At 39.7% G+C, this 103816-nt stretch overlaps 2 protein-coding genes and 1 long non-coding RNA gene across 16 annotated transcripts; 1 reads left to right on the forward strand and 2 right to left on the reverse strand.

Moving 5' to 3' along the window:
• Window positions 1–12726: 12726 nt before the first annotated feature.
• LOC147331307 (R3H domain-containing protein 2-like) lies at window positions 12727–72637 on the reverse strand. 14 transcript variants are annotated; one of them, XM_086293548.1, is made up of 28 exons: window positions 72316–72637; window positions 71913–71964; window positions 42324–42483; window positions 41740–41895; window positions 41376–41598; window positions 40731–40769; window positions 39612–39698; window positions 39344–39464; window positions 39162–39240; window positions 38515–38574; window positions 38086–38226; window positions 36645–36753; window positions 34572–34667; window positions 33424–33473; window positions 32706–32759; window positions 27532–27800; window positions 25854–26029; window positions 24615–24713; window positions 22945–23238; window positions 21343–21478; window positions 20199–20356; window positions 19257–19396; window positions 19026–19126; window positions 17808–17977; window positions 17401–17545; window positions 15505–15599; window positions 14748–14832; window positions 12727–14324 (listed from the first exon to the last, which is right to left on the reverse strand). In XM_086293548.1, the coding sequence occupies exons 5-28, from the start codon at window positions 41532–41534 to the stop codon at window positions 13921–13923; spliced, it is 3267 nt and encodes a 1088-aa protein (XP_086149674.1). In that variant the 5' UTR covers window positions 41535–41598; window positions 41740–41895; window positions 42324–42483; window positions 71913–71964; window positions 72316–72637; the 3' UTR covers window positions 12727–13920. The 14 variants fall into 14 exon arrangements, with proteins under 14 accessions (XP_086149674.1, XP_086149675.1, XP_086149677.1 ...); XM_086293549.1 differs by having other exon boundaries at window positions 12728–14324; window positions 33424–33455; window positions 40731–40772; window positions 72316–72636; XM_086293551.1 differs by having other exon boundaries at window positions 12728–14324; window positions 25854–25987; window positions 40731–40772; window positions 72316–72636.
• A 915-nt stretch (window positions 72638–73552) lies between these two features.
• LOC147331308 (inhibin beta B chain-like) lies at window positions 73553–78873 on the forward strand. The gene is made up of 2 exons (XM_086293561.1): window positions 73553–74737; window positions 75580–78873. Exons 1-2 carry the CDS (start codon window positions 74395–74397, stop codon window positions 76359–76361), a joined length of 1125 nt encoding a protein of 374 aa, XP_086149687.1. The 5' UTR covers window positions 73553–74394; the 3' UTR covers window positions 76362–78873.
• On the reverse strand, window positions 78813–91452 carry LOC147331309 (uncharacterized). The gene is made up of 5 exons (XR_015129180.1): window positions 91330–91452; window positions 90794–90871; window positions 89458–89526; window positions 85969–86014; window positions 78813–79681 (listed from the first exon to the last, which is right to left on the reverse strand). It is a non-coding gene; the product is annotated as an uncharacterized LOC147331309 (long non-coding RNA).
• Between the last annotated feature and the right edge of the window lie 12364 nt (window positions 91453–103816).

Here is a 103816-nt window from a genome sequence, read left to right on the forward strand (position 1 = left end):
CAAACATCCTGGCAACCTTCCTCCATCCTGCCTGTCTGCTGTGGCAGGGTCACAGGGTCGAGGATGACAACATGGCAGCTATGGTAGCCCATCTTCCTCACAGTCACTTCAGTCCAGCACAGCATGAAGCAGAAGCAGTTTCCCAGGGGGAAGTGACCCGTGTCTGAAGGGGTTCTCTGTTGTCCAATCAGAAGACTGCTGAAGCCTGGCAGTGGTACCAGCTAGGGCCACGAATCTCCTTTCCTCTGACAGACGACAGAGCAGGAAGGAGGTGTGACCAGGCAACTCATCATCTGCATCTAAACATGTTGGATGAGCCCGTGAAGGGGAGGAACCCAGGTAAGCAGGGAGGCAGCGAATGTGAAAATCAGTCTTATTCAGACGAGCGATCACTGAAAAAGCACAAAAATTAAAGCAAGTATTCTTTATTAAACATTATCAGAAGACACTGCAGCAGGTAGAGGCGTGCGAACAAAGTGAACAGATGTTTGTCCATCTGTCTTTCTGTCTACGTGTCCTGTGATTCAGGCTGTATATGTTCACTAAAATATCTCTTCAGAGCTGCATATGCCATTCCCTTCCGTCGCCAACCATCCCCGCAGTGTTTCATTCAGCTAATTACACTGCACTCAGAGTATCTATAGATAAAAGCTCTGCATCCTTTTGAAGATCTGGAAATGTTTCTGCTTCATTATTGTCTCGCATTTGTTCCCCCGACATGAATGCATTCTTACCTTTGCTAAGAATGACACTGATAACGAAGTGATAACAAATCCTGCACCTTTTCCCGGATCCAACCCTTTGTGTGCTTCTTCTTCCTCCTCACACACTGAATTTGCATAATATGATGAAACACACTCAAATTATGTTCATTCAGTGATCGTTCAGTGTTATACGGATGACTGATGGAAAGAAGCACTCACACGCTCGCAGGTCTGATCCTGTTAATTATATTTTCCAACCTCGGCCACATATGTGAGGGGCTGTAATTCGTATGATTTATTCACATGGACAATAAGAATATGTGGATTATCTGAGCTTCTAAAAGTGCCTGTTTTTATGTTTGATATTGTCAGTAGAAATGGTTGTTACAGCAGCAGCATTGTTGTTACAAAAGTTAGCAAAAACATGAATCTGACTAACAAAGATCTCCTGCAGCAGGTTGCCTGCTGACCTCCTCGCGCTTCTTCACCACAATATAATGACACACGAGCACACCAAAAAAAAATTGTCTCAATAATAAATCAAAGAATCTCCGCGTGCTTGGCTTTTTCTCCTTCATCTTTCTTGCTAAATAATCATGCGATTTACTTTCACTGTGGTGCATTAATTGCTGTGGACCAAAGTTGAGGTCAAAGTTGTTCAGATGATTTTAAAAGGCATTTCACTGATGTTAAACTGAGTGTGTCACCATAGTTGTTAAGTGTCTGCTACTTTTCAGACAGTACAGTTGTGGTTAGAAGGTTGCATAGACTCATCGTGGGCAACCAAACGATGTTCAAAGAATCATGAAAACTCCAGGATGACCATGACATTCGTGCCCATGATGGGTGTATTCTGAACACAGCTTTACTTGATCAGTCTTCTGAAAAAGTCTGTCCTCTCATGAACTTTAATGAACATAAACCTTGCTAAATGAAGCCTGTAGAGTCTGAGATTTACACCTTTTTAAAATTTCTCTAAGCATTGCACTGTCTAACCTTTGTGTGAATTTGCTGGAAAGATTGTGGGAACAGTATTACACACTCCTTAATGCTCCATTGCCAAAACATCTGCTTTTATAGACAGAATCACACTTGGTGATGATCAGTTAATCCAGTGCTTTTGATTCACAGCACCTGGCTGCTGCTTACAGTCTTAATCCCTATGGAAGCGGTGAGGGTGTTTTTTACACTTTGTTTCACTTGATGTAACGGCTACGGGTGGAAAAACTTACTCTTTTAACCAGTAATTGTTTACATGGCATTCTTAAGTCCTGCATTGAAATGAAAGTCCATTTAGGTCGTGCCTGACAGCCCGAAACGTTTTCAACCTGCTGCTCGTGATAGCAGGCCCGGCGCTGAGAAATTTCAGAAATGTGTAGACCATGTTCTTCTTGAGCGTGTGTGTTGGTTTATGCATGAAATGTTATTTCAATAACAAATCCGCTGAGAGCACAGAACAATTGTGAGCAGAAATTAATCTGCGATTCAATATGTGTGAGTGCGCTTCGACAGATGAGATGCAAAACAATCCTCAATAGTAAGCCAGAGCAGGAATATGGATGTAAAACACATTTGGAGCTCGTGAGGCAACTTGTGTTACGTTTTATCAAATACCAGAGCAATGCAGTGTAGCACTTTTTTATTTTTATATTTCTTTAGCTCACTTTTGATGAGTTAAAATTAAACATCTGCTGAAGGAATGAGCACAATTCGTCCAGAAGATATTTCCTCTTTTGGTTGTGGGAAGCACTGCTGTTCAAAATCTCCCACTGGTGTTCAGTTGGCTTGTAATCTGGTGACTGCAGGGGACATTGCATTATTTATAACTGTTCCCTCATGCCAAATTCATGAGAGCATTGTTATCCTTTAAGACAGGGGTCCCCAATCCCAGTCCACGAGGGCCAGTGTCCCTGCAGGTTTTAGATGTGTCCTTGATCCATCACAGCTGATTTAAATGGATAAATTACCCCCTCAACATGTCTTGAAGTTCTCCAGAGGCCTGGTAATGAACTAATCATGTGATTCAGGTGTGTTGACCCAGGCTGAGATCTAAAACCTGCAGGGACACCGGCCCTCGTGGACTGGGATTGGGGACCCCTGCTTTAAGAGATCACTTCTATTAGGAAATGTTTTAATGTCAGAACAAGGCAATCACTGTGTTTTTATTTGCAGTGGCCCTTCTTTCTAAATGGACTTGAACTATGCCTGCAAAATATCATCAGAGTCATCAGATTCCCTTAATGTAAATCAAGGGTCTAGGATTTCCTTTAAATTGTCAAATATCTGTATTTCACTCTCTCATTTTTATTCTTGGCCTACAGTTTGGTGTAAACAGTGGCGAGGCGTAAATATAGTTTACAGTTACAGTTTGTAATGTGTCTACATAGGACCTGCGTATTTGATTGGGCATGTGAGCATTAACCTGGTCTTTCTTCAGAGTGATTCGGCCCATCTCTCTGTTGCCATCAAAGGAGCGGGTCACCTTGTGGACCTCCTCTCTTGTTCACACATGGATGATGTAGTGGGCGGGGATGAATCCCATTCTTGTCCCAGTCCCCTCCTGGTGGAGCAAACGCTTTGATCATGAGGTATACTGAGGCTCCAGGGTCTAATTTGAATTACTGAGATGCCTCAGTTTAAACATGGACATATCATGTCATAGCAAGGCTTTGAGATTAGTGAGAAATAGCACAATAGATGATGCACAGTGCTGTCAAACTCATCAGGTCTGTAGTTAATTACGTCACTTGTTTTTTCCTAAAACATATCCTGTTGAAGATTTTGGTCTCATGGCTTACATTTGCTCAACAACCACATAAATATTGAAAACAAACCTTTCGAAGGAGCCAGCAGCAATTAGACCTTTTTTTCCCCATCATAATTGTTCTGGCTCAAAAAAGATCATCATCTAGTGGCAGAAATCCCAGATCTCAATAATGACCAAAATCGAATTAATCAATCCCCGCGCCATCTGGCTCGATATCTCTAGGTGAAATTTCACAGTGTTTGGAGAGCAGACAGGGTTGAAAACATCACTTGACCATGATTACAGTGAAATATGTTGTGTGAGCTGAATTAAAAAAAATAAATCTGGGTCTCACCCTCCACCATTCCTCATTGGAGTCATCTATCACTGCCATGTGCTCACTGGCACTTAAGAACAAATAAGACACGAGTATTTTAGGAATATTCAGATGTCATATGATGACACAAACAAGTAGGGCAGCCTGGAAGCAAAAGAGCAAGAAAGCGATTAAGGAAGTCATCAAAGGAGACAGGAAGTGTTGTGGAGGAGCTTACCGAACCTCTAGATCATCTTTCCCTATGGCCTTGAAGCAATAGAGAGCCGGATAGTAGCGAGACTGGCTGAACATACTGATCTTCCCCTGCTGAAGCTTTTTAATCTGAAAAATTTAGATTGACCTGTCTTTCACAGCGGTAATTATCACTGCTATTATTATCTGCAAGATTATAATTTTCATTGACTCTGTCATTCTCAGACTTTGTCATCTGCAAGAACTTCTCCTCTTTTGTTTCCTTCTGGCTTTGCTAAGAACAAGGAGGAATACTAAATATTTTGATGATGTTTTAAAAAATACTCCTGGCACAAAAGATGTCCAAGCTTGACTAAAATGCATGACTGGTGCGTGTCTGCATTTACTGAAGCCACAGGATTATTTTCTACTTTTTCACCTTCTTCACCCTCTTGCTTCCTCCATCATCATCTGAGTGTGGGTACAGCAGTACTAGTACTTTTACAGCACTGACTGACTTCAGTATTGCAAACCTAATGCAAGATTAATAGCATAAATATATGCATATACAGATATTATATGTAAACCATAAAGTCTGATATTAAAGTCACAATGTGCTGCCTTTGCATTGTATTATTAAAAGGTCTGAGTACATCCATACATACGTTCTTCTAGGCGAACTGATTTGCAGTGTCTCTAACACAGGGTCAGTGTGGGTTGACTATGCTGTCAAAGATTAGCATTCATTAGACGTGCTGATAAAGGAAGAATATAAAGACCGACTCAACTGCAAAAAAGGACTCAAAACTGATTGTGTAAGTTGTTCTGGGGTCCCAATATCTGATATATTAGCGACAAAAAAAGGTGCTGCTTGTTATGTATCTATATATATTTCTGTTTTACAAGTGTTGAAGATGTTGCAAGTTATTTAAAAAGTTCATTTAAAAACTCCACCTGACAAACAAACAAACCAGCCCATGAAAAACAGAGCGGTTATTTACAGGTTACCGAAACTAAAAACACATTTGCTTTATGATTCATTTCTTAAAAACGACCGCTATGTTGAAGCAAACTTATGTTAAAAGGCTAAGTGTCCAGGTTTGGCATTTGGTTTTAATGAGGAATTTATCTCAATGTAGCAATATGTGCAAGTGGGATTTGCAAAAGGGCAGGAGCAGCGAGACTGTGGCATACTGCTGACTCCGGTAGAGAGAGCTGTAGGCTCTTCCAAAGCCTACAGGCTGCGAGAGCACATGACAAGAGAGGGGGCAAGGAGAGGTGCATACACATTAAATATATGGGAGGAAAAAATCTCTGCAGTACTCATTTACACTCATGCCACGACCACGCTGTGTCTTAAAATTTTACCAAAACACATCGGGAACTAAACGTGTGCCTGGCTGTGGTGCTGGGTGGTGTTTTGTGACACCCACAAACAATCATGTGAGCACAGACATCGCATAACTTTGGTTTCTTGCAGCAGTGATCTTTAAACTTGTGAGGTTTGTCACTGGCCGGTTTGACTGGCTCTGGAGGAAGTCGTTCCTCTTTCTCGTTCTCTTCTACATCCTCATCACAGGTGAAATATACCTGAAAGGAAAGAGGATAAAATCACTACAGATAAGGATAAAATAGTTGCCATGAGCACCAATGTTTTGACATGAAGGACTTTGTCTTTTTGTGAAAATTTTCAAAAAGCAAGATGTGAATAAAGATGTATTTAATTGGATAATTTAATCAGCTACACGTCTACCTGCAACATCTGAAAGGCCTGAGTGACACAGTTTTGAGATTCCCCTACTTTGTTCTCTTTATTCAACCCAAACAGTCTCAGACTCTCAGTGTCCTGAACTGCCCACCACAGGCTGACAGATTTATACAAGACCGGGTCTATTAATACTGCACTCTGAGTCATATGGAGCCCGTCGGGTCGTCGCACAAACCGCATCACGTCAGCCAGAGCCGAGAAAAAGAACTTCAGTGCTGAGACTGTTGTAGGTTTTTGCTTCTTCATTTTTATCCCTCCATCCATCCAATTGGGTAGGATGGAGTCTATCCCAGTTGTCATAGAGATAGGCTATCATGATGAAAATTCATGGATTCAGTGGGTAGCTTTGCATGCTATGGAGTTTTTGTCACAAACCACAGGTGGGACAAATAGATGTAGATTTTAAAATAGCGATCAGCAGACACCCACAACATTCCCAGTTGAACATCCAAGAACTTGACTTCACTGCGGCTCTATACAGTCAAAAACAAGGCCATCTTTTTCTCAGACACACACACACACACATATTTACAAGCTTTTGTATTCACACACCATCACAGGGAAGCCTGTCAGACTGAACTCTCAAAGTCTGGCAGGATTAGAGAAGCCCTGCGGCCATCAGGCTGTGGATTTACACAATAATAACTGCTAAAAACAGGGATAGTTCACACATTACAGTGCCATCTCACTGCAACTCTATTTAGCTGTCAGGATTCCTAAACAGACCTACCACAATGCTTCTGTCAGCTGAGAGTTGACTTATTCCAACTCACTTTTGCAGTTATTCTTTTTTTTTTTTTTGCCTGTCCCGTTTGGTTCCTTTGCCATCAGAATTGTTGTCTAAAGGCAAAGAAAGATGCCCAACGGATTTACTTGACCAAATGGACCATCCCAGCCTTGTCGTATTGGTCTATTTGATTCACCTTTGCTTTTATTGTTTATTTTTGCAGCATTTTGTTAACTTTTGCAGTTATTCACCAAATGACACGAGGCAGAGGAAGAGGTGATGCAATATCTGACATTCACACTTTATCAGGTAATAAAAGTGTGAGTGTTGACATGAAAGTAGGCTAGATAAATCAAATGAAGACCACCTGTATTTTCTACCAATTAATTGTATATAGGTAGTTATGTTGGTTCTTCTCTATCCCAGACACAGTAAAACAGAACAGACTTTGATTTGCAGTATGATTGATTTGCGGCATGTTCAGAAAACTTTCCTCCAGAAGTAGTAATTGCACAGGATAGATCAAAACTCTACAATCACCCAAAAAACATTCATTTTCGGTGAAAAATAAGCAAGTTCATAATGTGTTGCAGAGGTGTTAAATATATGGTCTGCATTCTAGAGTGAGTTCACTGTGAGGTCCAATCTGCCCCACAGGATGGCTTTGAAAAGCCTGCAAAGATCTTCTGCAAAAATTGCAGGAAAAAGCCAGAATTGTTGCTATAATTATTTTCACAGTACTTTGAGCAGCAGAAAGCAACCTATTACAAATGATTAACAATGGCTCACGTCACAAGAGCAGTTTTATAAACTAGTCAGAGGGTTAGGTTTAAGTTTTAATGAGTTTTAATATCTATCATTTTGAGTATTGTGATAATATCATGTCTTGGGGTCTCTGATGAGTCCTGCCTCTATTTTTTATAGGATGCTATACAGTCATTTTAATAGTTCAACCTATTTTAGGCTCTATGTGGACCCATAATGAGTCAGATGCCTCCAGTGTATTATTTCTTAAATTATTTTATTTAGTTTGATTCTCTTTTTGATTAGGAAAGATGCAGAGATAAAATTCTCAAAATCATCTAATTGCAATACTTAAAGAGCTAAATCAGAAAATATGTTCAAAACTTTAGATTATTGATGCAGTCTTGTAGTGGGACAACCGGTGTTTCATGTAAACTATCACAAACATGACACATGAAGCAGAATTCCCGGTATGAATGATTTGTTTTAGAATTACTTTGTGCGGTTCATAAACAGTCACACATTGTTTCGATGTCTCACCTCACTCTCAGGGAGAGATGGGTGATCATTAATGTCCACAGAGTCCTTGTCCTCCAGCCTGGTGGCAAATGTCCCACTAAGGGAATGAACATTTCACTGTGAGTGAATAATGGAACTTGTCAAGCTGGATTTCTGATCCAAATTGTAGGAAAAACTTATGAGTCACAGCGAGCCAGGATGTTGTTCAGTTGTTTCCTGACTGAGCTAGTAGATGGCAGTGTAGACAGAAAACACACCAGAAAGGCTGGTGGTGCGTTCATCTGAAAACACACACACACTAAAATCTGTGAATGATGTGATCTCACTGCTCACTGTTGTCCCTCTGTTGACTCTTAAACTTTTTCTCAGATCTTTTTCTAGGAGCTCGGTCTTACTCAATAACACTTCAACAGGAGGGAGATTGAGATAAATAATGCCAGAGGCCTGTGAGCTTGAGGGTCTTGCGCGGTATCTTCTCCTCAGTATCCGTTCCTAAGACTGCTCTTGTGGACAGAGAGCTCAGATGTTGGTCCTGGGATTTGCTGGATCCACTCAGCCAGTTTAGGGTCAATGCCCCAAGTGCTCCAATTACCACAGGGGACCACTGTTCCCTTTACTCTCAGTGTCTTCTCGAGCTCCTCTCTCAGCGTTCAGTATTTCTCAAGCTTCTCATGTTCCTTTTTCCCCATGTTGCTATCAGTTGGTATAGGTACATCTATCGCTACGGCCATCTTCCTCTGCTTGTCTACCACAACTATGTCTAGTTGGTTAGCCATCACCAGCTTGTCCATCTGTGTCTACCACCCTAGGGGGCGTTTCCCGTTTCCAACTTTGAGGTTCCAGGCCATACTCGGCACAGATGTTCGCCACCTTCTTTCTGCTTAGCATAAAGTCTCAGGGTGCTGTATTTAGGGTGAAACCCTCCATGCATGGTGAGGAGTTTTCTTGTCTTGATGTAAGTGGCTTCTATCTCCTCCTTTGGTCAGCTTGTTATCCCAGAAGGGCATCTGATGACCAGGAGTAGGGATGTGCGATACCACTGATTTCCTTTCCGATCCGATACCAAGTAAAATTCAGGGTGGTATCAACGATACTGATCCGATACTGATGCTTTGTACAAAAACTTAATGTTTATCATTGTATTTCATAATACAATATATAATTGTATTATGTAATTGTAATAATAATATAAAGCTATAGCTTCATAATGATTACAGGACATCAGACTACTTGTTCTTATTGCTTAATAATGCAGAATTATCATATAGAAATAAAAAAAACTTGAAGTTGTGCGCTATTTGAACACCTTGCCTGCCTGCAGCACTAAAGGACTCCGCAGGAGACGTCTATCTCGCCCTAGCAGCACCTGTCCTTCTCCTCCTCTTAGGTTCGCCTCAACATAAGCTCATAATATTCTGTGATATGATTTACTCTGAGGTGTTTGACGAGGTTAGTGGTGTTGCCACAACACCTCACTGTCTTGCCGCATGTATCGCAAACCGCGTCTTGGCTGTTTGTGGAGGTAAAATACCTCCACACATGACTCAGATTACGCTCAGCCATTGTTGTGAGTGCGCACGCCAGGGGCTGCAACATATTTATACTTTGCATATGACTATGAAAGGCATAAGAGGAAGTAGTTCCTTCCTATTTAGACGATGCGAATGATATAGTTTAGTCCACTGTGTTCCTGTTAATGATAAACTACAAATTTACCCCAAAGTACTAAAATATCGATATTTTAATATGAGAAACGATTCTATAACATAAATTACTGGTATCGGAAGAATCGATATTTCAGTATCAATCCGCACACCACTACTGGTTAGCCTCGTCAGAGAAGTCTGGATTTCAATATGGCAATGCCCTCGAAAACGGTTGTTTTGTTAGCCCTCTACAAAAACAAATTACTACTAAACACAATTGCAGCCATAGCTGAACTCAGTGGGCCGATGGTGATTTTTTGTTTTTATGGGCGGATGTTTTTTTTTCTTCTTTTTTTTCCCCCGTAACAGTGCAGGGACACCGGCCCTCGTGGACTGAGATTGGGGATCCCTGGTTTGGGATGACCTATTCCAGGGGTGGCAAACTCCAGGCCTCGAGGGCCGGTGTCCTGCATGTTTTAGATTTGTCCTTGATCCATCACAGCTGTTTTGGATTGCTAAATTACCTCCCCAACATTTCATGAAGTTCTCCAGAAGCCCGGTAATGAACTAATCATGTGATTCAGGTGTGTTGACCCAGGGTGTTATCTAAAACCTGCAGGACATTGGCTCTCGAGGCCTGGAGTTTGCCACCCCTGACCTCTTCATTCACAAATATTTGCAGAGACAGTCTGCACGTCTAGGTGCTTTCTTTTATAAATCTGGATTACGAGGTATAGCCCAACAGTTCTCACTTGACATTATAACAGTATAAACTTGGTTTAAGGGGTAAAGGGCTCAGAAACATTTCTTGGAATTGCATGTGTACTACAGTCAGGTCCATAAATATTGGGACATCGACACAATTCTAACATTTTTGGCTCTATACACCACCACAATGGATTCCAAATGAAACGACAGTCTGCTTTAACTGCAGACTGTCAGCTTTTATTTGAGGGCATTTACATCCAAATCAGGTGAACGGTGTAGAAATTACAACAGTTTGCATATGCGCCTCCAACTTGTTAAGGGACCAAAAGTAATGGGACAGAATAAGAACCATAAATCAAACTTTCACTTTTTAATACTTGGTTGTAAATCCTTTGCAGTCATTTACAGCCTGAAGTTTGGAACACATGGACATCACCAGATGCTGGGTTTCATCCCCGGTGATGCTCTGCCAGGCCTCTACTGCAACCGTCTTCAGTTCCTGCTTGTTCTTGGGGCATTTTCCCTTCAGTTTTGTCTTCAGCAAGTGAATTGCTTGCTCAATCAGATTCAGGTCAGGTGATTGACTTGGCCATTGCAAAACAGTCCACTTCTTTCCCTCCAAAAACTCTTTGGTTGCTTTTGCAGTATACTTTGGGTCACTGTCCATCTGCACTGTGAAGCGCTGTCCAATGAGTTTTGAAGCATTTGGCTGAATATGAGCAGATAATATTGCCCGAAACACTTCAGAATTCATCGTGCTGCTTTTGTCAGCAGTCACATCGTCAATAAATACAAGAGAACCAGTTCCACTGGCAGCCATACATGCCCACGCCATGACACTTTCACCACAATGCTTCACTTCAGAGACTGCAGCGTGTTGTGCGCTCTGCTGAGAAGGTGATTGGCTGCAGACTCCCATCTCTGCAGGACCTGTACACCTCCAGGACACTGGGGCGTGCAGCTCGGATCTCAGCTGACCCTTCTCACCCTGGACACAGTCTGTTTGACCTGCTCCCCTCAGGCAGGAGGCTCCGGTCCATTCGCACCAGAACCTCTCACCATAAGAACAGTTTCTTCCCCTCTGCTGTTGGACTCATGAACAATAACTGTATGACTGTTCCCACCACTAACACATGACCCTACGCTACGTTCACTGCATCATTCCATGTTTGGCACTGATCACCACCTGCACTCATGTATATATCTATCTACTTAGCACTTTTAATTCTTATTCTTATTTTCATGTCTATTTAAGCGTAATTTATGACAGTATGTTTGCACTGAAGCACCGCAGAAATTTCCTAATGTTGTAAACCTGCTCAACATTTGGCAATAAAACCCTTTCTGATTCTGATTCTGATGAGGTGGTATGCTTAGGATCATGAGCAGTTCCTTCCTTCTCCATACCCTTCTCTTCCCATCACTCTGGTACAAGTTGATCTTAGTCTCATCGGTCCATAGGATGTTGTTCCAGAACTGTGAAGGCTTTTTTTAGATGTTGTTTGGCAAACTAATCTGGCCTTCCTGTTTTGAATAGAATAGAATAGAATGCCTTTATTGTCACTATACAGTTGTACAATGAGATGCAGAGCATCTCCTACTCAGTGTAAACATGCTGGGGGGGTACAGTTCTGCAGCGCTAAGTACATATGGACAGTATTAACATAGGGAAAAACATATATATAAAATGTACAATATACAAGCCTTAAGTAATATGTAATAAATAGTGTTATGTATATACAGTTGAGTTGGAAGGCCAGATTATGGTTTACATCTTGTGGTGAACCTTCTGTATTCACACTGGTGAAGTCTTCTCTTGATTGTTGACTTTAACACACATACACCTACCTCCTGGAGAGTGTTCTTGATCTGGCCAACTGTTGTGAAGGGTGTTCTCTTCACCGGGAAAAGGATTCTTCGGTCATCCACCGCAGTTGTTTTCCGTGGTCTTCTGGGTCCTTTGGTGTTGCTGAGCTCACTGGTGCGTTCCTTCTTTTTAAGATGTTCCAAACAGTTGTTTTGGCCACGCTTGTTTTTGCTATCTCTTGATGTTTTTTTGTTTTTTTTTTTAGCCAAATGATGGCTTGCTTCACTGATAGTGACAGCTCTTTGGATCTCATCTTGGCGGTTGACAGCAACATGGAACAGCTGAGAAGCCAATTGTCCCATTACTTTTGGTCCCTTAACAAGTTGGAGGCAGATATGCAAACTGTTGTAATTCCTATACTGTTCACCTGATTTGGATGTAAATACCCTCAAATAAAGCTGACAGTCTACAGTTAAAGCACATCTTGTTCGTTTCATTTGGAATCCATTGTGGTGGTGTATAGAGCCAAAAATGTTAGAATTGTGTCGATGTCCCAATATTTATGGACCTGACTGTATATTAGTTTGTATGTTCATTATCCTGGTGTCTTTGAAAGCTTGGCCAATAAGGGAAATTTTGATTGGCCAACAGAGTTTTTAGCCATGACAGTAGATGATTCCTAAAATATGGTTGTTACTGCAGAGAGGCAAAAATCCTTAAAAAATGCAAGGTGGATAGACCTACCAGGCAGGACAGAAGACTGCAAAGCGCTTTTGCAGGGTACCACCTCTAGGTTCAGATGTCACAGTCAGCTTTAGTAAATCAGTACAACAAACCACGACACAAAGCATGTTTTCATAGATTTTTTTTCTCAACTTTTATATTTTTAAAAACGAACCAAAAAATAACAGATTAAATAAAATTTACAGTAGACATATGCAATCATTGTGCACTTTTACTACTTCTTCTGATACGTTCTGCACAGCTGTCAACGAAAAAAAAAACGCAAACACAATGGGGCGTCGGGTGGGTGGAGCTGGGGCATGTGGGCCGGCTGTGGGAGAGAGGAGAGGGGCAGAAGAAGTGAGGTAGAGGGCAGTAAGGAAAAAAAAGATGGGAAGAGGAGCGGGGATGAAGAGGGAAGGAGTAAAGGGATAAATAGGACGGCCTAACCTTTGTCACTCAGGGGGGGAGGGAAGAAAAAAAAATTTCACCGAATATATAGATTTCTTTTATTCCTTACATCACTTATATAAATATATTGAACCCCAAAAAACAAACAAAGAAAAACTTCTGAGAAAAAAAGAAAAAAGAAAACAGCGCAATACAGAAACCCACAACAGCAGTAAGGCAAACAAAGCAAGAGAGGAGAGAGCAGTGACAGAATACATGAGAGGGACAGAGGAGCAGAGAAAGATAGGAGGCAGTTTGAGACATGGCAAGAGGGGGGAGCAGCAGGAGAAAGCGGAGCGTACGCAACTGTGCCGTATGAAAATTTATAAATATGTGAGATAAAGAGACGACTGTGTGACAGAAAGTCGAGGAAGGTGAGAAAGCGCTGGCAGAAAAAAAGGAGGAAGGGTCAAGGGGGGGGAGGGAGGAAGAGGAGGAAAAGGTTTGACTGAGGTCGACTGTCCAGTGTGTTTTTGTTATGTGCTACGTGACCCTGTTGCCTGCACTTGTGTTTCTGTTATGTGTGTTTTTGTATCATGGCAGCACACATTCCACGGCAACAGTGAAACACATGCTCGCGTGTCTTGTGTGCTCTTCTGCGATATAAATACAAAACAAAAACAATGAATAAAAACAAACAACAAAATCATATTTGCAACCAAACACCAGCCACCTCATGATTCACACCCTCTTCCCTTTTATACATTTGACACATGATTTAAATCAAGTTTTTTTTTTTGTTTTTTTGTTTTTTTTTTAATTTGTACACTAAGAGCAGTCCCCCTCAGTCCTCCCCCTTTTCCACCACTCCAACAAGTGTCTCTCTTTCTGTCTGTCTTTCACCTTCGTTCCTCCCCCTCTCTTTTCCTCTCACTGAGAACTGGCTCTCTCCAGCACGCGCAGGTCATAGTTCTTTTTGGCGGCCCTCAGTTTGAAGAGGCTGGCCCCACTGTTGTTAAGTTTGAAGGAAGCACTCTGGGCAGCCATGGTGTTGGGGAACACTGCCACTACTGTGTAGAGGTGAGCTGGGTCGTTTCCGTCGCCCTTCGCTCCCCCAGCTCCCATGCTAGCTCCGGGGCCTGCTGTTGTTCCTGGCCCTGAAGGCCCAGCACCAGGACAGGGGCCGCAGCCCCCTGCTCCTCCTCGGCCTCCTTGGGGCTCCTTCAGCCACTGGATCTTGGCACCGCACAGCGACAGCTGGTTGAAGAGCTTTTCAGCCTCTGGACGTGTGATCCCCTCCGGCAGGTCTGTCACCTCGAGTACTCGACTCACCACTGAACGAGGAGGGACAATGATAATACTAATGAACTCCATATAATGTGAGCAAACCAAAAAGAGAAAAGCACAGGAATATAGACTACCAAAAATAATAAAGTCACACATACACAGTCTTTGCTTTCACCTAAGTAACAAGCTTTTATAATCCGTATGTCCTCAGACAAGAAAAGAAGATACGCAACTTTCTCATGCGTGTCTTATACGTGCCACAAATTCTTGGGTTTTATAAAGATAAAGAAGACTAAAGTAAACTGCAGATTCCAGTCGAGTTAGGAAGCTGTGTTGTTACAAAAACAACATACCGAATGTTGAAACTCAGGGTTCTTTTAAGTTGTGTAACTCTTTAAAAACATACCAGCACAAAATTAAAGGACACTTGCCGATTTATGCTGGTCTGTGATGGTGGATTTCTAACTTACCTACATCAGTGGTACCAAGATCTGTTGATGCAGCTTTGAGTGTTTGTTTTTTCCCTCGTGCTCCGTGTTTCATTACTCCTTGGCCCTAAACACATCAGATAACACTCATAAAGATGCAGTAACAAAGGAGGACACTAGGTGGGGGTATGTGATATCAGTTGTACCCTTAAAAACATTTCACCAGACTGCACAGTTCGTGGGCACTGGAAGGTCAGCAGCAGAGAAACAAAATGACAGCTCACGGATTTCAAATTTTTGAAACACTGCGCTTTAGCTACACAACGTGCCCTAAAAAGAGCTTTAATCCTTCAAAGGCCACATTTTATGACTGTAACGCACAAAAGTTGTGTGATTCTCAATTCTGGAGCACTTTAATCACAGAGCCCAGACAGATAATCAATGGGTCTCAATCAGCAATGAATTCAAATTAAATGTTACATTGCTTTATAACAGCTTCTCCTTGTGTTATAGTAACAAAAATGTCATTCTTAAGAGGCTATCAGTTTCTTCACATGCCTACAAATTTATTGTTTCTTCAAAGACAGTTCTGTAGCTGGTGGTAAGTTTTTACACCCCAGAATTCATGACAGCACCCAAACGAAAAACAAATGTCCACAAACTAAAGCAATAAGTTTAAACCAGAGAAACTGATTAATGCACACTGACAAACTAAAAGGCTCTTACTAGAAAACATCAATATCAGTCAATACCCTAATCATTAAGATGGAATTCAGGACAAAGGCTTGTCAATACTAACCTGATGAGAGCTGTAGGAGGACTGACCGTGCATGAGGTGTGGGGGACACAGACTATACTGGAGGGGCTGCCCCAAAAGAGAGTAGCGACCATCACCTGCACAATTCAAATGGTGAATTAAAATTAAAACCTCACCCGAAGCTTGAAAACCGTGCTGTAATCCATTTTGCAAATATATGCAGCACCTGTCAAGTTAAAGTGAGTAATATTAAACATATCAGATGTATGTACTAAATGCAGCGTTTAAAGGAAGACCATGTTTGTGTGTCTGGGAGCGCAGTGCACAATAAAAGAGGTCCGATGACATGTGAGTACATCATTTCAAAACTAATTACAAGAAACAGAAACCACTTCTTATTTGTAACCAGATGAACATAAGTGTAATCTAAATGGATAAGCATTAATGATTTTCACTAGTTTTGAAAACCTAACAGTGTGGCTGGAAAAATACATGTGGCATAATGTTAGACCACTGGATAAGACAAATGATCCCTTAGAAAGAGAACAACTCCTAATGAAGAAGGAACAGTTCAAGATTGGAAATCCATACAACATACTCTAAATACACTAACACTCAACAGTCAAAATGGATACGTATAATGTATACTGGTAAATTAAATTGGCAAATTACTCCAATAAAGATTTGGAAGAAGTTAAAACAAAAAAATATGGAAACCACCTAAAGTCATCTATGGGTCAGCTGACTACGACAGTATTTATTATACATTATAAATGCCATAAAGATGCACTGTGGAGATGTAGTATCGCAGACTGATGCAAGAGCCTGTTCATATGTGTAACCGTACATTTCGAAGAATAAAAATAGGCCAAAGGACAGTGATGAGGTAAAGTTACGTGTGTATGCAGAAGGTTTGACCAGGTGGCACGATGCCAGTCATGTGAATTTGCTGAGGTGAAGCCATCATTTGTTCACTGGCTTGCAGCCAAAAGCCACCCGACATGGTTTAGAGGGTTGCTGACGCAACTGGTGAAAGAGCACAAACCTAACAAGGGCTGAAAGCACACCTGCATCAAGAGGATTGCTTTTTGTGCACTAAACCTCTTTTCAACCAACCAAGCTGGGCGAATACAATTGTTATTTATTTATTTATTTGTTTTAAATCAAAGTTGCACTCATAATATTTTAACCAGGGGGTCCCAAACTTTTGGGGAGCAAGAAATTATTACAGGAAAGAGCAATTTTGTCAAAGACAACTTACAGAGTAATCGTAATGATTTAGCCCATTTGCTTTTTTTGGTTATAGACTCCATGCTCGCCACCTAAATGGCTAATAAGCAAAGCCACAAATGAACATGAACAGTCTATTACACCCTTGTTGCAGAAGGTGATTTCCTAACAGATTGAGCTGATGTGTCACAATCATTTTAGAGTTTGTACAGGCTAAAAGATAAGATGTTGGGTAGTACATGATAAGATGTTACAGAGTAAAGGGCGAAATAAAAATTTTTTTTTTTTGTAAATTGGCTGTAAAGGTGCCATCTTTATAGATAAAGCACAATTTTATGACCTCAGAAGAGATTCTTTTTGGGATCCCTTCTATAAATAACTCACCTGGGGGCGAAACCTTAAATGTATAAAACAACATTTCATCAATGCTGCTGTAAATGGTAGCACCAACAAAGCTAACATGGCAAAATATATATACTACTGCTGACTAGTCCAGACTTTTATGGATGTATAAAGCTGCTGAGAAGAATATGAAAGGGTAACATAGCACACAAATCAAAGCCTTAAGTGTACTTTATGTGATTGTGAGTCTAGGGGCTATACTGGGATGATATTCAATTGGAGACCAGCAATATTTTTTACATTGTGTATGAAAACTTACTCATGAACAGTCAGTATCTGTTTATGGATTTGAACCTTCACTTGTACCTTGAGCTGGCCCTCCTGGCCGAGGAAACTGGGAAATGAGGGGTAATGGTCCCAGGCCTGGACAGACACTGTTGACGCTGCCAGAAGGTGACGGGGTGGGAGACTGAGTGGGAGAGGCCAGGGGACTCGTCAGTTGAGTACTGGCCTATACACACAGAGCAAAAATAAGAGACATTATAATATTATTTTGATTAATTGATGGTAATTTAAGTTCAAAATCTTTACTCATTCATCAGATTCAAAGAGCCTCCTGATCTAAACAGCCTTTAAAGCGAATCACAGATCACAGCTAGGGTGTGGAGATGTTAATGAAAAGACAATTAAGTACACACACGGACATGCGAGTTGCAGATTGAATTAACAAGGTTTGTTGCATTGATCAACAAGGCTTGCATGCACGCGTGTACCTGTGGAGTGTTGTCAGGTTTGTAGAGCTCGCCTGGCTTGCTTGCCCTTTGCTCTATGCTGTAGTACTTGCAAGGGTTCCACTGGACAAGAGGGGGGTTCTGGGAAGGCTGCGGTCCATTGGGGACACTGAGCTGCATGACCATCACCCCAGGCCCAGGAGGTGGTACTCCTGAGAGAGCACAAACAGTCAGACACGTGTAACATAATAATATCAATATGTGTAGTGAAATACGTTTCATATCTTTTGAAAGATAAATATTTGATTCAGCAAAAAAGGCAGCTTTACACAAGTTAATTAAAATACCAGTTTCCCTTTAAGAGTGACAACTGAGCAATTCCAAGACTTTAAACCACTTTAGTAAGCCACATATATTATATATTAAATTATAGTGCAGACAACTATTAATCTAAGTAATCTGTGTTCATCCATGAGTGAGAGCTGCTTTAAAAACAGATAATGAACAATGTAATATTAAGGCGTTTATTATAACATGACAACCATATTAAGAGAACTTATAACCATTAAAAATATAGTTGTATAATTAAGATGTCTTTATATCTGTGTACACCTGCATTAGATCAGCTGTTTGCATAGTTTTGATAAATGCCAACCAAGCTGACTTATTTTTAAATTAATTTTCTCATTATTTTCTCCCCTCTGTTTACACAACAACTTTCAATTTGGTGGTTTTAATTGTCACAAATGAAGCAAAACTGCAGAAAACATTGAAGAACAATGTCACGTTTATAGATACATCTCATTTCCTGGCCAATCACATTGCTCTATGAATACATAAAAATAAACCTGACCTAATTTGAGGTAAAACATTGTTTGTCCCCGTGTGCAGGGCTTGAAGTACACCGAGTTACGTGTTAAACATGTGAACCCTGTGTACCTTTGTCTGAACTCTTACCTAAATACCTTTCATCTAATTTTGTAAAGGACAGTTGCAACTAAGATTAGTCAACATAGTGTTTGTAGATTTAAGCACACTATGACTTCATCAGGTCAGCACTAGTATATACTCAAATACAGATGTACCTGGGACTGCTGCAGTCTAGAACAAAAACAGTTTTTAGACTGTTTTCTTTTTAGGAGCCTACACTTTTATAAAGCATATAAGTCCAGTATTAATTATGGATGTCACACAAATTTCTGATGTCCAAAAAAATCCTAAACATATTCATCTTTACAATCTGCTGACATCAAGCCTCACCTGAATATTGCTGCTGCAACTGTGGAGGGTTGCAGGGGGATGGTGACTGTGTTATCTGATACTGCTCAGAGCTGGGGGGCTGCAGGTAACCTACTGATGGACTGCAGGATAGACAGACACATAAAAAGATGAACATCATCACCACATTGTGGATGGTTATATTAACCATTTCAAATACTTCAAGGTTATTATTAAATCTCTTGTTGGAATATCATGTCTTCAAGCACCTACCTTGTGCTATTCTGCTGTGTGGGTGTGATAACACTGTAGTAAACAGGCATGGGCCCCTGGACAGACTGGCTGACTGGAACCATGACCTGCTGCTGGTACTGCTGCTGCACCACCTGCTGATTTTCATTACCCACAGGTACCTAGCAAAGGGTCAAAGATCAAGGGGAAAAAAAGTCCAGTTCAAGAATGTGTACTGATGGGTCTAGGGGTCTTCTGACAAAGATGATTAGGTAGATACTCGTGTTAAACCCGTGTTACACTTTGCACGACGTTTGTTATTGTTTAACAAGCACCAGATATTCAGCGCAACTCTTTGCTGCATATTGGTGTGTTTGGAATATCACAGTAGCAACAGATTTTCAGTTGCCTCTGAGCGGCAACCTTATTCAATTCACAATCTAAACCACATAATCAAAACTCCATGTTAGCACATTTTAGTAAAATATCATCGCAACATGGATTATAAATGCAAGCTTTTTTGGCTGCCAACACAGGGTTGAGGTGTTCTTCGGTGCCTACACACAACACAAACTACAGTGGCAAAAAGCGAGAGCTTTCTGCAGCTGCACCCCTGACTCTAAATAAACCACTGGCACAAACCTGAGTTAGATCTGATCAGTTCTTTTAACTCTTATCTGTATCAGTACAGCAGAAAAACAGGTCTACTTTCAAAATATTTGCTTAGATTGTTTTGTTAAGCTTGTTGCAGTTTTAGGACTGTAAGCTCCACATCTGTTTCACAGACATAAAATGATGTTTCAACTGTACACCAGATGGCGCTGTTTTAACATTGAGCCGCATGTGGTTTAGATACTGGAAATGCTTAACTTTTGTTCTCGCCTGGAAAAAAACCTGACAGTTCTGTAATCATCAACTAGTCACATTAACCAAAGAAAGATATGACTTGACAAGTATCCTTTATCAACTCCTACAGTTGCATACCTGATATGATGGCATCTGTGGGTACTGAACCATTATACTCTGCATTTGTCCTCCCATTCCTGCTCTCTGTGAATTGAGCAGTCCAGGATTTTGGGGTTGTTGCACACCCATCATGCCCTGGTAACTCGGCTGCTGGCTGGGCATCATGGTCTGAAGACCTGATGACCAAAATAATTTAAAAATAAAAATATTTAAAGTAAAACCACAGTATATTACAGAAGGGAGAAAATGGGATGAAGAGGAGTAGTTGGGTCTTTACCTTTAAATAATTCACAGAACAACAGGACATAAGCGTTAATGTCAACCATAATATATTAAATAAAAAGGGAAAAAAAGGAAAACAATTTACAGAACACTGACAATCACGTAACTCACAAAAACTGAAATGTACCATCACTTTAAGCTTACATGCTTAAACATAATATAAATTCATTAATTAATTTTCTATGAGTATAAATCTTCACCATCACAAAAATTATATTTCAGACCAGACTGCAGGCATGTTGTAATGTAGGGTCTTTCTGACCTTCATGTTCATGAACTATGTGGCTTTGGCAGACGTCCATTATGATCCAAAGTCCGTTTAGGTTGTCAACACTGTCAGTCACTTACTATACAAACAGCCAGACTTCACAAACCATACAATGCTGGCGCCTGACAACTTTTTCCAGGAACACAAAAGGGAAAAATAGCCCTATATTTATCTGATTGTATTGGACTTGGATGAACAAGCAGGCACGGCTGTTTCACTCCAACCTTTCACCTGGTAGATTTAAAAGCAAGTGTGACTGTGGAAAACATTTACAGTTCCAAAATCGAGTGGACTTTATCCCCAATATAATTTCCAGTAAGTACAACTACATGGACAAATAATAATTTTGAACTTAAGTATACAACATCTGTTACAAATACACATTAAAACCCTGTCTTCCAGTTGTCAATAGACTGAAAAATAAAATAAAATAAAAACACAATATGCAATAAAAAGTAAATGTGCATCAACATTTGACAAAGGCCTCTTTTTAATGGCCATTTGCTGCAAATGGAAGTATTTATGTCTTTGCATATCAAAAAAGTTTTGTTTTTTTTTTGTTTTTGAATATCATGTTGTCTGATGATGCACAGCACATGAAAATCAACTGACCTGACTGCTGTGCTGGCTGAGGCATGGGTTGTGTGCGTTGGGTTGGGTAAGACACCTGGTGGGACATTGGCTGGGGCACACGGTACTGCTGGCCTGAGCTTGGATACTGACCAGGAGGGTAGTATGAGACTTGTATCTGCGTAGAAATAACAAACCAAAGTTCAGTAATCTGTATTTAATGAACTTTGAAGGGAAGAATAACTGAATCACACTGGTGTAGACAATTTTTAGTGTAGAAGTAATAAACTACCATATTATTTTGCTTCTGCAAACCATCAAATTCTCAAATCACAACAGCAATAAAGACTTTCATAAATACTTTGTCCTTAAATTTCACTAAAGCAAATGTGTTAGGACAGGATTATCAGCATGAAAGCTGGAATATTTGTAGTAATAGTCTTGTATTTAAAGCAGTAAAAAATTTCCCCCCTGTTAAAAATTGCTTATTTAGACCTTTAGCAAATAACATTCATCATTCATTGTTGTACTTCAACTGGATGGTTTTCAAGCAACTCCATCCATCTTCTTCCACTTATCCTTATCAGGGTTTGCAGGCGGCTATCCCAGCTACAAAAAGACAGACTCTCAAGACTCGCATCACAGCTGTGGGCAATTTAGAATCACCAATTAACCAAACAGCACTAACTGCATGTCTTTGGATGTAGAAGGAAGCCAGAGTACCTGGAGAGAACCCGAGCAAACACGTGCTGCATCTTAAGATTATTTTGCAAAATTTTTGTAGGCAGGAAATATGTCGAGGACATTTGCAACATAGCAGAAAAGTGAGAGTAAATCAAAACGATGAGCTAAAAAAAGACAATCAACTCCACTCAAAGGTGTGATTATACTTCTGCGTCCACAGGTTTGCTGGGGTGCAGGTTAATTCTATCTCACCATACAACATTGTGATTCAGCCTGTTGACGACTGTATTGGCCACCAATTTTTTATGATTGTGCTGACTCGCCAACAGAAACACTAGAGTACACTACACTACAATGCACCAATAACCAGCAATAAATGTCTCTAAAGGTCAAGATTAGAACTTTACAATGAAAGCACACAGAATCAAAGCTATTTTTAAGTGTCAATCAGGATGAATCTGTATAAAGAAAACTGCACAACATGTCAAAACTGAATTAGTTCATTACAAATAGTACGTATATAACTTTTGATAGAATCCGATGAGTGAAAAGCCTGATGAAAAGCCATAAAAACAGAACATTTTGCAAATCTTCCATGATATTTGTGACAGCTTTGGTAACTGACATATCACGAAGTTAATTACTTTGCCTTCGGTGTAGAGTGCTGTTCTAGGTAATGATTTAAATTAGATAACAGATCTATAAAACCTTTTGCAAGTATGAAATATTAATTTATGTTTGCAATTATATTTTAACTACCCGATATGAAAGTCATACACAGGTCTGTTTTATTTATTACATTGTGTTACATTTCATTAATCATGTAATCCTTGGGCATGGTTGCCTCCAGATATCAGCTACATCAATATTCAATCAAAGCTGACAAACTGTGGAAACTGAATTTAAATCTAAAAGGTATGTCTGCTGTTTTTATCTAACCACCTGTGGAGGAATGCATACCTGCTGAGGTGGAGGGGGCTGCATGTAGCCTTGTGGAGGTGGTGCGGCCTGCATGACAGGCTGGGATGGAGGAGGCGGTGGAGGTGGAGGATGGGGGTGTCCAGTGGTGGGCTGGTAACCAGACGGAGGTGGCAAAGGTTGACCCGTAGTAGCCATAATGTAGCCGGTCTGAGGTGGGGGGTGCTGCGGCAGCACTGGAGGAGTAGCCTGATACATCGGGGGAGGCTCGGGGTTCTCACTGGAGCCCTGCCGACTCAGTGTCATCTGTGTGAACTGGGGTGCCAGCTCTTCTCCCTGGGTAGAATGGGAATAATGCCATTAATTGGTTATGACTTATAGGTGACACTCCTATATCAGTACTGTTTTTTGATTTTGGAGATGGATTTTAGGATATACTAAGTAATTAACAATGATCTCCAACAGCCTAAATGCTTCATTAGCAATGGTCTAAAACGACTCCTATTCTGATTATTAAAGGGTCATTGTGTCATTTTGGAAAACACTTTATTTATTACTTTGAGTATATACATATACAGTTAAACACATCATCATGATTATTATTATTATTAGCAGAATCCAAATACAACATTGCAAACATTCAGAATATATGACAGGAGTATCGACTTTGTTGTATGCTGGAAAATCTAAAATTAGACACTGAAGTTTATACTGGTTTAATCGGTCATTGCTTTACATACAGTCATGTGAAAAAGAAAGTTTTCAAAGGACTCTACACAATTTTGTTAAAAAAAAAAACAAAAAAACCCCACATCTCTCACATCACCTCTGGACGAATTTTCACACACTTGACTTTACAGTTCATTGAAATTTGCAGGTTATTATTTATGCTTAGCTCTCTTAAGGTCCCAACGCGGCATTTTAAATCAGGCAGAACTCATCTCTGACTGGGGCCATTACACCACGTTGAGTCTTTTCTAGTTATTCTGTCATAGATTTGTTGCTGTGCTTGGGATCATTGTCCTGTTGCAACAGGACAATGATCCTAGGGTGTGTGACAGGTTTCAGCCACCTTTTGCTCTCAGATAGATCTGACTCTAGAATACTTTGGAGAGGATTTCATGGTTGAGTGAGTGATTGCAAGGCCCTGGGGCAGAAAACAAGCTGTGCTTCGTTTAGAAAGCTTCTTCAGGTTACAGCTTCTGGTAACGCTTCCCAAAAACTCCTCAGTTGTTCAGTCTTTTTCTAATTGTACTGCATGAACTTTTAAGATTTAACTGCATAGAGTCAAGTGAAAACTCTTTTTCAAATGACTGTTCCAATGTAAACACAACCAAACTCAAACTCTGCTTCTGTGGGCAACCGTGGTTGCACTCATACAGATGCAGTGATTTAAAAGAGAAAAACAAAAAACGTAGCCAGAAACAAACTGGACACATCCTTGTCATTTCTTTTGTTACTACAGACACAACATTTACTCACTGAATCCACTTTAGACAGTAACACCAATTTATATGAAAAAGCTATTACTTAAATGTATTTGCAGACACACATCTTGATAGAACCAAGATATGTTTTTTGACTCCCCTGAGTGAATGTAAACAGGACAGTAAATGAGTGCAAGTGTTTTTAGTAGGATATGGCATCAGCTAAAGTGTCAGTCATTAACTGAATGAGTATAACAGAGATGAAGCTATAATACGTGTCAGTACCATTGTGTACTGCTGGGGAGGAGAAACTGGCAGGAGAACCTGGGGGCAGGAAGGGCTGGAGTAGGAGACAGGCTGAGAGGGCTGCAGAGACGCCACCGGCTATACACACCAAAAAAAGGGATGAAATAAAGAGGTAGAGCATAGAAAGAGTGAAGCAAGGCAGTGAAAAGAACACGGCATCAGAAGCAGTGAAAAGAAGGGAAAAACAGAAATGAAGACATAGGAAAAATGAGGGTTAGAACACAAAGGAAAAGTTGTTAATGAGCAGAGAGGATAGTAATGGAAATCAAGTTTTTTTTTTTCTAAATGTTACACAAACAAATTATGTATAAAAAATTAAGTGTAATTATTACTACTCAGAAAAAAAGGAAGAAAAGGAAATGTGTGCAATCAAAGACTATCGACTGTGAAGTTATTGGAAAAATCAAACCTGTTAAAGGAGGATGGGTTGACATTGATTCTATATATAAGCTGAATATGTTCAATTCACTACACTTGTTTCCATCCATTCCTCCTCAAAGTCTTTGTTTTTTCCCTGATACGTTTGATGAGGGTGTAACAGGATATGCATTAATCCCAAATGTTCTGAAAGGAATGTCCTCAGGCCACTACACCCTGGAAGTGATTGTAGAACAATATGCACACAGTGTCTAACCGTAATAGTTAGAAAACTGTGTTTAAAGTTCTCCCTCGCTCTGGAGAATAAAAATGTGGCATGCAGGCCCAAGTAAAAGGGATGTCGACCATATATTAAACAACTCTGGGTCTAAGAATTTTATTTTAATTAAGAGCATGTTTTATCTGTAGCCATTTCAACTTTTTCTTTCACTTTTAAGAAGTAATAAAAGTGTTTGCGAGTAGGACATTGGAGAAGGCCAAGTTTCCATTTCAAATTCTTTTTTCACTGATGAGCTGTGTATGACAAGGAGAAATAATGCAGCTTCACTGTCTGCAGGATATTTATACCTGAAATTACACTGCTGCCCTTAATAATCAATTTCAATGAATAAACTGGACTGTCTAAAATTTTTCCATATTTTCCAATTACAGTATGCACATTTAAGTAAGAGTTGTTACACTAACAGTCATGACCACTTAAATACCTCATGTTTTTCTCTTTCTTCTGCTACACCGAAGAAAACAAAAAGAAAAACAGACTCTCAAACAGACGTCCTATATTAAACCACAAATTGAATGTGCCATTGCATCCATTTTTGGTTGGTAGTGGAGATAACTTACCTGAGCAATCATGTGGTTGCTCATAGGGTGCTGCGGCGGTGTGGGCAGCAGGGCATTCTGAGGTGGAGCCTGGGGCTGTGGCTGCTGTGGCTGTTGAGATGGGCAGGGTAGCAGACTACGGCTGGACTGGGAGGCTGCAGGTGGAGGACATACATCAGGGCTGACTAGGGGAAGGCCTAGTGATTTAGAAGATGACATGATAGATAAAGGAGATCATTTTGAAATTTAAATTCTCCAACACTGAAACCCACAAATTATGACTTGATCTTAAAATATTGCATCATCACTGAATAACACCAAATAGTGTTCTGAAGATTTCTGAAAATGATTTGTATGTGTGCAAAACCACTAGAGGGCAAAATAAAGTCAACTTTGCATCAAACGTTTGTCACCTTTGTAGTTTAAAAAGTCAATTGAAGCTAATTTTAGTAACTTCTGATTCCTGGTTGTTATAAAATATGAGCTCTGCTAAATAAGCTCTCAACATTTTACAAGAACACGTTTGGACAGAAATTAATTCTTAATCAGATAAATACCTGTAGCTTTAATATTTTCTTTGCTAATAAAGGGACGGCCTTGAAAGCCTTTAAAACCACAGGAGTTTCTGATGACTTGTTTAACAAGTCACAAACTGCAGGGTCCAAATCATTTGTCAAGTAGCTAGTAGGTACTGGGGGCACACAATTCCCTAAGAAAATACTTTTATTGTTCTGACCAACAGGCTGCCTGTGACTGTGTGGATGATACTTTCCAAAATAAAAACCAACACAAAAACTCAACAAGGGTCAGGATCTTCACAGGCTTTTCCCAAAACAATACAGGAGAAATGAATACACCTTTAGTCTCCACAGAGTAGGGCAGACAAAAACACTTCTACACATGAATCTTAAAAGCAAAAACTAGCACAGCAGTCAACACAGACTTAAAATGAAACCGGGGGAGCCCCGTCGGGAGAAGCAAATCAACCAATCCTCGAGTCCACTGATGACCACTATTAAATTGTTTTCACACATGCACTCCAGCCCTGAACTTTTATAGACACAAGCCGATGGAGACACATTTGGGAAGGCAAATGTCCGACACAGCCGGACCTTAAAAGCTATTTAAGGTCATAGTACAAAATCTGTTATGCCCAACAGAGACCATGTGGAAATAGCTCAGGTAATGTGAATACACACTGCGCAAGTGGGCGTCAAATAGCCTTCATTCTCCACACTTTACCCAGGCAGCACCCTTCTCCTGAACCAAAAATGAGTATTTTCAAAGGTGAGAATTTGTCTGAAGCAGACCATCTCTTGCTGTGCGCTACATATGAAAAGGGCAACTTTTAGAAATGACCAACCATATCATTCTCCAGAGCTTGTTTAAAAAAAAAATATATCTGGCACATTTAGCAATGAAATAAGAAATAAGGCACTATCCATTACCTTAAAATCTCGCTAAGAAGGCCGACCTGAGAGAATTTTATGGGATGTGGAATATAGACATAAGGGAGCTTCTTGAATTCAATTTATGCTACACAGCTAATTCTTAAACTACAATGACGTTCGGTCAGTTCTATCATAATTTTTCATTATGTTTTATACAAAAAACAGCTTACATGACTAGATAATCCATCTCTCCATGTTGTACTACTCATTTAAGGCAAGTAAAATAAAACAAGCTAATAGCATACTACCTAAATGCTTCTTCTCCACTTTTCTCCAAACCTTACCAGAGCGAGAGCCTTTGCAGCTCCCTTGCGAGCCTTTGTTGCTGCCAAGGCTATCCCCCCTGGTAAGGATGGAGATACCAGAGAAGCTGCTGGCCTTAGTGACGGGTGGCCGGAGAGTGCGGTTAGAGCTGTCTGAGTCGGTGCTGCTCCAAGGCCTTGGCTCCAGGCACTTCATGTCACTGTCCGTGCTGCTTTGACGGCTGCTTGATGCCCGGCTGGAGCTCTCGCGGTTTCTGAGAAAAGACAGAGTAGGAAGAAAAAAAAAGAAAGATAAGAGATGACATAATGGAAATAAAATGGGAATGAAGTAGTGATGAAGTAGAGGAGGTGTTGTAGCAGGAAGAGTTGAAAGGTGAGTGAGAATGTGCAAATTACAGAAAGCACAGCCAGAAGAGAAAGACAAAAAAGTATAGGGTTAGAAGGAGGAGATTTAAAAAAAAAAAAAAAAAAAAAAGAAGAAGAAGAAGAAGAAGAAGAAGAAGAAGAAGAAGAAGAAGAAGAAAAAAAGGAAGAAAAGAAAAAAAAGGTGTGCATATAAGAGAGTTCGAAGCAGAGGTGTGTAGGTGGAAGCAGAATAAAGACAGTTGAAGACAGAAAAGGATAGGGGGAGCAGAAACAGAAGAGCAGAGTAAGGTCACCAATAGCGTAGAGTACACACAGTTTAAGAGGTTTTAAAGATGGAGCATTCAACACAGATGTATATTTGCTGGTTAAGTATACCACAATACAAACTCAGGCAACATACCAAATAATAATGTCTCAAATTTAAAAAAAATACAACCCCCCCCCCCACACACACACACACACACACACACACACAAACCCATCCAGAAAGGAAAACATACATGCAAAAGATGCTCCAAACACTAGGATGTAAGAAGATATTACAAAGACACTAGACACAAAGACAGATTTCCAAGAGCTCAGCACACATTAACCATCTAAGGGTGCTTTCACACCTACCATGTTTGGTCTAGACTTTTTAAATTTTGTTTGATACCAACCAAAATCACTGTAGTTAAAACTTATGGACATATGGGCCTGGGTCCAGACCAAACAGTCAAACTTAACCTGACAAAAAGAGGTGGCTTCGGTCCAGAACGAGTTGTGTTTGTTTCTACTGTGAAAACTAGAACACTCTGTGGTAGAGGCTAGAGCAGGGGTGGGCAATTCCAGGCCTCGAGGGCCGGTGTCCCTGCAGGTTTTAGATCTCACCCTGAGTCAACACACCTGAATCACATGATTAGTTTGTTACCAGGCCTCTGGAGAACTTCAGGACATGTTGAGGAGCTAATTTAGCCATTTAAATCAGCTGTGTTGGTTCAAGGACACATCTAAAACCTGCAGGATACCGGCCCTCGAGGCCTGGAGTTGCCCACCCCTGGGCTAGAGAGAGGCCGAGACTGTTTTTAAATATCAAGGGACTTGAAGGGTTAAAACCTGACACCTTTCAGGTATATTGTGACAGAGCAATGGCATGTGAAAATAAAGAAAGTGAGGCCGGTATGTATGCATGTGTATATCAGACACATCCCCATCAAATCAGTATCAAGTCCACGTGGAACGTAAACTATTTTAGACTCCATTCACATAATAACCAGATCAGTTTAACAAAATATGAACCTAGTTTGTATTTCCAGGTGTGAAAAGGCCCAAAGACTGTAGACACCATTCCCATAGAGGACATATATACTTGCATAAACATGTTAAACATATTAACACAGATGAAACAATCATGCATGCACTTAAAAATGCATCGTCTTTTCACTGAGACAGCAAATAGCATAGAAACAAAACACACATACACTACTGAATTAATACCAAATGTACATAAACACTCATTAAGAGCAGATGTACATCAGCACTCAGACTCTCACACACAATACTTACAAAAATACACACTTACTACAACTGCTTCACCAATATAGTTCTTTAAGCTACACTGCTGTGTTCACACACAACGTGTTGTTGTGATGCTGTCACCCTAGATAAGGGTAGCTGCCAAGAAAACTAATGATCATGCTGAAACAGTAACCACCACTCTGAGGAAATCCACTATCACATGAATGACTGGGTCTGCCAGTTAAGTGGCAGCATTAAGAATACTATTGTTCTAGCTGAACATGAAAGAAAAAAAAAAAAGAAAGAAAGCGGAATTTATTAACTTTAAAACTTTAAAAAGAAAAATGCAACTGTGCTGCTAAAATATTGTAGAACAAAGACCCTGCATGCAAGAAAAAAAAAGCATAGAAAAGAAAAACAACCACCAGGGCTGTAAATGTTTTTTTACCCCATCACTGGAGGTTTATGAACAGAGTATGTCCATGTACAGAGAAAAGACTGGAATTAATTCATAATATGTCAGACAGGTTGTGGAAATCTCCATGATGAGCACGAAGATGTGTTTATGGTTGTAAAACCATAGTGATAGGCAGTAGTGCTTAAAAGGTGGCTGTGGCTCATAAATATTTCAGAGACCGAATTAATGGGGGGGGGTCTATTTTGAGGCCTCTCTCCGCACAGCCTATTTTAAGGAAGGGTGGGTGCTCTGACATTCTCTGTACAAGCAGTCGCACACTTGTTCGCTTCGATCTGCAGACAAAGATGAGAGCAGGATGAGAAGAAAGAGGAGGGATTCTGCTGTTGATCACATGATATTTCATCTCCCCACGACAGCATTCCCCCATCACATGCACAAACAAGGGAAGGAGGGGGAGATAAGACTCCTGGTGTTCTGCACCTCAATCATTTTCCTTGTTAGATGTTATTATAGCCAAAGAGCTTTTATGTGGGTTCATTAAACTGAAGAACATCAACAAGTCTGTGATTTTAGGGGTGTATTTTAACAGCATGCATTCTCTAAAAGGTTAAAATTTCTTATAAGCACATTTAGATGGAAAGAAAAACACTTCAAACATACATAATTCTGTTTCAATTCCCATGTTAAACTTCTAAAATTTTCATAAATTAAGTGATAACAGAATTTTTTTTTTTAAGTGGACTACTCATATGGTTAAAAAAAAAAACTTAAAAAATTCTTAAATATGACAGAAGGGTCATGTCTGAAAACGTCTACATTTCACTACACAAACACATGTTACAAACAGCAGAACATATATTAGATCCTGTTTATATTTACAGAATAAAAACACTGGAATTACCATCTTGTACGCCTTCACCAGTTTTATCAATGTTTGTCTGGCCTCTGCCTTTAAGCTTTTGTATACAAAATGCCAAAACTTTATCCTATTATTAATCTAAATCTTACAAGTGGATTATTCCATAAGAATTTTAAAGCCTAGCCCAAAAACATGGCCTATCTGATTTTTTTTTACCTTTGACCACCAAATTCCAAATCAGTTCATCCTAATCCAAATGAAAATTTCCAGTAACTCCCTAAAGGCAGCATTTTCAAAACAACAGAATGTGATGCCAAGTGTAGAGGCATGAAAACCATATATGAAAACCAGGCTCAAGACCCACCTTTTTAATTTAGCTTTTACTTAGCGTTTATTTATTTTATGCTTATTTATTCTATCCTGTTATTCTATTATTAATTTAGACTTTACCTAATATTTATTGATTTTATTCTTATTCATTTTTTAATCTTCTTACTCTATTTATATTTATATTGTATCCTGTTCTTATTTATTTTATCATTTTACCCTGTATATATCCTATTGTGTCATATCTCCAGTGTTTCCTCAGAGGGCGCTCTCTGCACCGGGGCTGTGATCGACTGTGGCTGCTGGGTCTCTGGGGGTCCTCTCAGCCTGGCTGGGGGGCTCCTTGGCCTCCCTCCTGCTGTGTGCCCAGCCTGGAGGCTGTGGTCTGTGACCGGTGCAGACGGCTCCCTGTTATAGTGTTTCCTCACTTGGCTCATGCGAGCCCAGCCCAATTTTTACTCTTTAAGTGTGTGTGTGTGTGTGTGTGTGTGTGTGTGTGTGTGTGTGTGTGTGTGTGTGTGTGTGTGTGGGGGGGGGGGGGGGGGGGGGGGGATATGTGTGTATTCACATCATTTATGTTAATGAGAGTGTGGGGAGTGAGTTGGAGGGTGGGGTGGGCTGCTTTTAACTATGTAAAGCACTTTGTGCTACATTTTTTTTTTTGTATGAAAAGTGCTTTATAAATAAAGATTGATTGATTGATATTTATATTTATTGATTCACAAGTTACCAACGTATTTGCTCCTCCAATTAAACCAAGTACACATGCGTACCAAAACATTAATACCACTCCTAAACGGCAAAGACACATTAGATCTTAAGGTTTGTAATGTGTTTATGTTGAGCAGCGACAAAGCTCCACTAACAGAGGTTAGTTTAAGGACAAGTGGAAATGTTGGTATTGCAGGATACGCCACAACACGCCTGATCTGTTCAGGCAACATAAAACACTACAAGGATCTGATGATAATATCTGAGTAGCATGGGATGGCTATAGAAATCAGAGTCAAAGCTGAGGCAGGTCGAACAGTTTGGGCACAAAGGTCTAAAAGCATGTTAAGCATGCAAACAAAGATATTTTTAGTATCTCTTTGGACTTTTAACTTTAGTTTTTATATACAAGTATTTATTGATGCATGAGACATTTTTATGGCTTCCATCTAAGAGACTACACAGTACTCATTAGTAATCATGAACATCTCCCAACACTGTATAGATGAAAGTAGAAAGTATTTATCAATAAGGAAAATTATTAGTTGTTGGACACAAAATATAAAGGGCCTCGTGGTTCTTATTTTCAAATGACCATGTCAGTTGGAGAGCACTACTGCACATGCGCACTACTTGTATATTTTATGCAATACTATGCAACATTTGACATGTTAACAAAAACTACAAGACTGAGTCAACCACAAAACAAACAGATTACTGTGAAAGCAATGCAGTTACTTTGTGTAAAAATGTGGTTGATGGTGGATGGGTGGAAGGGTAAGTAGGTCAGTGAGTCCCCAGTGAAACCACAAAGCAGCCATGCATGGGTCTTGGGAAGCCCAAAAGTGCAATGCTGGAATAGCCATTAATCAGCCGACTATGCCAAGCAAAGATAACCACCACAGGTCACCACTATCATCACCAAACCACTTTGAAAAATGGGCATGGCAACACACAAGTCAGTCAGCAGTAGCCCAATACCTAAAGATCTGCCTCCTCTTTTGAGAGCTAGAGCAGTAGCCCTCAGTGGAAAGTCTGTTGGGGTTAACATTAGGAGAAAACGCTAGAGTTACAGGACTGGAGTGGAAAACAGGATAGGGTTTATAGAAGAATGACAACGAGTGGTGTAAGAGGTAGAGGAAGGTTCATTGCAACTTTCACCACCCAAAGAAATAAGGGAGAAAAACAAAATGCACACAAGGCAAAAAGTTGACTGGTCAATCATTCCCGTTTCTCTCAGCATATTATATCATACTCTTTCAAGTTCAACGGACAGGATGCTTAGGGGTCGTCTTAGTCTAACTGCCTGTGAGTCAAATTATTTTCTTATTAAAATAAGAGAGAAGGAAAAAAGTGGCATTCCACTATGCACAAATCTCTCTCAAACACAGTGTCACTCAAAGTAATTTTAACACAAAACATCAGGGAAATTAGAAAATTAATCATTTGAAAGAAAAAAAGATTTAAAAAAAAAAAAAAGCGAAATTTGATTTCTTCTCTACAATCAAATTTTACCCAAGGCAAACTTGCAAGAAGTCAAAAATTAAACTCATACAGATACTTCTTAATATTTTAATGAGGTAGCTGCCTACCTCTCATAACTAAAACCTAACACAATACAGTGTTAATAGGAGAGATGGCCATGATGAAGTCTATGAACTACAAACATTGAAGTCTTCAGAAGAACGTAGGATCTTACCTGTTGTCATTGATGTATCCATTTTGAGAAGACTGTAAAAAAAAGGACACCTGCACATTATGAAATGTATAATTCTTTCAAGAGCACTTAAGACAAGCAGTGTTTTCCATTTCAAAAAGGTTTACAGGCTTGGATTTATGAGTATTTGGCATAAAATAAAGCACAGATTCCCAGTGTGGGATCAAGAACCTCACAAGAGACTGCAAATTCATTGTGACAAATAATAAGGACCCATTTCTCAACAGTCTACACTTTCAACAAGGACTACTCTTGCCAGCAGTCCAACCCGGTGCCATTTGAGTGAGCGCGTCTGAGATGAGGGACTCACTGGAAAGGCAGCACGATGAAACTCTGAAGGATCTGTAATGCTATGGCTATGGCTCTGAGGTTGAATGACCCTACTACATAACTCTCTTAATGGTTGGGGGGGGGGGGGGGGGGGGGGGGGGGATAAAAAGGATTTTTTTTTTTTTTTTCTTTCTAACGCGTTTGTTACGAACTGCAGATTCCAGGATTATCACATGATTCTGATCACTTACTTTCTAATAATATCCCAAAAAGTTGGGAAGTGCTTAAGATCAGTAAGCCCAAGGTGTTACCTTTAGCTAAGTGGAGAACAGACTATATGGCTCCAAACAACTCAAAAAACACTAAACACTAATGATAGAGGAGGACGAATACCTCAGACATCTCACATTGAACACAAATCAAAGCAGCTAATAGGAGGGATAAATCCAGCTAACATAAAGTCTTTCTGATCTTAACTCTTTAAGATCATTATGTGTAAATGTGCTTAAAATGTAGGTTCTTCCTGAAAAACAACAAACTGTACTGAACTTTACTAATTCTGCCAAGACAAACAGTCAGAAATCCCATTAAATTATGTCCAAAGCTTGTTTATGTCTACCACAAGCATCTGGTCAAAATACAACTGTCAATTATTCAACCCAAGAAAAAGAACAGTTCATTAAAAGTCAGTTTAACACATAAAGTAAATTACTAAGTGAAGGTAATTGTTGATATTGTGGAAGTTTATCACAAAGAAATTAATTTCTGAGTAAACCTGACTGAGTAAACACTGGTGCTGTTGACATATGAGGAAATATGCACTGCAAGCACTTGCTCCTCCATCCATGTTCAATACTTACTTCTCGGGCAAAGATCCGGTCTCGTACCCGCTGATATTCTTCCTCTCGCTCTTCAATGGACTTGCTACGCCGCCCGTCCTGCAGCGGCACGCGGATCTAACATTTGGGGAGAGAATGACAATGTAAAATAATTAAGCATGCAATTTAATTTTCAAACACGTATAGTCACACTTTGTGCAACCTGCTGTCAAGAAAAGTAGCAGCAATGCACAAGATAACAATAGCATGTGAGGAAGGGCAGATGTCTGTTGTCAAAACAAGACAGCAGAATGAAAACTGTGCGAAGTGAGTGTTCAAGGGATGAGTCAGCGTGGGAATTTTTAACACGACAAACGTGAGAGAACATAGAATCATAGAAGACAGCATGACAAATCTGTGCAAGCATTAGGAAAAAGTGTCATAGCCCCAAACAAACACTGCTGAAATGAATAAAATGGTGTGATAAACTTGGTCCAGAAAACAAAATAAACAAAATCAATTTTGAGACAGAGAATCTCCTAATTCCAAAGTGGAGAATTGTCTCTGTATTTGAAAATGTCCAATTTAAGGTTTAATTTAAAATCTAAAGAGCTACTCAAATATCGAAGCATGCAAAGATCAAGTTCCTTTTGAAATAAACTGAAAATGTTTTTATAAAAGTGTATAATTTTATAGCTCTTCAACATAGATCAAATTTAACAATACAGCAGATAAATTCGAGTTTTGCACTGAATTTCTGTGCTACATGTTTCACAATTGTGGGGTCCCCAAAGCTGTCACATTATGACCACCACTGCAGGGAACTTCGTTACTCTTTTGGGTGCAACACACAGGTCCTCAGGGGATCTTGTACACAGACTCGAGCATCGATGATCATTTAATTCCTGTAAATTCTAAGCCAAAGCCAAAACAGTTTGGATTTCCTCTAATACATTCCCTAATTTGATTACTGGAAAGCTCTAAAAAGACACTCATAACTGCTGATGGGGAGTTTGGATACACTCAGAAAAACCTTCTGCTGCTGTCTTTCTCTGACCTTTGCTGTTGGAATAAGGTAATTAACATTCATCTGTACTAGTGGTCATAATGTTAGGCTTAGCCATCAAGAAGATTTTGAAATGTCTTAAAGACTATGAACTGTATGAAAGTAGGAGGACGATAACTAATACAGAAATGATATTGGTGATGCTAGGTTAGAAAGGAAATGGTGCAGTCAAGCAGTTCCCAGTCATCATCCTAAATTTATCACCACAATTTAGCAATAAGAAAAGATTCTGTATATGGAAACCATAGGATGTGAAACCAAGCAAAAAGCTAAAATGCAATGGTTGCATCAGGATCAGACAGAAAAATGCAATTATTTGTACATAGCCTAGGAATGCAATATATGTGGTATGTTTCCAGATTCTGCAGATTAAAAATGTATCAATTTTCATATTTGATAACAAATGCAGTTTCACTCCTAACTGATAACTGTGCTACTTTAACAGTATACTGTAAGCCAATGGCCATTCTGTGGCCAAACCCTGCATTCTATCATAACTGTTACTGACACAGCTAATTAGCCTCCTCAGTAAGGTTATGTAAGATGACTACAGGACTGAGCCAAGAAATTGCTGCAATGCTTGTTGTTCACACATCCAGATGCCTCGGCAATCTGTTGTCTGACTGAATGAAAACATGTCAAACACCACATGCCATTAAATCCAGCTATGTCCCTTTATTTTTGTGGGGCCATCTCCAAAAGCTGTAACATGTGGCAGCAAGATTGAGAACTAGCTTTACATACAGTGTTTCTTTTAAAGTTATTGAGAAAAACTATTTGAGACAAGCCTACAGAAGCTTTTGTTACTCAGCGAGGAATCCAACTCATTGGTGGAGCTAAAAACACTAGCATGCGTGGAAAGTGACAAAAACAAACAAGCAAATGAACCACTGTATACACACAAAAAATTACAAGGTACCAGTGTGTGAATGTGTGTGTGAATGGGTGGATGACTGGATATGTAAAGCGCTTTGGGGTCCTTAGGGACTAGTAAAGCGCTATACAAATACAGGCCATTTACCATTTACTTGTGATAACAATCGATGTACCTGATTATCATCTTTATCCATGCTAGCATCATCTCTCTTAAGGATGAACTTCTTCTGGAAGTCCATGTTGCGTTCATCCTTGATGTGTTCAGAGAACCTTTGTTCTGGGCTATACAACCAAAAAAAAAAACAAACGTTGTGGAGGACAAAAAGCATACTTTTAAACATGAGCTCGTTTCACACATGAATTCAAGACAAGAATTTTGGGAGAATCTGGGAAAGAAACTGTTGTCCAAAGCTCTAAAGCACTGCCCCACATGTGTCACAGCAGGAGTTAATTTGCGTCAGCTGGGTTCTTAATACTGGAAATATTCTGCTTAAGTAAATCGTGCATGAGACAGGACACTAGCTTTGAACTCACAAGACTATTGCCTGCAATGCTGTCACATCCGTGCAAATCAAACTCCACATGGGGGATTTGACAGTTAAAGAAAGCTTAATGCCCAATCTGACAGTGTCAGACATGATGTTCTTAAATGCACTTCCATCCAATCATGCCTAGAAAAGTTGAGTGGATTTCTGAAAACTAATATAGTAAATAAACCTAGATAAAACTGAACTGGTGAAATTTTGTGAACTATAGGGAAAAAACAGTAAATTTTGCAATGCTGGTACCTCCAAAGGGAGTCAAATGTTTTGTTCTTTCATTTCTAGATCTAACGATTTGTCAACATGTTCTTTAACAAATCCTCACATAGTATTTTTGTCCACTTTAACATCTAAGGCAGCAGTCCCCAACCCCCGGGCCTCGGACCGGTACCGGTCCGTGAGTCGCTTGGTACCGGGCCGCGAGAGTTGAGGCTCAGGTGTGAAATGTATGGTTTTCAGGGTTTTTAATCGGTTTTCAGCGTTATTTTGTTATTGTTTTTATTGTTTTTATCGTTAACTCTGTTTTCCTGGGTCTTTTCACGTGTGTTATGAATAAATCTTTTTTTTCGGTACCGGTACTAGTTTTATTTTGTTGTATTTATCCACGACACCTTAAAGGCCGGCTTGTGAAAATATTGTCGGGCATAAACCGGTCCGTGGCGCTAAAAAGGTTGGGGACCGCTGATCTAAGGTGAAACTGCTGCTGGCACAATCGATACCTCAATACAAGTATTATTTATATTAAAAATGTACTTCTTTCTTAGTTGAAACAATGGTACAGAGTTAAATAAAACTGATAAAAATCTATCAGATTTTTTTGGGGGGGGTGCGATACATGCAGGGAGTCAAACTTGTGTGCTGAGTGTTTTTTCCACCACAGCCAATGTCCTAATTTGAACTTATTTAATGAACAGTAATTAAATCTAAAATAAAGTTTTTGTATACTCTTGCTGATATCACATACATTGCCTCTTGTGTTTTGTCTTGGAACAGGATTGAACTTTGAGCATTAATTTGACGTTCTAACTAACCAGACTAGTTGAAATCTGAGCCAAAGACAAACTACACTCACATGCGTGTGTTGCCCGTCTTGTTGATGATGACAGCCTTTCCCGTCTGATCCACATTATGGTCCATGCCAAAGTAGGCAGCCACACGGTGCAGCAGCATACGATGATAAGAAGTCATTTGTGGAAACTTCTTATACTGGTTACTGAAACAGAGATAAAAATGCATGAAGCAGGTTATTTCAACAGAGCAAATTACCCACAGCTGGGTTTTAATTCTCTGATTATTTAGGACATTTGAAAAACAATATTTATAAAGGATAAAGATAGATTTTCAAACTGTTAGGATACACAAATAGTATTCTTAATTACAGAATACACAACTACAACTTAACATAATTCTCTCATTTCCTCAGCACACTATAAATAATAAGAACTGAAGGTGGGAGGGCTAAATTTAAAAACATGTGAGTGATATGAAGAACGTGGCTTACTTGTCGTCATTAATGAACTCCAGGATATCTTGTTCCAGTTTAAGCAGCATCATTCGATCCCTGGTGAGCCATAGAGGGAAAGCAAGTGAGGGACAGATCAGAGAGGTGAGCAAGACGCTGAATAGTGGAGCAAGTATACTACTGACATGTCATTACACACACACACACACACACACACACACACACACACACACACACACACACACACAACAAAAAAAAAAAAAGTGTTCTCAAAATTCAGGACACCAAAATTTGCTGTTTTTCAGATATCTAAAAAAGTAAAATTCATGTACAGAAGCCTGTACAGGCGTAGATCGTATCTCATGACACAACATCCAATTTTTCAGGATGAAAATGAAGATATTTAGAGAGTGCAGATTTTTTTTAACAACTAGTCAAAAACAAATGATATTTGATTTTACAATAAAAAAAAATGCAATTTAAATAAAATCATTGCTATCAAGTTTGATATTATTTCATATTTTCATAGTTTGGACAAAGAACTGCACTATTTGAGCCTGTTAAAAAATGGGAAAAATCAATTTTATAAATTGATTGGTATAAATCAATAGCACTTATCTTACTTAATAAGTAATTTATTATTGTGCTCGTCTTATTACCAACATGTTTATCCGTCAGACCCGTACCTGGGATTGTTTTTCAGTGTGTTGACCAGAAACTCGTGAACGTCGATGCCTGTGGAGTCAGTATATTCCTGACTGGAGTCTATTAAAAAAACAAAAAGGGAGGGGGGGGCATAATCAGACAGAGTTAAGGGAAGATGTTGATAGGAAAAGATACTTTTATGAAGTGAGAGTTTGCATGTTACCACGTGACAGCATCTTTCGGGGAGTCTTGTCCTTCTTCTCCTCTTCATTTTCATACTCGTCCTTCGAGGACTTCTCCTCCTCTTTGTCAGATGGACAGCTGATGTGAAGCTGGATGATATCCTAGAAAACCGCTTTTCATTATTACACAAATTGCAGGTTGTGCATTTACTAATTTTGCCTATTAAGCATTGTAAATCCCGTCAAAACAGACTTGCAAACCACAAAAAACCAAAAAAAACAACCAAAAAATAAAACAAAACACGTTACCGATTCTGGTGGTCCATCATTGGAAAACGGACCGGAGGACTCTTCACACACTGCAAGACTTCGTACCAGCTTCAGTTTGGCATTAGACTGAAAGATTACCACACAAATTATCTGTAAGGCTAATGTGTTACAATTTTATATTCTAAACACAGAAATAGTGCGATTTGCTCTAAGCTAGATTTTAGATTTTATGCTCAGACTTTCCAACTATAATTTACTACAACAACATACTATTACATCTATCCATGTGTAAAATACAAGCACCTAGCATTTTGATACAAGGAAACTCTGAATTTCATTAACATCGTTGTGTACCATGCCAAAATTCTGATGTTAGGCTTTCTATCGCATAAACAACAGCATAAATGTCTCTCGAGCCTTCAGGACAATGATATTAGCTAATGAAGAAAGACCCAAGATGGCACAGGGCTAACACAAATCTTCAATACAGCATATGTAATGACAACACTTCATTTGTTAGTTAAAACCCCAGAGAAAATTAAACCTTTAAGTGACATGATGAGAGCCATTATCTAATGAAAGCATTGGGAACTAGTTAAGCAAGGTATGTCATACTAAAATACCATTCCAAAAACGCAATAACTGGGTTGAACTCTCATAATCAAGAATGACTAAACACTGGTATGTCATATTTATCAATGTCCGAATGCCCAAAATCAATTACACATACATATAAGTAAGGTAAAGCCAGTTTAAGAGAGCTACAGTATCCATAACTCATTACTAACATAACTGAATGAAAATGTTACTTTACTATGCTACGTACAATTTGGTCGCCATACTCACGAAACAGCTGACCTGATTTTCTTTTTCCCTTTACTCTGCAAACCAACATCTAGTTGTAAAATGTAACTGGTTGTATCTGTTTTTCTCTTATCATTACAGAGGTCAGTCTAACACAGCTACTTTTAAAGTTGGACTTAAGATTTTAAGCCAATAAAGGAGGTGCTCCTCTGTAGTTGAGAGGATTACAGTGTTAATAATGGAAGGTCGCCTTATACAAACAAACAAAATAGCACGGGGATTATTTCAAGGAATTAAGAATAAACTTGAATAAATTTATTTAAAAAGAAAAAAAATCTAACCACAGACACTTACCTTGGCCCTTTTCCTTCCATGGCTGTGGTTAGGAGCCCGCTTCTAAAAGAATAGTTTATTGAATCATTTTATTAATTAAATTACAGTATATTAGACACAAACTAAATAGGGTACATAAAGTTGAGGAGTAAATGAACATGTGTGTAAGAAATTGTTCTGCATTCATCAGTATAAACCATAATGAGGTTTAAATATTACTGGCTAACTCAAAGCTTCTACACAACATGTGGGATAATAACGCTATTGTTCGTTGATTAAAAAACCTGCAGCAAAATAAGGAATAAAATTTTTGGTAATGTGTTACTCAAAAGACAACAATGTTTGTCAAGCACAATAAGATATTTGCCAATAAAATAGAAGGTAAAGGTAGCTTCATTTGAAAAAAATAATAATAATATGAATTTCCTGACTTGAATCCACCTCATCCGTAACATCCGTAACACCAACAATAATTGGTTAGCTTACTAGTCACAAAACAAAACAAACAGCTGATTACTGGGTATTGTTACCAGCCCTGAAATTCAACAATGGTCCTTCTCAAGAGAGGAAATGCGTTAGAACTATGTGGAATACAACTTCCTTTCTTTTCTTTTTTTAACATCTAAATGCAAACTTACTATCACCAGTATGATCAACTTCTCCTACCTGTGCATCCTGTGGAGAGCTATCATCCGGCTCCAGGCTCTCTCCAGTTCCTTCTTTGGTGCCCTGTGGTTGAGGGGAGGTCTTGCCTCGACTGCAGGGCTCAATAAGTGGCCCACTCTCTCCCTCCTGCTGGATGTCCGTTGTCAGGCTCACTGACATCTTTTTAGGGGAAAGGGGGGAGGGTGGGAGTGGGGAGGGGGTTGGGTGGAGGACCCAGCAGTGGCTGAGAAAAAAAAAAAAAAAAAGAAGATAGATATAAGAAGGGGAAGTTCTGCACTCGCTGCATAGAATGGCTACCCACTTGGCAAAAACTGTGCAAGGAAAGCCAAAAAAGACAGAGAGAATGTACTTTAACACCATTTACCTGTAGGTGGTACCAGATCGGAGCTGGACTCTGTTCACTGAGTCTGGACAGGAACCACACGGAAAGATGTGGGGACCCACTAACGTAGTGTACTCGACTGGGCTGCAGCAGGGGGCGAAGTGCAGTCCATAGCAAGTCTTAGCCTCTGGGGAAGGGCTATAAGGACAAGAGAGAGAAAAATCCCCAAATTATGATACATAATACACATATACATACATATATATAAATGTAACATTTTACTGCGCTTTGTGACACTCAAGTGGAGTTGAGTGGGGGAACACAGCAGCTGAAAGCTCAACCTAACAGCAGCAACTTTAAAAAGTAGCATCTAAAAACTTTTTAGGTTTAAATTAGGGAGGCTATTTTTGGTTATTTGGTTCTTGTTTTTTTTAAAAACATCAGACAAAAATAAATCACAGTTTGTAAATGAAAAAAAACTAGAAATGCAGAAGTAACTAATTTTAGTAACTAATTTTAAGGTCTACATTTCCCAACATAGGTGCAAAACCTGCTCTCAATGACACACCTTTAGGATAACCTTAGAAAAACAACATGCACATGGGGGGGGAAAAAAAGATATCTACAGCAATCAGATGAATTGAAGAGGCAGCAGCCAGCCAGCCAGACAAGTGGGAGGGGCACCAAACGACCGGCCACCACCTCAGGGGTCCTCAGCGGCCTCTCTCTCCTTCTCTCGCTCTTCAGCTTAGTGCAGCAGCATGGTCTGTCCTACAGTCAGGAGTCCTGTATACCAAGAGCAGAAGAGGAAGACACGGATGACGTCATGTTTCACACACTGAGTGACTCATCGCTGCTGCTGTTGCTATTTCTAAGAGGGAGGGGGACAAAGCAGCTGAAAGCTCAAAACCTAGCAGCAGGCAGGTTTTAAAAAGTAGCAGCTAAAGCAGGATTAATCTTCCTTAAATTGCTAAATTGTTGACTTTGTCACTGCTTATAATTAGTTTCTACAGTGTGGGCTCCATGCTTCACGATGTGCTTTCTGAGAAAGCGCTAAAAATGTGTTCCTCCTCTGCAATTCATCCCAGCAGAAAGGTAGCAGACACACACCATCTGGCAGAGTCTAGCACACTGAAAATTTCTGCCTGTTTAAAAAAAAAGGTCCTGAACAGTGCCAACAGTACTTTTTTAAAATTCTGGTGTCATGCAAGAACAGCAACACAGCCTCACTAGCAAATAAACGGTCATATAGTCCTATATTCCTCCATCACACAGGAGTAAAAACAGCACGTTGTGCAGCTTTGTTAATATAATTGTATAAATAAAATAAGTACGCTTGTTGTATTATGTGCACTGCGTGCACTGTTGAAGATTCATGTACATCCATGCCTGTACCACTGTGCCATGCTGTAGAACAGAATAGATACAGTGTTCAAAATGAGGCAGGGATTCCCAGTGTGGGAAAGACCCAGGCAATGTAACAGCAAAGTCGTCATCAGCAGCATTACACTACATCACTGACCAGGGCACCCACAGGTCCCAGCCATATTCTGCTTACACAAAACTTCAGCTACGCCGACATGTGGCCGACTTGATCATATAAGAATAATATCATGCTCCTGCTTGACCGCACTCTGCAGGGCAGTTTTGCACAAAGAGAGTGAAAGATTTTTGATTCGAAAGCAAATATATTCATTCATTTCGAACGTCAGTCTCAAATCTCCTGGCTGAGCAAACTGTGCAAGCTTAATGTAAGGGAGGGGCTGCAGGAGAAATTGTGAATCAGAGCCAGTAGTGGGGTGCTTATGAATAAACCGGCTTTACCTATCCCCTCCTCCTCTGCCCATCCCTCGCTTATGATCTCTGCTCTATCAACACTCCTCCCAGTTTCTTACACGCGTGCACGCACACACACACCAGCCCAAGGGGTTGCCAAGGAGATGATAACGTCATTCTGAACTAGTGCCATTTGTGCTGAGGGAGTACCAGTGAAACAGGAAGAAAAACAATGATATTAAAAATAAATAAAAGGATTTCAGTGTACAGAGAGAGATATGGAAGGACAGTAGCAGAGAAAATACAGCAAGAAAAAAAAAAAAAAAGAAACAGCAAGAGCCCGGATACGCCATTACGAGTGTTCCATTTTCGCCTTCTCAAGTTCAGGCAATCTTACACTGACAACAAAGTGGTTTCTCATTTTTCTAGGTCACAGGATATCAAGTAGTAAAACATCAAATTAATGCTACTGAATTGATAAGTGAGTAGTGAGGCTTCTTCAGTTGCCTTTAACCTGCTCTGTGCTTTTCCTTGCTCTAAATGATGATAAACATGACTACACCTTTCAGACTGCTGCATATTTATCAGAATCTTTCTTCTTGTTATTTTTCTTTTCCCACCGATGTGCATTATGACACCGATATTCCTTTTGATTTTGATAAAACATCTTGGGACATGATGTCAAAACATTCACTAGCAGCATTTATCATTCATTTTTATCCAACTGTATAGCCTGGTATAGACATGACAAGGGAAAGTTGTGTCTTCATTCTCCTAGCTAGCAAGGATGAAAGTCACACCTATATGATTGAACAGAGCACTCTGATATTACAACCAATTTAAGGTCTCTTAAATCAGTAAACAAAAGAAAAGTTATCTCCTTCAACCTGAATCTGTTTTAGTGGCAACACCTGTGGTTGCAAAAAGACTAGTTAGCAATCTATAGGGAAACAGCCTCAAGCTCCCTTACCCTGTGACCTGAATAAAAAAAACTTTCCTAAAGAGTTTATGAGGAAAACTCACTAGTTTCAGGGAATTGTGAGTACAACATTAAGTCTATTTTGTAAATTACTGCCATCCAAACATTTTGAAAGGATATCCAGGGCATCACAGGCTCAATAAATGTGTGGTTTCATAGTCAAAACCACTCCTGATTTGTAACATCTAGCCTCAAAATAAACTGTTAAACAATTAACCCCTGGCTTTTTAAATGGGGCATCTCTAAACAATGGGCAATATCACTATATAGTGTGTGGGTCTATATTAAATTCACATAAATTCAGGTTTACTTATATATTGCCAAATCACAACAGACACCTCAAGCCACTTTATACTGCAAGGTCTCAAGGGCCGGTGTCCTGCAAGTTTTAGATATCACCCTGGGTGAACACACCTGAATCACATGATTAGTTCATTACCAGGCCTCTGGAGAACTTCAAGACATGTTGAGGAGGTGATTTAGCCATTTAAATCAGCTGTGTTGGATCAAGGACGCATCTAAAACCTGCAGGACACCGGCCCTTGAGGCCTGGAGGTGGACACCCCTGCCCTATAGTATTCTGGAAAAAGCCCTAACAATCAAATAAACTTCCTATGAGCAACAGGGCAACAACAGGTTTTGTAAAGATTGAGCCTTAGTTGTTTTTGACCATTTTATCAAAAATGTATACACCACGATTACATTATGATATATTAAGGGTTGGACACTGTAGACTGAACAACTACATTATCAGCAGCAGCACTGCTCTTTCCTTCCTGTGCCCCAGTTCAGTCAATGTGGTGGAGGGCCTGATGCTGACATCTCACTTTGGCTATCTGCTAGGGCAGCCAATAAAACTGATAATAATCACAAAATAACTTTTCTTCAATATAAATATGAGACATGGTCAGTATAAAGGCAAGAGAACTCAGTCCATCAATGTTTTGACAGGCAACATGAAAAGCCATGAGAATAACACTGTGCAAACTAATAATGTGGTTAGAAAAGCATACACTGCAAATTATGTCGAAAGCATGTTTCCACAAAGCCAGGTACAACCACAAATTGTTTTTACCATCTGTGTCATATTGTAAAGTTCACTGCACAATGCAATGCTAGACTTTACAGTCCCAGATGCCATCTTCTATGCCATACCTTACAACAAAAAACACGGGCAATGCAGCAGATTATTTATTTTTACCGAAAGCTAACAGTGGGGTCATTACTAACCTATGCCACTTTTTTTGCTATTGTCAAGCTTTTTTGCTTTTGCACAATTCACTCTCACATACTACTTGTGTTTGATTGCAGAGGTAAGATTTTGTGTATGTCTGACATTACCCGAGGTCCACAAATCCCACCCACTGACAACATAACAAATATAGTCAATCCTCATCAGCTGTCATGATGCAGTGCAGGACACTTTGACCCACATCATGCACATTACTGGTCTTGCAGAGTAGCACGGACCCTGATGACAGGGTCCATGCTGAGACACATAGGTCATATGTGTCTCAGCTGAGGGTCGCAGATGCCAACAGACTTAATAAACTAATCCGTAAGGCCAGCAATGTTGTGGGGATGGAGCTGGACTCCCTCAAGGTGGTGTCGGAGAGGCGGATGCTGTCCAAGATAAAGACAATGTTGGATAACACCTCCCACCCACTCCATGACATGTTGGTCAGTCACAGGAGCACGTTCAGTGAGAGACTGAGATTACCGAAAAGCACCACTGAACGACACAGGAAATCATTCCTGCCTGTGGCCATCTCCCTGTACAACGCATCCACTTAACACACTGTTTGCTGCTACAACTACACATGTTTCTTTTCCAACTATTTATTTATGAGTGACTTATGTATGTATGTATGTATATATATGTATATATTGTACTATTCTTAGTTAGTGTATTGTCTGTCTTGTCTTAATGTTGGTTTAAAATGGAGCACTGTAACAAAAAATAATTTCCCCCAGGGATCAATAAAGTATTCTGATTCTGATTCTGATAAGCTACCCAGCCCACTGGTTTAGGTTACCACATCAAAAGCTGAGACTGGAAAGGATTCCTGAATCAGAAATGAGGGGCGGGTGTGCGCATTTATGTGTGTGTGAGAGAGAAAGGCAGTAAGGCTGGTAAACACTGCCTTAAAACTAACACACACCATTACAAACACACAGTATGCATATAACCACTGCAGACAGTAAGCTAGCCAGACTAAATATTGTCTGCAGGTATGAGCTCACTGTCAAATTTAGCTTCCATCTGGTCAGGCTGGGTCAGGGTCTCTGCAATAGTTAGCAGTCCGGTAAGCCAGAGAAATGAAAGGAATTGCATGGCGGTTATAAATGCAGTAAGATTATTGATATCAAATGCTACGGACTGGCTGACACAACAAATGCCTAACAGAATGAGACTTGGGGCCAGTTTAAAATTCTTTGTCCTCAACAAAAATAAATCAGTCAACCCAACGAAAAACACAGTTTTACAAGTGGAATGGTAGTTAATAATAGACATACATTTCTAATATATCTAACTATTACGTAGAGTACTAACAGTCCAGTGTGGACATTTCCAGCCGAGTATGATAATATTAGGGGAGGGGGTTTGTAAACTGTTAAAAACATGAAACACCTCAGGAAAAAACCATAACAATAAGAACAGTAAGAAATACACTGGAATCTTCAGAGGGTAAATAAACAGAACAATCACAGTATATTCCTATAATTTTCTCAGGGTAACTTAATAGCTGCTACCTAGGACTAGTTTTTAGTTCATTCACTGCATCATTTCAAATTTCATAATGGGAAAGCATGCGTAGCAAGAATGCCTCTCCATTTTCTCTGCAGAGGCTGAATGAAAGATGAAGGTGAATGAAATCGCAGATCGCTGCAAACAGGAGTGAGCATGCACACACAAACCCACAGAGAGCAGTGGGAGACGTACACAGGCAGCTTCGACCCAGTTCATCTCCTCTGTATTCAGCTGCACGCCTCGCCCATTTGACGTCAGAGAGAACCCATTTCACAAAAGGCAGCAAGGTTATGTCTTCGCAGAGTGGAGGCTGATGTGTGTGTAGTAAAAGCAGAGTTTGTGCAAGCTCAGTGCCTGCACATATCATATATCAGCAGCCCTCGCAGTGTGTGCGTAGCAGTGCTTGTCTGTGTCAGAGAGGATTCCCCTTTGCGTTGGTTGCACAATTTCACATAGGGAGGGGACGAGGGCGCTGGCAGAGCACTCGGGACTGTAGAATAGCGGTCCATGCACATTTGCTTCACTTAAATATCTGTAGATAAGTCATTTGTCTATATAGTTTTCAGCCACAAGCTCCGTGAAAGGGATTAAGAACATTATATGGGTTAGAGATAAGGACACAGAGAGGGGAAAAAAAGCATTCTGTCAGCACTCAAACACAAATGAGGGGAACATAAATGGTCAAATGTAGCGGAAGAAAGGATTTCTCTTCTTCCATTTATGTTTCTCTCCGTTCTTCTCCTTGCCACCCCCCCTCGTTTCTCTCTGTGTTATGAGGATACCCCTTCCTGCCTTCCACCCCCTCCACATCAACCCCTCCTATCAATACCTCTCTCTCCTTCCACCCACTAATAAATGTTAGTTCTCTCTGCCTCTCTTTTTCTTCCTCTTTTAATGTGTCTTCTTAAATTGTCAAGCCTGGTGCTGACGCCATCCTCCTCCACTCAGCCAGCCCACTCAGTCCTGTGGGACGAGCTATGACTCATTCTCTCCCTCCTTCCCTCTTCTTCCTCCCTAGTTACCTACCTACCTACATACCTTTCCGTAACCATCTCTCTGTGGCTCACTACTTATACCCTATGTATAAGTCGTTTTTCCACTGTTGCATGTGGAAAAACATAAAGAACGTATATAAAGAGAAAAAAACTTAACAAAATAAAACACACAAGGACAAAGTGGGTGATGGCATAAAAGATGTGTTAGCTACATAAACGACTATCTTTTCTGCATAATGAACAAACGCCAGTGGAGAGAGAGGGGGCAACTTGATCCTGGATGCATTATTGATGAAGGCAAGAGTGCAGGAATGTGGGTGATGAAGAAAAATATTGAATTCCATGTGGGCCAAAACTAAACAAGTAAATAAGAGTTGTGAAATAACCACTTTTATTTAAAAAATTATCAATATAAGAAAAAAATGAAATTTAAAATATCCATTTAAAAATAACAGTTCTGCTATCCTTATCACAAGATATTAGTAAAAGGCTTTTTGAGGTCACTGTCAAGGTGTGTGGTAGTAATTTAGTATTTTTCTTGCCCAAGGACACAACGACCGGGGCTCGAACCGGCAACCTTCCGATTACAAGGCGACCAGCCAACTCTTGAGCCCCTATACTGGTGGTGCCAACTAACTGTCAGATTAGGCCTCCATCACTACCCCCGAGGCTGCCATGCAAGTCTACCAAGGTACACAAGTCCGCTGCTGCCTAAGCCCCTATTTGCCCCTGTCTGTATCTTGAAATTTCCCATAGTTAAAGTTGCATGCTGGCAGGAACCAGCAATGAGCTGGGGTTGAATTCATAATCATCATCTTCTATGGGCCAACTCCCTAGTAGAAAAACCCTGTTTGCCCCACCATATACACTTCAAGACTTGTTTTCATTTGATTTATGTATAAAGATCAAATGTATAAAGAGGCATGTTTCAAGGACTGCATGATGTTTGTTAACTTAAATAATCATGTAAAATATATGAAATTACAACAATGACCAAAATAATCGTAACCATGCTGTCTCATTCAAAATAATGCATTTTATTTCTTTATTTTGTGGCAAAAGGGATAACTGCTTGGGGTCTATGTTAGCGATGAAGCAGAAAAACAGAGACCTTGTACACCTGATATGCATATTTAAATATCAATCAAAAGGTGTATCAACACCAGTGTTGAACAGGGTTTACTAGAGGTGCAACGGATCACGGTTGATCCGTAATCCGAACCGATCCCACTCCACGGTTCGGCACGCACGTGATCCAAAGATTCGAAAAAGAAGAAAAAAGTATGTGTATGGTGCGCATGGTGGGTCTGTCAAGCGATCGTTATGGCCAGCGCTAGCGGTCGAAGTGGAGGAGCAGAGGAGTTTTCGGTATTTAAGCAGCCCTTTGCTGCCCAGTCCGACCGGGCTAAAGCTATTACAAAAGCTATTGGGGTGTTTAGCTGCAGACGGGAGGCCGAACTCCCGAAGCATGTATGAGCAGGAAAAGTTTAAAGTTATGGCTGAACTGTCCCAGGCATCTTCTGTTGCCCTAACTACTACAAATGGGTGGAGCTCCAGGGCAATGGAAAGCTACGGGACCGTGACACTTCATTATATCACAGTGGAGTGCGATATAATCCTCGGTATGTATTATTGTAGGGTCTACCTTACAATATAAAGCGCCTTGAGGTGACTGTTTTTGTGATTTGGCGCTTTATAAATAAAATAAAATTGAATTGAGTGGTAGATACAAAGCCCTATACTGCCCTATATTGAACCATAATTTTTTTTTAATAATTGCGTGGAATGAGTCTTGAGTTGAATGTTTTTAACAGGCAAAAAATACTTCAATAACTGAATAAGTAAATGTTAAATTTTTGTCTTTTTGCGTTTTTTGCTGATCCGAAAATTGATCCGATCCGTGACTTAAAACCGTGATCCGATCCGTTGCACCACTAGTGTTTACACATTGCAGGCCCAAAAGCTACTTTTCAGTTACAAATATGTGAGGAAGCAAACACACAGATGACCCACCTCTGTTTCCAATAAGAAAATGGGGCATTCTTTTGTTTTGCAATGTATAACAGACAAATATCTATTTGTCTATCTGCCGAAGACAACACTACTAAAATGAGAAAATGTCATGAGCATTCATCATGTTTTACAACTGAAATATTCCTGAAACTTTGTGCAAAATGGGAACAAACTCAAATTCTGCTAAATCTAATATTTTAGACACAGCATTACTGAAGCATTAGCAACTAATAAAAAAAATAAGGAAAAAAAAATCTGTCCAACAGCTAGGCACTTCACGGTGTTTAACCCTTCTGGGCAATCAGAAACGTGATTTGAAATAATCACATTTCTTAGCTGCCCTCAAGAAGATGTATATTGGATTTTAGAGTTATCTTGTCTCCTCAAGCACCGTGAAGAGATTTATGAAAGATTCTGCCTCCCACACTTGAGCCGCTGATGTTAAATGAATAACTGTGTCAAAATGAAACTGGGTGGCAGCTACTGCACTCATTATAAACCTTATGTAACATATCAGCTTCTTTTAGTGTGAGAAGCAGTGCAAGAGGATGTAAGAGATGGGAGAGGGGGGGGAAAAGAATGAAGGATGGAGGAGCAAAGGGTGGCTACCGAGACAGGAAGAGAGGAAAAACTTCTCAATGATGAAACAATCTGCACTGTTAAGTGATTGGACCAGACTTCCACCAATGGGAGGACCAGCTCCATGGCAACAAGCTCTGTCACCAAGAGAAAAGCAGCCATATCCCTCAACACCCCCATATTTTTTTTTCGCTTCTTTTCTCTCTCACGACCCTCGTCTATCCCCAATTACAAAGCTCAATGTATTTATCATTGGGTATTCTTGTAAAGCCAAAAACGACACACACAGACACACAAAGAGCAGCATCGTGGGTTACATATAGCCTAAACAACACAGCTCAATTGCAGACACAGCAAACACACAGGGGGACACCAGCTTAACACAAAATTATTAGAATGTGATTCATTCACACAGTTTGTTTAAATGTGCACTTTGGGCATGACGTCCTTGACTGTCTCCATTCACATGAAAGCAGTGACTAATTACTAGGTCTGTTGGAGCTGAACCTTGACCTAAACAGACTGAGCTCACAGACACAAGAACAGATTTCCAGAATAAGTAAGTAGGCCCCAGCAGATAGTAACTGCCCTTTTCTGTCAGATGCACATTATGCACAGTAAAAGGTCATTGTACACCCATCAGCCAAAAAGAAATTAAACACTCAAAGCTTTGTGCATCAATGTTATTTTAAATATTGCTGACATTGCTCAAACTAGCTCACAGTAAATTTACAGGACATAGGTCTCTCAAGTGAATCCATTCAAAATGCTATAGCTCACACTGAAGCCTTCCAGAGACATTAGATCATCTTCAGGTACGCTCCAATTATATTTTGTTCCCCACAGCAAGTCACAGTTGAGTGTGATAAAAGGAAATGGCTCCGTCTTTCGGCTTCTCCCTTTGGGGGTCGTGACACTGGATCATCTGCCAACATCTCACCCTATCCCTGACATCATCTTCTGTCACACCAATCCATGAATCTTCTCTGTGGTCTTCCTCTTTTCCTCCTGCCCAAAAGCTCCATCTTCAACATGCTTTCAATATATCCGCTATCCCCCCTCTGCATATGTCCAAAACATCTCAGCCTCGCCTCTACATTTGTTTCCAAACCGCTCAACCTCAGCTGTCCCTCGGATGTACTCATTTCTAATCCCGTCTCTCCTGGGCAGTCCCAATCTTAGCATCTTCAACTGTGCCACCTACAGCTCCACCTCCTGCCTTTTGTGAGTGCCACCATTTTCAAACAATATATCAGAGCGGGTTTCGCTACCACCTTCTAAATCCTTCCTTTCACGCTTGCTGCCATCCTTTAGTAACAAAGTACTTATGCCACTTGTCTCCACCCGCTCCACCCTGCCTGCACTCCCTTCGTGCCCTCCTTACACTGCACTGTCCTTTGCTTTGGCTGGTTGACCCCAGGTATTTAAACTCATCCACTTTCACTACCTCAGCTCCTTGCATCTTCACCTTTCCACAGAGATAGCAACTGAAAAAATTAAGACATTTGCAAAAAGTTTTATCCAGCTAGTTTTCACAGTTTAGCATTTTAGAAATGCTATAAAAACCTGTTTGCTTTTGCCCACTATCTATTATTTTCTGTTCTGTACAATATGAGAGCAGAGTGGAGCAGCAACAATTTCTATTGCCCCTTAAACCACTTCATAATCACTTCAGTCTAAAAACTGAGTTATGCTTCCTCAGAAGTTATTCTTAAGACTTTCTGTGTGATCATGGGATGAAATTCAAATTTGCCACAGTCTAAGTGGAAGTGACAAGCTGACAATTATAGACAGGTGGAGGAAGAGGAGATGTAATATTTAATGCAATCTCCCCAGGGTGATATTGACAGTGCTGCACTGGGTTGTGTACATGTGCCGCAAACAACTGAGGGACACAAAAAAAAAAAACACACACACTACGGGGTCACTTGAAGAGCGTGCACTCTGATAATGTTCTGTCTCACAACATTAAAGAAAGAGATCCAGATCATCAAGAAAATGTCATGGGTTCTTCCTTTGCCCATGCTCCACCTCTGCATGATGTTTCTTCAGTTTCACTTTGCCAGTTCTTATGTAATCTTGTCAACATTCAGGGAAATAAACTGTATGGATGGAATGGTGTAGTGGGAGTGGATTTGCAGTACTACTTAATATCAGGATGTTGTGTGGACAAAACCAAATCTTTTTCTGGCTGCTTATTTTCACACCAAGTGAAAAACCACATAATTACACATCATTTAAAATGCAGTGTCTAGTCTTTAAAAAGCTTATAGAGGACTCATGAATGAGTATGTGACTGTCGCAAGTTATTCAAGGAATCCTTTGTCAGAGTGTGCTTCTATTTGACAGCAAAACAGATACATTTCCAATTAAAAAAAAATATCTAAACACAGATTCTTTGGTAAATTGAGCAGTATTACAAACACATTTGTCCCCCAATGTGCTTGCACTGTGCTCCAAAGTTAGTGTCTTGTGTTATGACATTTACTTAAGTGTGTTCTTTATAACTTGTCTTTTAGAAGCACACACACACCACTTAATCAGTTATATTCATTTAATGTTAATTACACTGACATCCAAAAAACAAAAGAATGAAGTCAAACTAAAGGAGGGATTAGAAACACTGCATCTTTTAATAATAGCATGTACTGGGATTGTTGCAACAATCCCACTAATTACTGCTTTGATCAAAACAGAGCACTACTCAAAACTGTGAAGTTAAAACCCATAAGCATTTTGTTGTATTAGAAATGTACAATTCAAAGCTTTGTTGACGAAATGATTAGCCACCTAGGACATAAACTGCCCACTCTTCAAAAGTGTAGACTGTAGACCAGTACAGGCTTAAGCAGTTCCCATGACTGAGGCACAGGCTGTGGAATAGCTAATTGTGACAGATGGGCCAAGAGGGGAAACTAAAAACAAAAAGAAAATTACATGACAACTGATGAGCAACATTAGAAACAGCTTTCGAGAACTGGGCTGGTTATAAGTAAGGGTTTGCTTGCACACGCTATTAGATTTTACAGTGCTACTTTGGGATATTAGAACATAATGGTCTAGTATATATTATAAAGTCTGACTACTGCTAACCAACTACTGGATGTGTCCAGATGGTGACCGATGTCCTCTGTGATCTACACAAATGGCTCCATTTGCCTGAGCCAGACTTAATAACAGCTGTATTTCTGGGCTGCCAACACCACAACACTGTTGGCTTCTTGAGTACTGCCAGCCAGCCAAACCCAGAAGTCAGGCATCCAGCCAGTCAACTTGCCAGGCTGTCTATCTTAGGCCAGTGCAAAGTGGTGGTCTCTTACAATGTGGCTTGTGCACTCAAGAATAACCAGCAGGAAGGAAACACTGCCATTCATTCAGCCATCCAGCTAGTGAATACTCATTTCCCTAGATCACCAGACATCATCCTCTGCAGTGTTTCTAATCCCTTCTTTAGTCCCAAGGGCTAGTTTTGCCAAATAAATATCAAATACCATATACCACAGTCCATGGCCTGAAAACAAGACAGACACACCCCAAACAAGATCTCTGTACGCATACCAGATGAGGTTAGTGGTTGGTGATACGATGATCTTAATTTGGCATATGACCTGCTTGTCAGAGGAGCCATATAGAATCTGTCGTGAAATAAATTACATCAGGCTGATTGTAGCTTGCAGAGTGAGTGAAGTCATTCACTGCAAGATGAAGAGTAGTGTGTAGCAAATATATTTATTATTTAGTTTCTAATATTTACTGGAATAATTCAACAACATCACTAATTATACTCTAATACAGATATATCGAGTAAGCATTGTTAAACCTGTAATGATGCTAAAACTAGGGATGGCAATATATGCGTTCCTTAAAAATATATTGATTTTTTAGTCAAATTAAGATTGAGAGTGTTTTTCATACTGATCTACTGTCTGATATTGCATTACATAAAAGATTTCTTAACCCTCTGATTCAAACAGCCCCCTCACTCTCATTGCTTTCCTGCTTCAAGAAAGGACACAGAACTGGATCAATAATAAATAAAGTGATGGTTAAGTTGATGATAAACTGTATGTGTGGCAACAGTGAAAGAAGGAACCCTTTTAAACATATTCTAGTCTCTTGACAAAAAAAAAAAAAAAAAAAAAAAAAAAAAAAAAAGGACATGCTGCCTAGAGCTGGGCCATATCATACCATTCACAGTAATACCAGTATAATGTTAGGCAATGATAAGAAAATGAAATATCGCGATAGAATTTGGGTAAAAACGCGCATGCGCAGTGCCGTTGTTTTCATACACACATGGCAGAAAAAAGTATGGCGGCGACAGAGAATGCAAAGGGCGAAAGCAGATCATTGAATGAAACAGATGAACCAGAATTGGTTTATAAAAATGGTGCAACTTCAGTATGGTGATATTTTTGTGCCACTATTCTGAGCGCACGTAAAAAAAAAAAATTGCAGGTGCAAGTGTTGTATTTTGAGGAGAAATTTATTTTGAGCGAAGAAAAGCTAAATTTGAGTGAACAAAATTCATTGCTGCATGCAAAAAAAAAAAAAAAAAAAAAAAAAGTCTTTTTTACAATAGCAGCCCCTCTCGCTCAGTTTTTGCATTTGCACTTGCTCGCAATGTGTTGCTTGCGCTCTCAACATTACTGCCCGTGCACGTTCAACTTTTTCTGTGCACCATTATATTTGTGCCACAAAACCAGCCAATCACAGATATGGATGCAAAAAAAATCTGATTGGCTGTTTTGGTCTCCAATCAGCTCGAAATGACGAAATGCAATATCCCAGAATCCATTTCGTCCAAAACTCAAAGGAGGCAGTGGCGGAGCAACACAGAGTGGCGGAGTTTGAAATATTACTCTTTCTGGGTCACAAAATAAACTTTTAAGATATTTTCATGCGAGAATGGTGCTATGTAAACTTCAAATAATTGCTAGATTTATCAAGACATCACATATTTGCATAAATGCTCTAATGTTTTCATTAGAATAGAGGCACAAAAATGACACCATGCTTCAGTGGTGCGGAACAGGTTTGGCTTTCGTCCGTCAGATACACACCGAAGCACATTTTTTTTGGCAGAGCATGCAAGCGGGCCATCGTTATTACCAAACTGATTTTATGTGGTACACGGCGCTCAAAAATCTGTCAAAAATATTTTAGTACGACTTTGCTAAGCTACGAAGCCGCACCGCTTGATGGATTGTCGGAGCACTGCGGCTACCATAGTCAGGAGCCTCGCGGAGTGATACGTACTGTGCTTCAACATAATATTACCGCATTGTGTGTGTATAACCTCTTTTAAGTTTCGTGGATATTAAACATGGTTATGCTCAGGATATGTCGGCCAATTTCCACTGGAAATGCCTTTTGGTTAAATTGTCAGCAAGGAATTTGCATTTGCACTGTTAAAATTTTATATAACTTTAATGCACATAAAAAACAGCTGCTTGTTTAAGTGAAAATACATTGATTTGGGGGGGGGGGGGGGGGGGGGTTTGCACTAATAAAGTTGTGGAGTTGTAAAGTATTTTGTCACGCGTCAATTATATCGTTATCGCAAATTTTCAAATATATATCGTGATAAATATTTTTGGCCATATTGCCCTGCCCTAATGCTGCCCTGTTTTCTTTGATTTTTTTTTTTTTTATTTAGTTTGGATGGCAACTTAGTTCAGGTCTGAAGTAGCCTATTTGAAATATTATAGTCGCAAACTTCTGAAATGTACCAGCTTTGACTTAACCATCAACCAGCAGGTTAAGAGGATAAAAGCTTCTTAATACATCATACATGCAAACCGATAGTGATGTCTTTTAGGTGGCTATAATTTTTGCTCCTGCCCACAGCATGACCTTCCTGTCAACATGGTGCAGGGGTACATTCATGCCTACAGAACTTTCCTTACAGAAAATACTTCCAAAGAACAATAACCCATGTCCATGCATGAAAAACAAAATTACAGTAACTTCCAAAACTTTTAGAACAAAATCAGGGCATAAAGTTTACATAGATATATATGAAGACAACATGATCACATTACAATTATGTGATCATGAGTTCAACTAAGTCTGTGAGGAGAATTGTAATTCAGATTCTGAATTAGGGCTGGGCCATATTATACCGTTCACGGTAATACCGGTATAATGTTAGGCAACGATAGGAAAATGAAATATCGCGATAGAATATGAGTAAAACGCGCATGCGCAGTGCCTTTGTGTTCATACGCACATGGCCGATTGTTGAGTGAAACAAATGAACCAGAATTGGTTTGTAAAAATGGTGCAACTTCAGTGATGTGGAACTGGTTTGGTGTTTGTCCGTCAGATACACGACAAAGCACATTTTTTTGCAGAACATGCAAGCGGCCGTCGTTATTGTCGTATTTGTCGGACTAAGATGCTCTTAAATCTGGGAGTAATCTGGGTCCTAAACTCCGTATACTTCAGGTCAAACGAACACTGCAGCATCACTGAGAGTTAAAAACTGTCTAAATTCTTTCATCTTTAATAAAACGATCAGCATTGCTGCTTTACCAGGTGTAACTATGAAGTTTAACTTCCAGGCATCCATGAAAACAAAATTTATTACATTTAACAGAGTTAGAAGTTAGCAGGAAGCTAGCGGAAGTTAGCTCGCTAGTTTCGCTAGTTACCCAAGCATGATATAGCATGTTCTGACTGAGAGATTTCTGAAAAATTCAAACGTACAGCTCTGCTATCACTTCCAACATAAATGAAGACAGGAAACTAAACAGCAGTGACGTTTGTAGGGTTACTGAAGTTGGGCTAGCTGGTATATAATGATGTGCTACGTGATCGCTAGCGACACAGCTATGTTAGCATAACATAAACAGTGAAGCTGGAGGACGAACACTAACACTTTTCCACTTATAAAAGTTAACGTGCCTGATAGTTAGAGACAAATGCAATCGCATGGCAGGATGCTGTAAACGGACCAAACTTCAGTCAGGAGAACAACTGAGATAATCCATCCACAATAGAAGGTTAGTCATTAATATACTGCAACAACATGGGAATAGAGCAGCTGCCAGAGAATTCAACATTAATGAATCAATGGTACAGAAGTGGAGGAAGCAAGAAGAATGAGTTTAATAAAGTTTGATTTATCTGACTGCTTTGTTTCGCTTAATGTGCCTTATAATCCCGTGCACCTTATGGTCCGAAAAATACGTACTGCACACTGCAGTTTAATGTTGCAAAGCACCTCTTTTTAACTTCAGTGGATATTATACATGGTTATGCTCAGGATATGTCAGCCCATTTCTACTGGAAATGCCTTTTGGTTAAACTTTCAGCAAGGAATTTGCATTTGCACTGTTACATTTTTATAAAGCTTTAATGTACATAAAAACCAGCTTCTTGTTTAAGTGAAAATAAAAGGAAGGTTGTCTTTTTGCGCTAGTAATGTTGTGGAGTTGTATTTTGTCTGGCATCAATTATATCGTCAGTTATATCGTTATCGCAAATTTTCAAATATATATCGTGATAAATATTTTTGGCCATATCGCCCTGCTCTATTCTGAATGTCAATTGTTCCCCAAATCATCTTATCCACTGGCCAAATCACTCACCTCTAGACGAGTACCCATCATCACACAATTCACTAAAAGCACAAATGTCACGGCCTCTGTCCATTATGAGCTAACATTACAACTGCAATGTCTCAACAATGACGACACTGTGTTAAAATAGAAAAATAAGGGGAGGAAGACAGGCCTGCTGTTGGCTACTTGAGCTGTAGATGCAAAATGAAACAAATTGTATAGACTACAGTGAATTTAGTTTAGTAATGTATCCTAAGGATGCTAATTTACACCATTTTCTCAATTAGACATGGTAATTATTAAATCAATAAATTGACAAACACGACTTTTCCACAGGTTTACTGCGATATTTACAGCAAAATTCAGAGCGGGGTACATTAAGAATCTGACATTCAGATATAATTCAACACTGCCGTGTTTACTTTAACTCAAATAGCCAAAAACTTCATTAAAAACTGCTATTCTATGATTGCGCCAACAAAACCCAAAATACTTAACAGAGCAAACAAGCTACAGTGTTTCACATTAATTTACTATTATCTTTAGAAGGGACAACAGTTCAGCACTGATATATTGGTAATACCTATCTATGTAAAAGATGTACTTTCTGACTGTAGTTGGTCCAGCTGCTACTGGAAACAGCTGGTCAGGTGGAATAGATGTCCAAAAGCATTGTCTGTCAGTGCTTACTAACCACGAGCATATTTATACACCGAGCAGAGAGCGCCACGATACACTTCATCACTTTATTTTTAATGTTTTTGAAAGCATGTGTAATAAGAGTCCTGCTGCTCCTGAACGTTTGGGGTTTTAAAAGCTACAGCTGCTCTCTGCTGTCTGACGCTCAGCTCCCAGACTCTGTTAGTGTTTGAAAATCTGAGTTTGGTATTAACCAGGTAACATTTTATGAGACAACGTACGAGTTAACTGATGACCTATGTCTTAGATGGAAAAGAGGATCTGATGTAATACAATTTAAGCAATACCAAGGGGCAATCAGCAAACACACCCATTACTGCATGCTAAAGCAGCTTCTAATGGTCAGAAGTCAGTAACACAGAATCTGACTAGTCAACAGACTTGTCTAAAGCCACCATGGTAAAAACAACGACTTCACAACCATGCTAACAAGGACAAAATATAAACCTATTTACAAAAGGAAATATAATATTAGTTCTCTTAGTACTGATAAATTAAGTGTCTCAAATGACACTGTGCTTTAAGGAGGGAACGCAGCACATCTGAATGTTGTTTTTTTGTTTGATTGTTTTTTTTAATGTCCCTCAATATTTAACAAGCCATAAGTTAATCACTGATACCAATTAGTCACCAAATTCCAGTTGATAAATTCTGGACATTTCATGATATGAAATGTGTTGATGTGGTGAATTCTAAAGACAATTTCTCCTCAGCTGTGAGAATGTTAGCATGACACTGGCAACGCACCAGCCCCAGCACAGATCAGAAAGTACAGTTAATTAGAGAAACCGCACACTGCAGCGGCTCACTAGATCACGTAGCTGACCTGACAGCGGTGGCAGGTCATCAGTGTGCTGTGCTGTGCCATGCCATCTGTTTACCTGTAAAAGCCAACTGCTCCCAATAGGTCTGCCAGCATAAGGATACCAATTTCTGTTCCCTTCTTCTTACAGTTTTGCTTGCTTGCCTCTCTGCTCCTGTGTTCATCATCGCCTAATTATGCAAGTTATTTTTGAGGCTATTTAATACACCAAGTTTAGAAGCACTCCTGAACTTGTCTTGTTTACACCAACACCTCTCGTCTTTAGAGGACTCCTGCTGTTATATTTCGCTTTCTTTTAGTTGTCTCTTCATTAAAATTCACCAAGTGGGCACACGTCTGTCCCAGTCTCATCTGAGGATAAAGTAGATACAAGGTTGAGCTGACCTACCTTGAGCCACATAGTCATTTTACTTGAACATATAAGCCCCACAGTAAAGCACAAGTTGTCTCTATAGTTTACAGCTCAAATAATTGCAGTTGGATTTTACTGGCCCTTCTTCCTTTTAGCTCCTGTTAGCCATCTACCTTCATTAAAGTTATGCTTTGTGTCAGCAATGGCGTGTCCAGCGGGGTGGCCTGGGGGGGCACAGGCCACCCCCCAAACCAGACTGGCCACCCCAGGTGCCACCCCAAAGGCAAAACAACAAAATTCAATCAAATATCAAATGTCCGATTATGTTTTCACGGTGACGCTCAGATATCCGAGTGTAAGTGAATGCAGCATCGCGTCTGCGCTATGCGCATCACGTTAGCAAAGGTAGGAGAGCCAAGCGCGAAAGATGGCACTGCAGGAAACAATTTTTCGGTGAAAGAAAATGAGGACAGAATAAATGTCCCGGTAAGTAATATCAAGTTTGTTGAGTTTAGTAAACTTCGGTGAAATTAGAATACCAAGGAAAAAAATAACACTTAAAGAATTATTGCAGCTGTGGAATATTTCAGACAGTATGCTACTGAGGGCAGCTAACATAAGAGTTATGCGTTATAAGATATAATCTAAGTCGTAACATTGCTGTATGGAGCTGCAGATTTGGTTGCAGGTTAACATAGCTGGACTGGCCATCGGGCATACCGGGCATATCCCCAGTGACTTATTTTTTATTTTTTTTGTAATGGCATGAACAATGAGAGGTGGTGGATTGGCCAGATGCAGGTCGATGTGTAGAAATAACTCCGTTGTTTGGTGGTGGCTATGACGGGGCTTCCACAGAGGCAACAGGTGGATGAGGGAAGGGGAGGCAGGAGGAGAGCCCCGAAGCAGCCACCAGTCCGAGTGTCAGGTGAACTGAACTTCAGGTAAGAAGTTATGACCTGCAGTCTATCTGGGTCAGATATAAACCAAGTTTAGGTGGAGTTTATTTTCATGTTGCTGACTTTTTACTGTCAGTTGCAATAACTCATACTGCGTTCTAGCCAGTTTGACGGAGTTTTTATACAGCTGGGTGGGTGCTATGATGTTACTGATAGTGAACTTTATTTTATTCATAAGGTTAGTAGAGTTGCCAACGGCTCCTTAAAAAAATGGAATGGTCCCTCATTCAGAGAAAATATTACACGTTTCGTATTGAGCTGAGAAGAGACGCAGTTTGTCCCGGACTTTAGCTAGAATGGAAAAAAGACACAAAGCTGGATTTATTCTGTCTTTATGCTGCACAGCTGCCTCTTCTCTCATTCTCTCCCCCTCCCTCTCCTGTTGCTACTTCAATCATGAAACTGATCAATGATCAGCTGATCGGCTTTTCTCTCTTGTTTATCGCCCACTTTGCGCCAGAAAGAGGAAACCAGCAGATGTTGCGCTAAACAACAGCAGCACGTTTAAGCTTGATCGGCTGTTGTTAGAATGTATTTAATATTAATTTCTAGTATCAGCTGATGTTTGCTGGAGCCACAGCTGTAAAGCTGCTGGTCATGATGTCTGTTTAGATATGTGGTGAGAGGGAAACATGAAGATGAAACCAGGAGATGTCCTTACTGAATCATCAGAGCTGAACAGGTGATGGAGAAACAGGTTTACCTTTTAGGTGACATGAATGAGTTGAAGGGAAGTTATGAACTGTTTCTGAGAGACAAATAACACCAGGATCCTTTTTTATGTAGCAGACAGCTGGTAACTGTGCAGGGGCGGGTCTAGCAAAGTTTTGCCAGGGGGCCAGGTAGGGCATTAACAGGGAAAGGTGGGCACAAAGAAATACTTTTCTTTCTTATTCTCATTTAAAATACCTAGTTTTTATTAAATAATTATCTAAATCTTACAACCAAAGTTTTTATCTGACGTAAAATGTATAGAAATCATACATATACCAACAAGACTGTACATCACTGTCACAACAGGGTTTGTTTTCAGTCAAAGTCTTTATGGCTTTAATACCTGGTGGGTCGGTCTGTAGTAAAAATGCCCAATTTTTTTGTCCCAGTCCAGCCCTGCAGGTTAATACTGGCAGTGTCACCATGCCAGCTGACTGTATTTTATCATCAGCCAGTGTTGTTCTTTATCAATATTACCAAAGTTTACGATAAGGCAGCATAGAAAGTATTTACTTGCTTTCAGGTTTTATTCAAATGTTAGTCTTTTCAGTTGTTTCCCCACTTTTTTCCTGTTTCAAAATCAAACACCAGTTTGTGAGAAGATTATCTTCTTTTTTTAAACAGGCAGATAAAGTTTTGCATTGGCATTGGCTAATTTGTCAATTGTTTGTTACAAATGTTCGTATTTTAATTTTCAAAAATGTTTTTGCCCAAAACATATGTGCACTATATGTCAGTAAAAATACTATGCAAATATTGTTGTCCTTGACTGCTGAGTAAACACTGACAAAGCACTGATTGTATCTCTTGTACTTTATCAACGCAGTATCTAAAAACTTTGCACCGTAGTGGTTAAAATCTCATTCTAATAAGAGTTAAAAGTGCATTTGGTTATTAGGTTTATAGGATTATTGAATTATGGTTAAGGGTTGGTAGAATTTTTTTTTAAAACATTATCTGCCAATTAAATCTGCCACCCTTCTCCAAATCTGTGCCCCTACCTGGCCCCCCCAACAAAAATTTTCTAGACACGCCACTGTGTGTCAGGTACATTCATTTGTAATGCAGATGTCAATTCATCAGAAAAGAACTGATGTATTTATAAAAGGTCACACATAAATTAGCATGTATTAATACTATAATTAGCTCAAATGAGGACACATCAAAAATAAAAATAAAAAACCGCTGTAAAAGTTCAGATGAGTAGGGAAAGTGTGAAATCAGATAAATAGAATTCAATCAGTGCTTCCTTATTGTTTGTTTTTGATGATTTGGTTTTCTTTTTTCATGTAACAAAATTCAAAATAAAAGTTTTGGAGTTAGATTTTTCTTAAAGTCTCAAAGGAGTAGGTGTGAACCTTCTGACGTATAAAGCAATTACAGCAGCAGTTTCTCAGGGGTTTGCTATTGATTTTTTTTCCCCTCTCTTTCTCGCCCTCTCGTGCTTCCTCTGTTTGATACACAGGCTTTTTCCCACGCATTAACAATTAGTATGCAGCAGTGAGGCTATAGGTGCACCAACTACGTAAGGAGAAGAACTCCAATATCACAAACAAACAGCAAAAGTACTGGTCATGCAAGGATGCACACATATTTTTATCAAGTGAGGGGATGGACTTTATTAGCTCAGTCAACGCTAATCACCTGACTTCAGCTATCTGTGTTGTGTTACAAGAGAAGAGACTCACATGTTAATAAACAGCAAAAGAAAAACAGCAATAGCTCTAGCAACATAACACCAAAGGAGCATTTTATATTTAATCTGGAGCTGTGGCAGTTGTCTGTCTTTTCAATTTCTAACTGAGAACAGGGTACAATGATGGGCTCGTTGCCATATTATGTACATCAAGCTAATTCAATAAGATGCATTACTTAGGAGACTAAAAGAGATGGATGCGTGTACATAAAAAATGAATTATATAAACAGGCCATGTTCAGAACAAGGGAGATCTAGGGCAAGCAATCAAAAAAATAGAATAAAAGCAGGAAATGATGAGGATTGTGGGTTGATTTTTCAGGGTTATAACCACCAGAACAGTGATAGAGGGAAAGCCAGGTCTTCTAAACCTGAAGCCATGAGGATGGCTTGCTATTTATAGTGACAGATTTTTTATTCAAGAGGGTTCTGCTGTTGTGCATCTCTCACGGCTGTGCTGCCTCTCTCGCACCTCCTCTCTAGTCTGTTCATTCCCGTACACTGTGTTCCACAAATAAAGGAGGAGAAGTCTTAAATTCCAGGTGCATTCACAAACAGTCACAACCACTATTGCTTAAAATACAGTGCAATCCACATGCCTTATGTAAGCCCATACGTTGTCCTTTTCCTCTGCACACCTCCCTCCCTCACAATCGGTATGACAGTGTTGCAGAGCAACGCCTACTTCAGTGACTCTCCACACCACCAGCCCACCTCCACCCTCCTCTGTCCCTCCTCCCACACAGGGACAGTGGAAGGGAATTCCTTATTACCTCAGCATTTGCCTCAAACATGTTTCATGACCCTGTACACATGACACTGGTAAATACGCCACACATTATAGTATCTTAGATGCTTTCATGTATACATTTTTTCTGTGCAAATGCAATCACATGTGATAAAATAAACTGTATACACACTATAGGAAACTACCTTTCAGTCAACCTTAATACATCATATTTGCACTGTTGATGAGACATTGCTTAAAAATGCTTTAGGAACTTCACAAAAGTGATAATGCAATGTGTCATAACAAGAGTTAATTATAGCAGCAGCAATGGCTTCATGCTAAAAATCACACCTACAGCTACAGAAGCTACATCTCACCTACAAATTATTAACACCCAATGACAAAGACGCACAAGCACATTCACTTACAGTGCACATCCTTCCTGTATTTAGAGTTCAGCTCTATGGATCTCGAGCCAAATCAGATCAGGTGTCTCAGATAAAACCAAATCATCGCAGGAGAATGAGCAGCAGAAGCAGATCTGGGCAACGCTGTCATTAGTTTTCTCTCCCCTATTACTACAAATAAATGTATCCCATTTCCTGCTGGAGTTGTAGGGTGTTTAAGGTCTTTCTTCCGTCTCTTCAGCTCATTCAACTTTTGTCGTCTTCAAGCTTGCCGTGTTGTCTTCTTGTCTGTACACACTACCAGCTCAGTTTTCTTAATGGCTTTCATGAAAACGGTCAAAAAACTCTATTTCGACTGCCCCCTTTCTTTTTCTGAATGAAGCACAAGCACAGCAGTGAGAAAGAAAATCTTGCTTGTAAGCTGGCTCCCTCTCTCACTACCACACTTATGCCATCATGCGCACAGTATGCACCCCTCCCTTCTCCTCCGACCCTCCCTTTCGTGTGGATTCTGTCTCTCTCTCTCTCTCTCTTACAGGTCTTGTTTGCTCTCTGCCTTTGTGAAACAATATAATTGCAATGACAGGCAAACCATGGCGCGCAAGAAGCCAAGCTGTTTAAAGAGTTGCTTGGATCCGCTATAATGTCACTTGATACAACAGTAGCACCACTGAAAGCTTATAGTAAATGAATGAATATAAATAAATAAATAAATAGACTCTTTTACAGGTACAGGTTAAGGTTTGGAACTTTTTTTGCAATAATCAAACACCTGGAGACAGGCAGAAGCCACAGTCCCCATTCATCACTCATTATATGGAAAGTCTGAAGTCGTTGTCTTTGGCGTTTGTCTGGACAAACTAAATGAGTACTGACAGATGCTGGTGAACCAGACAACTGCTCCAATATATAAACAATTTAAAAAAAAATAAAGAGGAGGAAGGGAAGATGGAGTGAAATAATGAAACCACCTCATTAGCAAGGAAAAGCCTTAATCCCACAAGACAACACATTTGCATGTTTTCCCAGTAGCCCCCACTGCAAATGACAGCTGAAAGATGCAGTGGAGGGAAATTATGCAGTCAAAAGTTCAGCATCAAGGAAAACATCAGGAGGATTATCTGTCTCATGGTTTCAGGCTTGACAGTATGTGACCAGGCTTTATAGAGCAAAATTTGAAGAAAAATGTTAGAATGTGGTCCCTCTAGAAATTGTATTCATGCAGCTGTGAAAAAAAGACTGATTGTTCAATCATTAGTCAAAAGTCATTTGAATATCAACTCACAACTTGCAGACAAAGGAGCTCGCGATGCAAGTTAGACTGCACATCCTTAGTTCGCTAAAAAATTAAAAATTTAATGTACCACTGGTCAAAACTTTGGTACCGCTTAAAAAAAAAAACCCCAAAAAAAACCATAGTGCAGCATAAAAAGGCCTCAAAGTCCACACACAATTTCACCTACCAACAGCTTCACCAAGTTTCACTTCATGCAAGTTATAACACAATCCAGGGGATAAGTCGATCATTAATATTAAGTCTACAATTAAGAGAAGATTTCATAAAGGCAAATAAAATGATTATTTAAAACAGACTTTACTAAAAGATGCACGCCATAGGATTGGACTTCAAGAAGTTGAAGACGAAGAAGTCGAAGAAGAAAAATGGTGCACATTGTTTTGTGGGGAGTTCTACCCCCGTCCATCATGGATACTTGCATGCAATTGACATATAGGCCTGTTTAAATGCATATCAGAATATCATTTTCACCAGTTTCACAGATCAGTGTTACATTTCTAGTCAGCTAAAAGTCTCAGTAAATCTTGTTTTCTCAAAACACTGTTTTATGTGTCCAATCTTTATTCAAATAGAACAAAACTGTTTTAACCCTTTCCTCTTATAAATGCAACCTCCTCTGGACCCTTGATATCACTGACACATCAGCATATACCGTACATCCATAAGATGTGGTTTGATGACCATTAGAACAATTTCTATGTTTTTTCCAGGCGTAGCTGCGTAGGCAGAGACCACCCTTACTGACTTCTGATACAAACCCAGTTGTTTTGTTCTGTGATCAGGCATGAAATATGACAGAAAGCACTCAGTTCAGAAAATAGCTTCAAGGATTACTTCTAGTAGCCTTTCAGGTAAAGAGTTACAGTACTACAAGTTCACGCAGAAACATAGAAACAACCCTCCAACAGCAACTTGGGTACTCTGAGCTTTGTTACTTTTATAGTACATGTAGTAATTATTAGGTTATTCTGTAATGCTTTTCTCCTGCTTTGGGAGAGGGCAGTTTATGTTCAAATATATATCTAGACTCACATCAATCCTCGATATTTATTTCATTTATATTTCATAATTTGAATCAAACTATCAAAATGTGATTTCAGTGCAGAGTTCAGCTTTAAGGCTGACGATATACATAGTGCCACCTCTGCAAAGACACAAAAGTAATTAGACAACTGACTGACATGCAGATTCATGGCCAGGTGAAGTCTGTTCCTCATTCCTCATTTTGCGATGACAAATTCAACATCAAAAATCTGAGATTATTTTCAAGTGCATATAATAACTATTCACTGTTCACTCTTAATAAGAGGTATTTGGTCACATACTGTCAATTAAGGTACAAAAATAAATAAACCTGTCCATGAGAGACAGAAAAACTGAGAAATGGCAAAATCAGCAGAAATCACTGACCAGCTCAGCAACACCAGAAACGCCCTAAAAGGGTGGAAACCAACTGAAGTAAATAATCGCAGAATTATTTCCGTGGTTAAGAAATATCTTTCACAACATTTACCTAACTCAAGCATATTCAAAGAGGTATCACTGTCAGAGTTTAAAAGAGATGCACAGGGTATTTAAATACAGAGGGTTTACAGCAGTTGTGCAATACATGGATTACACTTAACAACAAGAAAGCTAGAATACAGTTTGCCAGAAAACATCTAAAACCTGAACGTAGAACCTGCCCAGATCTGGGGGAAAAAAATATTTGGACATATATTAATTAAATCAAGCACAGCTTGCACTATAATGAAGGGAAGACAAACTGAAAAGGTAACGACTGACTCATGATCCTTAGCGTAGGGCTGTGAGATATGACTAAAATCTCTTATCCCGATATAAAACATCTATCATCCGATAACGATATAAATCACAAAAATTTAACATTTTCTGTAAATTCTGTGAATCTCGGGTTGCTGAAGTGTTTCCAGCTGGGCGTTGTGTACCTGGAGTCGAGTGTTTTAACCGATGCATGAAACTACACATTTTTAGACATAGGAAACAGCAGCCGATACAACATTTGTATTTATTACACGGCGTGCTGCGGGGGAAAGCCTGTTCTAACGTTTGAGTCTAAGGTTTATTTTTTAGCACCTGACGGCTCCTTTTTGCTTCTCATCCGTAAATACTCTGCATACTTTTTCACATGATTCCGTTTATTTTGAGAAGTCTCAACAGGATCTTGAGCTTTATTATGAAAGGTTTATGTGGAAAATAAACAAGCGGACATGCAATGGTTTTACCATCGTTGTTGCTAACGACAACGCATAAAAACAGGCGATTGTCCGTCTGTTGTGTGGTTATATTAAATATAAGAGAAAGAGAGAACTTTAATAAATTAATATAGCCACTACAGTGACCATCAAAACTATGAGAAAATAATGCCTAAACAGTTTATTTTGCGACACCATGAAACAAACGATAGCGTAAAATGAAACGATAGACATTTTTATATCGTCATCCGATATATATCGTTACATCGAACAGCCCTACCTTAGCATGCCAAATTATCTGTCAAATCTTGTAATGAGCATGTATGGTTGCCAGTGGAACCGGTCCACTAGTGTTTATTGATGATGATAAAAGTAGTAGTAGGAGGATGAACTAAGTGTACAAGGCTATAGTCTCTGCTCAGATTCAAATCCTACAAAACTGAACATCACTCCACGGAGTGAATGGATAATGAATTACAACAGACTACGGTACAAATGCAACCTAAGAGTTTCTTCAGTGGCCAAGCCAGCCACCTGATCTCAACTTAACAAAGCATGCTTTTCACCTACTGAAGATAAACCTGAAGGCAGAAAAACCCACAAACAAGCAGCAACTAAAGGTGGCTGCAGAACAGGCTGGCAGAGCATCTCAAGGGAGATTTAGTGGTGTCCAGGGGTTTTTGACTTCAGGCAGTCACTACAATCACGTCATCTTTGCCCAGGTATTTAAAATGATCATTTTTATATTTCAAATTGTGTTAGTCCAGTCACATTTGAGCCTTTGAAATTGTGTTATTATGCAAAACGCCAAAACATTCCAAACAATTAATGCAATGTGTTTGTTAAACCCCTTGTAGTGACAATAAAAGTTTGCACTTCACTTACATCTTGACTATCTGATTTAAAATCCACTGTGGTGGTGTAAAGAGGAAAAATTACAAATATTGTGCCATAGCCCATACACTTATGCACTTAACTGTACAATAAATTTCCCTTTAAAGTCAAAACACTGAGCAGAAGATCAGTACTGTGGCTCAGTGGTTAGTAGCATCACCTAACATTTGAGAGGGCCCTGCAAAACATAAGCAGCCAGAGAAATTTAATAAACAGCTGTTTAGCATCGAACATCTTTTCTAGCATTGCTTAATTTAAGACACCAGACTTACCCAACCAATGATTCTACAATCCTAGCATGGCCTTGAAAAAAGGTTAGTCTCAGGCTAACAACATGACTGGGATAAAATGCATTGCATGGACTAATGCCTCATAACCTGTCCTGTCACTTCTTCAGCCAGGTAGCTTCTTTCACAGATCAGTAAGAGAAGGGCTTAGAAAGAAGGAAGAAAGGGGAGGGGCTGAGTGAGGATCAGTAGCCAAAGATACCACAGATAGACTGAGTGGGAACACAACCACCTTACAAGATGCTGCCATTTCTGCATGCAGCATAGCTAAGCTAAAGCTATTATGAAACACTTGGAAAGCTGTTGTTATTTACACTGCAAATATTCAAAGCAGTCATAACAGGTTTTTACAAAAACACCTTTATTTAGGCAAACCCACCTTATCTACTGTGATTCTGCATGGTCTGAGGACTGTGAGCCATATCTTTTACTAAATAAAGGCTACTAACAAATGCAAAAAACATCCAGCTTTGCAACAAAGTATACTAAAGTTAGTCAAGCTGATGTACCAATCTGAGGCCTGACTTATAACCATGTCACTTCCCTTCTGCTTTGATCGATAATTTACATCAAAGCAAGCAATGGAGGACAGTAAAGGAAAAAGAAGACTGACAAACACAGAGTAGAAGACATCATGAGAAAATGAGTTCAGAAAACTAAGAACAGGTGAAGAGGGAACAAATGAAGATGGAGAGAGAGAAACAGAAGCAGGAGCGGTTAAGAGCAGAGACAGATAGGAGCAGCAGCAACAGCACCACGCTTGGTGCTTTGGCAGAGATCTATAAATAGCTCTTCAAATCTCTCTAGAAAAAGCCACTCTTCTGCTTATGCTGCTGCAAACAGAGATTCAGAGGCAAAAGCAGATATCTGAGTGATAAATACACAGATATAATCTTATTGGATAAGTTTCTTTTTTTAATTACTCTAGGTTTAAAATATGCTTACAATGGCCACATTGGCTTGTATGAATACATGAATGCAGGAAGCAAATACATTAAAGTGAGCAAGTTAGCATAAAAACCACATGATTTACTAGAATAGGCGAAAGCACCCTGCAAACCACAATAAACACAAACATGAAATTACATATACTTAACAGATAGTAATCAACAAATTTCCTGATTTTCATAAAACTCCATAAGCAATCAATACTTCACAGTTACATGAATTTATGTATATGCACAAAGATCCACAGGCTGCAGGGTATAAGGGAGGGAAATATGTTGACAGAGAGGCAGGTTACTCCATCTTTCTCATTGGTGGCCTTAGCAACAGTAGACTGTTGATTCAATGACTCACCTCCTACAGATCTTACAATGGACCATACTTTTCAATGATACTGCCCTGACACCAACAATCATACTCTGTGTTGCTTACAAAATATTTAAGAGAATAAAGCTGTATTAGGGAAAAAATTTATTATAAAGTAGTAACAGTGCTTTAAACCAGAAAAACTAACATTGCTTTATCGGGGTTATCACCTTGGACTACTATTAATCTAACTGGGAAGCATTTTTATGACAATCTCAACATCAAATGGAACTAAAATGGAAGTCCCTGCTTGCCACTTATCAGTTCTCATTGTCACATGACTGGCCAACACCAATTGATATGTTGGGGGGGGAGTTTTTTGTTGTTTTCCCAGGCACACATGTCATTTTCCCAGAGCAGATGTTTGAACCACTTATTCTATGCTGTTATCCCACCTTGTTTTCACAGCACTGTTGCTGCCTATTTTTGGATTGAGTTTCAAAAAAGTAAAGCTAAAGCCAAGACTCCGAGAGTGATGACCACGTGTGAAGTATGTCTTGAGAAAACCCCACTGTTTTCTTGATCACTTACGATTGTGCGATTTACTGGGGCACAAATCTCTAGCCAGCTCTGAGTCACTAATAATGAATTATTAAGGAATTAAGACTGGAAGAGCCAAGGCTTAAAATCACTGATATTTACTTGAATGTCAAAAAGCAAGCTAATGAAAACACTTAACACAATACAACCTTAAATTGCTTGGAGCAGTGAAGACGGCTTAGTACTGTAGTACAACCTGCATTCCGCCATGCAACCCACCGGCACTCAGTCCTATAAAAACACTACAGCTCTGTAACTTTCCGTTGGTTTGTATTAATATCTCAACCTTGTTAGCTGACGTTTCAAGTCTTGAGTTGTTATATGAAAGTCACACACGTCAATAAATAAAACTTTGTTGTATCCAGTGTGTGTTTTGAGTATGACTTCAATGAAGAGCCATACGCAATTAACAATTACTTAATTTTGATTCATCCAGATAGTTAATCGCTTCGGAAAAAGCAAATATTCCCAGGGTTTTAGTGAACCTTCTCGGTCACGATTGGAAGGATAAAATGTTAACATGGCCATCTCGTGCCTGGCATAGAGAAGGCGGACTTTAAAGATGGTGCTTAACGTTGCGTTACATATTAAAGATAGTGGCTCTTGAGTCATCTTCGCGGGTTCGGCTTACCGTGTTGTTGGCAGTATGTCTTGAGTTGCGTGGAGAATCCTTCAACTTGGGTCTGTAGAAGACAGATGGCAGTTTGGTCAGAGTCGTAGCTGTGCAGCTGACTGAAAATATTAGCTTGCCTCTATGCTAACAATAGCTAGTTCACAGCATTAGCCTGCCTCGTCCGGCGTGTATAATTAGCTACCTAGCTAATACTAGCCCGCTAGCTAGCCTTTTCTTTTTAGTGGACGCTAGCTACTCAGCGTCCATGAAACACAACGTTAATATTACAACTCGCTGTTCAATAAGAGTGTGCCATGGATCACAGAATGGCGAAACTTGCTGTGGACATGTACAAGCACTGTCAGGTCTCAAAATAGAAGGTGCTAGCTAGTACGGTTAGCAAGCTTTCCAAATGACTTACCGATGCTAATATAATGGTGCTGCTAGCTTGAGTTGGCTCACCGCGACCCCGACTGTCAAAATAGCGCCGCGTGAGGGGAGAGCAGCATGGACGTTAATGCGAGATAGCAAGCGCTGAAGAACACGGCGGTCGAGTCCGACGCAGGAATACTGCTAAATAACAACAAAACCCTAAAGAATAAATGACACAAAACTAAAGAAAAAAGAAACAAAACGCTATTCCCCCGTCAGGGCTCCGGCTTGTGTGTGTTAGCGTCACTTTTTTCCCCTCACCGACAGTTGACGTCAGCGGCGTACCTCCTAGTCGTACGGATACGTAGCCTACAGGATGCATGAGAACTTTGTTTTGTGCATCAAGCGTTAAAATGTAATATGCAGTTTCGTTACATCTCAGTGATGTTTGAAAATCTATTACTGGGATGTAATTTGACAGCTGTCCACTTCTGTAGGAGATGTGTCATTCAAAGTTGTTTAAATACTATAAAATGTAACGATTTCACATTTCTTAAGATGATATTTTTCTTCTTATAGCCTATAACATCTAGTCTATCTAATAAACATTATATATATATATATATTTATTATTGTTTGTATTCACGGCAGTAGTTAAAAATACGCTGGTTTTAACCTTATTTTTCAAACCTCCCTAGGAAAAATGCTGACAATTCTAGGTAATAAATGTAACGTGTTTATTTGATTTAACGTTTAAATTATTCAAATGTATTGGGCACATTCTTTGACACCACTTGGTGAGGTCAGTTGTAATTCTCAAAATGCCCCACACGTGGGCAGGCAAGTACTCCTTTAACATGATAAGGCCTTGACTCACATTTAACACTAAACGTGAACACAAAGAAAATAAAAGAAATAAAAATGCGTGCAACCCGTGTTGTGATCCATACAGTTTATGTTTGTGGAGATGTGCGCACAATCAACACGTGACCGCTTTAGGATAATCTGTTTCACAATTATTATTTCCATGTGCATATGCATGTAGTTTATGTGTTAAATGATTGTGGAAGTCATTGTTTTTCCTGCTCACACTGGACCTGGACCCCGACATGATGAAAAGAGGGTCACTTTAACGTATTTTTGCCTATTTAAGTGCATACACTGTCCGGCTTATTGGCAGCGTTATCTTTAGTAGGCTATGTCAAGCTGGCTCAGCACTTTTGCGAGAACCCAGACAGACAAATCATGTACCGACATGAAGGCAGGATTCGCCTTTTCCCAGCTTTCTCTTTCTCTCCTTCAAACACACACACACACACACACGCACACACATACACACACGAGGCATCGTTTTACTGCACCACATTATGACACCTTGCAGGAAACATGACGGAACGTGTTTCAAATACCGCGTTAAACTCTCCGCCTCATATCCTCGAGTGTTTTCGGTCAGGTTAAGCTAAAGCCCACGGATTCAATTGCTTGGTGTCTGTGGGACACGAATATTCTGTAAGTAGGTTAAAGGGCAGAGAATTTCAACTTTGATCGACAAGAGCGTTGGCAGGTTACGTATCAGTGGCACTGAAGTGGAGAAACGTGGCACAGAAAATACCTGTTGTGATAAACTCAAGACCTTATCGGGCTTTCCCGATATGTGTCCAAACCAGCCATGGACTTGCGTAGTAATTAATCTAAAGCAGCGTGTGATATCATGTAGCACCTGTATGCAGCGACTGTGAGACAGTAACCTACATGTGAACGCGTGTTGCGTGCGTGTGTGTTGCGTGTGCCCGTGCGTGTGTTGTGAGAGAGGACAGAGGTGTTTTGCCAGTAATTTCCAAGCTTCCCGATGCGCTCATTGGTGCATCCTTCCAACGTGTCACCAGTTTTGGTGGATTACCCCAGATATCTTTACCATCAGGAGGGTGAAACATCACTCAGCTCCTCTCTTCACGAGCTACCAACAAGGACCTCTGACGTTCGGGAGACTTTCTTTCGCAAAGAACAACTCAGAAGGGGAAGGATTTGAAGTTTTTTTTTTTATTGGTTTTCCAGTTTAGAAGTCTGGACGTTTATTAGTTACCTCAGTCCGAGTACAAATACGCAGTTATTTACTTCAAGATCGAAGATGGCCATGTCTTTGTCACTCTCAGCGTTCCTCCTGGTGGCACCGTTGCTGTTTAAGGGTCTCTGGGTCAGTGGCTCCCCGGGCTGCGCGTCTTGCAGGTTGTCAGCGATGGATAAGGACGCAGAGGAAAGGATGATGATAGAATTCGCCAAGCAGCAACTTTTGGACAAACTGCACCTGAAAGAGAAACCAAACATCACTCACACCGTGCCCCGGGTCGCGCTCCTCACGGCGCTGCGCAAACTTCACTCGGGGCGCGTCAGACAGGATGGTACCCTTGAACTAGAAAACAATATACCAACCAGAGATCAAGCCTATGAAATAGTGAGCTTTGCAGATATAAGTAAGTCTTGTATCCACTTTCTATGCTATAAAGCTGTTTTCGCATGGCATAATAACGCTACAGGAGAGCGCGTTGTGATTAATAAGGTCTCTTTTCCTGCGTAAGATATTAACATAAGGCTAGGGTTCCCTGAACTATTATATTGTAATATTAAGGATCCAAGTATCTATCGTTACTTATGTGCAAAAAGGTTTGCTCCCCTTGGGCAAACTACATATTTTATTGCCTTTTAAAGTGGAAATACATGAACTGGTGGTAAGCAAGCTTTAAAAGGAATCTATCTTTCAGTGTTACATTGTTGCACTTTTAACAAGATTTACACGGGAAAGTAATAAAAAGTGAATTTACGTAATTTCGTGCAGGTTGTGGTGATAGGATTCTGATTTGGAGTTGGGTGGCAGACAAAGAGGACAAGAATGAATATGTAAATAAAAATCTGTATGAAGTGCATAGACAGCTTCTGCAAAGAGGAGTGCAAATGACTAAAAGCCTTCTCTCAGGTTTCTGTTGCTGGGGTCTCCAAAATCTGTTATACATATTCACAACATAAAATGCAACGGTGCATTTAAATTTGAAGAAGTCTGAAGATGGCTGCTTGCTCCAGGACTTGCATTTGGGTCTTTATATTTAAAATCAAATATACATGTAATCTGCCTAAACATTTAAATACAATATCCCTTGTGCTGTATTGTAGGAAAAGTTAACCATAAGGTAAAATGCTTAAAACAGTGAAAGAGGATTGTTACTTCCATTAATTTTATAAGGGTAAGAAAGGTGATGAGCTATGAAGTTTTTCCAAATATTAACATTGTGTGTTTTTCTTAATTGTCATTGTTTCATAGATGATGCAAAGAGCAGTGACAAGGCAAGCGTTAGCCTTACCTTTCAGTTTCTGCAGGAACGTGGCCAAAGTATCCAGGTCCTCCAGTCCTCTTTGTGGATCTATGCCCGTGCCTCTGAGGACCCACAACGGAACTCTCGTCTCCTTGCCCAGGTTTTCCTCTCCGTAGATGGTGACATCTCAGGCTCTAATCGGACCTTGGTGATGGAAAAGATGTTGCACGTCAAGGAGAGTAACTGGCACACTTTCTCTGTCACCCACACCCTGCAAACCTTCTTGGACGGGGGCCAACATCGGCTGCAGCTGGAGGTCACCTGCGAAGAAGACGGACAGAACCTTTGCTCCCTAGATGGCTCTGCTGAAACCCCCTACCAGCCCTTCCTGGTGGCTCAGGTGCGTCTCCGTGATGACCACTCCAAGCATTTGCTCAGGAAGCGCTCAGTGCGTTGCGGTGACGATGTAACAGTCTGCTGCAAGAGAGACTTCTACATCAAGTTTAAAGACATCCAGTGGGATGAGTGGATCATTGCGCCTGAAGGCTACCATATGAACTACTGCATGGGACATTGCCCCCAACATCTGTCCGGTTCCCCAGGTATAGCATCCTCATTCCATGCCACTGTCTTCAGCCAACTCAAAGTCAATGGTATTAACACAGCTACAGCCTCATGTTGCGTTCCCACAGAGCGTCGACCACTCTCAATGGTTTACTTCAACTCTCAGCACAGCATTGTCAAAACAGATGTCCCTGACATGATAGTGGAGACCTGTGGATGCACATAAAAAATTGAGTATTACTATTAGTGGTATAATTAATTATTTTCTTGAGTGTATTGTAGACAAGTTGACTTAAAGAAACACAAATTTGACCAACTTTGGACAAACAACTTTTACACAGAGTACTTTAAAATGAGAAATGCCCACCCAAAAGACTTTTAAATTATCGACAGAGGATGTTACTAGACTATCTTTACAAATACAAACACGTTTGTTTTATAGCAGTTACTCAATAGGTGTGTTGTGTGTATTTTTGCATAAACGTATGAATTAACACTCTAGGTTTACATTAAGAAAATTATGGGCACAAAAAAGAATATTATGAGTATATAAGTATTATGTTCTAAAGAAATAGGTATTGATACAGTTTACTGCTTGTAGTAACTTTTAATTTATTTCTAAACTCTTGTAGTCAGTATTTAAAGAATCTCAAATGCATTTCAGTGCCTAGAGGTGAGCAAATACGCTAAGTCTGGATGCAGATACATTTATTCTTTTATACGTCAGAGACAAAAATCAAAGAGCAGCACTAAAATATGAAAGACTCAATAATAAAGTTTAGATTTCAATGCAAAAAAGTACAGTGAATACAAATGTACAGTAATGATATCAGGTTCCATTTTCAAACGTATATAAACCCATAAAGTCTTGCATTAATTAATTTTCACTTTTGTCGTTTGTACCTTACAACTTTTACTTTTCACATGCTGCCGGGATGAAGTTCAAAGATGCACTACATTTTTTTCCTAATTCATTGTATGTTTTATAGTCTGTTTTGTGTTATAATCAGTGTCCAAATGTAAAAAAAAAATATATATATTCTATACTTTCATTTTTACGTAACTATTTCTTTCATTGTAAATCTTCATCCACCTAAATGCTGCTGTTTTACAGAAATGCTTTCAAAGCAATGAAAAACTTTTAAAGCGTGCCTTTTTCTTTAACTTCTGATGACATTAAAGCAAATACATTTACATTCCACAAATACTTTGATCACATTGTGAGGCTGCGAGGGGAACAAGTTGTTGTTACAATGCAAGAAATCTGGACTGATTTCTGTCAAAGGGTACCCCATGCTGCATGTAGCTGGAATATGTTTAATCAGCATCTCCACTGTATTATTTACACAACCTGGCTTATCATTTGGGCAACTGTGGCTCAAACAGCATATGAATGCAAGGTTATTCTCAGCAATGTGAGCAAACATTTAGCTATTGCTTCAGTGTCAGGTGAAGGTTTGGAGGGTAGGTAGGTCAGTGAGCATGTGCTGCTGCACGCTGGCATTTTTAGCTCTCAAAGTCTAAAGATTGCAAAATTTCATGCTTTCCAGGTGGAGCCAGTCTTGTTTCTTTCATATGCTGGAAACATCGTACACGTGTCCCAGTAGCATAATTTACGCTTCATAATTTCACAATCTTTGCATAGCTGTATAGTTTTAACTGTATAGCAGAATGTCTATCGGAACATTACCAAGTAAAGCAAATGTTTACCGATTTCCATACTAAAATCACTTCACAGTTTAAATTTGGTGGGAAACGGTGCAAACTGAGATCTACTCAAGGAAGGGAAAAATGAAAACAGCAGTACAACAACGAGAAAGCAAAGGAGCTCAGCAATAGATTTTTTTTTTAGTTTCCCCAACTTTGAACCTGGAAGAGTGTTAATAAATTAATGTCTATCAATACATCACATTTTTATTTTTAGAGATGATACCCAGGGTTTCTTTACTTCTACCTGTATTAACACTGTGTTCATCTTGGCTGTATTGATATACTATATGTCTTACGGACTTGGATTTTACAGCCATAATGCAAAGGAAACAACTGAAACAGTGCATGGGGGAATTTTTTACCAAAGACCATAAAAACCCTTTTATTTTAATTTTGTGCTGATATTTGATAAACTATTTTCACCTCTCTCTCTCTTGCCTCTATGTGCTGCTCTTGTATTAAAGCAATTTACTTTACACCTGTGTGAAATAATTATAAAACTGTTGTATTTTAATATTATGATTGATATTGTAGGCACTTCTTGTCCAAGACTCAATGTGACATTGAAGTGCCATTGCAACATATCTTATTAAGCACTTTATCACCCTACTGTATTTTAGAGTGTGCTGACAGTTCTATTACTGCACTTAATGCATCAGGTTGGCATTACCTGAAATACCTAAAAGCGGGCCTACAGAAAGAAAATGTCAATTTTCAAAGTTCTAGTTGTTTTTAAAAGTGTGTGTGTGTGTGTGTGTGTGTGTGTGTGTGTGTGTGTGTGTGTGTGTGTGTGTGTGTGTGTGTGTGTGTGTGTGTGTGTGTACTTTTGGAGCATTCACAGAATGCAAGAATTTGAATTCTGTTTCAATTGAAATTTGTAATCGTTGTTATTTTTGTATCATATTATTTTGTTTTATGTAAATGAAAAATTTGTAAGAGCAAATACAATTCAGAAAAGTCAGTGTGTGATAAAATGTCATGATTCTATTTTTAATTAATAAATAAATCTATATTTTAAACAGACTAAATTGCTTCATTGTATTTTATTGTATAAATGGCATTTTATTGTATGTGTCAATAATATAAGCCACAACACACTGCAGTGTACAGCAAAAGCAGTACTGGTTATTAGGTAAATTAAGCCAACTGTAGCAGCAAAATGTAAGTACAGTACTGTGCAACAGCCTTGTGTCATGGTCCTGGGTCGGTGACCCAGCGCTTTTAGTTTGTTATCATTTTCTAGATGATGATTGTTTAAGTTCTGTGTTATTTTCGATCTGCCTCTGAGTCTGCGTCTGTATCTGTCTGTCTATGGTGTCTCCCCATCTGTTTGTGAATCTGTCTGTTTAGTTCAATGTCTTGTCTGGTTCCATGTATCTGAGTTTCCTGTTTTATTGTGAAGGTCCGTGTCGTATGTGAGTGTGATCAGTTTACGTTTCCCCTGTCCCGTCAGCCCAGATTCCTCCCAGCTGTGTTGCCCTCCTGTCTCTCATCCCCTGATTACTGGTGTGTGTATTTAAGCCCTGTGTGTTCTCCTGCCTGTTGCTGGTTCGTCTGTGTAACTCCGCGTCAGTCTGTGTTCCTCGGTGTCCTGCTCGTCTCTCTGCCTCTCTTCCCTTTTTTGTTTCATCTCAGGTTTGTCATTTAGCTTTCCCAGTTCAGGTCTTTAGTTTTGTCTTCCCTCTTGCCTGTTTTGCCTTCTCACCACTGTGTAAATAAACTCACCGGCATCTCATCCACTGCCTGCATCTTGGGTCCTTCTTCTAACTCCACACGGCTCGCCTCGGCAGCCGTGACACCTTGAGCCCATCTTTCCTCCCATTGCTTTAGTTGAATCTATAAAAATAACAAAGATAAAACAGACTTAAAAAGAGTATTTTTGCACCAACAAGCTGATTCCCAAAGACCTGTTAGATCAAACCTTGGCATATCTCAGCATGGTATGTAGTGTGTTCTTAAAATAAATCTGATGAAACTGAACAAATCAAAGACAAAACAATAAGTGGCAAACTTAAAAAAAAAAGGCATCCACAGCAGATGATCAGTTTCTGAATATCATGTTAACAAAGACGGGAAAGAATCCAGCAAAAACCTGAAACAGAACCTGAGAGATGCATCTGGCCCTTTAATCTAATAATCACCAAAGCCTCATCAGAAATGGTCTCAACCTGGGTGTCTATTGTCTTGTGTAGTTTGGGAGATGATTGGATGATGGGGTGGGTGCAGTTTTCTCTGGGGTGGAGTCGGGTGGGCTGCCCCGGACTCTGTGGGGCTGGGTGGTGCTGCTGCTGCGGGCCCCGGTCCGGATGGGCCTGGGCCCCCTTGCCCTGGTGGGTTCCAGAGTGTGGGGGTGCCTACTGGGGTCAGCGGGGGAGCTGGCCCCAGGGAGGGGCCGCTTGCCCCTCCCTTTCTTCCCTCCCCATCCTCAGCTGCCTCCCTATTCCCGCTCTACCACACCCACCCACACACGCAGGGCTTGGGGTGCAGGTATGTCACCAGGATGCAGGGGAGGCACTCCCCCTCTGTCCCCTTCTGGCCGCCTGTGCCTCAATTTTATTCTGCAACCTAGACATCCACATTACTCACACTCTCACATAACACATACATATAGGGCCTTGGGGGTGGGCACGTTTTACAGCATCCAGAGGATGGTCGGTGCCCTACCCTCAATTTTAAATGCATTTAGACACTAAGGGTTTTCGGGAAGAGCCGTGCTGCTCTCTGAGAGGAAGCTAGTACCATGCTCTCCTGAGTTTTAAATGCACTTTAGAACAGCACACAGCAACACTACATATGAGCGGGCGTAGGGAGGTTTGAGGTCTTCACTCACCCCAGTTCTGTTAGCCGTCAGGGCTGGGGGGCTGGGAGGAGGTGCTGGCCGTCAGACTGGGGTCTGGGATGCGGGGCCTCCCTGCTACTGCAGATAAGGAGGTGGTCCGGTTGCCTCCACCCCAGAGAGAAGGATTACATCTCCTGGGTCTAGGTGCAGCTTGCCCCTCTGAGGGCGGGGGTACCTGGACCTGGGATATAGAGTATGTTTGGGGAGTGCGACTGTCTGTGCAGTGTCTATTTGTGTCTGTCTACACGTTGGGTGAGTGCCAAGTATTTGGTTGTGTATATGGGGTAGGAATGCACGTCTGTGTCCGCGTGCGCCTGTTCGTCTGTGTCTTTAAGTCAGGTTGGGTCTTAGACTCAACCTCTCTGGGTACATCTCAGGCACTCTAAAGTACGGAGGCCTATCTCCCCTCACCACACTCCCTGCCGGTGGCTGATGCCCTCAGACGTTGGTGTGTTGGTGTTCCTTGTCGTCTGGGGCTGGGCGCTCATGTATGTACCAGCTCACTCCTGGTGGCCGATTGGCGGGGCCTGGCGCCTGTGGCCTGGCTGGGCTCCTTCCGGGGGGTGGGATGCCCCCAGGCCTCTGGCCTCTGGGCCTGAAGCTCGGTCCTCTCTGCCACAGCTGGCTGCCGGCAGAGCCCGCGGGCACGCCACTGCAACCCCCTCTGGCCTCTGCTCCGTAGCTGCGGGGTGACCTCTCCTTTGGGGCTCCACTCAGCTCTTCCCAGGAGGGTGGCACGATGTATAAAGCCTGTGACTGCTCCGGGAGAGTAGACAAGCGCTTTATAAGGTTCAGTCCATGATTAATTTTAACTTTTTGGTTCAGGTCAGGAGAGAGGTACAACAGCAAGTGTCTATACCCATCTATAAGATGTGGTGGAGGTGCTGCCGTGGTTTGGGGCTGCATTTCAGTCAGTGGTGTTGGGGATCTTGTGAACATTCCTCCCTTGGTTCTGCTGCAATAGGCCTAGGCTGCTGGGGGCTCCCCACGATGCACTGAGTGTTTCATCTTCACTCACCTTTTTCCCGCACTCTGCATTTAATCATTAACTATTATTAATCTCTCTCTATCACAACATGTCTTTAGTCCTGTCTTCCTCCCCTTACCCCCAACTAGTCACCTGGTGGTTCTCACCGAGCCTGGTTCTGCTATTGCTTTCCTCCTGTTAAAAAGGAGTTTGTCCCTCTCACTATCGCCAAAGTGCCTGCTCATAGAGGGTGGGTGGTTGGGTGAGGGCATATGATTGTTGGGCTTTTCTCTCTTTTCTCTGTATTATTGTAGGGCCTTTACCTTACACTACAAAGCACCTTGAGGAAACTGTTGCCGTGATTTGGCACTATATAAATAAAATTGAACAGAATTATTTAACACAGACAACTATAGTCAGATTTTGATCTGCAATGCAATTCCATCTGGAAAGTGTCGGATTGGCAGTGGCTTTGTTGTTCAGCATGACAGTGCCCACAAACATGCTGCTAACATAGTAAAAGCATACCTAAATACAAAAACACATAGTGAGACACTATCAGTCGGTGTATCTTTCTACTGTACAATATAAAGCGTCTTGAGGCGACTGTTGTTATGATTTGGCACTATATAAATAAAATTGAATTGAATTGAACTGAATTGGCTTCTCCAGAGCCAGGACCTCAAAATTACTGAAGCAGTGTGGAAACAGAACAAAAGGCAGAAGAAGTGAAGAAGAGCTTCCTTCAAGAAACCTGGAGAAACCTTCCCGAAGACTACTTAAAGAAATTACAAGAAAGCTGCCTAAAAGAGTTCAGGCTGTATTGAAGAACAAAGGTGATCATCACAAATATTGACTTTCAGGCGTGTTAGAAGATTACACACTCTGTTCTTTCTGTTCTTTCCTTATATACTGTATTTCCATGTATGTTTGCATGTGTTTCAATAATCTCTGAACATATTTCCCATTTTCCTAGTAAAATATGAAGAAAAGAGGTGTGGCTCAAGACTTTTGCACATCACTGTAAATAGTAACCTTCTTTTTTTCTCATTGGACAAATGTAACGCATTGGTAAGCGTTGCTTTTCAGATTCAAGTAGAAAAATATGTTTTGATCAAGAAATTCATCATTATTAATTAACAGGGTTGTTTTGTATGTAAAAACAAGGTTATAAAATTCCCAGTTGAGAAACAAGTCACCTGCAGTGTAACCACATTTGTACTGTCTAAGAGGCAAAGGGTGTGTTTACTCATTCAAACAGTAAAAGTGGCTTTATGGACTGTCTGTGTTTGCTGTGTAAACAGTTGTCTTTTTCTCCTGGCATGCTGTCATTTTCACATCATACATTAGCAACTGGGATAGATCTGAATCTAAATCTTACACATCTCAGTAGAAATAATATTTAAAAATATTAAATGATCTATATTTAAATTTCAAAAAGAGCAATAATGGAAAGAATCTGCATCCTGATTTTTACATTATCAATCCAGTGGAATAAAATCACAGTCACAGCCCAGTACAGCTGCGCTGTAACAATTTATAAGCACAGTTTTTATATCAAGAACATTAAAAGATTATAAATAATAAACATTTTTCATGTTTTGTAACCACCACAGAGCAAATGTCCAAAAGATCAATTATCAGACTCCATGACTTGTACCATGATATGCTTTCCTGCCAAAATCTGCCAACTCCCCCTGTACAATCAACAGTGATGCTGATGTTACACCATCCAAAATGGACTATAATCAGTGTCTGCGTGTAACCTGGCACTAAAATCGTGTTAGATGATAGCGGTTGTTTATTTAAATTTCTGTTACTGGACTAAAAGGTCGCTTTCATCTGTATTAACAGAAGATCAAAGAATTCCTGGCTAAACTGAGTTGTTGGTCTCTGTGAAAGAAACATTAGCAAAAAACGAGGGGAAAACCAAACAGACTAATTATTGTGTTTTGTATCACAAAGCCCAAGTCCATGTTACCTTCATGTGATGCTGTTCCATCTATATTTAATGCTAGGTATACCATGTTGGTGTCGCAATGCTTTTGATGCAGTCTCATCTATCTCCTGCGTAAGACCTTTATTAGACCGGCTTATTTTTCTGCACAGACTCTGTTATAGTTTTCTTTCAATCCTTAGTGTATAAAGTATGCACATTTTGACAGTTCAGGAGTTTGAACTACAATGTGTGTGAGAGATAAGATTTTTGCAGGTGAATGAGAACATAAAGGAACACAGATAAGAAGTATAGCGTAGGGTGTGGGGTGCATTTGTCCCGAACAGGTTTTGTATCACATTACAGTAAACAGTTAAATTTGTGAATAGATGCAAATTTAAATGAGATTCTATTAACTATTACTGCCTCGAGTCAGCGATGGACAGTGAACTAAAATAAACTGATAAATATTGTGTGAAATTAATGTTAGTACTACATGGTACTTAAAATCCTGATCATCAACAAAGCAAAAGTAAGTAGCGCAACAGAAGCTAATTGCTTATAGTCAACGTGAGCTGCAGTGCAGACTACCTGATACGATGCACACTAGTCAGGTGCCACCACCTTCGAGGTGCACATTTAAATATCTGATGGCTAATGAACTGAAGAAGAAAAATCGTACAGCTCTCAATGAAGTAAGCAACTATTGTGTCACCTGCTAAATTTTGCAATAAAAACCAATCGGCATTAGCCACTAAAACATTTTTTAGAAGTAAGACGTATGATGTACAGTTTTTCTTGATTGACTTGACTGCTGCATGACAGCAAACTCCACATTTTCCAAACAGTTAACACACAGACCTAAACAGAGGCTTTCATTGTCAAAGTGGCATGTTTTGTTTGCATAAGGCTCTAACCGTGCCAAAACATTTGAAATATGAAACAAAAGGAAATGTTGCCTCCAAATAAAATAGCTTGCAAACACGTGTATGAGCTCTTCCAGTCAGTCATTACACAATGGACAGCAAAATACAAAACACAGCACTCAGTGCAAATCAGTGCACCATTGCTTGTCAATGTAGCCCATTACATAGCCTCCGTGTTATCTTTCCACATGTGTTATCTTTCCACATGTGTTATCTTTCCACATGTGTTATCTTTCCACATGTGTCAAATTTGGCTTCTTGCAATGAGTTGGACTGAAATAAATAAATGTGTGCTTTCTGTTTGGTTACCATAGCTAAAACAGTGGGGGTTGGACTGCTTGAATGACATCTGTGTCAATCCATTGAGAAAAGGTTAACACTTTTCCAAAAGGTGTCTTCTGCTCTGATGAGATAGTGATGATAAAAACTGAGTGGATCCCAGTTTCCTTAGGCAGGTGAAAGCAATCAAGAAAAACTGTAATATGGATGGGCAGCAGTAAATTGACACCATAGATTTCCACAGTAGTACAACCATCTGGCTAAGACTGGAAGTCCCGTTCATGCAGATATATAACACCATATAACACCCCCCGGACCTCTAGGGCAGGGGTGGGCAATCTCAGTCCACGAGGGCCGGTGTCCCTGCAGGTTTTAGATGTGTCCTCAAACCAACACAGCTGATTTAAATGGCTAAATTAGCTCCTCAACATGTCCTGAAGTTCTCCAGAGGCCTGGTAACGAACTAATCATGTGATTCAGGTGTGTTGACCCAGGGTGAGATCTAAAACCTGCAGGACACCGGCCCTCGTGGACTGAGATTGCCCACCCCTGCTCTAGGGGGTGTCATGTGATGCACTGCAAAAGAGCTGAAGTCCCGTGGCTTAAGTGCGGGGCCTACATAGATTGGACTTGTTTCGGCCCATCCCATCAATGCATGATTAGTCAGGAATCTGAGGTATTTAGAAGTTGGATTAATGCCCTCACCTCTGTAATGTCTTCTTTAAGCATTTAATAGCAGTGTTTAGAGAGAGGCGAGATGTATTGTCTTGGTGGGAAAGGCATCAAAGCAAGGCGTTGCAATGAGAGGGTGTGCTTGGTCTGCACAATGTTTAGTTGCATGCTACATTTCAAAGAAAATATCAACATGAAGACCAACCCTAGCATAACACTTTAATGAGATGTTGAGAATTAGATACTGGTTTCTGCAGGTGTTGTCTGAATTTTATGAGCCTGGTTTGAATTGCAGAAAACTTTTTGTTTAGTTTTTTTCACAGTCTTGAAGTTTAAAATTAAAGGACTAAGGATGACACTTGCAAAGATATGCAGTTAGTGGGGTTAGGTTAATTGGTCATTCTAAATTGCCCATACGTGTGAATGTGGGTGTGAATCTGATGGTTGTCTGTCTCTAAGTGTTGGCCCTGCGACAGACTGGCGACCGGTCCAGGGTGTACCCACCTCTCGCCCTATGGTAGCTGGGATAAGCTCCAGCGCCCACGCGACCCTGTAAAGGATAGGTGGAAGAGAATGGATGGATAGATGGTAAAAAAAATGCACTTTGCAAGCAGAGCTCTTCTTTCCTGTAACAAGAAAAGAGGCCTCTTGCCTGTGTTTGAAGAAGAACATAGATAACGCCTTAGTCTGTGGCTGCACGTGTGATGGTTTTAGAGGATAACCATGAGGACAGTTTGATGTTAACATGTGAGGTGAGCAGGTGAGTACTCTCTAACACCAGGAAGTGGCTGCATTAGCACTGCTCATGGAAAACAAAGATTTGACCTACTCTGGGAAAAGCAAAAGCCTACTGACTCACTGATACACTGACACGCTGACCCACAGACCCACTGTTTGCTGTTTGCCACTAAGTCCCTAATCCTTTACTCCACTCACAATCCCGAAAATCCTCTAGGGAGGGTTAAGGTGTCCGTCAGACTTGTTCCCCCCACCCCCCGCAGTGTCATGACAGGACAAGACGGTAAGAAACTCTCCCACACACTGTCCTTTCTCCCAGCAGACTTTCAGGCAAACAGTAAACAACACTCAGACATCTACTCACAGTAATGATCGCACCATATACTAACTATGCTTTGACACACTGTTTTACTGTCCATTCTAAGATTCTTGAAGGAAAGTGTCTGATTTATTTGACCTGACTTGTCAAATCAAATCTTTAAAGAGGTCAGATTTAATTTTGCAATATGACACTGGCCGGCTGACTAATAGTGCAATTTATTATTTCAGGTATTTCATTCTTTTGTACATGTACGTACATGTCTTGGTAATTGCTGATACTTATTAAACAGCAATATCAAAACTTGACTTAAACATAAAAGTGAGCATTAACATGTCCAATGGGTATACAAGCTGTAAAAGGACAGAGTACAAAAACATCTTATTACTTGTCAAATCTGTTTTGTAAATCTGTTTTTTTGCATTCAACTGAAGTTATATCTTGATAGTCATTTTAGATGGGCCTGTGTCTTCTGTGTTGCCTGTGTACTTCAATGTACAAGTACAATGTACAGAGCACTCAAATAACTCCTAAATCCACAGGATGATCCCATTACATCAGGCCTAGTTACCTCTTTTATCTCTATGTGTTACATCAGTGTGTTACATTACTTTGACTTGTTGGGCACAGTCAAAGAGGTCATTCGACAAAAGTTTTCTCTGAATAAATTAAATTAAAAAATTAAAGATCATTTAATCGATCATGCCATCCCATTTATAATAGATAAAAAGAAGCAGAAATGCTGTCACATTAATAGGTCACATAAAAAGACTGTAGCTGTTCAAAAGTCTTGGACCAATTTAGTATTTCGGTGTGTTTGGAACGTCACTGTTTTTTGTTTTTCTTCTTCTTTTTAGCGGGGTCATACTAACTTAGAGAAAGTAATGGGTCACACACTGGATTATCTTTTCTAAAAGTCATTAGAGGTTAGAGTGCAGAAGAGATCCACCTGAAATTTTATATAAACATTTAAGTTAGCCTACATCATGCATCAGCTGTCTTATTTGACACATAACAATGCAGCAATACAGACTCGCTACATTTCATTATCTTAACTGCCTATCAGGGTTGCTTTCAGACGGGTACTGGTGAGCTGGAGCCTACCCCAGCTGTTACAGGGCAAGAGCTGGGATGAAGGGACTATGGGATAGACTCAAAATATTTATACCTGAAAATGCTAACTTAAGTATTTTAATTACATGTAAATTTAAACATAATTTTGTTTCATAAGTACAACGTAAAATGTTAAATTTATTAGTAGGGATGGGTACCGGTATCGGTTCTGACATAAACGGTAGTAACCAGACCGAAAAGCAGGGCACATTTCGGTGCTTTTTTTTCCTGAGCTGTGATACACTTTAGATTGTAGCCAATCATTTTAAGTTTCCGAGGATAGTAGGCGGGGCCAGGTACGTACGTTCTTTTAGAGCAGAGCTACAGATTAAAAACGCCCAAGGCGAAGCGGTCAAAAGTCTGGCTGTACTTCACAGCAAAATATGCAAACTCAGCAGCAACAAGTGCTTTAAGCTGATACTGTGATACTGTCAAAGGAGGTAACACCTCGAATGTGATGAAACACCTGGCGACGCATAGAGGTTTTTTTACAAGCCGAAAAATGCGCCGTATTTGATAGCTTGCTGCGAGACCTCACACCGTGCACATCTACTGCGGGTGTGGTGCCTGTTATCAGACCCGGAGTTAGCAACATCCCCCAAGAACCCGAAGAGGAGAGTCCTGGCCCCTAGCCCTGCTAGTGTAGCAGAAATGATGATGATGGCCGCAGCATCATCTACTCTGCGTGAGTAGCTTAATGTTGTTCGGGTGCAATTTACGTTGAGTAGGCTAACCACGTTATTAAATTAATGCATGTAAGGTGAACTAGCAAACATCATCATAGCTACATGCGGCTGTCTTCTTGTTTGATGGCAGATACTCCCTTCACCCTGGCCAAAAAGGCTAAAATGACCAAAGAAAAAGTGGAAAACAGTTAAACATGAGAGGTTTTTGGACAAAGTTTGTGTTTTTTCCATTGTTTAAGCACTGCTTCCAGCCAAGAGTGATACCATATATGCCCCATAGCTGCAGAAAAGGCTAACATTGTTATCTTTTTACAAAAAAACAGCTGAACATGAGAGGTTTTTGGACCAATTTTGTGTTCTCCATTCTTTAGGCACCGGTTTGAGCACCGTTTGAGCACCGGCACCGTTTCAAAAGTACTGGTTTGGCACCGGTATCGGATAAAACCTAAACGATACCCATCCCTATTTATTAGAACTGTATAAAAGAAATTTACTTGGTTGATATACATTCAGTTTACATCAGGCATATTTTCCTCAATGATTAGTTATGTAAATAAATAGACCTTCAATTTGATATATTTCAGATATATTTTACTCATGATTATTGCTTCATGCTTAGGAAGGCCAAGAACCATTTTTGGAGTGCATTTCGTCCAAGTATGTCCTAACAAAAGTAGAAAATCTGTCAGATAATGAGGCATAATGAGCACACAGTGTGATAACGTCATAGACTACAGGCCTCCCGAAAGACCACAAAAAAGGGTCACAGAACTTCAAAATAAAAAAATGCAAAATGTGTTGTTTTTGTATTAAAATGGGTTGCAGAAATGGCACAATCTTAATTTTGTTGCTACTAGTAACCTAAAGAAGAAAACTACTAATTTAAGATTAACAAATCTTAAATTGATTTCTTAAATACCAAATTATTCCAAAACATTTTTAAAATTTCATATAAAATGTGTGATCATTTAAAAGTTCCAACAAATTAACTGGAAGTTTTTTCGCTGGCATAGTTCCACTGTTTGCAAAAGTCAACATCAGACACAAACTTTCACTCTTGGTGGCGTTGTTTAAGTGATGAGTCTGAGGGTCATTCATTCAGATATACTACAGAAATCCAATTAAGTCAACCCCTACTTTGCTGTGATCGTGCTCTTCCCTCTGTCACGTTTCCGCCAAGAGTCAAAAAGTCCAACGTACTGAACTCTGCACAAACAAAACAATAACAGGAGAAGAGGTCTGACTTATTACACACAACAAAGCCTTTATTTAGAGCTACATTTTACACAAATTCAATTAACTAATTATTAAGAATTAATATTTATGAGGTATTCTCTTTCAAATCTTTGAGGGAGCAGATTAATAAAAATATTATACCTGGAATCAGAAATAAGTGCAACCTCTCGCTTTGCAATGTTCTAAAATTGGCCCCAATTAGAAGAACAGATATGACTGGAGGGAATACTATCTGCTATAAGTGTTATTTAAAGTTTGGTCAGGAGAGGGCACTAGACTTGTTGTTTGTTTGTATGCGTCAGTAAGCAGTACTGGCAATGAAGATGGGAGCTAAATCTACAGCTATTCAAGGCATTCCTTAAAAACGCTCCTTGTAATGTTGTGATTAAGTTCTACCCTGATGCCAAACACAGCTGGGACCACAGAAGAACACTGGATGGGAAACATTTTATGCATCTTCTTTAGAAAAATGTTGCCGAGTCTCTGCTGTAAAGGAATCCAGTACACTATTAAGGAAAGACACCCAGCACCTGAACCATATTCCACGGAATTGCACAACTACCCAAAGGACACAGCTATTTCAGTCCTCGTTTCAAATGTTAGCATTTATTTTTTGTTAATTATAGGGTGGAAAACACACACAAGGTTACTTCTAGATGTCTGACTTCTGACAATGTAATGAGCATATCACTGTAATGTGTCTGGGCAAAGTAGGATTTTTCTAGTTAACTTTAGTTTTATGAGCGATTAGGCAGCAGTGTCTGCAATACAAGCCTTTGCTTGTTGGTAAAAAAAACAAATGCACTATCGGAGAAGTAACATTTCCTTAATCAAAGAGGTAAATCAGAAGCGCTGATGCCTTGCAAACACTTGGGATGTTTACTGTCCAGTTTGCATGGTGCAAATGGTTTTTTAGAGCAGAATGCAGCAAGATGTCAGTGTGACATAGAGGCTGATGTGATTTTGGGGGCACTAAAAACCTAGGCCTAAGACAAAAGATGCAGGAGTTCACCAGAACACTGCTTTTTTCCCTTGCCAGAAAGGTCTCTATAAGCCTTCTCTCCAGCTACAATAGAAGGATAATAGGCGCTAAGCCTGAAGCAAATCAGTGTGTGTGCCAAAATTTCTTGTCTAAACATATTTAAATGGGCACATTATAAATGTCTATCAGTGATATCAGTGCTATTCTTTGTACCTATCAACGAGAAACATGTCTATACTTCCTAAAGACACTTACCTGACAGCTTACATTTTTGACCACAAAGACCACCCAACATCAAGACAGCACCACGTTGTCGACCATCTTTGGCATCATCTAAAGTTGAAATAACATGAGATGCATTGATACAAACAAACACTGTACAGATATGTGGATAAAAAGTAACAGATGTACTCATGTGTTTCCTCAGCCACACATGAAAGCCACTTAGAGACAATTTAATGATGATGCATAAAAATGTGTCAAGACCTAGGCTCAAATACTACCTCAAACACAAATGTGAAAAACATGACAAGTGCTGAAAGTGGTCCTGACATATGGGCTGTTTACAGTTTAGTAAGCAAGAATGTCATTGTCAACAAGAAAAAAGGTCATGGATGTTGGGTGCCCTTGTTTGTGTCTGTTGTCTCTTCAGCTGAATAGCTATGAATCTTGGCCGTGCTGACCACTTACGCATTTTGCAGTGTATGCAAACTCTTTGTAACATAGTAACTAACACTTCAAATGACATGACTGACACACAACCTTCAACATAAATATATTCTTTCACATACCTTGCTTGAACATTTCTTGCTTGAGACTTTTGGAAGCACCTTTCTTGTCAACATGTACATGGGATGTGGGGCTACAGGTAGAACCTTGGAAAATGGTTCCAGAGACAGCCATCAACAGTTTCCCAGACTAGTTTGAGACACTGCAACAACCAAAATGAGAAAGTCGTAAACATGCATTACAGACTTGCCCCTCAACCCAGACAGAAAGAAGAGTTTGAGATACTGCAGCTGAGGAATGACATTCCTGATGCATCTCAAACATCTTTGCCCATTTCTGCTATGGACCGCCACAAATGTGGTCTGAATACTGCCAGGGGAACTTATTTACATCACAAATAGTTACAAGCCAAATGGCTTCCCTCAGTTCTTCCCAATCTCATGCCAATATTTTTCTCTATCGTGTGTCTGAGTCATTTGAATGTGGGCACAGCAGATCTCAGGTAAGTGTACCTGGAATAAGCCCTAATGAGCAAGCCAGTTGGTAACACCCAGCAGCCCCTTTGGGAGTAACTAAATACAGGTCAACAACAGTGCTCTGGTGAAGACCAAATGTCTTTGACCAAAGCCAAAATATGAAACTTGTCAGCTGTTCCTCATGGTTTGTGTAAGTGCTGCCGGTCTACCTTTGGGCATTCAACACCGGAACTATAAGACTTTGGTTTAGAACAGAAGCTCGACCTCCTGGAAATGAATGTAACGGAAAAGCAGATCCTTCTCAGAGAATAAATTCGGTCAGCAACCATTTTTTGCACATTCTACAAAGTTAGGTGACAGTGTTAATAGCTAGTGAAACTAATGTGGCCCTCTGGCTTACATTGGATCAATGAACAAACATTTATTTTGGCTCCTCACCAAATGGAACATCTCTTTCTCGGCAGGTACATTCAGTTGCTGACAACTCATTGGCACAAGAATAAACAATATTTCTGCCACTAATCTTTTCTTTTAAGATTTTTGACAAAAAAAGGTGACAAGAGAACAATAACATGTTTGAACATAAAACCTGGACCATAATGTGCCTTCTCCAGAATAGACTGAAATACCTGCTTTATGTGACTTGACAGCAAAACACACCATGAATATAATGATAATTAGATTAATCCCAAATTTCAAACATCTACCAAATATACAGATAACTTTACCAAATTATACTGCAGTGTATCAAGTCCTACTAACATGCCCAGTCTCCTGAATTGCTGTGGAACCTCTACAAATTGTTGGTGCATTTCATTTTTTAAACCAGGGGTCTTTAACTAAAATGAGCTGTGGGCCACTTTAGTGTTCAAGTAGTACAAACAACAACAACAACAAACAAACAAACAAGAAAACACCCACAAATATTTCCAGAAATGTAGTGTTTTGTTTGTTTTTTCACATTTCAAATATTGTATAACAAGACAAAACTGCAAATGTGAAAGCAATTTTTTTTCTCACTCTTAACTAACTGAAGCCTTTCATTGAACTGCAAATTAAACAAACTGGTACTCTCTTTCTGGCCGAACACGTGGCAGCACTTCTGCTATAATTTTCTTTGTATTAAACAAAATAAAAATGCAGATATAAGTGTACACATTAGTTTTTGACACGTAAATATACGGGCCACAAGTAGGGGTGATGTGGGCCGCAAGTGGCCCTCGGGCCGCGCGTTTGAGACCCCTGTTTTAAACTTTTGATTCCACTACAAACGGATCATTTAACCTGCAACTCCTAGTTTGGCCTCTGGGGACAGCGGAAAACAGCAATTAAAACACTGATACACTAATATTGATGCATCACCTTTAGTTGAAATGATGACAACAGCTCATTTTAAAGTGAATCAAGGCAATGATCAGCTTTAGCATTCGTTTAGAGTCATATCTCAGTGTGTCTTTAAAGTGTAAGTCAAGCTTTCACTTTACATTTCACTTTGCTGATTCTAGATTGGAACAGCTCTGCTGCAGCTAAATGGATCAGCTGTGGACTAGGCTGATGCACATGACCACCTAAAGGAAACAGTGAAGTAAATGCAGACAAAAGTTCTGATTAGGAAAACGGCAATGAAAATTGTGAAAGAGTAAAGAAAATGTTTACAATTTCAGTATATATACAGTATGTGGCCAGTGGGAAGTGTAAAAGTCTTTTATATATACATATATATATATAATGTGTACTTTATGAGCACACCTCTGCCTAGTCCTGTCCTGTCTCACTTGGATGACTGGTTGACTATTAACTCAGATAATGTAATAACCATTCACAGCAGTGATGTCCTCCAGGCTCCAGGAGTCCAGGTCATCCTGTCTCGCTCCAGATTTGGCTATTTAGTCATAATTAGGTTTATGGTACTTAGTTTTTGAGGAAATCTGCCTACCATGGCTGAAATGAGAGCTGTACAAGTGAATGAAAGTAAATGTTGTGTGACAGAAAGCAAAAACACTGTGAGAAAGGCACCATTAATTTCTACAGACCTGAGGAGAACTGTAGAGTTGAATGATTATTCACTGTGGGTGTCTCGAGACACTACCCCTACAGTGTTCCTGATCCATTGTTTTCATGATCCATTGTTAGTGTAAACATACTGATTGATCATGTTTTAAGTATCCTAGTGTTTATTCCATGTACAACCACTACTGTTTAGTTTATAATAACAAGAAAAGAACATCAGTAAGAGGTCAAACTGTGACCACAGGATCCCCCAAAGAGTGTTGCTGTTGGAAAATACATAAATGCTCTTACTTTATTAAGAACATTTTTCATGGGCAGAGACAACTGTATAAAAACTCAACTTGAGAAACTGGGAAAACAGCAAAGTCGGAGAAATGATTGACTTTGTGTCATTTTCAGCCGGAGCTTGAGCTGTGTGTGGTGGTCTTCCACAATGAGTTTTTGATACAGCCATCAGAGGGAGCCAAACTCATCACTGTTTTATTCTAAACACAACGAATGAAAAATATGTGGGAAAACGTAATTGTGGAGAAAAAAAATCCCACCTTTTTCAGATTCTGAATGAAACTTTTCAAATACATCTTCAGATTAAGAATCTTCTACGATTCTGTAAAGCAGGTGGGTTGTGAGAAAGTGTTTCAATGAGGACAGGGGCTGCTGTATTTAAGTAGTCTGTGATCCAGCAGGAACTTGCATCAGCACAGCTCAGGGAATTAATGTCACAGTCCTCACTGTTTCACCTTAACCCACACTCAGGTCTTACCACACTCAGTTTCCTGTGGAGACCTAATTCTGTCAGATACAACTAAACAGAATCCATCCAATCAAGTTCTTGTACACAAGCTTCTCAGGTGTGTATCGTCACAGCTTAAAGATAAGTAAATAAGTAAATGGCGCAGTTTGTTGGTGAAATATTAAAAACAAAGCCATTTACTTGGGTAAATTAGGTCAGTACGTTTTAAACTGAAAGACACAAAATGTAATACAAGAGCAAAGCAGGCTCCTTTCTTTGATCTTCTTTAACTGATTACATTGAAAACACAGATGCAGCTACTCATGCTAAATGTGGATATTATCCTTTCACTTAGCTGCTACATCCAAGCATCTACCCATGCTCATATCCATCCACCCATTTTCTTCTACCTATCCAAATCAGGGGCGTTGGAGCTTATAACAGCTCTCATATGGTGAAAGACGGGGTAGAGAAGTCTGTCACAGGCTGATTTAGTTGATAGACCTTGGAAAAATGAAAAGTTCATTACAAATCTTTATGTGGAGCAGCACAGTGGTGTGGTGGTTAGTACTGTTACCTCACAGCAAGAAAGTCCTGAACTCCAAACGAGTATCTGGCTGGGTTTTTTCTGCATGGGTCTGTGTGGGACTGAACTGGATTTGCAGAAAAAAAATCAATAGATGGAAGTTTTTTATGTGACATTTGAATCCATACATACCCATCCCACAACATAAAGTGTCATCAGATTTCCTCTCCTGATTCATAACTGGTGGAACTTGTAGATCTGCAACACTGAAACATAACAGTTCAACATTTGACTGAACATGCGACACAACGGCTGTAAATATTTTTAGTAATTTCACAAAATTGTGGGTTAAGCAGCATATCTGAAGTTCTCTTTGTCATCTCATTCATTGAGGTAAGGGGGGAATGTAATCATCCATTGGGTCACTTAAGACAAGTGATAAAAGCATACAGTGTGTTTTATGCACAAATTAAAAATATTAGGAATATAGGGAGCATATGTACACAAGTTATACCTTATCCTACTAAATGATATCACCCTCCATATTTTTATAGATTTGCAAGTGTAAATGGTGTGTATAGGACATTCTTGGTGTTTCCCGGTGTTTTGGTTTGCCCTGTTTTCATCTTTTATAATGCTGCCCTCTGGTGACCGTCAGTCAAATAAGAGAAAAAGTCTTCGTTTTCAAAGTGAAATGTCTCATAAAGGGAAAAAATGAAAACATTTCACACTTCATCATTATCACTGTTTACAAAATGATTTAGTTTCATTTAATTAATCTACATTTGAATAGTGAAATAATTTAAATTTAAATTGTTTTCATTTACTGTTATTTAGATTCATATTATTTAGTAACAACATTTATATGAAGAAATATACTTCACATAGCAAGAAAGAAAAGAACTGTTTATTATAATATATATAAACTGCATATTCATATACTGATGTGCTGTCCTTGTTTTATCTATTTAATATCAGTTTTTCATTTGCAACCTTTATCAAAATCAGAGTAAAGTAAAAATAAAGTTATTAAACTTTTGAAGTTTTAGTAATTAAACACAAAAATACCACAAATAATTCAAATAACGCAAATAATAAAATGTCTTCATTGAATTTGTTTAAATTGTTTTTCAGTTTATTGAAAATGCATTTAAACAGGTACTTTGCGTTAGTGTCTAATGACTAGTTAGCTAATGACTATCAGCCAGTGCTGTAAAATGTTTATCATCCACGCCTCCATGACTTCATGTTCTTACTTGATCTGCTATATTATGTATTCATTACTCTGTAAGCAGAGTTCCCTTTGTTGTATATTAAAATCTACTGTTAGATAGATTAGGTAGATAGAGATATAGGCAGTAGCAAAACACTGTAGACCTCAGATAAAAGAAAACCAAACCAAAATTAAAACAGAAATCTTCAGCATATTATTTTTTTATGCAATTCTAACAAAAAACAACAAAACCTAAATAATATAGGTGATACAAATTGGGAAGATTTGGCTAAATTGCAGAAAACAAATTTATCATTTAGTTTAAATAACTAATACATCTCGAATACTCTGCTGTATCTTTTATGACAAACACACACACACACACACACACACACACACACACACACACACACACACACACACACACACACTGGCCTTGCAGCTGCAGTCAAAGAGACTTTGGCTGTTGCATTGGCTTCTTTGTAAAACCATACCTGGGGAGACGTTTCCTGATTATTAACTTTAGATCATTTATACCTGAAATAAAAATCTGATTCCAAACTCTGATGCCGATCTCCAGCTCGCACCGTGCACAAGCTGGACTGTAACATAAACTTGTCCTCCCACTGTCCCAGAGGTGATCCCAGCCTTACTCTGGGAGTAACTGGCTGACTGAGGATGTTTGTCAGCCAACGTGTCTAACCTGAGCCTTGTTGGCTAAAAGCTCGTGTTCATGTGCAAGCATGTGTTTAGTCTTTCTTTTCTCTTCTACCCACCTGGCATGGTCTTCTTTGTGTTTGCATATTTACAACAGACTCCTGATGATGCTGACTTCTACATAGTTTATACTTGTTTACAGTTTATTATACTTTTAATCAATTCATAATTTTATTTGATTTATATATTTATATATTTATTTCCCATGTTGACATCATACATTTCTGTGATCATTTGTGATGAATTGTCTAGAAGGAGCTACAGAGGGGTTTAACAGGTATACTAGTCTAACAATAATAATAATAATCTATGCATGTCAAAACACTTGGTTTAAGATTCATCCCTTTCTAGACAACAAGATGATATTTAATCAATGCAAAACTCTAACTGTATTCACTGTACTTAAATAAGCCCATTTAAACATGGTTTTATTAGTATTCATGCATGTAAAATATTTGCACTGATGTTTCGGATAAACTGACTAATTGATTGGTCTCTGTTTAATAAAAACTGATCATATATATATATTTGGAATTGACAAATCAGCTGAACAAATGCATTAAAGAAATGTTGTAAAACAGAGAACAATGGCATTTTTCTGCACTCCAGTGGAACTACTGTTGCTATTTAATCTATGCAGTAATAAATGCTGCAGATTTGACGGCAAACGTGGTCCCTGTTGTTAATATGCATTGTAAAAACCACTACACTAAATTCACCAGCCATTAGATCTCTTGATAAACACTGCAAGACCTCTGTGCAGCACTTACCTCTTCCACTGCAGTGACTGAAGGCATACTGTTCCTCCTCTCATGTTGCTTATCCCCTGCAGTCCTTCTTCTCCAGTTTCCCCCTCTCCAGTGTGCAAGGGCCTGGTGCAGACACAGTGCACCCTTATATGCACTACCTGCATAGCTGCAGTACTGTCAGCCCGGGACCCCGGGCCAATGGGAATAAAACATGTGCAAAGGACCATCTGCAATGGAAAACGAAATCCTGTAAAAGATTTGGTGGATTTTGCAGCACGGGGTAATGGCGTCCAGCTGCCTTGGGTCTTAGTGACAGATGCTTTCTCTCCCTCTCACTTGGCTAACATGCATGCTTCTCTGTTTCCTCCAGTGAGCTTAAATACTTAAACGGCTTCATTCAAGATGCTCCTTAACTCTGCACACATACAGCACTTTCTTTAACCTTCAACACACATTACAATAAAGATGTACTTTATGATGTAATTAATTTAGTAGTGTTTGCACTTCATGCTTCATGCTATGTGCATATTCTCATTCATATATATAAAGATATATAGATAGGTATAGATATATGTAGATATAAATATATTACACAATAATAGATGATCAAGTAAACCTAAATATCTCAGTCACGCATGTAATTATGATCCACCAAACTGTATCTATTGATTAAGGACAGTGAAAGACTTTAACAGACTAACGTCAGGTTTCAAGAAAACAACCTGATCAGTGAAGCAGCATCGTATTTACAGCTCTCAGTAGTCACCTGAACTGAAATGCCATAGCTGAAAGCTTCTTCTGTACCTACACCACAGTACCAACATTGTTTCTAATCCATCTGTTGATGTAAGCTCTATATGAGCTTTGAAGGCAGGCATCTGTAATTTTAATCCCTGTCCCATACACATTTCTTTTTCAGCCAAATTTGGGAACTTGTTGGGGTCGGTTCTATTACAAATCTCAGCTAGACTGCCTCTCTGAAGACATTGTATCATGCTATATTACACCCATTTCCATAATGTTACATGCAAAAGGTTAAAGGGTCAACAGACTATGTCCTTAAGGTTGCAAAGTCTACCAGTGTCATACTAATGTATATTTTCAGGGTTCATCCAGCTGTCAGAGAATAGCTTTGTATTAGGTTATCTATGTAGTACTATTCACTTATTTTGACTTGTTTGTCAGATTAACACAATGCAGATACACAAACACGTTATTAAGACATCTCAAAAATACTTTTCTAAAGTGCGTCTGTGATTTGTCTTGTTTTTCAGTGACTCACAGTGAGTGATTCAGTAAGACAAGATTTACTTCTTCACTTTTAATCCCATCCATTGATAATCTCAAGTGAAGGCAGTGTTGGATTCTCCCTACAATCAGATTAAGCATATGGCTCCAGCATCTGTGAGCTAATTTACAGCCAAGCGTTCCCTGCTTGGCTGCTACAGCAGCAGATATGTTAGGACTTAAGCCGACAACTCTCATTGACAAAATCTGATTTAACCGCTGGCCGTATGCTGTCAAACGATGCCGGGCTGGTACGGGTCACCAACTGTTCAGACTTTGACTCAGCTTTCATTGTTTCCTCACAATAAAAATGCAGTTATTTCCTCAGACAGGCAGAAAGAGCTGCTATCAGTGATATGCTCAACAGTGATCCACCAGCCTGAAAGGTAATGTATAATCAGTTGAATAAACATTTTAACTTAAAATTTTCTCTTATAATTACTACTTCTAGATTATTTTCTACCAGTGTATTGTAAATTGTGTCTCTTACATCATCAGCTGCAAAATGTATGTAAGTTGGAACACTGTGCAAATTGTTGGTCTGGACTATGATCCAAGTGGTTTTAGCTATTAAAGATACTCTCTAGCTTTTAGTCCCGTTTTTCAGTTTAATCTTTTTTTTTTCACCACGTACAAAAGACAAGTTATTAATATGAAGGCCGATGTGGGTTATCCTGTGAAACTAGTCTAGTCGAATGCTGTAACCATGTATGTTTCTTAGCTTCCATGTGTTGGTGGTTAAGGTTTTAGGAACTCAAACACAGAGAAGCATTGACATAATGTATAATGTATGACCGTTAACAATACAAACCGCAAGAAACACAAGCTTTTATCCAACCTTAGGACGACCTTAAATGTCATGTTACTCAGCTACAGATACTTTATGATTCAGGGAGTAAGCACTCTTTGAAGTGGCATTAATCATAGAGATGCTCTAGCAGAGTAAGAGTCCAGTACAAGTGTCCGTGGATCATTTGGACTTTGATATGACAACACACAGCGTAAAGGTTTCTCAGTGACTGACCATTACTGACCTTTTCTGATAGCCAGATTATTAAAACAGCATCTTGAGGTCTACCAACAAGCATGAAAGTAAAGCCAGACTTTCTACTTCACTGTAAGCATGTAATGTCCAGAAATATTCAATGAAACTTTTAACCTGATAATTACGTGACTGAAGGTGCTGGAATTTCACCACTTTCAGGGAAGTAACAACAATTTTTACTTTAAAATTTACAGCTTTGTTCTTTTGATTGGTTTTTAAAGTGGGGGCATTTCTGCATACAACGACACGATGATATCACAGATATTTATCACCAAACTCTCCCTTTCAGCTCCATGCAGACCTCAATCATCCTTGTGCTTTCCTGTCTTACAGGAAAATGGTAAATATTGGCTTTATTAAATATTACTTAGATATATCATAATTGATTTATCACATAAATGCTGTTAATGCAATCTGTATGACAAAACTTTATGAATGAATACATGGACTGAGTGTGGCAGGACAACATGCTGTAGTTTGGGGACAAAATGCTAACCATGCACACCGTCTTCTGGCTCAACATCAAAGTTCTCATTTTGTACAGTGTGCAGACAGAAACATGCCAGTGTCGTTTATACGCACAGAAACTGTGAAAGCAGTTCGTGCTCACAGCTGAAATAATACTAACTGATTCCAGGTTTTCTGCATGTCAAACTGTTTCCTTAAACAAAACTTTTTCTATCCACCGATAAGCTCATTATAGATTAAAATCATTGGAGACTTGGCATGTCTGTACAAGACATCGTCACAAGGTGGGGTGAAGGAGGACCTGTTTTGCTAAAATTCTTCTACCTGAAAATACTTTAACAAAAACATCATATTGTCAGGTGCTGTTAGAGCTCACCTGGTTGAATAGGTGACCCCCGTATGTCAGGGACTATTGCAGGGTTTGAGTTTACCCCCAGAACATTTCCTGCATGTCATTCTGTTGACTCTCTCATTACTTTCCTGTTTAGCCTTTTAAATTACTCTGTGTAATAAAGGCTGAGACACATAAAGTTAAAATAAATAAAGGAATTAGATCACCAGAAGAATTGGTGGGGTTTCAGTTGAACATCGATGAGGGGCACACTAAATTTTGCACATTATGATTATTTTTTGTATATGAGCTCATGGTGGAAATTGTTTCATTTACTGACAGGAAAATACAAAAATTCAACATATGCAAGCATCCTAATGCAGTGAAGCTCATAAATAGTTATTATTTTTCATACAGGGATACTTCTCTGCCTTTTGCTTGGGAAATTAACCTACATACATGTGCATGTCTCACCTGGTCACCTGGTAAGAAATTAACCGATCAGCTCCTGGACTTTTTAAATCTTTTTTTGCATCATAGGTTTTCTTTTTTATAACCTTTTATGTCATGAATACACTAATCCCTCATCTCTTTTGGAGGAGACATTTAGGAATCATGTTCATCTCATCCATTAATCCAGACTGAAAACAACAAGAAGAGACAACACAATGTGTAAATAAGCAAAGTAGCAATATTTTCAGAGAAAATATCCCAACATCTGCCTGCATATGTATGTTACCAAAATGCTACTGCTGCTGCTGAATGAGATCACAGAACTGTGTGTGTATGTGTGTGCGTGTGTTTGTGGCGAGAATGACTAAGTAAAAAGAGCCGCTCAGAGATGAGTAATGTTATTGTACCTCTGACCAGGAACCAGCTGACACTAAATGAATCCAGGACCTGCCAAAGTTGTGCCAATTTTTGTGCGCATAACTTGCATGGATAAAAAAGAAAATGCGCAAAAAAACTCCGTATTATAACGCATGTGTGACTCTTTTTGCATATCCCCGACATAATAATCTTGGCTTATTTGTGTTTCTAATGTCCTCCAGATTTTCTTAGAGAACAGTAATGAAAGAACGTGGACCTGTTCCTGCTCCCAGCAGACTGGACTCCAGTCCAGGTTTTGGCCTTTACTGGCAAGGCGCAGCAATCTGCAGCATCCCCACACGAAGCCAGCCACACACGCTGTCCGAGAAGCTGCTACGAAGTTAAACCAGTAGGGTTGCCAACCGTCCCTTAAAAAACGGAATCGTCCCGTATTTCGAAACAAAAGTACACGTCCCGTATTGAGCTAATAAGGGACGCACTTTGTCCCGTAATACAGTGAGAATCAAAAGTAGTCTATAACTTTTAATGGAATTAACGCTTTGTTTGAAAACATAATTCCCAGCCCCTCTCCTGCTTTGTGACCAATGAGCTGACAGCACACTTACGAGTATGACAATTCAGATTACCGCTCATCTCATTGGTCAAGGAAAGGTCGCTTACGGAGAAAATACCGGAAGACAACAGATGACCACAACAACAAGCATGGCCAACAGGGAAACAAACGCCGACACTGCGGTGCAAGTCTCGGACGACAGTACACCTAAAGCTGGGCAGACACTGTGCGATTTTTTCAGTCACGTTATTCAGCTCCTGCTCAAACTGCACGATTGACTCGCAGGGGTTAGAAGTTGGTAGGTCACGATGCAGGTCTCACACTATACCGCCCGATGCTCTGATGCGACCTGAGTGCTCACACTGTGCCTCCATAAAATGAAGGTTATAACAGAAAATCTGTCGCGCTCTCTCTCTCCGTCTTTCACTCACACACACACACCACCACCATCAACTTTGCTAAATTGCTAATGAAAAACATTGATCGGGCAGCTGTGACTGAGCAGCGATGTAAATCCAACTATTTTCATGGCTGTGTGCCTCCATTGCTTGTGTCCAGATCACACGCTGCACAGCCGTGCTGCTCCATCTTTTACACCAACGTTTACGTGTTTGCGCGCGAGCAGTGTGAGCGGCTGTGGTCACGAGCGATTGATGATCGGGAGCTGCTCGAGTTGTTAATCGCTTCTCGTTACCCCACGTATACTACACGATGCACGATGAAGGCCAAAATCGGTCCGATCACTCAAAAATCGGCTCAAAATGGGCCTAAAACCGCACAGTGTAAGCCCAGCATTAGAGCAGCAATGTTTGTTCAGAGAAAGGGAAGAATGGGAAAAGGAAAACACCTGGCTGGAAAAAGTTAATATGGGCATGTGCAGTGAATATCAGCGCTATGTGGCCAGAAGTGTGATAATATAATTTATTTTGTGTAATAAACAACTGCAAGGATAGATGATTACAACAAATAGATGACTAATACATAAAAGTAATACATAGATGAATAATGATGATGAGTTAAGATGCGTAATCATGGGAACAAGCGGGTTTACAAACAGGAGCAGCTGATTAGCATTAAGCCAATTGTACTAAATGCACTAAATGAGCACTGTTACAAGAATGTTTTTCTTTCTATTGTTTTCTATTATTTTAAGTTAAGCAGGACAGAGTTCTTTTAAAGAAAGATTTACTTATATTCTCAAAAGTTAAGCATGACAGGCTTCTGTTTAAGAAGGAGACCTGTTTTATTGTGTTAATGTTGTCATTTTGAGCTAAAAAATAAATGGCTAAATGATCATTTGTTTCACATGTGTTCATATCACAAAGAATACACATCTACTTAAATCAAATTCAAGTCAAATGGTTAAAAAAATAATTTCACACACAAAAAAAGAGCTAGAAAATTCACCACACTGGGAAGGGTGAAGACAACTGGGTCGCCCGGCCCTGGCCACGAGGTGTCCCTTATTTATTTTTCAGGGAGTTGGCAACCCTATACACCAGTAAAGTAAACACAAACATTTATAGAAAGATTATCCCAATTACTAGATAGGAGCGCGCTTTATATAGACACAGCCATGTCCATACATGTATTTAATAAACATGCGCATG

The sequence above is a fragment of the Aulonocara sp. 'chitande type north' Nkhata Bay genome, linkage group LG5, assembly GCF_057382095.1.
Source record: "Aulonocara sp. 'chitande type north' Nkhata Bay isolate Kocher_YH1m ecotype deep benthic linkage group LG5, A_spYH_male_GT1.1, whole genome shotgun sequence".
In the NCBI taxonomy this organism is placed as follows: Eukaryota; Metazoa; Chordata; class Actinopteri; order Cichliformes; family Cichlidae; genus Aulonocara; species Aulonocara sp. 'chitande type north' Nkhata Bay.

Excerpts from the sequence above, each read along its gene's own strand:
- LOC147331308 (XM_086293561.1), top strand. The coding sequence starts at position 74,395 with ATGGCCATGTCTTTGTCACTCTCAGCGTTCCTCCTGGTGGCACCGTTG. Across the intron at positions 74,738-75,579 it reads AGTGAGCTTTGCAGATATAA|ATGATGCAAAGAGCAGTGAC; the intron begins GTAAGTCTTGTA and ends ATTGTTTCATAG.
- LOC147331307 (XM_086293546.1), bottom strand. The coding sequence starts at position 41,534 with ATGTCAGTGAGCCTGACAACGGACATCCAGCAGGAGGGAGAGAGTGGG. Across the intron at positions 27,801-32,705 it reads AAGAGGAGGCAGATCTTTAG|AAACCGCGAGAGCTCCAGCC; the intron begins GTATTGGGCTAC and ends GTCTTTTCTCAG. Across the intron at positions 17,546-17,807 it reads AACCTGACAACACTCCACAG|GCCAGTACTCAACTGACGAG; the intron begins GTACACGCGTGC and ends CTGTGTGTATAG.